The 117,657-nt window shown below is 36.5% G+C and overlaps 1 protein-coding gene across 1 annotated transcript; it reads right to left on the minus strand.

Annotated features, from left to right (window-relative positions):
* Positions 1-9,981: 9,981 nt before the first annotated feature.
* NGR-A25 (neuropeptide receptor A25) lies at positions 9,982-112,507 on the minus strand. Its single transcript, XM_028315109.1, has 5 exons — positions 112,207-112,507; positions 84,537-84,627; positions 44,378-44,577; positions 20,869-21,010; positions 9,982-10,111 (listed from the first exon to the last, which is right to left on the minus strand). The coding sequence occupies exons 1-5, from the start codon at positions 112,505-112,507 to the stop codon at positions 9,982-9,984; spliced, it is 864 nt and encodes a 287-aa protein (XP_028170910.1).
* Between the last annotated feature and the right edge of the window lie 5,150 nt (positions 112,508-117,657).

Here is a 117,657-nt window from a genome sequence, read left to right on the forward strand (position 1 = left end):
AAGTAACTCTGTCTGTCTGTCTGTCTTGCTTTCACGCCTAAACCACATAGCATAGAGATAGTTTGAGTCCCGAGAAAGGACATAGGATAGTTTTTTTCCCGGTTTTTGAAACAGGGACGCGCGCGATAAAGTTTTTCTGTGACAGACAAAATTCCACGCGGGCAAAGCCGCGGGCGGAAAGCTAGTACCTACCTACATAAATATTAATGAATTTTCTAATAATACGTCTATTTGTACGATTAACATAACTTCTGAGTTTGTGTAAGTACCTAATTCAATTCAAGATTATTTGCTTGTCGTGTTTATACAGTCTAAAAAAACCTAGGGTTTTATTTTTCAAAGGAAACTGTTTCTTATGCTCAAATACAGCCTTGAGTATAGTTGATTGAAAAATATGTTTTATTTTGAGTAGCAGAGAGCTTTTTTCGGATCTAGCAGGGCTTTTGCCAACTTTGTCTATAAGTACAGATGAATGTCAGAGGGAGTAACGAACCAGTTTTTTTCCATATTTTACGAAATTGACTATAATTAATGTAATATTTTATGAGAAGGATATCCGGAAATTGAGAGTGAATGGTGTCATCAACCCAATCTAATGAATTCAGGTTTATCCCCTCTCCTCCCCCCTTTCTTACCCCCTCGGTTACTGAGATCGCTGTTAAAAACGAAAAATAATTGCTGCCTAAAACTTTTTTACGCTATGATTGGTTTGTTGTTGGTTCGAGTGTTACTTGCCCATCTCGGGAAATTAATCAGAAGAAAAACTGAGTAGAGATTAATCTATATTAATATTATAAATGCGAAAGTAACTCTGTCTGTCGGTCTGTCTGTCTGTCTGTCTCTGTTTTCACGCCTAAACCACTGAACCGATTTTGATAAAATTTGGCATAGAGATTTTTTTTTGTCTTCGGCACTTTTGCGATTTTGGTTAAAGTACCTAATAATGTGCTCACAGTTTTTATTGAACTTCGAAAGTTCTGAGCTCCAAGGGCGTTTAGTTGCAGTCTGCTAATGGATACAGTCTGCTACCAAACGTGAAAAGAGAGAGAGATCCAACAATACGTAGCTTACAAGCTATGTTTTGTTGATCCCCTTGAGTTGATGGACTATTGAGTTGATGAGGGCTCATAGAGATAGTTTGAGTCCCTTGAAAGGACATAGGATAGTTTTTATCCCGGTTATTGAAACAGGGACGCGTGCGATAAAGTTTTTCTGTGACAGACAAATTTCCACGCGGGCGAAGCCGCGGCCGAAAAGCTAGTTTGTTATAATTTAGGCTGAGTTGCACCACCTAACTTTAGTTGTAACTATAACGATAACCAGTGCTTTTTGTATGGAGTTTGACAGACTTTTGACGTTTTTTTAAGTTAGATGGTGCGACCCTGCCTTAAAGATGGTGCAATCTAGGCTAAGAATATTCTACTTTTTTATGGTTGTGAGTTTGTAAAAATAATCCCTCTCCAAATCCCTTTCAAGACTTTTTGCAAAAAAAAAGGTTTTGCAACAACATGAAACAGACAGACTTATAACTTCCTAATGTACAGCAGACGACAGCTTTTCAAACTATATTTTTTGTAGCAAAATGACCCTTACTACGACGACATAAGATGCCACAGTGTAAAGCTTGACGTGCTCGTCTACTTTTCGATTCGATTTCCAGTTCGGGTATTCGATTCCCGCCAGTACCTACCTACAACTTAATCCGTAAATAACATAAAAAGCAATTAACGCCAAATTCCTATTTTATAGGAATAGGAATCGTAAGAATTTTCTCATTAAGTGAGAAGGTTTGAGAAGCGAAAATAAAACAAATGGTAGGCATTGTGAGGCGTAATCTTGCAGCCGCAGATGTAGTATGTAATACATAGTATGTATACAGGGTGATTGGAATACTTGGCCTATTCCTTGCAAGGGGTATAGGTCATGTAACAAATTAAGTCCAGTGAACCCGGGGTCGAAATATAATCCGGCTGTATCTCCAGGTCACCTAGATGTAACATTCCATAGCAGCTGTAATAGATATTTAGGTACATACATTTACCAATTTTGGTGATAAATAGGCATTTTGTATTAGTTTTTGTATAACGCCTGAACAAAAACAAAGGGTAATATTTTGGTGTTATACATAGATTTCGAATATAAAAAATATATAATTTAACTAATTAAGACATGACAAAAAAATTGAGGTATGTCTCGTTTCTGTCGGGTCTGGGTCACAGATGATGACCGTTCTTCTTTGTTTACAATGTCTCCAAAAAAGTGTATGATGTTTAAATACATACTCGTAATGCCTATGCGGTACACATTATTTACCATTATTGTTCATACTACATCACCGTTCGTAAGTAATAGAGCATTTTCAGTCATTTGTTCTGGCGAAATAAGTATGAAAATCGGTTTATCAAAAAAAGTTCTTACTTTAGTTCCGATAAGTTCAAATATTGATTCCGTTATTTTAAACAACTGGGTGATTAAAGAAATTTAAGACAGTAAATATTATTAAATTTCATCTGTTTTTTAATGAATCAGTTTTTCATGTGAGAACATTTTCTCTTTCTAGGAATTAAAAGTGAAAAACAACAGGTTTTCGAAGCATTTGGTGACCCTAGAGTGGCCCTAATGGAGACCCCGACTGACGCTGGTTCGTGTGAAACCGCTCACTTAAGACCTTAGGTCTGTCACATATAGAAATGCGTTGCGTTGCGATGCGATGCCATATAGCATCATTTCAAAAGTATTCATTAAGCTGGCTTGTAATACGGTTTCGTGCTGATTACCGCTTTGAAAATTAAATACTTCTAATTAACTGTTCACATAAGCATAAATGGGGCGTGCACGTAACCTTAAACAATTTAAAATCAGGTAACAAAACAAACACGTAAATTATGACAATTTATTTATTTATTTCCACACACATTATCACTATCTTTACAGGGTAAAGATAACGTTATCTTTACAGGGTAGGGTTTTGTAACGCCCCTGGGTCTGCGGGTGTCTATGGGCGACGGTAATCACTTACCATCAGGTGATCCGTCTGCTCGTTTGCCTCCTATCACATAAAAAAAAAAAAAAAAAAGGTACTTAAAACCTAATGCGATAGCTATAATGATGTTTTATACGTCTCATTCGCCACGGGAGGGACACATCTGCTCCTCTCAATCACTCATCATCATCATCATTTTAGCGGTAGTAGCCATTTTAGTAGCGGCCTGCGTCCAGCGCCTTTCTGCTACCTTTATGATGTCGTCGGTCGACCTTGTTGGACCACCTCAATCACTCGCAATTGACCAAATTAAGTTACAATAACAATCATGAACTAAGAAAGCAATTTTTAAATTTTGGTTAGCAGAAATTCTGTGCCACAACGCTTTTTATGAGTATCAGCCCTAAGTCCTTTTATGAGGTCATTATGATAAGGTGAGTGATATATTATGAGCTCTGCTTATCGCTACTGGCACTCCATCAGCCGGAACTCTATCTAGAGTGGTTTTTAACTTGATATACAACCCAGCGAATATTTGACAAAATTTTGAACATTTAGGCTAAGTTGCACCACCTAACTTTGACCGTAACTTTGACGATAACCGGCGCTTTTCGTATGGATTTTGACAGATTTTTGACGTTTGTCAAAGTTAAAATAAGATGGTGCAACCCAGCCTTAGGCTGAGTTGCGCCACCTTAATTTAACCGTAACAACAACAATAACCGGTGTTTTTGTATAGAGTTTGACAGATTTTTGACGTTTGTCAAAGTTAAAGTAAGATTGTGCAACTCATCCTTATAAAACTTGTAGAGATACTGCCAGGCCTGTTTATCTCCGCGAGTTTGCATCGAAAACAAAACACGCGCGACTACCCCTCCTGAGATACCAAATCGACAGGACAATCACGAGCGAGTATTGACGCACGCACGTATTCTTCACCCATTTGCATTGTAAAGACAATAAACCATAATTTTTACATATTATGTAAAAACGGTGGTGCAATTAATACTCTACAGTATTTTTTAACTGCCTGAATAATATTAGAAACACAAAATATTTTAAGCTTGTTCATGTATTTCCTCCGCCATTTTTCGCAGTTTGGCACCTCACGTCACACATCATTTTACCGAAGTCAGCCCTATGTCTTCGGCGCAGTACCGATCACTGACGTTTGTCAACAAAATGGTGCTCGACTCTTGAGACAAGCTAAATTACACCATATTGTTAACGACATTGAGCATACATTTTTTTAAATACCTTCGCGAAGAAAATCTTCTGTACGAAGTACTTATTATTATTCTGTGATACTGCTTGGAATGGAAATTGTGTCAAAACGTGGACGCGTTCAAATTCATTTATTCAAATTCTTTTACTTCTTTAACTTAGCCTAGTTCAGTGACAAGTTGTTGGAGTTTATTTTGCTTATGCTAGGAAGCACCGCTGTAACCTAAAATAACTACAAATTACCGTACATTTTTTTTTTAATTTATTAGCAATTTGTATTGTAGAATTATACAAGTGACAAAAGTTTGTTGACTAACTTTGTAACTTTTGCATTTAAATCGATCTTTTCATTTTAATCATCAATTAATCTGCCAAATTTTCTCCACATACTTTCTTGTGTGTCTGAGTTCAACTAACTTTATTGATTGTGCATTTCCGTGAACAGTAAACCCCGAGTTTACTTCGTAACGGTCTTAGCACTTTGATTACTTATTTGATTTATCAATGAAAGTGAAGGAAGTATGTCTGACTACACATTTATGTTGATTCATACCTGTATAATACAAAAGGAAAACTGAGTGACTCAACTCACAACTAAAACCGCTAGATCAGAGACCCCAAATCATAATCTTACCAAATTATGTCCCTGAATATTTTTATCCAAAATCTCACACAGGATCATTCGGAAACCCTTTATTTGCAATTCAAATTTTGTGACGTCATCGGATCCTTAATAAAATAGATTTTTTTGTTATTCCACTCGAAACCTAAACCAATTTATTTCAGCAAAGATTTTAGATCAAGAACAAATCAAAATAATATCTTTTATTTCAATTCATGACGCGAAAACTGAGTATTGAATCAATTCGGATCTTTTCTCGCAATCACAATCAAAGTTTGGTGACATAGAGTCAATAGAACTTGAATAGGTCAACAGTATACAAGTGAAAAGCTATAATAATAGAGTATCCACGAAATAATAATACCCATCTAAGTTGACAATAAGTAAGAAGGCAATAAACTGACAGAAATACGAATAAGATTTTAAGTTGATGAAAGTATAAACATGGCTCTTAAATTATCAAACCACCTTATTTATCTACTCAAGATTTTAGAAATTCCAAAGTTTCTTTTATTATGTACTTAAAGGACATTGTCAGAAACCGCCTAAAAAACCGCCCAAAAACATTAACCCATCATAATTATTTTCTATTTTTTTTAATACATTAAGCACCCTTTCATTCTAATGGACACTTAAGCATTGAAAAATTAAATAAATAAGTCTTTTAACGTTTATTCTATAATACTATTACAACTTCCGGACGTTTTGGTGCGTGGCATGGTCTAAAACCTATCAAGTTCCATAATTTTTGCCGATAAAATCTGTACGAGGCATTACCGTACTTTATTGCTGGGAGTCCATGTATAGTGATGTTCCTGCGGCCATCATAGACAATAAAATATCGATTTTGAAAATAAAATAAATCGATTAAACTGCTTTGAAGACTAGATTTGCGTTAAAAACTAAAAAGATATTGACGCTATTACAAGAAGCTATCTAAAGTGTCCAACTGGTCGAAGGTCGTAAATAAAATAAAAATAATTAGGACCATAAACTGATATTCATGGTATCATAACTGTAAAAGTGTCAGAATCCGATGTTGAATCCAATGCCAGTTGAAGTGTGAGAAACATATATGTCGGCGCCGGACACAGATGCTGCAAATTATTATTGATGATTAATAGTACCAATCTTAATATTATGTTATCTGTAAATCTGTAGAGCGGAAGGTTTGTGATTCCTAAACGTAACACCTGACTGATGCGCAGAAAAAGCTAACTGTCAATCAGTTGTGTCATGTCAAGTGTGAGCAGGCGGCTGCGAGGTTATCTTTGAAAGCGTATTGAGTTTGGTGGAACGTTAAATTGTAGGAAAAGTGGTTGTCAACCATCCAAGATATTATCTCCTTGCCCGTTAACCCACGCCTATGGAGATTCCACCCCTAGAGTTCCTTCTGATAGAGACCCAGTGCCTTTATACAATTTTTTTTTTTATGTGACAGGAGGCAAATGAGCAGACGGATCACCTGATATCAACCTAGTATAGTTGCCAGTCTCTCATAATCTATGCCAATGAGGGTTTTCGCGATNAGTAATATGTCAAAATTGTTGGTTCTTAGGCGAACAATGTATGGAGAACGAACATTGTCCTTTAAGTCTCTTTAAAGGTCTATACAGTAGAGCATTTTCTCAAGCATTTCTATGTAATGTAACGTTCTTAAGAATAGGACAATACAGGTAAAAGCTCAGTTTCCAAACCATTTTTATGTACTACAAAAATATACTACAACATATCATAGAGCGGCTCGCTGTTCTGTTACAAAAATGATAGTCTATACTCACCTTAATAGTCCAGGAACAAACTAGGAAAATGTCCCGCTAAATTTCAAATTACGAAACAATAAGTAAATTGTATATTGTTTTAAAATTTCATGGTCACTAACATTAGAATAACGTCTCACCCGCTAGCTCTTCAGTAACTCCGTAATATTTTTTATTTTTTTACACATCCCAGTATCAACCCTATCACTGCTTTGGGACAATAAATGGGCCAGAGCTGAGAAGAAACAGCGCAAGAAACTCAGTCACTATTCATGATTCACAAATCATGGCGCTTGCAACAGTGCCGAAATATCGGAGGCTCGTAAATGAAATGGTACATGGTAGCAATCCCGTTAATATTATTATTAAATTAAGTAAATTGCCTTTGAATATACGTACTTAAATAACCCTTTGTCAATCATATTCAGAGGCAAAATGTACATGCAAAATAAAGTCTACTTAAGTAATGTTATCTTTCATTCTTGTAATAGAAAAACGTAAACTCAAAATCGATTTATCTCTCTGAGCAATGTCAGAGATCGTCGATATGTATTACTTACAGGTACCTGGACACGTTGACAAATAGTCTGGATTACTGCGACCATTTTACAACCTAGGGCAATATATTTTCCTATTTTCTCTAATATTACAACTTACTGTTTTTCTTCATGCTTTATTATTATGGTGAGATTTAGAATTATTTTTAAGCACAAAATAGTTGAGTGGAGTTTTTTGACCCGCAGTTAGAGTTCAATAACCGATTGTCAAATTAACAATGATTAGTTAATTAACAAAATAGACATTAGTTATAAAATTTACAGTCACGCTAACCATCGTTTGAAAAACTCATTTTGCAGATATTTATAACCACTTTTCAATAATTATAACAGTTTATTATTATTATAACAGATTTAACTACGGATCAACTGGGCTGGGTTAAAACTGGGCCTAAGTTAAACTATTATTGACAACTTGACGTTGTTTGCATTTGAATTATTTAAGAACTTATGAAACACAATCTCTTAATAATTTCGCCATCAGACAGTCGATTTTATAGAAAAATTCAAGAATTTAGCCAGAAATTATTTAGTACTAAGAACATTCATTTGAAGTAAGTAGGTATTACTTTAACTACAGCGTGCCTACTCTAGCGATCAAAGTGTCCTTTCAAGCATTAAATGTGCTCAAATCTTTCAAACTCCGAGCACAATAGCAAATAAATATTATTATGTATAGCATCACAAAGTCTTCAAAGGAAAAACGAAAAATTCCACTTTTTAGGATCCTTTAATATCCAATAAAAAGAGCGACCTAAATGAAGTATGGTGTCCCTTTTTTATCACGGCCAATTTTTCATAAAACATACATAATTGCTACTACGAGTAGGTATATTTCATGCCACTCTATGATATGAACAGAAAAAGACACAAATTCTAAAACCAACACGCAATAAAACTTAGCTAGGGTGCAGTGCATATTTTCTATAATATAAAAATGAATCGCAAAAGAGGTAAGCGCATAACAACGTCTAGAACAATTTTACCAATTCTTTTTTAATGTTTGTTGAAGTCCAAGGATAGCTTTAACGGTGAAAAAAGTTCGAATAATTTCCGGGAAAACCCTAAAAAACTCGAAACGACACCCTTAAGGGGGTAAAACGGGATCCACGCGTACGAAGTCGCGTTTGATTGGCATACGGTGTTTTATCTATCGAAATCGTGGTTTGATTGAAGTAAGTCATTTACCTTTTAGGTTGGAAACGCGGGTTAGTGCTAAGCCACATTTCCATGTTTCAGCTTCAAGGAAAAATCTCAGAGACAAAGTAAATCCCCGCTTTGTTGGGTTCGATCTAGACCGAAACTAAGAAGCTTTACTTTGGCCTAAGCTATTACGTGACTCAGGTATAAATGCAGGTCTAACCACAATAGTTGGAAATACTCATCCAGATTTAGACGGACAGTCTAATCAGTCTAGACTCTAGACTGAAGTTTCAGGAACTGATATGTATTTTCCTACAGTAGGAAAGTGGATCAGTTTCTGAAACTTCAGGTTTTCTTCGCTTTCTTTAAGCCGTCGATCTATAGATTTAGTTGGCACAAAAACGATAGATTTTTGTTACTTTATAATGTCCTAGTTTTTTGTTATTTTTTACGGAGATACCAAGGATTAAGAGATCTTCGCCAATATTTAACCCGAATCGAATCCTCAAATTGTAATTCAATGATAATAATATCAAGTTATTGTGTAAACAAAATAGTAAATACAGTCGACAAATAATGTTATTTAAACATTAATTCCAAAGATAATTTTAAACTTTCGCGTTGCATAATTGAATTAATTTAAACGCGTTAAAACCTGTTTAAATTAATTTAACATGGATACGTTAATTAAATCATTAATATTACTGAATTTATGTTTATATACAGGAATGAATTGATATCAAAATTACAGTTAAATTCAGTGTCAATGACAAATGGGTCTCATTAATTTTCAAGATAACCATCGGCCACAATATCTGTCCCGATGATTTATGTTTAACCGTCACGGAAACCATGGGAAATACACGGTAATACAGTTTTTTTTAAGAAACGGGACTATTCCCACCTCTTGTTCCCACCGCTGCAACTCCTGTGTATGTATAACCAGGATCTACAGCTTAGCCTATAAAAACATAACCAGTGAAGGTGAAGTTTGTCCCGGAGGAAAGTTAAACTGTCATAAAGACTAGTGACTGAGTTTCTTGCGCTGCTTCTTCTCAGCACTGGCCCATTTATTGTCCTGAAGCAGTGGTAGGGTTAATACTGGGACGTGTAAAAGTGCTTTTTTAAAGCCTATTTGTTTTATGAGTTTTTTACTTGCAACGAAATTAATCAGAAGAACATTAGGAGGATTAGAAATTATAAAAATAGGAGGAGTTCGAAATCAAGGTTCGGCTTCAAAGCGGACCATTTTGTTACAAAGAAGATTTTGACGACTTTTAGGCCGATTGTAACATCCGTTTTTTCTTAAAATAGTAACACCGGTCTTAACGCGACGTTTATTAATGAATTACATTAAGACGTTGACCCGTGTTATTTTAATTGAAATGGAACGCGAAAGTTTAAAATCCGTTTTTCACCGGACGACGAACCGTCAAAGTCAATATCCTTGGTTTGCTATAAATTTTCTCGCCAGTCTTACGTCAAAAACCATACACCAACCAGGCGAAAAAATCGGGCCGTAGACCGGTAAAAAAAACGGATGTTTACAAATAGCCTTAGGCCGTATAATTTGTAAATGCCAAATTCTCCCTTTTGCCGTTGGTAAATTAGAGAGGCTCGTTCGTTCTTTGTAGTCTAAATGACGTGACGATGATGAAGATGATGATGACGGTAATGATAATAAAGAGAATACTATGGAAAAGGAATTGTGCACATACCCAGCATGCGTATTATTGTCTTCCGTGACTTGGCCTGCCTCGTCTCTCCATGGATGTGGCCGTTCAGCAGTCCCACTTTAGTCTTCTCCATCACTCGTGTCGACCTGAAAAGATAATAGAATAAATAAACTGGAACAAACTACTTCAAAATAATTATACAAGCGTTGAAAACTACACTCGGCGTCAAATAAATCGCACAGCCCGCGATAAGCACTTTCAAACGTATGTATCCTCACTTCCCTCCAACATTGGGACAATTTGATAGCCTAAAATAACTGAAATGTTTATACTCCAAAAATGTGTATTTAGACGGATCTAGTATCTCTTCTTAAAGCGACAGGTCACGCTTGAGTCAACTGTTTTTTTTATGGTTATAATAAAACTGTTAAATTGGGATTAATCGCTATCCATCTGTTAAAGGGACACGTGAGACCATTTTAGGTCTTATAACCCCAAAAATTCGTCTGATTGGTCCCAGAGGTGAGCCCCAACCTTGGCTTTTTCAAGTCTCATTTATGGTACCTGTTGTTTATAAAATAAATTAATGTGTTTTTCTTTAAGTTTTTGGGCTTTTAAAATACATCAATATTGGTGGAGTACCAACCATGATTGTGTCAGAATCAAATCTTTAAACTTATTGTCGCGGGAGGTGCGATTTCTTTGACACTGAGTGTACCTTCTTACAAAATAAGTTATATAAGCGTTGAAAACTAGTTTAAAATGGAATTTCCATACTAAACGTCATTATAAACAGTTCAACTGCGTAATGTCATCAGACTAACATGTGCCCCAAGAGGGATTGAATACGCTACAGCAGGCATTGTTATTCGATTTGGACTCGTATTACAATACTGGCTTTCAACCTGACTTCATCCGGATGTGTTAGGTCCGGTTTCCACCAAGTCGGAGCAGAGCGGAGATATAGAATATAGAGAATATAGAAATATAATAGAAATAGAAAAAAAATATTTTGGTTCGAAGATAAAATGAATACAGATAGTTCGATTAAGCAAAATGGAGTTAGAACCAAGAATGGCCACCGCTCACCATGTGTCATACTCTGAGGTAGTAGAACCCAGAACATGCGGAAGTCATTGTTAGAGAGGAGTTGTGTCGGGCGGACTTATTTTTCTTTAGAATTTGACGGAGCGGAGAGGAGATGTTGAAATAATGAAATCTGTTTGGTTATTCAAAAGACGGAGGACGGAGGCGGAGACGCCGCTCCGCTACGCCCCTTGGTGGACTGTCGTCTGTCGTAGTCTTTAAAGTAAGTAGGTATTCTCCAAAAAATAAAAACACGTTTCCTATTAACTAAAAGCATAAAAAGATTTTAAGCTTTCGTGTTCCATTTCAACTAAAATACAAAAAAAAAGAAACACGGGTCTCAACGCGACATTTTTTATGAGTTTTATAGCAGCTGAAACGTCAAGCCATGAGTACATATTACGAGTATGTATGTAACAAGTCATATAAAAATGACGCATTGAAACCCGTGTTTCTCTATTATAGTCGTCCCTTATTTCACTATCTCAAAGTTTAATTTGTGCGCCTAAAGGTAGCTTATTTGACCTTGCCCTAAGTCCCATGATTTCATCTACCTTTCTGACTAACCAAAATTCATCCAAATTTTTTTTTTTTTTTTTTTAAATAGTTGATTGTAAATTTTGTTTAAAATAATTTTTAAAATTTTAAATTGATTCAATAGTGAGAACGATACAGTCACGTTTCATACTACACTAAATACCATATTCAATGCATAATTTTCCCGTTAACGCTGATAGTTAGTATAAATAGACCCCCCTGTGCAATATATTTCCAAAGCACACCGAAAGATTGCGGAAGCGAGCGTAGGGCAAATGAAAACATAAATATATCAAAACTCGTCGTTTATCAAGCGAATAAGGAAAAGGGCTGTGAGTAGCTGATTATGAGTGATTGATCACCGAAAATACGTAACCTTAACTCTTAGAGGTAGAAGCGAATTATACAGAGTGTCCCATTAGTGGGTGATCAAACAAAATACATTTTTTAAGAATACTAGTATTGCATTTACTATAGTCCCGTCAGCCACTCGTACTAAACTAAATATGCGTTCACCACAATAGGCTAGTTTCCTAAAAAAAATTTTTTAGTCCGTTATGTTTAATATTAAAAAATATTGGACACATATATTTTTATTTGTCATTCTAACAAATAATTACATAGTTATGGTGCGTTGAAGTTCCGCACGACGTCACAACGTGCGGCACTTTTATGCAAGCATTGACGTCACGGGCCTCTTCTTATGAACTTTGGCGCGCTTTATCTCTTTAAATTTTCGTTAGTTTGAAAAAGTGAAAAATACGTGTAGAGTATTTTTTGATAAGTTAACTGACGGACTAATTAAAACTCTTGCTTTTTGACCCAGGAAACATCCCTATAGTCCAGCGGCAGTAGGGTTTGAACCAGTGTTCTTCGGATCTCGAGTCGGCAAGTCCGAAAACTTCAACGTACGACTATTGTCACTTGTATTCTACTGCTCAAATGCAACAACTTTCCCTAAGAGAAGGAAGTTCATCTTCCAAAAAAAGAAACCTTCTCATGCAAATAAAATATTTTGAATTGGCTGCTGCGATACAAGCTTTCTAGCTTAGTGCAGAGACCGCCAGAATAAATTGTACCTACATGTGACATCTTTTAGAAATAAATACTTTTTACTTTTACTTTTAGTAACCAGCTAATTAATATGGGGACATACATTTTGAGGCTTGGGAATTGAGATATTGGTCCTGTAGGAATGTTATTGCATTTGAGTAGTAGAATCAACCCTTTTTAATGGTTCATCCTGTATGTTCTTATTGGAGTTTTAAAAGCTGTCAGCTTCAAATAAAGTGGGAGCTATACGAGTATTTCCAATCTTCAAGGGTTAAACTTTCGTTTCGTCATAATTAATTAAACAGCATTAGAAAGTAGAGTAGACATGAAATTAATTATTTAGCGAGTTATAATATTTTACCTGAACCTGCGAATAGGAATTCAAATAATTATAAATTCCGCAAAAACAAATGTTATAGACGTTAATTAATTAACACAATTTTGACTTGCTTTTCATAATGAATGATTGGATTGACATAAGCACCTACCTATTTTGGAATATTCCATTATTAAATGATTTTAATGAAACGCTGCAAAGATTTAAAATACCAGGAAGACAATTATTAAATTAAATTGGCTTTATTATTGAATTGAGAATGTTAGGTACTAATAATTCTTTCACGTGTATTTTTTATTTTTAACAGAGAATACAGAAAGCTAAAAAACAAAATTAGTGAACATTCTTCGTTTAAATTATTGCATCAATGGTTCTGATAAAACGAGGCTTTTTAAATTATATTATCTTAATATTATAATTTCATGTTAGCTGAGTAAAAAAACAAGAGTTTGAAAAATACTCAACACGCATTTTTCACTTTTTCAAACTAATGAAAATTGAAAGAGATAAAGCGCACCAAAGTTCTAAAGAAGAGATATCCGTGAGGTCAAGGCGTGGTTAAAAGGGTAGCATTTTGTGACGTCACGCGGAAATTTAACGCACCATAACTTCTTAAATAAGTTCTTGTTTGTTGGACAAATAAAAATATACGTGTCCAATATTTTTCGATAATATAATTGACGGACTAAAAGTTTTTTTTTTAAAACACGCCTATTGTTCTCACGAGTTATCGCCACAAGCAAGTGACAGGACCTTACTTGCCAGTGACGCCAACTGGTGAGCGCAATATGAAAACTCTACAATCTACGAGTATAAATAAATAATAAATATCATTGGACATTTTACACTACGCTTCTAGTCCCAAACTGAGCAAAGCTTGTACTATGGGTAAGTACTAGACAACGGATATAAACATAATTACAATTAAATATATTTTTAATGTAAATACATACCTACTAAATATATGTAGGTACCTAGGTATTACTATGTAGTAACACCCAGACCCATCACAGAAATTAAAATTCATCATTTCAATTTCTACCCGGCCGGGAATCGAACCCGGGATTTCTCGGCATAGTAGTCCGTTCTGAACCTCTACACCAAACGGCCGACCGATAATGAAACAATCATGATTAAAAGATTAATTATAACCTTAATTGATTCCCAAAATCCATTAACACGGTCTAGGATTAGCTGAACTATTAGTACTAACTGGGTTAAACTTATTTCCAACACAGGTCTGAATTGTTACAGGCAGAATAATATTTTAACTCGATCAAACAACCCCAAAATTCTGAGACTGAGAATAATCCTTTTAGTTTAGTATGAACATGTCACGATGTTTAGGCAGGTAGGCACTGATTGAAACCAATTTATATCATTCGCTCGATTTCATTAAAATATGACTGGAAGTTGATTCGTATTATGTTCTAATTGAAAATGCAATCTGATACAGTTACTTACGTTCCACTCAAACAGTAATTTTATCCTCCATGACTTCCATAGAAATTGTAATTTAATTAATTTGGTAGCAGTACCTGCTAATCAATTAATGACAAAATTCTATGGAAGTAATTCTACCTAAGTATATCAGCTTATTTTATTACTCGTAGTGTGTCAAATCAGGCCTGGCTCACTCCGCGCGGTACATCCGATAATTACCTACAGCGAAGCGCCCCGCCGGCGGGTATTATATCAGTCGAGTGTCACGCGCGCGCCCGTCCAGGACGCTGGCGTGCGTTGTAGTACCTAAGTAATTCTATGATCGAAGTATTATTTAAAAATGGACATTTATTTATTTTATTTTATTTTTTATTTATTTAATAGGACAACCAACAAGACATACACTGGAAGACAATCAATATTTACAACGTATTTAACTTAATCTAAGTGCTGCCTTAATTAGACATAAAGAGAAAGAGATATTGTGCGGCGTTCGGGTGTTTAAATTCGAAAAGAAATCTACCGGATTTATCTTTTTCGCTTCCCAAAGATGCTGAAAGGTATGTTGGCCATGTAGGTAATCAATAATTCTTAGGATAGTATAGGAACCTAACCTACCATGACTACTGCTCAGAATGCGTTCGTTCGTTTCAGCCAAATGACGTCCACTGCTGGACAAAGGCCTCTCCCAAGGTTTTCCATAATGAATGCGTGTCATGAGGTACGTACCTCGTGACATATAAGTAGATTTTTTTTTTCACTAGACAGCAACCCCAACAGCGTAAGAAGAGTTCAGAGGCACGCGATAGAAAGAGACAAAACTTGTAGGTGAATAAAATTTTAGGTACGTAGCGCTGTGCGAGCTGAATTCCACTGTATCGCGTCGCAGCAAGACTCGCATTTATTTAAATCGTCTTGCGGAGTAATCCTTCTGTACCTGTACTATTACTTATTCTGTGGTCAAATGTAGGTGCAGTGCAAATAAGCAATGACATAACCTAGTTTTATTTGGGCGCGATTAGTGATAGTTGACATATCATTTTCAAATCGGTAGCCCAACTTCAACATAATTCGTGCCACGCTAATACGCGCTTGAATATGGACTACCTACTTATAAAAAAGCTTGTATTAGGCATCGACGCTGTTAAACTCGATTACAGTTCTTGTTAAATGTTAACATTTTATTTTAAAACTTAATTAATGAGTAGACTATAACAGCCGATATAATATTTCATAGGCATCTTGCTCCAGTAGTTTTATTTGACTGTCCCATCATACACGGCACCCCTATCCTACTAATCGAAAGTTTGTGTGGATGTCTGGATTTTTGTTACTCTTTCACGCAAAAACTACTGAACGGATTTTAATGAAACTTTACAGTATTATTGTTTATAACCCAGAATGGCTATAATTTATGACAATTTGTGACATACTAAATTTTTATTTATTTATTTATTTATTTGGTACACCAACGATAGGTACAACAATACACAATATGTTAAAAAATACGCAAAATATTAAGCTAATTGCACTATCACTTAGAGGTATACACAGCTTGCAAGAAATATAAGTTGCTGCTTAGTTAGCACAATTAATGATGTTATATATTCACGCGGATGACGCCGCAGGCAAAAGCTAGTTAGTTATAAACTTCCCAGTTCCATTACAATTTGAAAACAATGGCTCTCCAAGTCACTCCAAGTCTTCCAAAGTCGATGACCAAAACGTTTACCCGTACTTCCGTAAACAGTGTCGTTGTTCCCGCGGTCTAACATTGTCCAGGCAATGACCTCTCTGAAATTGAGCCTTACTAATTGATAATTTTAAGTAGCACCACGCGGTCTGATCAAAGGATGTACAGGACTCGAGCTGGGAACAGAGCGCCTTCGAGCCACTGTAATCTGCCACTTAACAATTAATTTGGGTGTCTTGACATTTCTAACCACATCTCGTTTTATACAGCCAGCCAACGTGGTCCGTGTGTCCAAAAATGGTCACCGCTGAATAACAGCGTCATGTTCTGGGTTTTATTTACTACTCCAGAGCATGACACATGCTGAGCGGTGGCCAATTTTGGTTCTAACTACTTGTACTTGCTTTTTGTTATCTGTGTGTTATATTTTAAGTTGGTACCAAATAAATGTTTTTCTTTCTTTCTTTTCTTTCTTTCTTTCAACGTTGTTTGCTCAGGATAGACTGCAAATATCTACTTTTCACTAGATGTGGTGCCACGCTTGTATTTAACGTTGAAGTATCTCTAAACCCTCATATTGAACTATGTTTGGTTCTAATTTCTAAGGCTGAGTTGCACCACCTAAAATTAACGGTAACTATGACGATAACTGTGAGTTTACGTTAGGTGTGCTCGCTAGCGACTGCGTAAAAAAATGACATTACTTGTATGACATATTGTTCAGCGCCCCTAGCGGCTACTTTCAAGTAACAAAATCTTCATAGAGATTTTTGACGTACTCGCTAGCGAGCACACTTAACGTAAACTCATGGTAGATACACTGGTGCTTTGTGTATGGAGTTTGACAATTTTTTGACGTTTGTTAAAGAAAAGTAAAATGAATTTTAGAGGCAAGTACGTTACTTATACATTAAATCAGATTTTTCTATTTCTGACTACTTATTCGTAAATTGCTACTAAAACTATTAAATTAACTGAGCCGATCTGTGACATTATCTTTAATTGAACGAATTGTTCACGACAAAGACTTAAACTGTCTGCAAAAATGAATTAAAATTCTATGTACTTTTAATTTGACCTTTCAACTAATTAAGCTGGCTGTTATTTTTGGACTACACTCGACCAAAGGATCTTAATTTGACTAGAAACTTTCATCTCTAGTTAATAGAATTTGGTACGATGACCCGGACGACGACACCACAAGTTGTTACGATCCTTGTTCTGCAATTTGCTATGTAGAATTGAGGATATTTTAAAGCAAAAGTACCTAATGGTCAATAGCAGAAGGCCCTAAGGAAACAATAAGGCTGCGTTGCATCTATGTATAATAACTTTAACCAGTGTTTTTGTAAAATAGACAGACTTTTGACATTTGTATAGTTAAAGTAAGATGGTGCAAGGATTTAGGCTGGGTTGCACCATCTTACTTTAACTTTGACAAACGTCAAAAATCTGTCAAATTCCATACAAAAAGCACCGGTTATCGTCATAATTACCGTTAAATTTAAGTGGTGCAACTCAGCCTAACATGTACTCGTAGTAGCTAGGTGGGAGAGACTTTTGTCTTTGGATTGTTACTGAAATTGTTTCTAAAATTAATCAAATTAAAAGATATATTTTTACTATTTTATGCCTATGCTTTGATTAGGTTTTATTTTTCAATGCAAGGTATTACGCGTTATAAAAAGCAATTACTTTTAATGGTATTGTGCCTACTTTGTACTCAGTTAATTATAAAATATGATTGCATCATACTTTATGCACTCATCACACCATGTATGTACCAAATATTGAGGACAGATTAATCATGTAGGTACCTAATAACTTTTCTTTGTCTTTTGCACTCGGCACCAATCCCTAATTTGTAATATTCTGTCATAATAACTAGTCTTCGTTTTATATTCAATTAATTATTACTCCACTCTTTGTACCACTGTTGCACGAACAACATCAAATATATTAATCAACTACCTATTGTCTGGTGTTTTATCTACGTATCTCCTACGAAGAAGCTCTATCTACAACAACCAAGTATCCAACTCTTCACAGTTTTTTTCTTAGGAACTTTTACTTTAACATCTTATGCGCCAAAGCATTGGTCAAAACTGGATAACTGAATATTTTTCATTTCCATTCTCACTAGCAGTGTTTGATTTAGATTTATTTTTAATGTGAAATTACCTATACTTATAAAAAGTATAAAACTAACGAGCTTTTTCACATACCAGTGAACAAAGAACCCACTTCTTGGAAGGAAAACGATTCCGAAGTAGCTGTATAAATATTTTTTCTTGAAAAATTTGCCTTACTAGGAAAATGACTCAAGTCATTCAACAAAGCGCCTTTTAGATACTTTAAAATAATATTTTTACTGGACTTAAGCCAGGGACTGGAATTCATTGCCTGCTGCTGTCTTTCCTGAAAACTATAATCCGGGCCTTTTTTCACTCTCGCCTTCATCCCACTAGACTGCATCTAGGGTTGCCAACTCTTGAAAGGACCAACCCGGGAGATTTGCTCCATAGTTGCTCCATCACGCTGAATACGCGCTCGAATGAAGCATTAATAGAGACAGGAATGGAAAGAACAAACGTGACCATATTTTAATTCAGGACAGGGATTTCTGTGGAAATGGAAGCTTTCCGGGAGGTCGGGAGGTTAACCATTATTTCCGGAGTCTCCCGGGCAATCCGGGAGGGTTGGGAACCCTAACTGCATCCCACTTAACATCAGATGCGATTGTGGTTAAATACCTACCTGCCTTGTTATGTATAAAAAAAAGTACAGAGAGCATCGGCTAATCACTGTAGCATCTCATACAGTTAAGATTACTTAACTGTATGAGATGCTACAGACCATCGATTTTTCGTTGGCCGATAGTTTAGTCGCGCAGTTGATCAGTATAGGCATGTATGGAAGTGGGCACAATACACCGATTAGATTTGGCCGATTCTTCATACAAATTAAAATCGGACGTGTAGATCGCCATCGCCGGCGCTATCTTGAAGGTTCAGCCAAACCAAAGCGATCAGCCGGCGTGCAGCGATGGCGACCAGACTTAAATGCATTGATCGCCATCGCTGCACGCCGGCTGATCGCGTGTGATCGCGTTGGTTTGGCCGAACCTTAAGCCAATGACAGGTCGCGCGGACTGTTATGGGTCGCGATCTGCACGCGTTGGTGTGGTTGAAGCTTTACTAGTGCTAGCATTGTTCTGTAGTTATTTTTAGCTGAGGGTTTTCATTTTGAAATTTTATTTCGGTAACAATAAAGGTCTAAAAGAATACATTATTGATTTCATACTCAACAAATTGTTTTGTCTGAAACCGAACTCCGGCAATTTTAGCCGGAGATTAAAAACAAAAAAAAAAATATTTACCTTAATTACAACGTTAAATGTGATTGACAAAAGGGCAAGTTCTAAAAAAAGAATTTGACATTTTCGCGTGAAAGAAACTATGTATGTGATTTAAGAAGCTTAATTACCTATCACAATTATAAGAGAAAATTCACTAATATTTATTTATAAAACCCACACAAAAATTGTACCTAATCAATCGAACACCTATTTCACTTTTATTACAAACTAGCGGCCCCCCGCAACTTCGTACGCGTGGACCCCGTTTTACCCCCTTATAGGGGTTGATTTTTGCAAATCTCACCGTAAAAACCATACTTGGACTTCAACGAACATTTAAAAAAAATGACTAAATTGGTCAATTCATTTTGCGATTTTAGAGACCTTAGATCTTTCGAGAAACCTTAATACATGCAGTCTACATACTAAACCACCGACATAAGTCGACTTTTGATTAGTAAAAAGTCGTAGAGAATCTGCTACTTGTCGACATAATTCCTTTGAAATGAAGTTGCCGGGCTTGGTATGTAGAGTCCTTTATGGCTCACAAACTATGTCTACATAATATACTGACACGCCTGCAAACGCTAAGTCGATCAGAATTTACTTCAGCGACAAACGACAAAGGATGTACGGCTTAGTGGAGCATTCCCAGTCCCATATGATAGACAGGAGCAATTAAGCATGTTATTGCAGGTACTACCTAAATGTTGACAACAAATCGCACGACTCGACGTTTGACAAACAGCGTCATTTGTTTGCAAGTTCTTTGTAAAATACCGAAGGCAAATTGGAATCGTTATTACGTAGGAGGTTGTGATCAAAGGATTAAATAATAATAGACCTATTGAATCGGAACTTTAAAGCGCAAAACGTGATAGAGCTGTCAACGCGCGGAAATGTCAACACTTTGTTCAATAAGTTGGTCAACAAATTGGTTTTTCAATTTTAATTATGAATAAAGTGAATCAAATCTAGTAAACTGAAATGAACTATTCTTGGCCATGAAACATCACTCTCACTAAGATTATATTCGTATCGGAACACTTGCGCGAAAGACATTAGAGCGAAGACACTAGCGCGAAAAGCCATTTGCGCGCATGGACACTTGCGCCAAAAGACACTTGAGCGAATGGACATTAGCGCGAAAAGACATGAGCGCGAAAGACACTAGCGCGAAGGATATTTGTGCGAAAAAAGTTTTCGCGTTGTTAATCGGGAAAAATATTTGTCATCCGTCGAGCTGTCGCTGTCGCTGAAGCTAAATATTTTTACTGTTGTACAATTATTTTTTTGAAAAGGTCGTGGGTTCAATTCCCTCGCCTTAGGCAGTTCGATTTTAAAAAGTTATTTATAATTTTAATTTTTTTTTATGAAGTTTATAATTATAACTTACCTGATATGCAGTCCCATCCTGACGTACAGGCACAGAATGAGTATACCGGGCACGAAGAAGAAGAAAATGCTGCTCAGCTCCAGCAGTGGAGAGGGAGCCATCAGCGCGCAGAACGCCGACTCCAGGGATATGTTGCCGGAATCTGAAACAGGGTTGTTTTTAGCTGATTTTCCACCACAATGGGGAAGTTTCTACTACGCAAGGGATCGCCATCACCGGCGCGATTATAGGCCTGAGGAATATGGGCTAGGCGCGTCTATCTACAAGCTGAAGAAAAACCAACTCACAGTTAGGCCCTTTTCACATGTCCCGGTTGCCGGCTAACCGGCGCCGGGTACCCGGTGGTGAAGTGTATGGGCATGCCGGATTAATTACGCCGATACATGTGAAAGCTACGTACCATGCCCATACACTTCACCACCGGGTACCNTTATAGGCCTGAGGAATATGGGCTAGGCGCGTCTATCTACAAGCTGAAGAAAAACCAACTCACAGTTAGGCCCTTTTCACATGTCCCGGTTGCCGGCTAACCGGCGCCGGGTACCCGGTGGTGAAGTGTATGGGCATGCCGGATTAATTACGCCGATACATGTGAAAGCTACGTACCATGCCCATACACTTCACCACCGGGTACCCGGCGCCGGTTAGCCGGCAACCGGGACATGTGAAGAGGGCCTTAGGATATGGCCCGTGCCATGTAGTGGGACGTATAGGCTTACATAATATAATAGAACACCGTTTCAAAGCTTAAACACATGCTCGCACAGCTCAAGGCCGCGATTGCAATAAAAAGTTTCAACTGCAACGCTACTGGACGACGAACGAACTTCAGCTGTTTTGACAAATCCGTATCGCGGTTTCGTTTTGACAGCTAGTTTAAACGATGCTGTAACGTAAACGATGCGCAACTGCACCTTTACGTAAAAGCTGACAGAAAGCTACTTTTTCTCAAACGTCAAACGCTTAGCGAACTTTTTCTGTGTTTAAGTCATACAGTGTGAGTCACGTTAAAGTGTACATATGAAAATAAATGAAACTAGGTCTATTTTTATCGACAAAAAAGAGGTCAAAAAATTTATGAGATTTTTTTTTAATTTTTTATAGAATTTTTTTTCTTCTAATTACTTATTGTGAAGAAAACGTAATAACTTTTAAACTAAGTGGTATATCCTGATAAAATAAAAACAGTAATAATTCTAAATAAAAGGCGATACTAAAAAAATATATAAAATACACAAAAAATGACAACAAATAATAAAAAATGATACTTTTCGAAAAAATCTGCTTTAAAATTCGTGTTTTTTTGGTTATTTGATAAATTTCTCCAAAAAAATGCCCCTATAACAGGTGATTTTTATTACTTTTTATTATTCTCTATCGTATTATCTTTGTAAAACCAAACATCGAATGTCTCTATCCCTATCACAACATTTGCTATGAACGTTTGAACAAAGGCCTGCCACAACATTTTTCTCCGCTACAGGTAGAGACAATTTTAATTTGAACTAAAATGTTTATTTTTCTTCAAAATCTTTTGTTTTTATTTGAAATCTAACTTGTCTTTATAGCAGGGAATTTAGTGCAATGATTTGTATGGAGACCCCTCCACTTCGGTATAGAAGGCTCATTTTTGCAACAGTGTTTCTTTGGGTGCTCCTGAGTGGATTTCCGTCGGTAGACATCGGAAGCCCCCCCTGTGGTAGCAGGGGGAGGGGGGACAAGTTTCCTTCCGCCGCGCTTCACTTTAAAGCCCATATCTTCAAAACTATGGGTATTAGGGCAAGTGTGGTATCATTTTCGGATAATTAAAGGATGGCGGATTCATTTCTAGAACAAACTTTTTGCCTTTTCATACAAAAAAATTGAAATATTGAGTAAAATTCACAAAAATCAAAAAGTATTTTTTTAAATAAACGTCGTTTACTTTTAAACCACTGGAGATAATGTAATAAAAAAAATATGACCTGAAAGCTACATTTATCAGGATTATAAAAATATAACATTGTATGGTACTTTTTTCGCAAAAAGTAGGTGAAAAAAATTTTTTCTTCAGGACACAGCGGGCGAATTTTATTGCGCATCGGAAAAAAATATTTATTTTATCCATGAATTCATACTATTTGGTTCATAAGCNCTCAATATTTCAATTTTTTTGTATGAAAAGGCAAAAAGTTTGTTCTAGAAATGAATTCGCCATCCTTTAATTATCCGAAAATGATACCACACTTGCCCTAATACCCATAGTTTTGAAGATATGGGCCTTAAAGTGAAGCGCGGCGGAAGGAAACTTGCCCCCCCTCCCCCTGCTACCACAGGGGGGGCTCCCGATGTCTACCGACGGAAATCCACTCAGGAGCACCCAAAGAACCACTGTTGCAAAAATGAACCTTCTATACCAAAGTGGAGGGGTTCTTGCACTAAATTCCCTACTATTATCAAAATTACAAATCGAGAGCCATTTTCAGTTTCGTTGATAACGAAGCTTTGAATGGCGCGCCCGGAGAGGCTTAGTTCAAACGATCATTGCAAACGTTGTGATAGGGATAGAGACATGCGATTTTTGGTTTTACGAAGGTAATACGATAGAGAATAATACAAAGTAATAAAAACTACCTATTATAGGGGCATTTTTTGGAGAAATTTATCAAATAACCAAAAAAACACGAATTTTAAAGCAGATATTTTTCAAAAAGTATCATTTTTTATTATTTGTTGGTCTTTTTTGTGTATTTTATGTATTTTTTTAGTATTGCCTGTTATTTAGCATTATTACTGTTTTTATTTTATCAGGATATACCGCTTAGTTTAAAAGTTATTACGTTTTCTTTACAATAAGTAATTGGAAGAAAAAAAACTCTATAAAAAATTAAAAAAAAATGTCAAAAAATTTTTGACCTCTTTTTTGTCGATAAAAATAGGTCTAGTTTCACCTATTTTCATATGTACACTTTAACGTGACTCACACTGTATATGTAGATTAAAAAATAAGACGTTTCATCAATATTTGTTTGCGCGTGAACTTTACCGCGATACCGAATTGCACATCAGCTGGAATGAAATGGAACGCGTCTGAAGTGCAGACTGGAGATGAAACGCGAATGAAATGGAGACATTACTAATTAGCACAATCGGGGTCCAGATCGCTCACTTAATTTTGGTGGCTAGAGACGTCATACTCACTGCATAGTGATGGATGAGATAGTGACCCCAATCAGAATAAATAACGCACCGAGCGCGGTTTGTGTATGAGCGCGCCAATACGTCCTATGCGGCGCGCACGCACACATTGACAAGCGTGGATTAGCGGGGAGTTGCGCCGAATTCTGTACTCTGCCCCAATCCACGGCACAATTTCCTCGCAGTTTTGTGGAAAATAGACTTTGAATGTTAATAAAGTCAATGTGGGAGGCAGACGCGTTTATCAACGACCTACGACCTTTTTTTAATGGAATCAACATCGAAATCGTGTACAGAATTCACATGCTACAATTTGTAGGGTAATGAGAAAAATTGAATCGCGAATAATGTTTCCTTTACGAATTGTAAGGTTTATTCGCCCAGATTCGAGTTCATAGGTGACTTGAAATCGACGTCCTAATAAATATTCTCAAAATATGCTGCCAAACATGTGTACCAGAATGTTATAGGAACAGAGTATTTTTTTTAATGCAGCACAAAGCAGTTATTTGAAAGGCAATCACATCTGAGGGCTGAACCGCCATTTGTGTCTTTAATGGCTCAATTGGAAACTGTCAGTCTTCAGAAGCACGATCTTATAAAAGGATATTAAGGAATCAAGTACTAAGGTCTTAGCCAATATACCTAATAATGTTTCAATTTCAATCAAACCTACACTTAGAAAATTCTAGACATCAAAGGACTTTTGTGGAATAATTTATTTATGTAATTAGAAAGAAAGAAAGAAAGATACATTTATTACAGTGGACATCACACAAATACAGGCAATTACATAGACATGACAGTGGCACATAATAATAAAAGAAGAAAAAATAAAAACAAGAGTAAACTGAGCAGTGCCACCCATTCACCAACCAGATGCCCACTGCAACGGGACCCCACTCAGCATATGCCGTGGCCCACGGTGACGAAGGCCACGGCGCTGGTTTTCAGTGTGCCCCATGCCGAGTGAGGGTCACGGACCATTGGTAAAATAAAATAAAAAATAAAAAAGCTGCACAAAATTGTCTAGATAAACATACATAAATAGTAATATTAGTGCACAGATAAATACAAAAGGCGGGAAATCGGTAAGGATGATATGACTACGTTTATTAAGAATACTAATGAAAAGAATACTAATAAAAAGATAAAACTGTTTGTATAGGTGTGTGTGTAGTAATTGTGTTAATGTGTAATATTCGTAAAGAGTGACATTGTTACGCGTTGTTGAGTGTCTCGACGCCCGCAAAACCGGTTTGTGCAATCGAATGATTGATTGCGCGCGATTCGACAATTTAGTTCATCCCATATTGTTCCTAGCGTTACACGCGCACCCACAAACAAAAAAAAAAAAAAATAAAAAGTAAATAAATTCCAGCAGTATTGGTCGTCTAAACATATAATTCAATTTCAATTAGTGTCAAATATATAGTTATGATGTCATTAGAAATAAAATAATAATCATGAAACAAGTATTTAATATGGTGTTACAATGGTGTTACAAATAGCATGTCCGGAGAGAAAAAATTTCAATTTTCAAGTAGTGACGTCAGGCTACAGCAGTCTCGATCGTCTTGCCCACTTCCGTGCTTGATCGTCTGAAACCTTTAGGTAAGCATACAAGTAACCTACTCCAGTATTTGTTCGTTAAAAATGTGTTCCCGGTATTTCTTTTTAAAAGTGTACAATGTTTGCAGACGACGTAATGGCGGTGGCAAGTCATTCCAGCACTTGGAGGCGGCAAACCTGAAGCTACCCCGGAAGGCAACGGTTCGGTGCGGCGGAAGAACGAGAGTGCTGCTGGAGCGACGGGTCTTGTGCGAGTGGAATTCCCTTGTCCAAACTAATTTATCTAGTAGATAAGTCGGAGTGTTGTTTTTCATTATACCAAAAAGCAGTGCCGCGAAGTGCAACGCCCTGCGTGAGTTCATTTTTAATATTTTAGCATTAGTTATATAAGGCGTAACGTGTGTTCTCGGCGGGATTGAAAAACAAAAACGGGCGCATGCATTTTGCACACGTTGGATAGTTTTCTTGGTACGCGCCAGCAGTCGGGGGCCATAGACCACGTCCATATAGTTGAACTTAGATAGAACCAGAGAGTCGCATAATTTAATGCGATTGTCGGTAGAAAGATATTTACGTATTTGATATAATACTTTCAGTCTATAAAAACAGTTTCCTACTATATTATTGACGTGTTTTTCAAAGCGCATTTCCTCGTCCATTAGAAGTCCTAAGTTTTTAGCTTCTGTTACCCTCTCTATTGGCTCCCCCTCGATCAACACACTAATTCCCCTGTTTATGGTTTTTCTTATCTGATCCCTAGAACCCAGCACCATATATTTGGACTTATTTCCATTTAGTACTAGGGAATTGCACTTAGCCCAATTTGTTATCCGTCCAAGATCCTCATTGAGGTACGTAATTGCTTCGTGAACATCTTTCGGCTTACTCGAAATGTACAGCTGTATATCATCAGCGTAGATGTGGTACTTACAATTATGTATATGATCAACCACGTCCGCACTATAAATAATGAACAGAAGTGGACCCAGAATTGAACCCTGTGGAACCCCTCGATTAACAGCCAAGTGATCAGATACTCTTGTCTCACCAGCATCATCTGACACCCCTACACATTGAGTTCTGTGCTCAAAGTAACTATAAAACCATCTCACAGCACATGGACTGAAACCATAATAATGCAACTTTGCTAATAGTAGTGGGACGCTAATGCAGTCGAAAGCTCTCGAGAAGTCCAACAAAGCCAACAAAGTGCCCTCCCCACTATCCTGAGCAGCCAACACATCATCGGCCACTTGAAGCAGGGCCGTTGCGGTACTGTGGGCCTTACGGAAACCGGATTGTTTCTGAGGGAGGATATCATTTTGTTCCAAAAACATCTTCATTTGATCTGCCACAACTCTCTCTAGAACCTTAGATAAGCATGGCAGAATACTAACAGGGCGCAAATCAGACAAAGAGGTCGGCAACAATTTCTTTGGTATTGGTTTAATCAGCGCTTTCTGCCAGTCTTTAGGGAAAACACCTGTGGTGATCGACCTATTTACAATTGACGTTATTGTTGCAAGGGATTGTGGCAAAGTCAACAATATCATGTCAAGAGAGATACCATCTAATCCTACGGCATTTGATTTTAAACTTTTCAATATTTTTAGAACCTCGATTTCATTAACCTGTTGTATATTAAATTGATTGGAAACTATGCAATTATATTCAAAAAAAGTCAATTGGGATATGTCCACGCTGTCATCACCAGGAACATTTAAAAAATGACCATTGACTACGTTAGGGTCACTGCAAATAGTGCCTGGGTTGTCAGGCATTGTTTTTAAACGCACATGTATAATTAGCGTGTGTTGTATTTGTTATTTTTAAGCATAATTACATAGTCTCCTTTCCAAAAATAGGACTATATTATTGCCATCTCTATTGTCAAAAAATAGATGATTCAGGGACCAGAGCCGGGACACGCTCGGCATTTTTATCAGTGTGCCAGACGTCAGCTGTTCCCAGCGTTGATTTGGAGAAACCGCATGTTTGTAGATTATACATTAAGTCTACTTAATGATGGATTTATTTTTCAGCTGTTTTAACTTTTTACTTAGGTACCTAATTTTTGCTTCAATTTCAGTCTATCACAGAAAGATGTAAATAGCATGATTAAGCCACTCAGTCAAATGCTGTTTCTAAAAACAAAAGGACTTCAACAAAAAGAAGGGGGTTATCAATTCGGTTGGTATTTTTTTTTAATTAAATTAATGTTTGTTTATAATCTGGAGACTTATTTCGTAAATCAAGTTACTGGCTGGTTACAATCCTTTCCGAAAAATAAATGACGAACAATGACCAAAATATTTCTTTTTCAAAGTCGTTTAGAACGATATATTCGAAACTAGCTTTGGTCGCCCGCTACGCGGGCTACAAAAGCTAGATCTGCGATGCTGGCCGCTCCGGGCTTCGCCCTACGCGGCGCTCGGCCTGCGGCCTCGCATTCGGAGCTCGGCCTTCGGCCTCGCAAAAATTACAGGGGGCGTTCTCGTTTGTCACAAGGCTCTTTTGCTTTTTTGACGCAGCACAAGTAAATCTATGGCGACTGTCGGGATTTGAACCATCGCTCGGCCTTCGGCCTCGCCTTACTGCTGTCACTGGGCTCTAGTCCTTTTTTGACGCATTAAAAATAAATCTTTGGCGACTCACAGGCTTCAAACTATCGCTCGGCCTTCGGCCTCGCCTATTTCTACGTTAACTAAGCCCCCCTGCATACAATTTGTATGGAGAACTCCGTTCCATTACGAAAATGGGACAGCTTGGCGGCCATCTTGGATTTCCAAAGTTTTGCATTTTTCCTTTAATCTGGACCATATTCCGCGCCGAACCCCATTTTTACTTTTTTTCCATCTTCACCCAGTCCCGTGAAACAATTCCTTGAAACCACCCATGCCCCAAAATTTTGAGTTCCCCTAACTCCCAGTGTTGCCAGGTGATCGAGATGAAAATGGTCAAATGTTATTAGTTTGACTTATGTGCAGGAGGCGTTATCCAAATTTCTGACCGGAAGTCGTTATTTCCATTTTTTACATTTTTTGACCAAATCTCCCAAAGTATGGCAACACTGGAAATTTTTGTTTTCCTCATCGATACTCCTTGACAAACTACGTAATCGCCCTATACAACCCGACTTTCCCGAATGTTGCCAACTACCCGAAAAACGCATTTGAAAAATCGAAAATCTGAAACTTTTTACAAAATGGCCGCCAGCTCAGCCGCCATCTTGATTTTCTGACATTTCGGATTTTTCCCATAGTCTGGATCGTATAACCGATCAAACCCCATTTTTAGACTTTTCCTCCCATATCTCCTTCTGTCCGTCCTTAACTTTAAAGACACCTATGTCGAAAAAAATACTTTACCGCGTAGCTCCCAGTGTTGCCAGGTGATCGAGATGAAAATGGTCAAATGTCATTTGCACGACCCCTTTGCAGGAGGCGTCATACAAATTTTTGACCGGAAGTCGTTATTTCTACTTTCGACATTTTTGGACCAAATCTCCCAAAGTGTGGCAACACTGGAGAAATTTCTTCACCCAAGCGAAACCTCTCGACAAGACACACAACCGCCTCATACAACTCGACTTTCCAAAATGTTGCCAACTACTCGAAAAATGAATTCCAAAATTTCAAAATTTTCAACTTTTTACAAAATGGCCGCCCACGCCGCCGCCATCTTGATTTTTTGACATTTCGGATTTTTCCCATAATCTGGGTCGTATGTCCGACCAAAACTCATTATCATTTTTTTTCTGCCACAATTCTTCCTGTCTGTCACTAACTTTAAAGACACCCATGTCGCAAAAAAAACTTTTCCCCATAACTTTCAGTGTTGCCAGACTTTTTTGATAAAAATGGTGTAATGTCATTTGGGTCCCTAAATGTCACCAGACTGCATACCAAGTTTTTGGAATTTCTGGAAATTTCCATTTTCTACTATACGGGGCCGTGGTGGAAAATTTTCTCCCAAAATGGTAGTTTTTTCCGATTCATGGCAAGACTCGAATAACAGACCAACAATCGCCCGGAACATTGTACCCCACTCCGGTGTCGCCATCTGCCGGAAAATTGCTACCAAAGTTTGGGAATTTTTTGATCGCAACAAAATGGCCGACGGCTCAGCCGCCATCTTGTTTTTTGATAATCTGTAAATGTGGCCTTGAAGCAGACTATACAAGTCACAAATACCCAAAAGAAATTTCCAAAAACAATTGCGCATCTCGGAGTGACACCTCCCTAAAAACACCCCGAAATCGCATTTTCAATCCAAGATGGCGGCGCGGCCATTTTGTTTTTCCGTTTTTTTCTCACATTTTTTAGCACACCTTGGCAACCCCAACAAACCACCAAAAAAGAAAAAATTCAGGACCGAAAACAAAAAAGTTGGTGTTTCAAAAAGTGCCGCCATTTTGTTTTTTGGTTCAAAAAATGTAAAAAACCTGGGTGTCAAAAAATCTAGTAAAAAACAAACACCAACAATTTTACCCCTTTCCCCTCTAAATACCCCAAAAATACCCCTGATCAGTGAGTGAGTCAGTGAGTAGGAATCGAGCTTTATATAATATAGATTCAAACATTATTCGAATTTATTTCATTTTAAAAACAATGTGTTTCAAGATTCATTGCGATGTTATCACGAACTACGATTTATTAGAATTAGGCTGAATGGTAATTTTCGGCTTTCCCACATAACGTAATGTTGAATAGAAGAAAATTCTAAGGGAAATTACGCTACGTTTAAGTAATTTACGATTTTGGTATTTGAAAACGTAATATAACTAACTTTATTTTGTGGCCATAAATGGTCACAAAATGGGGTTATCAAAATAATGTAACTTCTGCAATGCATTGGGCACAATAGTGTTTTTTTATTAGGGTTCCGTAGCCAAAATGGCAAAAACGGAACCCTTATAGTTTCGTCATGTCCGTCTGTCCGTCTGTCCGTCTGTCCGTCTGTCCGTCTGTCCGTCTGTCACAGCCGATTTACTCGGAAACTATAAGTACTACAGTGATGAAATTTGATGGGAATATGTGTTGTATGAACCGCTACAAAATTATGACACTAAATAGTAAAAAAAAGAATTGGGGGTGGGGCCCCCCATACATGTAACTGAGGGATGAAAATTTTTTTTTCGATGTACATACCCGTGTGGGGTATCAATGGAAAGGTCTTTTAAAATGATATAAAGTTTTCTAAAAAACATTTTTCTTAAAGTGAACGGTTTTTGAGATATCAGCTCTCAAAGTCGTAAAAAGTATGTCCCCCCCCCTCTATTTTTATAACTACGGGGTATAAAATTCTAAAAAAAATAGAGGTGATGCATGCTAATTAACTCTTTCAACGATTTTTGGTTTGATCAAAGTATCTCTTATAGTTTTTGAGATAGGTTGATTTAACTGTAATTTTGGTTAAGTTATTGTGCTTACACTGAAAACGATGGCTGAACCTTATAAGATAGATCAAAAAATATACTACAGTATTGTACACCTTTTAAAATCCGCGATGATATAAAATCTTTATAATGTAGGTACTTTTTACGAGAAATATTAGCTTATTCAAGCAATACGCCATTAATCCTTATCCAGTAATGTACCTTAAATACATTGTGCATTTGATAAAGTTTAATATTACAAATGTGATTGTTGAGTAATAATAGGTTAAACATATCCATCGAACCAATATTTTTAAAACGCGTTAATCCTATAGATTATTATTACATCGATTCAAGAAGATCGGTCGCTCGCTGCGCTGCAGCGCGTGAGTTGCGGGGCGTGGTCTCGCGCGGGAGCGGGGATAAGATAGCTAACCGCGTCGACCCGAACGGGCAGACACGTGAGGGCAGACGTCGTTGTCACTTGTGCGCGCTAAGAGAATTTCATCGTTCCCATTTACTTCTTTCGCAAGTCGAATTTGGCGTTGAGACTTTTTAATATTGAATTGTACCTATTATAAAAAATAAGTAAGTAGGTATACTGGTTTAATAGGTGCTATTAAACCGGTCACGTACTAATAAATCCCCCAATAATATAAATTCCTTTGTTTTTGGTGCAAATTTTAGTGTTTCGTAGCAGGTTTTTAAAATTTCTAAAGCTTATTGTATATCATCTAACAATGGATACTTTAGATAATACGTTTTCCTACATTCTGAATTATAATAACTATATCGAAGATGATGTGGTTCGCGCATTTCATGAAAAGTTACTTCGGTGCACATCATTTAGACCGCGTGAGCTAGAATTATTTCAACACCCTGAACTGATTGAACCTGTACCTAAAAATGAGACGCACCTTCAAGTAATTTATGACGGTGACGTGGGATTAGTGGGGCACTGGAGTTGTATTTATTACATTAATGGAATACTGCGTGTGTACGATAGTCTTGTTGGTGTTCTAGGAAAATCGCAAAAAATATATGTAAAAGCCTTGTTTCCGTATCTATCGGAGTCATGTATTAAAAAAAATAGTGTTCAGCGACAACCGAATACTATTGATTGTGGTTTGTTTGCCATTGCTTTTGCCACCTCTTTAGCTCGGAATATTTATAAATACATATATAAAATTAATATTCATACATAAAAGTACAAGGCAAAATATCGGGAGAGTTTAGGCTCCATTCACCAGGTGTATAAATTGACATAATAAGTTTTTATTTTCCTAGAATAAATCCGATAATGCTATAGGCCTAGTATTTTCATAACACCTACCTATCGCAGTGGCAATGAAGTATAATCATAATCGAAAATTCTCAATTCTTATTTTATTGTAATTTTAGCATCTTTAAAATTGGTAAATGGTTACTTTACCCATTTGCAAGGTGCTAAATAGGATAAAAAAAGGAACACAATAACTTAAAATAACTAAACTCAAAATTAGGTACTTATTAAATATTCACAAAAGGCTGGAAGCATTGCCACGTTCAACGAATCATCGTTGACCAAAATAACTGCCAGCCTTCTTCTATGTTGAGTACGTGAATGATGAGACGAATATTCTAGATTCATACATTCATGCCCATTATTGCCCATACTTGAAGATGCAATCTTACATTGTGATCTAAGAATTCGTGCGACTCCGTTTAATATTCGGGTTCTCTTCAAATATCTATACCTGATCGAGTATACGTTTATGTGTGGGCGACCTACAAATATGAAGATTGAATAGCGCTTGCGTCCCGTGGATGGGAATAACCGATGCCGCGATGGCTACTGGACCAGATAAGGCTTGGGATCAAGGAATGTAAAAGAAGATAACATGAAAAACCGCTACTGATTTCTAAACAATACATATAGCTGTCGATGACATCTTATCTAAAGGAATGTATGGCATATAATGCGAGATAAGGCATAGATGCACTATGTGATTTAAAATGAAACGAACTTGTGCAGAAGAAACTCGTTTAATAATTTAAAAAACCATTTACCAGAAAGAATACATTATCAACTCCATTTTTCATGATTACCTAATCCAAGAAAATACCAAGCTGCCGGCGGGTTTGGTGTGTGACTGTGAGTCCATAAAAAGCAAGTGGTCTGTACATAATTACATCAACTAATAGCGCCATAAAATTTTGTTACTAATTTTGTATGATGATACTGAATAAATATTTTTCTATTCTAGGTAATTCTATTCTAATTTTATTCTATTGTAATATATCTGGTTATACGAGTAAATAGAACAGATGTGTTTTATACGAGTACACAAGATTTTTCAACGCCTTTTTCGTCCCAAGAGTCGCTGAGGTAAGCCGCGAACACGAAAACATAAAAAGGTAAAGCTTTTCACATGCCACGTTGTTCCCGGATGATTTAGATAAGGATTTTTTAGATTTTTATTCTTTTTATCCTCTAAAAGCCTATCAAAATCCGAGTGGAGGCGTGAAACCGTAATTCACCCTTTTGGGGTCAGCAATTAATTGTGAGTTCTTTTGTTGCTGATGATGGCCTTTTAAATCTTTCGTAACGAGCTTCAGGGGCTGCAACGGATCTAAAGTGACTATATCTGCATAATTATATTTATGCTAATATTATAAATATGAAAGTAACTCTGCTAGTTTTTTTTTTTACTTTACTGGTTTAGATATTTATCCTCAGGGAAAAACATAGGGACGATACTTTTTAATCTGGTGTAGAAAGGGGCTCACGCGCGCTGTAAAGTATTGCTAGGACATGCCGAAATGTTGCTTTTCAGACAATCAAGATGATAAATCGCCGAGGAATTGAACCTAGAAACTGTAAAACGAGAGAGTTATATCAGATCGTTGAACTTTCAAATGGCCATTTGTTGACGCCCACAAATACACCCTACAATACAATAAACGCCAGTTTTTATCCCAACACATCATAATTTCAGCCACAGGACGTCCATTGCTGAACTAGATTTCCAGAAATACATTTACCAAAAAGACGAAAAACAAGCAAATAGAATAACTGTGTGGGTTCGAGAATAGTTTATGAAAAAATACGCTGCGAATCACATCTAGTTTATTCACGCCATTGGAGATTGAACATAGATACATCAATTCTTATTTTCAGTTGTCGAACAATACTGAAAATGCGTGGGAAGCTCGTTTATGTACATGAAATGTCTATTTACTTGCCAAAAAATAAATCTCTACTACGAAAAATCGTGGTGCGGAGGCCGGTCCCTTAAATCCGGGTTTAGTTTTTATTCAGAACTACATAGCTTTGCGCCCGCGGCTTCACCCGCGTGAAATTTTGTCTGTCACAGAAAAACTTTATCTCGCGCGTCACTGTTTCAAAACCCGGGATAAAAACCACCCTATGTCCTTTCCAGGGACTCAAACTATCTCTATGCCAAATTTCAGTCGGTTCAGTAGTTTAGGCGTGAAAGCGAAACAGACAGACAGACAAAGCTACTTTCGCATTAGTAGCGATTAGTATCATTGACTGACAGTAGTATGAAAACTTCTGCTGAACTCTAAACCAGAGTATTTTTTTATTTATTTAAGAGAGAGGTAAGAGTAAGAGGTCAGGCCGCCAGTCCATCGTGTGGTAGGCATCATTATGCAACCATTTTTATCCAATAATCTCCAATCAATAACGTTTCTGCTTCAACGCTTTTACTTCAACTTCAACTTAAATTCAAAAAAGACAAAAGGACTAAATTAATACCGTTTAATTTATATTAATTACCCATCTTCCTCCTTCATAAAGCTACTTGAATATATCCTTCAAATTTTAAGTACAGTTTTACTGTTAAGAGAGGATACAAAAGTAATTGAAAGCTTCCTTAGATCTTAAGAGATCTCAAAAGTATCAAGATGGCACAGTTATTCTGTAATAACTCGTCGAAAAGTCTCGACTCGAGTCACGTCTTCAGTAGTTCCAATTTAGCCACTTCTTTGACATTTTACACAGCTCACAGTCCCAGACTAAGGAAAAGCGACATTGGATAACGTGATTGGATTGACAAACGTGATTAAAAACTTTATAGTAAATATATTAGATCATTTTATCCACAAAGACGCGCCCCACCATTCTTCCTGTAATGTTTGAGTGTTCTCGGTACACACTAAATTATCCATAAGTGCACACGCACACTACAATAATGACGCTCGGATTGCTCGGATCAAACTCCCCGCACCCCACGCTTCCCTCGACCAAAATTGGTGGGGCGCGTCTTCGTGGATGAATCAATCTATAACATAGATAATAATCAGTATGTACTTTTTCCTATTGTCCAATCCGGATCATTACAAACAGCTATTTCGTGCACGCAAATGTTTGTATTATGCAATGAAGGAACCGATGACTTTTACCGTCAGAGTCAGAGATGTATGTAACAGAAGCTAACACTGTAAAATTCCTCAAAATAAAATAAATGTCGTAACCACTTCTTTAATTGGACTATTTCCAACGCTGCAACTGCTGCGTAGCCTACTTAAAGATAAAATCTACAGCTTGACCGTAAAATCCAAGTCGTCGTCGTTTCAGCCAAATGACGTCCACTGCTGGGCAAAGGCCTCCCCCAAGGTTTTCCACAATGAACGGTCCTGCGCTGCCCGCATCCAGGCTCTTCCCGCGACCTTTACCAGATCGTCGGTCCACCTAGTAGGAGGCCTGCCCACGCTACGTTTTCCAGCCCGTGGTCGCCACTCGAGAACTTTCCTGCCCCAACGGCCATCGTCTCTACGAGCTATGTGCCCCGCCCACTGCCACTTGATTTTAGCAATTCTGCGAGCTATGTCGGTTACTTTGGTTCTCCTAAGGATCTCCTCATTTCTGATTCGATCACGCAGGGAAACTCCGAGCATAGCCCGCTCCATCGCCCTTTGGGTGACCTTGAAAATCCAAGTAATAAGTAAGTAAGTCATGGGGGAAAGTTAAACTGTCATTAATCCCATTTCTTGTCTAATCGATCGTTTCCAGTCCCATGGCAGTTTAACTTTAAGTTGGGACTAACTTTACTGGTAGGGTTTTTATTGGCAGATGAGTTACAGCAGTGGGAAACAATGGTATAGTTTAGCTAATCTAAGTATTACTAATATTATAAAGCTGAAGAGTTTGTTTGTTTGATTACTTGAACGCGCTAATCTCAGGAACTACCGGTCCGATTTTAAGAATAAGAATAAGAATAGTTTATTCAGCATAGAAAAATAAAATAAAAATACAGTACATATAACATTAAACATTAAACTACAAGCTATTCTGAAGAGGCGTCCGCTCAGCTATATTCGCGACATAACAAGCGCCATGTCGAGAAGCTGGTTTTCAGCGGGAACCAACACGATGAAGATTGCGGATTGCGCGCCCTCTTTACCGGGACCATATTGAGGCTACCAGTCAAGAAGGCGCGCAACAGGGGGCGTTATGGACGGTGATCACAAAAAAGAGAGAGAGAAAAAAAACAAAAGAAAATAAAAAACTAAACAGAATCAAGAACCAAAAACTAAACCAACTAAAAACTAATGTAATATGAAATGCCCCACCCGAGACACTAACAGGGGGGCGCCACCGTCAATACCGAATCGCATGTTCCGCTATTCGCCAAGTTAAAACTATTTACTTGGACGACGGTGATTTGAAAAATATTTCAGTGTTAGATAGCCCATTTGTCGAGGAAGGCTATAGGATATATACCATTACGCTACGAGTAATAAGGTGTAGAGCAAAAATGAAAAATGTTGCGAAAATGGGTTTTCACGCGTACGTCGCGGGCACAGCTAGTGGGTTATGTGGGGCTCTTCCTACCAGAAGAGTATAGGGCCTACCCTCTAAAAACTTGTTTCCGCTATGAGCCATATGAGTGGGAAAAGGCTGGAACGCTGTGTCCAATTTAGCAGTAAATTGCAACCAATCAAAGGGCTCAATTATAATTATTGACAAGTCACCTAATTAACATGTCAATCAATCGCAAATTATTGCTGACAAGATAATTAACATGCTAGTCTAAAGGACGAAGCACACTTTATCAACCGGGAAAGGGATCAACACCGTCTCACCTTTCGCCGTGCTTAAGTGTTTAAGTTACGGTGCGTATAAGAGAGTAAGTGTGCTTTGTAGTACGGAGTTTCATACAAAGAGTATGTACTGACCGCCTCGAGTTGACAGGGTTGCGATCAAAGTCAAAGTCAAAGCCAAAATTTCTTTATTTGAATAGACTACATAGTGCTTACAAATCGTCAAATATTTTGCTCTTAAGGAGCCTCTACATGTCTCATAATCGTTTTACCCTACCAGCGCTTCGAGATCAACATTTGGCAAGTGCCGAGAAGAAGCACTGCAACAAACTCAGTCACCACTGTCTGCCAGTTAATATAAATATGTAAATAGAAAAAGCAGTAGTAAGTAGGTACATTTGATTCAGGAGAAGTTCACTGAATTAACCACGCATTCTTGTATGGTGTATCTTATAAGAATGGGTATACAAAATTGTGTGGTATATTAAACTTAGTAAAAACGTGCTAATATCTAGACTTACAGATTAAGATACTTAAGTAGGTACTAGTAGAAGTGACTCGCATTAATAAATTTGAATAACTTGGATTGACCAGTCCCCGTTCCCGGGTTGATAATAAATTAAGTGTGCTTCGTCCTTAATTGGGTAACATGATCGACGTATTCTTCCTGTTTAAAGCAACACCTAATTAACACTCTTGAAAGAAAGTAATTAATTCCCGATATTACTTCCAGGAAGACGTCACGGATCATTTTGTAAAAGCAAAAGTGATTCAATTAATTGGGTAATTAATGTTCCAAAGTTCAAATTACCTGATTGGGTGCTTCTTGTTTCCTAATTTCGTCAAAGATAAATTATATAAATTATGAAGTAAGAAATACATTTTAAAATAAATAAGTATTTTACACTTTGCTACTCCTATTAGTCCAAATAAGGTAGGTACATATCACCTTATAACGGTTATAAACATAGTTTAAAATGAAAACTAGCTTTTGTAATTCCGTACTACGTTTACTTAGAAAACACCCAGACCAAAGCGTTTAATTTTCATTAAATTATTTACGGCTAGTCATTTTATATATTTTGCTAAGACAAAGTTTAATTAATACAGCGGATCACTTAATCACGTACTATATTACCTACCTATGCTTAGTAATTTTGGCTTAGTCTAGACAGTCTAATTATTATTTCACAAAACCCTGGAAATTGACAAGTTAAAAACCAATTTTCTGTAATTTGCATATTTTTGTTGTTAATTAATATTTCACTACTGCAAAACATACTCTAATAGTGTAAGTACACTTGTCCGTATTCACAAACGATGCTTGCTTAAGTGAAGCATCAAATCGAACGCACAGCGTTGAATAGAGCTCTGCGATTGGTTCGTGTGTCACCCTGTGCGTTCACGCGCACTGTGAGACCTCATGGTAATGTTTGTGAACACGGGCTTTATTAATTTGGGCTGTTTTTCTTTCGTATATTCAGCCACAAGGTGAAGGTCAAATCAGTGGTGTCACTTGCAAAAGAATATGTCAACTTTATGTTTGTTACCCGCCAATCATACTAGTAAAGTGGGCCAAGTGAGTCCGTACTCCCGAGATTATGGTAAAAGCCTTGTAATATTAGGGCTGCCATTCCTCCGGGATTTCCCATACTTTTCCTGGTTCGGACCTCCCGGAGTCGGAAGGGTTTTAATAAAGTGTAGGGGTAAAATTCAAATGATGTCCACTGCTGGACAAAAACCTTCCGAAAGGATTTCCACCACGGCCGGTCCTGCACTGCCAGTATCCAAGTGTAGTTTCATCAGATTGTTGTCCCACCTAAGGTATTTTAAATCCCCAATAATTATTAGATTTAACTGATTCATTTGCTATTTTATTTCCTCAGTAATTTTGCTAAAAAAGCACACAGTAATATATTGCAACTTTTTTTTAGAGGTGTCTGGCAAAAATAAGTCATTTTCACCCATATGTTATCCAGATTTTTAATTTTCGCCCGGAATCAGCAATTCAATTGTGACAGCCCTATGTAAATATTATTTACTCATAATCAATTCGGTGAGTTACACAAAATTGGCACAAAGTTTCTGAACTGTTCCAAATTCGTGGGGTAAATCCAACACTTCTAAATGTTTGTTCCCCATGCAAAAAGTTGGGTAAACATCTGATCGTGACCTGTCGTGACTGATGTTTTTCTGACCGAAATTTTTCCGGGTGATGAAGAAAAAATACTTATTTTTACAAGCTTTTATTTTATAACATTGTTTCTCATTTTTGTTCCTTAAATAGCCTTGTTTGTTCTTAATATTATGTTCAAATTCAAATTCAAATTCTTTATTGCTCCAATGTTGGTATATAAAAGTTCTTACTTAAAGACATAAGACCCAAAACATGGACCCTGCTAGCGTATTGCAACATGAGATTAAATCTAACAAGTATTATATGTTCTACTTAATAAGGTTCAATTACAAAAATAGCTTCCGGATAAACATAATTCTTATCATAATTCTTCCGTAACTTTTGGGCTTTAATAATTTCCCGAAATGGATCGGGGAACGCAAATATTTTGCATGTCAAGTTTTAATTAATCAGTCTTTTAATCAAGTTGCTAACAAAATTAAAAATCCAATATTATTGGATGGATGTTTATTACTCTGCTCTTTGACGCCAAAGCTAATGAACAGATTTTGATGATACTTTACAGCTTGTGACCTAAATTCACGAGAGTGAATCTGTGGGAAAAATCTAATTCCATAATATTAAATTGTTGAAAGCTTTCACTATTATTTGCTACCATATCCCTGAAACTTGGCTAAATATCAGATCTAAGACACGAGTAAAGATACTCGATAATCACAGCAACACAGTAATTAAATAATAACAGAATTAGCATTGAAGAAGTAATTAATATATCACAACACGACGGCGACAAATCTCGCGAATAAGCGGAACTGATTAACAATCAACGTCAAAACACCGGCAAATCCCGAAATTATACAAATTCGCTATAAAGGCGCAACCACACGACGCGACCACTACTTATCTCAATATGGTAGATAGGTAGTGTAATAAGTAACTAATTCCCGTTTTCACCATCAATCCCTAATTTTTAAGTGACCCCTATGAAATCAAAATTTCTGTTATGTGTTACCATAGGGGTCACTTAAAAATTAGGGATTGATAGTGAAAACGGGCATAGCTCAGCCTGAGTTGCACCACCTCTAACTTTGACGATAACCGGTGTTTTTTGGATAGAGTTTGACAGATATTTGACGTTTGTTACCGTTAAAGTAAGATGGTGCAACCCAGCCTTAGTCATTAAACTCTACATCTATAGTTTTTGCAAAGCTAATAGTAAGGACGAAACGATTTAAGTGATTAAGTGACTACGAGTATACAGGGTGTTAGGTAAATGGGTATATGAGCCGACACTAGCCCATGTTAACATGGGCATATAAATGGTATGGTGAAGTCAGAAATTTGATATCATCATTTTATTTTTTAAATTTTCATAGAAAATAAATTTTATAAAATCCGATTTGTATGAAAATTTATATGCCCATGTTAACATGGGCTAGTGTCGGCTCATATACCCATTTACCAAACACCCTGTATAAAATAAAAAATAAAATGTAACTATTATCGTCTTAACTGTAAATGCCACAATACGTACAAATTTATTTTGGCGTTAAAGTTTAAATAAATAAACACGATTTTATCGTCTTTAACATTATTGTCGTGTCGTCTAACCAGTAGATATAGCTCCCCGGCAATTTAGGCTCGACTCGATGCCCATGTAATTGTCAGTCTGAGACAAAACCACGCTGTTTAAGTGCTCTCAATTTCTACTAATATAGGACACTAATACCCGTTCTCACCACCCATCCATAATTTTAAGTGACCCCCATGAAAACAAAATGCCTGTTATGTTACCATAAGGGTCATTTAAAAATTAGGGATTGATGGGGAAAACGGGCATAAGCCATCGGTCTAACTAATACTATACAGCAAAATCAAAAATCAAAATCAAAATCAAAAAATATTTATTCAGTTTAGACCACAAGTGGCACTTATGAGCATGGCTAGTAATGAATTAATTAAATTCCCATTACAAATCTCGGCCATAAAACATTATTTCAATTTTCCGTACCGTTGTTTATTTACTTGTCATCATGGCTCTCTCCTTGTAAGTGTACCGATTGCTCTTTGAATAGTCATGTTTAATTCATGCTAGGGTATTTCTTATGAAATCTCAAAATTTGAGATTGTATTTAAATTTCTTTTTTTTTAAATAAATTTCGATATTTTTTGCAGATATCAAAAAAGTTACTTTTAGAGATCTGTCCAGGGGTATTGGTCTTCCATATTTTTTTATATTACCTTTAAAAAATGAGGTTTTAAAAAATTAATAAATGAGGGAATGATTAACGGAGTGAGGGAATGATTTATTATTATATTATAGTAAAAAACAACATGTACAAATGGCATATTGGCATGCTTTAAGCATTGACAAGTATTTAGGGTATTCACTAGTCTTAAGTTTTTACTTGAACTTTCGCTTTTTTCGTTAAATATTTTAATCTTTCTTTTTCCCGCAGTTTTTTCAAAGATTCAGTATTATTTTTCATTTTTCTCGCCTTTTTCTATCGTATTCTTTCTTTTTAGGGTTCCGTAGCCAAAATGGCAAAAACGGAACCCTTATAGTTTCGTCATGTCCGTCTGTCCGTCTGTCCGTCTGTCCGTCTGTCCGTCTGTCCGTCTGTCCGTCTGTCCGTCTGTCACAGCCGATTTACTCGGAAACTATAAGTACTACAGTGATGAAATTTGATGGGAATATGTGTTGTNCTCAAATAAAAAAAAGACTTATGTAATTAAATGCATGTGGCTCGGCACTAATGGCTCGGGAATCAAATTTCGCAATTTGATGAGAAATACCCGCTAATGCCACGCTTTCTGACCTTCTTTTTCAATATAGAATTTCTTTCAAAATCAAAGTGACTCGTGAATATGTCCTACAAGACATTTCCAAAACAACGTAAATAAATTAATGGTGAAAGATCTGTCCAATATACAGAGCACATCAAGGTAGACACTGGCACCTTAAGTTGGTAAAAATAAGGGTGTTTTTGCAACCAAAATATATAATTTAATGTGCTGTCATCTATACATACAAGATACTTGATTGGCAAGATAATTGCCAAGGACTGGTAATAAATTAGAGGCTCTTTGTATTAATGAGAATTGCAATGTCGTGGTATTTGGAAATTATGGTGATTTTGAAGACGAATTTCAAACACGAGAAGTGGCAAGGCACAATTCTAAGAAAACATTGGCGAGACGGTAAAATTGACGCGAAAATCTGGCCACATAGCGATGGGTAACCAAAGAGGTGATGAGGAAATAACGAAGTCTGATTGGTTATTCAAAACACATTTCTGTCTCCTTTTCTCTTCACTCTGGTGGAACAAGCCTAAACAAGACGTAAGAAACGGGCTTCATCATCATCATCATTTCAGCCACAGGACGTCCACTGCTGAACATAGGCCTCCCCCAATGACTTTCACATCGCACGGTTGGTAGCGGCCTGCATCCAGCGCCTTCCTGCTACCTTTATCAGGTCGTCGGTCCACCTTGTGGGTGGATGTCCCGCGGACTTCTTCCTTTGTTTCTATTTAATTGGGACATCGTAGTCAAAAACCCGAATAAGTTAATAAAGCTAACCTATGTGATAGCAAGCAAGTTACTGAAAATAAACTGACAAAATGTCACCATAGATTACGTAATCAATAACAAAGGCACTCCAAGGCCCTCATTTCTTACAGTGACACGAGATAAATGCGCCTTTCGGGGCATTGATGACCTGTTTTACAAAGTGATTAATTGCGTAACACCTGTACCCGTTTCTACAGATGTTACAAGGACGCAAGATAAGATAGTGCCCTGTAATACGAAGTAGGCTTGTTCTTACTCGGATACTGAACTGGACAATAAGTTCATAGTTCGTTCTAGTTCACCTAAAGGAATTGCTTCCTAAAAGTACATAACGTAAGTGCGCCTATTAACGACCCCCCAAAATTTGTATTCTATTACCGCCCTATTTTCCTTTCTTTCATAAAAGACATAATAACAGGTTCCAGAAAACACGTTACCTAAAAAATATCTAGATATGTTTATTGCCTATCAAAACGATTAAAGTTTGTGTTCGTAAATAACCAGTAAACGGAGTTATTTGATATTAAATGGGACGCGCCCGCAACGGACGCACTTTTCATACTGACGCGCTCCCAGCTACTTAAGGTGCACCTTGTTATTAATTAGCGATTTTAACACATTTAAAATGAGTATACCAACATGTTTTTGCATAACAATATTAATTCGTACTTTAGTTTCCTTANGTACATGTACTACACAAGTCTAATACGAACCTTTCAATACACAGGGTTGCTTAAAACATGAGCAATGTCACAGGAACTGAGTAGGTATTTTGTTTTTAGATACAATAACCATGAAGCAAGTAACTTGCGTAATCTGGGATAAAAATACCCATGTACCAATTTCGATAAATTCTGGCGTAGGTGCAGATAAATTAAAGCTCGGAGAGTGACACAGACTACCCTTTGTTCAAAAACCTTCATAATGTTGATTGATTACTTATACTGCGATAGAGACAGCGATGTGACAGATTAAAATCCACGCAGAATTTAATATAGCATAATTGAAATCAGTTAGCAGCTGGCTAAAATTCCTAATATAAAAATACTGTTTAAAATTTTGTTTTGACTTACCTGAAATACATTTTAAATATTTTGTTTTGACTTACTTGGTTTACTTTTGATTAAAATCACACCCAAGGGTCCAAGGACGAAAGGGTACGCTATATGTAAATATTTCTAAAATTATGCAAAATGTAATCCGCTTTATGATTTATTTTTGCAATAAAAGGAAACATATTATTATGACCTTCTTCGTAACTTGCATCTACAAAAATACTTGTAATCTGCTACAATTTATCAATTTTGGTTAAGCAGACAATACAGACTTTCGCATTTTCAAAACAAACATTTACTTTAGAAATACTCACTCGGTGGGTAGTCCCGGTAGCTGATGTCAGAATACAGGGCGAAGGGCGAAGCACAGGTGACGGAGATAACCCAGAGGATGAGGATGATGCATGAGGCCCTCGTGAGCCCCACCATGGCGTACAGGTGCAGCGGGTGACAGATGGCTAAGTACCGCTCGCACTCCAGAGAAAAAAGACACTCTTTGGTAAGTTAAAAAGGGTCGTCCTCGTGCAGTGGAGAGTATATGACCTGATAATGATGTACTTATCTACTTACTTGGTGGGTAGTCCCGGTAGCTGATGTCAGAATACAGGGCGAAGGGCGAGGCGCAAGTCACGGAGATGACCCAGAGGATGAGGATGATGCGTGAGGCCCTCGTGAGCCCTGCCATGGCGTACAGGTGCAGAGGGTGACAGATGGCCAGGTATCTCTCCAGGGAGAACGCCGATATCGTCAGCACGGACACGTAGGTAGCCCTGGAAGAAGAAATGCCATTATTCTTCTTGCTTTTCATTTGAAATAATTTATTTGGATTATCATAAGATTGCACAGCTTTTCGTAAAATAATTCTTCCTTCAATCAAAATACCAGGTTAGAACCCAAAACATAACTGCGGAAACCACAGTAGAAAATCGAAAATGTTAAAAAATTTACTAAAAGTTTCCTAAAATAAATCTGTCACAAACAGTTATTGGATTCTACTTCGGAGTTTAGCCGAAGTTGTTCGAACCTAACATAAATCAATCGTCACGAATCTGCTACATGCTGACTATAAAATACACTTTTCTTACTAAAAATTTATCGAGTATTTCCTCCAGCTTCTTTATGTTCGACAGATGCCAACTACGAGTGAAGTTAACTACCAGTTATTGTATTCGTAACTCGTTAATCAAATCTAACGATGCCAGCTGTCGTTACAAAAACCCTGTCTATAAACTTAAATGATAAATCGCCGACAAACCGTTTCATTTCCTTCAGCAGTTCTTCATAATTCATTATTTATTTCAGTTTGATCACCAAAGACATCAAAGAACGAAATAATATTGCGTTAACGTTTTTATGAAGATGACCTAGGTACTTATTTGTATTTACTCTGCTATAAATCACAAGTGAATAAATATTCGAGAAAGAAAGCTTTATTACTTTTATTAGAGACCTTATCTTTACTTGCCACAATATGTGATAGAGATCAAACGCAAACTTTTCAGAAGAGATACAAGACAAAGAGATAAATACCTACGAGAGATAATAAAACAGTTATACTTAGTATATTTTCTCTATTATTATGAGTAATCATGGAAACTTATTGAATGTATGTAAAATAATAATAGCATACGTGTATGTCTGCGAAAGTAATCAATTTAACACCAGAAAAAAAAATCATTTCACACCTAATCACTACATATTAATGTGGAATTAGAAACAGTATTATAGGGCTACTTGCTAAATATTTTTAAGACTGTGCTCTTAAAAGGCCAATTTCCTGAGGGTAAATGTTTTTTTTTTTTTACCAATTTTTATTACTTCCAAGCAAAAATTGAAAAATTTAAACGCCTATTAGGCTTTCCGCCATGTAGAGGAGACCGAGGAGAGTTGTCATTGTGGATGTTTTTAAACCTCAGCGCGCATTTTTTAGCCCGAGACTTGAGCAAAAAAACGCGCACAGTTACGAGCTCGCTAACAGCAGCTAATCTATACTAATATTATAAATGCGAAAGTAACTCTGTCTGTCTGTCTGTCTGTCTCACTTTCACGCTCAAACCACAGAACCGATTTTGATGAAATTTGGTATAGAGATAGTTTGAGTCCCGGGAAAGGACATATAATAGTTTTTATCGCGGTTTTTGAAACAGGGACGCGCGCGATAAAGTTTTTCTGTGACAGACAAAATTCCACGCGGGCGAAGCCGCGGGCGGAAAGCTAGTACCTAGTAAATAAGGTCCAAAAAATCTACAATATCACAAATCTCTGTTACAACTTACAACTCGCTTCAGTCTCCCCTTCAAACATGTTGTATCTTTGTAGACAAAGCCAGTACAAAGCGAATTCAGATAGTCCTCCAAATTCCAGTAAACGGGGTTTACTAATTCGGATTTTTTCCCTTTCGGGTAGTGCGACCAAAGCCTTTGGGTTGTAGGGATTCACTCGTTTTGATATAATCATTTTGAATAAGTATTTACAGTATAATGCCTAAAACGAACAAAAGAAAGATAGAGAAATTTTTTTAGTCGGAAGCTTTTTTAGCTTTTTATTGATCCAATTCTTGGATTTCGCGGTTCCAAAACGACAGACTATTGAAAAAAAATCTTTATAATAAAGTAAAGAAATATTCAGACTGAGAATAAATATACAATGAAGATCTTGGAATCGGAACATAAACTTTTCCAATTTCTAAATTTCTATTGCTTTGACGCTAAAGTTATTCAAAGTATAATTTCTGAGACAAGACAGCAGGTGGCTGTAATTAATTAGTATAGGGATTACTTAATTAATTTCGCATTAGACCTATTACTAATCGGAGCAGAAACGTGATAGTAGCTTAGAATACATTTAAAAGTTTCGACGAGCACCTACATTATTAGGACTTTATATTTTAATAGCAAAGTTCGCATTTACTCGTATATTGAAACTACTTTAAGGCATTGTGTAGGGTGTAAGATCGTTTCATCCACGAAGACGCGCCCCACAATTCTTCCGCTAATGTTTGAGTGTTATCGGTACACGCTTAATATCCATGAGTGCACACGCACACTACAATAATGACGCTCAGATTGCTCGGATCAAACTCCCCGCAAAAATTGGTGGGGCGCGTCTTCGTGGACAAAACGATCTACACATTTTTTTTTACCATAAGTTAGTAAACTCGTGCCCACACTATTTATTTAGATTAACGTCTGCCAACTTCGCGTAATCTGTAGTTGGAACAATTTTAACTGAACCATTTTGAAACAAAGCGTTCTCCCTAGTTACTAGTTTCACTAGGTATTTAGTGAAAACTATTTTTGGGAAAGCGCGATTACACTAAACGGGTTTTAACTGTAATACATGTTTTTACTAGAAATACCTGACCTCACATTTAAGAAAACCGTTTCAAAAATGACTTTTTTAAATACATTAGCAGAATATTTTATACCTACAGTAACTATAACAGGTTCAGACTTCATAAATCAAAGTTCAAGTTGAATAAAAGTATGTATAATAATAGCTGATTTCCGCTTATTATAATGACACTGGCATAAGTACCCAACCACACTACTCAGCGAAAATCTTAAGCTAAGTAATTTTATCTATTTTAATATCAAATTATGGATTTCCGCAAAGTAACGCCTGATTAATTAAATTCCAAAGTAGCTTTACCTCTCGTATAAATGTCTAAAAGTACGAAGTCTCAGTCACAACTATTTTGATAGAAATTCAAATATTTGACAAGATCTTAGTGATTTTCATTTCGTAAAAGCTTTCAGTTGAAATTATTCATCGTCTTATTATTAATTAAATATACTTCAAAGACTTTTTTTCGCAAATTCATGCATACTTAATGAAGTTATGATTTACTAAGTGAACTATAATTTAATGGGTAAATAGAATAGCAATCAACTAAGCCAAGTAGAAGATTGGGAATTTAGTTACAAACACTTTAGTTATGGTGAAGTTTATTATAACTTTCACAAAAAAACATGAAGCACTTTCACAAGTATTGGAAGATTGATTGCTTTGCGATCAAGGCTATTGTAATATTAACGATGTTAACGTGAAAATCAAGAAGATTACCTGGGTTATTTCAATGTTTCAAAGAATCAAAAATTCAGCTTATTACACCTTGAATTTCGCTTCAGGGAAGTAGATGAGGAGGGGGTTTCAGCCCAACCCCCTAAAAGCCAACCTACGCAGCACATACATTTACTCTTTCAAATTTTTTGAATTAATATTATTGCTTCTAGTCCAAAGGTAACAGCCAATTCTGCTATTTTAAGTAACATTTGTGGCAAATTCAATATCGAATTTTTACTACGTCACTTCGTAAAGCTAATTTACCTAGGGGAAAAGATTTGACTAAGATTTATTAAGGGTGGGTTGCACCATCTTACTTTGACTTTGACAAACGTCAAAAATCCTCAAACTCCATACAAAATGCACCGGTTATCGTCATAGTTACTGTTAAAGTTAGGTGGTGCAACCCAACCTAAGCGTTACATAATTGAACGAATATGAACTTTAAAGGCCTTATTACCACTTAGGAAAACATAATCGCGATCCATTTTCATGAAACACCATAAGTTGATACATGTTCATAACAATCTGTACCAATTTTGAACCGGTGTACTGAATATTGTATCTTATTTATTCAGAAGCAGGGTTTGAATGGCTATAGCAAAATTTCCTGCCGAATCATCAACTAATGATTTGCATGGGTAGATTCCGGACCTCGGCGTAAAAGTAAATATGCTACACAAAGTATGTATTATACAATGTAACTTGCAACGTACACAAGTGATATAACGTTCATTTTTCATCCCAATCAGTCTACACAGTTGGACAGAAATTTATTTGTGACACCGTGACGGTGACCGACATAGCTCGCAGAATTGCTAAAATCAAGTGGCAGTGGGCGGGGCACATAGCTCGGAGAGACGATGGCCGTTGGGGCAGGAAAGTTCTCGAGTGGCGACCACGGGCTGGAAGACGTAGCGTGGGCAGGCCTCCTACTAGGTGGACCGACGATCTGGTAAAGGTCGCGGGAAGAGCCTGGATGCGGGCAGCGCAGGACCGTTCATTGTGGAAAACCTTGGGGGAGGCCTTTGTCCAGCAGTGGACGTCATTTGGCTGAAACGACTGTGACGGTGACTGAGCACCTGGCATCCGTTACGTCACATCGACACTCTGCTATGGGGCGAACGCGGGGGTGCGCGGGTGAGTGCGAGGGAGTCACATTCCAACGAGGTGCGCAGTAAGTTTGATTGGGTTGTCAACTTTTTTTTAAATAATAAATAAATCTTTGGACAATTTCACACAGCGCCAGCTAGCCCCAAAGTAAGCAACTTAATGCTTGTGTTATGGGTGCTAGCTTAACGGATATACTACTTATATACTTTTTTTTTTAAATACATAAATATTATACATAGTCACACCCAGTCCCGTCACAGAAATTAAAATTCATCATTTCAATTTCTGCCCGGCCGGGAATCGAACCCGGGACCTCTCGGCATAGTAGTCCGTTCTGAACCACTACACCAAACGGCCGACAACTGTGAACTTGTACCTACTCATAGACGTCAGCACATCAAGTAACATTTATGTATAAGTATTTTATAGCCGTAAGTAATAGGGACTATTATGCTACAAAAATTATGTAGGCTGTATTATTTTGTGCGTTATATTTTTTTCTGTTTGACAGTCACTTTTCAGGGTATATTTACATTATAATGGGGAGTGTCCCATGAGGTTATACTCTGTGGGCGTGCTAAGTTTCTTAACTTCGTGGAAAGGTTATACAATTATACAATTTAGGTATAGCACCACGTACGCCCCACGGAAACCCCGCGTCGCGTAAGCCCCGGATTAGTGTGACAACACCTTGTACTCTTGGGATTTATCCCGTTTTGTTGGAGAATTATAAAAAAAAATAAAACCGACTCCAAAAAACCTACACTAAAACGTAGAAAAATAATTACTAATTACCTACTTATTTATTAGGACGAATTATTAATATTTATGTAGGTATACCATGATTGATACTTCTGGAGTCGGTGCCAAGATTATGAAACATGTAAAGTTTGCCTGCACCGACTCCAAAAGTATCAATCATGGTATACCTACATAAATATTAATAATTCGTCCTAATAAATAAGTAGGTAATTAGTAATTATTTTTCTACGTTTTAGTGTAGGTTTTTTGGAGTCGGTTTTATTTTTTTTTATAAAATTTTACTTATTTCTTGCTTTTTAGTTAACTAATTATTACCTTGATGTTACCACTGAAGGTAGGCAGTACACTGAGACCAAAAAAAATTGGTTCATAATCGGCGGAGATATTGCGTATAAAAAAGTTCATCCCCAATTTTCCACCCTTGGGGGTGAAATATTTTCTTCAAATTCGCATGAAACCACCCTTTATATAATACCTATTCATCAAAAAAATAATCGTTCAAATTGGTTTATAATCGGCGGAGATATTGCGTATAAAAAAGTTCATCCCCAATTTTCCACCCTTGGGGGTTGTTTTTTTTATTATTAAATTTAAATGGGACCACCCTTGAGGTATTACCTATACGCCGAAAAAAGATTTGTTCAAATCGGTTCATAATTGGCGGAGCTATCGCGTAACAAACATAAATAAAACCGACTCCAAAAAACCTACACTAAAACGTAGAAAAATAATTACTAATTACCTACTTATTTATTAGGACGAATTATTAATATTTATGTAGGTATACCATGATTGATACTTTTGGAGTCGGTGCATGCAAACTTTACATGTTTCATAATCTTGGCACCGACTCCAGAAGTATCAATCATGGTATACCTACATAAATATTAATAATTCGTCCTAATAAATAAGTAGGTAATTAGTAATTATTTTTCTACGTTTTAGTGTAGGTTTTTTGGAGTCGGTTTTATTTTTTTATAAAATTTTTCATTTTCAATTATTCTGTTCAGTTTATTTACCTCTCGCGGGCTACCAAAATCGTCTTCGAGGTCGACCGGTAGACCACGGTCGACCTCTTGGCCATCACTGCTATAGGTAAATAATTAAACCTACTGTATTCTGTTGGAAAAAAAATCCCGGTGTTTATTATTAATTATTAAGCACAAAATAATCAACTAATTCGACTAATTCATAGACCTCATTTGTAGGTATAACACATAGGGTGGAAGGCGCTGGCAGCTGTGACACAGTTCATACTAATACAGCTTGTAGGTAACTCTTGTAAAAATAGCTATGAGTAGGTATGTACGTACCTACTTGTCGATTATTTACTCAATAAGATGCTCATTTATAAATTACACTTTACTTACTATAAGAGGAATTCTTGTACTTGAAAAGTTCAAATAAATATTAATATTATTAAAAAAAAAAATATCATCGACTGTCTGGCCTGATATAGCTTACACTAGATATTATGATATTATGATACTTAGCCAATAATCAAAAACAGATTTATCAGTGTAATAAAAACAATTTAAAAAGGATTTTCTTCTTAGTTGTTTATTAACATAATATTCGTCATATTTTCCCGTAAACCGTAATCCTGGCAGTATATCAGTGCCGGGAATAAGTCCTGTAAGAATAACGGGAAAAGATCTTGAGTATATCTAAACGAGCAAAGCAATTTATTAGATAAATGTCTTACTTGTACCTACTATTTTGATTCTATTGCACTTAAATTATTATTTCTACGATTTTATAGCTCCAAAAAAGAATCTGCGATAAGACGTCCAAATAACGGTTGAATAAACACTATTTAGTGACTGTAGTCGTAGAAGTGATAACCTTTGGGGCAGAAAAGTTCTCGAGTGGCGACCATGGATCGGAAAACGTAGCGTGGGCGGACAGAACTTCCACTATGTGGACCGACGATCTATAAAGGTCGCGAGAAGCACCTGCGGGCATTTTCAAACAAATTCAAACATTTTCAAAATTATAGTGTACATGCCCTTTACATAGCATTTATACGGGTTCTAAATATAGATTCCAAAGAGAAACACTTGTTAATTAAGGCAGGTACTTCAAATGTGAATAAAATTATGTTGATTTTAAAACAGTATTTAATATGTATCTACAAGGTACTAGTTAAAGTATCTACACGTCATCATCTGTATGTACAGTCACGGAATGAAAAGGTTCGTCAGTTTTCAAATTGATTCCTTCAACGAATCGCGAGCACATATTACCTTTTGAAACTATGTTACAGAATAATCTCGAGTTAGAGAAAATAATCTTTAACTGTTCGTCAGTAAAGTTCAAAATTATTCAGATCAAAGTTGTTTGACGATATATTTTGTCAAGAAGATTATTATGATTGATAAACTAAAACCTTCTTGTTGGTTCAACCTGCCATTATTATTTCTATTAAATAAAAAAAACCGGCCAAGTGCGAGTCGGGCTCGCGCACAAAGGGTTCCGTAGCAGCAAATATAATAAACTTATTATGTCAATTTATACACCTGGTGAATGGAGCCTAAACTCTCCCGATATTTTGCCTTGTACTTTTATGTATGAATATTAATTTTATATATGTATTTATAAATATTCCGAGCTAAAGAGGTGGCAAAAGCAATGGCAAACAAACCACAATCAATAGTATTCGGTTGTCGCTGAACACTTGGAAACTGAATACATGACTCCGATAGATACTTAAACCAGTATACCTACTTACTTATTTTTTATAATAGGTACAATTCAATATTAAAAAGTCTCAACGCCAAATTCGACTTGCGAAAGAAGTAAATGGGAACGATGAAATTCTCTTAGCGCGCACAAGTGACAACGACGTCTGCCCTCACGTGTCTGCCCGTTCGGGTCGACGCGGTTAGCTATCTTATCCCCGCTCCCGCGCGAGACCACGCCCCGCAACTCACGCGCTGCAGCGCAGCGAGCGACCGATCTTCTTGAATCGATGTAATAATAATCTATAGGATTAACGCGTTTTAAAAATATTGGTTCGATGGATATGTTTAACCTATTATTACTCAACAATCACATTTGTAATATTAAACTTTATCAAATGCACAATGTATTTAAGGTACATTACTGGATAAGGATTAATGGCGTATTGCTTGAATAAGCTAATATTTCTCGTAAAAAGTACCTACATTATAAAGATTTTATATCATCGCGGATTTTAAAAGGTGTACAATACTGTAGTATATTTTTTGATCTATCTTATAAGGTTCAGCCATCGTTTTCAGTGTAAGCACAATAACTTAACCAAAATTACAGTTAAATCAACCTATCTCAAAAACTATAAGAGATACTTTGATCAAACCAAAAATCGTTGAAAGAGTTAATTAGCATGCATCACCTCTATTTTTTTTAGAATTTTATACCCCGTAGTTATAAAAATAGAGGGGGGGGGACATACTTTTTACGACTTTGAGAGCTGATATCTCAAAAACCGTTCACTTTAAGAAAAATGTTTTTTAGAAAACTTTATATCATTTTAAAAGACCTTTCCATTGATACCCCACACGGGTATGTACATCGAAAAAAAAATTTTCATCCCTCAGTTACATGTATGGGGGGCCCCACCCCCAATTCTTTTTTTTACTATTTAGTGTCATAATTTTGTAGCGGTTCATACAACACATATTCCCATCAAATTTCATCACTGTAGTACTTATAGTTTCCGAGTAAATCGGCTGTGACAGACGGACAGACGGACAGACGGACAGACGGACAGACGGACAGACGGACAGACGGACAGACGGACATACGGACATGACGAAACTATAAGGGATCCGTTTTTGCCATTTTGGCTACGGAACCCTAAAAACTATTGTCAATTGGTCAATGTCATCATTGCAAATATTGCAATGCACTGATGGGATAGAAAAATAAACAAGCAAAACCTTATTCGTTAGCAAACGTCATATTTATTTAAATGTTAGCAGCACTGTTTCTTGCACTGTTATGTTGGCAGGTTTGACTCTTACAGTACCTAGTGCAAGCGAAAACCGACACTAAGGTGACGAACCTTTTCATTCCGCGACTGTACTTCTCAACGTTTGATGAATAACATGCTCGTTATAAATACTGGCCGCCGGCGAGAGTCGAACCTACTACTTAGGTAGTCCAGTTGGCGTTATCATTTCGTTATAAACACCCACGGTACCGTCCAATTTAAAAGTCCAATTTCCCACTTATTTCTTGGTTAGCAAATAATTTGTTTTGAAGGTATTTTCTTGATAGCTTCAATTCTGAAAATTGCTTTGAACAAAATGAATCTGAATTGAACTTTATTTGCCAGTTTCTAGGTATGAGATTTGTTTTTTGATGACATGATACTTATCGTCTCTGTACTACATCAACCTTAACAAGTGACTTATCAATAGATATTCAACTTTTTGACTTTAAATTAAGGTTAAAAATCCTTTGAGGAAATGCGTTATTTAAGTCGCACGTATTCCGAGAAAACATGACAATCATATTTATATTTGGCTCGAACATAATATGGCCGAAAATAAAATGAAGATAATAATCATAAAGGACCCATTTTTCATTGCAGAAGTATGTACAGTCAGCTTCGTAGAGATGTCACTTCATCACGAGCAAATAAGGTTCAAGGTTGAACTGTAGGTACGTTAGTATTTTGGGTATTTTTGAAAACATCTTTTCTCGCAATATTTAAGTAAATTGCACAGAAAATAAAACAAGTCGGTCTTTCTAAGACAATCTGAACTTCACTAGACAAAACCGCGAGTAAAAGCAGGCCTGGCTCACTCCGCGCGGTACATCCGATAATTACCTACAGCGAAGCGCCCCGCCGGCGGGTATTATATCAGTCGAGTGTCACGCGCGCGCCCGTCAGGACGCTGGCGTGCGTTGTAGTAACTAATTCTATGATCGAAGTATTATTTAAAAATGGACATAAAGATAAAGAAATATTATTGTACGGCGTTCGGGTGTTTAAATTCGAAAAGAAATCTACCGGATTTATCTTTTTTTTCGCTTCCCAAAGATGCTGAAAGGTATGTTGGCCATGTAGGTAATCAATAATTCTTAGGATAGTAAAGGAACCTAACCTACCATGACTACTGCCAGGCCTGGCTCACTCCGCGCGGTACATCCGATAATTACCTACAGCGGAGCGCCCCGCCGGCGGGTATTATATCAGTCGAGTGTCACGCGCACGCCCGTCGGGACTTGATGTTTTGCCTTTAATAAATAATTTCTTTTGAATACAATTTATGATGTTTTAAGAATTTTATCGTTAAAATATTAACTATTACCTTTCCGTGTAGGTAAATGAAACGGAAGAGTAACATCGATACACCAAATTACGACAAGCTAGTTCTTTTACGATAATGCATAGGTACCCCAACAATATTCAGTATAAAATAAATTGTTGCCAAAGTACAGCGAGTAACATTAGATTATGTTTGTGCAAAGCCAAATACAAATATGATTTTCGGGTGATGCCTCTCGTTCTATGATGTAGCCGTTTCGTGTTTGCGTAGTAAGTAGGTAGGTATGATGTCATTCTTTCTTCTGTGATAGTAGGTATGTTTAATTTATTTGTCTTATGTTAAAATAGGTATGAATGAAGACATTGTATTAAAATAAGTACTTTTTTATCCTAAGTAGGTATATTTAAAATGTTATTTTTACAAAGGTAAAATAACACTAATACTTACCTACATACGTACCTCATTACAAATACCTAAGTAGATTAATTCTATTTTTTCACTAGACAGCATAGCAACCCTAGCAGCGTAAGAAGAGTTCAGAGGCACGCGATAGAAAGAGACAAAACTTGTAGGTGAATAAAATTGTAGGTACGTAGTGCTGTGCGAGCTGAATTCCACTGTATCGCGTCGTAGCAAGACTCGCATTTATTTAAATCGTCTTGCGGAGTAATCCTTCTGTACCTGTACTATTACTTATTCTGTGGTAAAAGCTAATTTTCTCATAATCAAGAAAACTACACAGATGTTTTTAGGCTGAATTGCACCAACTTTAACCGTAACTTTAACAATAACCGGTGTTTGTTGCTGGAGTTTGACAGATTATTGACATTTGTTAAAGTTAAAATAAGATGGTACAACTCAGTCTTAGGCCCAGAACAGCCGGTGAAACGCAACTGCAACGAAACTGCAACGAAACTGCAACTTTCTGATGATTCTGATGAATGAAACTGAAACTGAAAGTTTCAAACTGGTCGCGTCATGTGTGGTCTCTCAACGGACGCTATGGCAGAAACTTAGATGCAATTCAAAAGTAACTAGCAGTTGCAGTTTCGTTGCAGTTGCGTTTCACCGTCTGTTCTGGGCCTTAGACTGCACGTGATTATGGTCACAAAAACTCTTAGCAGGCCAACGCACACTTCAAAAAAACCTAATATATTTAACGACAATCTGATACTGTATTGCGGGAGGACTACAGGGAATTACGTAGGCCAAGACACAATGTCCTTCAATCTACCAAATTGACGTATCGAGCAAATCTGGGACGAAATAACGAAGAATGATACATATTGTTCCAGTATACGGCCTCGTTCAACATTGTAGCACGTTCCTTGAAGGTTAAACTTTATCGAATACATTAGCTATAATGTATAATAACACCTTCACGCTTCGTTAACCTACTGCGTGATAACGTAGAGCTTAAAAACTTTGACAGGATAAAGTTCCAAGAAAATAAGTAAGGAAATCTGTATTTTCTACGAATAAAAATGTGATGTTCCGAGTTTGAACATACCGAATACCGAATACTGCTAAAAATGCCTGTGTTGTGGAAATGTCTAAAGCTTTCGTTTTTGTTTTAAAATGTGAATGCAAATGATGCGAGTGTTAATACAGCTCCTTAGATTCCAGTAGAAATACCTTCTTTAGCGAGTCCACTGAGGGTTGACAATCAATTCAATAAAAGTCTTTGGGATCTAAAGCTGATCGGTGATGCATAGAAACTTAAACGCGAGTCAACCCAGCCACAACAATGCAGACATTAAAAATAAGAACANTTAATTTATCATGCTTTGTATACAAATTTTGGCTTATGATCCAATTTGTAATTTATTAACACTTTCTCTACGATGAAGCCTGGACTGTAAACTGTTTGTATACCTATTACAACTCTGACTGCTCCACGGACCACACGTCCTGTAGACCTTTTATTCAAGACCAGCTTATTTATTTATTTATATTAGGAAGATCAGGGTTTACATAATTATGATGGTAATTTATGATGGTAGTTCCATTACGATCAGGTCATTTTAGTCTCCACTGTAGGACCACAATCCTTTCCAATTTACCAGTAGCAAATGGAGGATTTGACCCCCTTCTCACATGGGAACGGGATGAAAAAAACTATTCTTTATTTTTCTCTGGGTCTCAAACTATAGTAACTAAGTAACAGACATCGATCCAACCATACATCGTAGAATAGAGTGGGCAGTATGCCAGTGTCCTTCTTGCAACGAGTTCAAGGAGTTATTTATGTAATGAGACTCACTATAGACCATCATTGTTATTCAAACTTCCCGCGTACAAACCCTGGCACGTGAGTAAAATGATACACTATGGTTTTTAAAAAAAAATTAGATTTGACAGATTGTTTTTGTTTAATGGCGTCTGTACGGAAAACTAAAGGATTATTTTAATTGTGAAACAAATAGCTTTAAATGTTGTTTCTCTTTTCAGGTAGGTAATTAACTATTTAATTCTATGTAAAATTATGTGATTGTTACTAAAGCAGTTTATTAAAAAATAAATATTCTCTTTTCAGAGCAACACTTTTGGCTTTTTGCATTATATTTATTTATTGAATTGTTGCAGGGCGAGTGGCAGACCAGCGAGAAAAAGAAAAAGAAACCACCCGCTGCCGGCAATGGGGAGCTCGAGACACGAGCGCGCGCGCCCAACAACAGACCTCGTGAGTCACTATTCATTACACCACTTGAATATTTGTAATTACTTTATGAACATTTTGTCTTTGTCAGTCAAGCTTCGTTTCAGCCAAATTAGGTTTCTCGCAATTTGAAAAACCTGAGTTACTAATTGTAATGGTAAGAAGGCTCAAGGTCACCCAAAGGGCGATGGAGCGGGCTATGCTCGGAGTTTCCCTGCGTGATCGAATCAGAAATGAGGAGATCCGCAGGAGAACCAAAGTAACCGACATAGCTCGCAGAATTGCTAAAATTTGGATAATATGGATATTGTCTGTCCGTCTGACACATGCAAATATGGCTATGTATGGACCAGGAGTCAATAAATGTAATATGTTATTTCTATGATACTAATGATTTAGTTTCAACGGGACACAATTTCAACGGGACACATTTTCAATCAGACACATTCCCACGTGGACACAGTTGCAAACTGACACAATACAGTCAGTCGAATAAATGAAAGTGAAATGAAAAATATGAACATTAAAATAACTATATTTTATTACAATTAAAAACAAAATTAAATAGAAATAAGCATCTTCGCGTACTTTCCTTAAATCAATAAAATAACCTAAACATAACATAGACCTGGCTTTTATGAGGGGTTAGGAGGTCAGCTAAAATTCAGATTTCGTGACGTTTCCGCACATAGATATGGAAAGACTAGCGGCCGCCCGCGACTTCGTACGCGTGGATCCCGTTTGATCCCCTACATCTATCTTACGCGGTTTAGATTTTTTCATACAAATGTTTTTTCCCGCTAACTCTAATTTTGCAATATCCTGTTATCTAAGCTTTAAGTTTACTAAGGTACCTGCATGCCAAATTTNTGAACAAGTACTCTGTAGTGAAATACTTACAGAACTATTTCAATCTTATAATATAGTAAATCACACCACAAGTCCTCAACACCACAAATCCAATTCGGATGTTGAAAGATTACATAGTACTATACAGGAGTTGTTTAGATTACAACGAGATACGGAATTAGATCGAAACCAAAAGATATTTTATATAGCACATGCTTACAATAACACAATGCATTCTGCGATAGGTATGACGCCATTTGAGGTACATTTTGGTCGAAAACCTAAACTTAGAAGTTTTGATGACCTCCGTGTCACTATTCAAAATTATACGGCACAACAAAAGGAATTTATTGACAATTTAAACAAAAATATCGCGGCAAGGTTAAAAGATCAAAAGGATAAGAGAAATGAGAGGTTGAATAAAAGAATAAGACCGCCAAATCAATTTAAAGTTGGAGATACAGTTTATTTAAAGAATAGTATGGCAGATAGACATAAAACAAAGTCTCGTTTCTTGGGTCCTTTTAAAATAGTTAGTTCTGAGCCAAATAATAAATATAAACTTTCCAATGGTAGAACATATCACATAGAGGAATTGGTTGTTACAGAATCGTCATCACCTTCGGATATAAGTTCAGATAGTTAAGTTATACCTATTAATTGAAATTTAACAAATTCCACTCATCGAAGGAAGGTGGACGGTCATAATTGTCAATTGCATATTAATTTTATTAAGTAAAAATATTGATTGTTAAAGCAGCTATACAATCTACTAGATCATATTATGTTAATTGAAAGATTTTAAAGTTATTTACGATTATAATATTATTTTAAATCATGTAAAGAAATGTTAATTAATTTGTATTTGTAGTTATAAACAAGTAAAATCATTGTATTGGTCCCAAATGATCTCTTAATTTATAGTGATATAAAGGACATTGAACCTTATAAAAGTTAATTAACAAACAATTAACAATGTAATCATTTTTGTGTTAAATCAAAGGTTAAAATAAGGTAAAATTGTTCCCATTACCTAAAAATTCCCTACCTACACCCATCCTTTAGTGCGGAAGGTACTTGCTAATAATGAAGCTGAAATCTACAAAACGGATGACTGGAAATACCTGTGAAACGGAAGTGTTAAAATACAAGTGCCTATAATTGTCAAACGGTTAAAGTGAAGTGTTCTGATGAACTGACTGAAGAAATAAGTGATCATATTAATGTTGCAGTGTCTTTTGTAAATTGTTTAAGATCCAAGATTTGTTTAAATCTTCGGACTTCAAAATTAGGGGGGGAGAGTCAACCCAGCCACAACAATGCAGACATTAAAAATAAGAACAAAGACGTTGTTATGAAAACCATAACACCGTGGACTTCACTGGGAGATTCCACAAACAGGGCGCTGCCGCAAACCTCCTATAAATAGGAGCTACAACCACGATCCGTGGTCATTCTTCGTTCAGTATTCATCCAACTAGTAGCCTTAGCCATAGTACAGTACTTAGTTTATAACAATTGTAACATTATTATTGTAAAGTAAGAAAGTAAAGTTTTTTTTAATAATAATACAGTTTTCGTTATTTTGACTCGCGTATGACTGTAAGGAGTAGCTTCCGGATATGATTCACTTACTTACTTGAATGCCCCTTGTGCTCCAACACAAGGAAAAGAGGTATTCCTGGAAGCAAGCAAACCCATTTTCAAGCGTACCTAAACTATTCCTCAAAGCGAGCCTTTTATGTAGGATTGATTTCGTTAGCTTACAAATGGGTGCACTTCTCGTAGTGGTTTTGAAGGTACTCCTCGAAATATCTCAAGAAAAGACTTGGCTAAAGCCACAGGGAATGTGATACATGTCACACAGCTTTGTTTCGGTCGGATTATTAAACGGTTTGTATGAATCTTAACAACCGGTTGCTAATTTTATAAATGCAACGTGACTGTGAAAAATATATGGAAAGGGCTACCTTTAACGCGGTCATTGGTTGGCATCAAGTTGTTGTTGGATCTCATTTGACTTAATTATCTTCTGAAATCGAGTAAGCGTCCACTGAAATCTGCCGCCCCTAGGCCGCAGCCTATACGGCCTATTGACAAATCCAGGACTGTTTGGCATAGCAGTCACTTTGTTTTTGTTAAAATACCAACTAGTTGCTAAGATTCCCTACGCATGCGGGTCAATATACTATTGCTGTTGACACTAAAGAAGACCGGAAACTTCGTTTGTAATATCAGTTTTCTCATAAGGTCATGACCGACTCACACGGACTTCAAAGTGTTCAAAGTAACAGATCTAAGCAACCATCAGCCTTCGGAAAGGTCTCAGGTTTACCTCATATTATTATTAGAGCGTCTACGCCAACACTTGATACTCTAAACACACAGTATATCATATTAATAGTGTTTCCACGAACAAGATTCACGGTTTATAAAATGTTGTTTCAATTTCAATTTTGGTTAGCATATACCTTATTGTACTATACTCCTTCCTCCCTGTCTGGTAAAATGTTACTTTATAGTCAAGGTGGAGAGCTTAAAGTATATTATACCTATTGTAAGTTCCCTTAGATGATCTGATGATAAATAGCAAAAGACGAATTGTGGGAATGACATCTAAAGACGTGTCTTCACACAAACCACGTAACGTGTCTTGTCCAATATTACGGTTAAATAAACAACTCCCGAGGTACGGTTACATTAACAATACAGCTACTATACATAACTCAAAGGTGACTGACTGACTGACTAACTGATTGACTGACTGACTGACTAACTGACTGACTGACTGACTGACGACATAGTGATCTATCAACGCGCAGCCCAAACCACTGGACGGATCGGGCTGAAATTCGGTCGGGCGTATAAATAGTACCACTAATTATACTAACAAAAGGCAACTACGTAAATGGGATTTAAGAAAAGTATACCGCGAGTGAGTCAATGAAAATGATAAATCTCTACATCTACTCGTACCTAAAGTCAATACAGCCGCTAAAATAGAGTGGTCATTAGACTGAGATGAATGACGATTTATCAATGCTTCTCATCTTTCTCGAAGTCCATTTTCTATTCTTTAGCAACGATTTTCCGCATTTATGATAAATTGTGCCTATTTGTCATAATATCGAAATAGAATCGGGCACTCTCTCTCTTTCATTTGGCTGAAACGAACGAACGAACTCTCTCGGACGCTTCTTTTATTTTGACATTAGGCACCCGCTAGAGTTAAGCCTTGATCACACGTACCGACTACCGAGTAAACGGGCGAGACAGTAAAATGTTTACTCGGTCGAGACAGTTGGGTGAGCGAGCCACATACTCGAGCGCACCGCCGAGCACTCGGCGTAATGTTCATACACACCGAGTACTCGGCCGAGAGCACTCTCTCGCCCGTTTGCTTGGTACGTGTGATCAAGGCTTTAGCGATTCAATACGTAGTAATATTTTTAAAATTTTTGATATAAAAATCGTATTCATACTCGTATGAAAAAAAGTCAAGCGCTATCGAACTCGCACAATGTATAATTTTTTTCCAAAAGATTTGGCTTTTATCCATCCACATTAATTTTCACTAGATGCGTATTAGACTTATTATGGGTAAATATTACCTTCATCTTGAATCATTGCTGAAAACTACATAAAAATCTGTTGTGTAGTTTATAAAATGATCTAATCGCACAGGTGGTTTTTTTTACAATGTAAACAAGATATCTATTATATAAAAGAAAGTCGTGTTAGTTACTCTACTTATAACTCAAGAACGGCTGAACTGATTTAGCTGAAAATTGTCAGGGAGGTAGTTTAGAGCCAGGAGAAGGACATAGGATACTTTTTATCCCGTTATTTATTGCCATTAAGGCGGAACAAAGTTCGCCGGGTCAGCTAGTTTATTATAAAAGGTACGAAACCCTAACGACAGGACAACGACTTTCCAATCTGAAATATATAACTTCGAATTCGTTCTATGTAGAAATAACAATGCATTCCTAAGGGACTGTATACATATTCCAAAAAATAAATGGACTCGCAGACAGAAGCACTCACAAAATCTAAGACCAATAAAATTGAAATTTATTGATATTGAAGCCCTTACAGTAAATGCTAGAAACTTATTGCAGAACGTTAAGATCAGTATAGATAGGTAAGTACAGTCTGCTTCAAATAGGTCGTGACGACCAAAGTAACCAAAAAGTTCGCAACACGTCTTTGTTACAATTGGAATAAGGTTGTACTTAGGTAGGTATAGTCAACTTTATGCCCACTTTGGGTGTCATGAACTATTTGACGCTGACTGTACCTTACCAAGGATTTCAATCTTTTATTAAGAGATTTATTTATATTGTTCTTGCAAGTCGTAGGACCTTAATCGTTCGGATCGTAGTTTGAGAGTAGTTCAATGACTCAGTCAGTGTGACTCGTCTCAACTAAATAATCCCAACTAATATTATAAATGCGAAAGTAACTCTGCCTGTCTGTCTGTCTGTTACGCTTTCCCGCTTAAACCTCGCAACCGATTTTGATGAAATTTGGCATAGAGATAGTTTGAGTCCCGGGAAAGAACATAGGATAGTTTTTATCCCGGTTTTTGAAACAGGGACGCGCGCGATATAGTTTTTCTGTGACAGACAAAATTCCACGCGGGCGAAGCCGCGGGCGGAAAGCTAGTNGAGTTGAATCACTTTCTCGTTCTATACCCAAATATTTGTATCTGCATCGATATAGTGTATTCTTTACACTATCCAAATCTGGAAAATTACTTCCACCTTGTTTCTTCCAGTCTATCATTTTACTTTCGAAGATTTTTGGAATTGGATCCATTGAAAGGCACACCTCTATTTTACACTCACCAGTAAAAACTTCTATTTCATTTCTCTTAAAATCTGTTGAGCAGCTGTGTTTTGCCTCTCTTATAATTCGGTTCGATTCACTGTCTAGGGTAATGGAAGTACTACATTCCGACTTATTACCGCACCTCCAATTAGTATTTCCATTATCACTTTTTTTTCTCAAGTTGTAGGCATAACCGCCCAATAAAAGTCTTTTTCCATCGTTTCCAAAATAAAAGGATTCATGATCCATAGTAGGATCTATTATTACTGATATGATTACACAATGAAAAAAATCAAATTTTCACAAAACTTAGCATCGAGAACTACATTGACACTGACAAGTATTTGAACTCTTGATTGATAACTATCAATAATGAATTATTTGTGGTCAGTTAGCAATGAGAACACAGAGCATGGAGTATTTAATAGCTTAACTTAAGATATTATAAAGGAGGTTTATTTATTTATGGATAAAAGCTACACAGCTAGAAAAGTAGACAGCTAGAAATCCATAGCAATAACTAAGCTTTAAGTTTACTAAGGTACCTGCATGCCAAATTTTAAGCGTCTAACTTAAGCGGTTTAGATTTTTCATACAAAAGGATTTTCCCGCTAATTCCCGTTCCCGTGGGATACTCCTGAGTATACTATAACCTGCCCAGGAGTATGAAAAATAATTGTACCAAGTTTCGTTAAAATCCGTCGAGTAGTTTTTGTTTCTATAAGGAATATACAGACAGACAGACAGACAAAAATTTTACTGATTGCATTTTTGGCATCAGTATCGATCTCTAATCACCCCCTGATAGTTATTTTGTAAATATATTTCATGTACAGAATTGACCTCTCTACAGATTTATTATAAGTATAGATAGTCTAACGCCCAGACCGGTCACAGAAATTAAAATGCCAACAAATAATAAAAAATGATACTTTTTGAAAAAAATCTGCTTTTAAATTCGTGTTTTTTTGGTTATTTGATAAATTTCTCCAAAAAATGCCCCTATAACAGGTGGTTTTTATTACTTTGTATTATTCTCTGTCGTATTACCTTTGTAAAACCAAAAATCGCATGTCTCTATCCCTATCACAACGTTTGCTACAGGTAGAGACAATTTTAATTTTATCTAAAATGCTTATTTTACTTCGTAATCTTTTGTTTTTATTTGAAATCTAACTTGTCTTTATCGAAATCATAAATCTAGAGCCATTTTCAGTTTCGTTGTTAACGAAGCGTTGAATGGCGCGCCCGGAGAGGCTTAGTTCAAACGATCATTGCAAACGTTGTGATAGGGATAGAGACATGCGATTTTTGGTTTTACAAAGGTAATACGACAGAGAATACAAAGTAATAAAAACCACCTGTTATAGGGGCATTTTTTGGAGAAATTTATCAAATAACCAAAAAAACACGAATTTAAAAGCAGTTTTTTTTTCAAAAAGTATCATTTTTTATTATTTGTTGGCATTTTTTGTGTATTTTATGTATTTTTTTAGTGTCGCCTGTTATTTAGCATTATTACTGTTTTTATTTTATCAGGATATACCGCTTAGTTTAAAAGTAATTAAGTTTTCTTTACAATAAGTACCTAATTGGCAGAAAAAAAATTCTATAAAAAAAAATCTCAAACATTTTTTTAGCTCTTTTTTGTCGGTAAAAATAGGTCTAGTTTCATCTATTTTCATATGTACACTTTAACGAGACTCACACTGTATACCCATGACAATTAACACTGTTATTACTTATTACTGTTTTTATTTTATCAGGATATACCGCTTAGTTTAAAAGTAATTAAGTTTTCTTTACAATAAGTACCTAATTGGCAGAAAAAAAATTCTATAAAAAAAAATCTCAAACATTTTTTTAGCTCTTTTTTGTCGGTAAAAATAGGTCTAGTTTCATCTATTTTCATATGTACACTTTAACGAGACTCACACTGTATACCCATGACAATTAACACATTTTATTATTTTTTTTTTCATTAAAACATTTAACTGATGATACAATAATTGATGTGTCCACGTGGGAATGTGTCTCATTGAAAATGTGTCCCGTTGAAATTGTGTCTCGTTGAAACCAAATCATACTAATAAAATTAAGTGTTACAATAATATAAGAGTGAAAAGGAAGAATTTAATATCTAAGATTCTAAGCCATTTAAAGGACTGAAGTCTGAATCGGATAGATGTGCCCGTTTCCACCATCAATCTCTTATTTTTAAGTGACCTCTATGTAAACACACAACAAAGAAAGAAAGATACATTTATTACAATGGACATCACACAAATACCGGTAATTACATAGACATGACAGTGGCACATAATAATGGAAGAAGAAAAAAATAAAAACGAGTAAACTGAGCAGTGCCACCCATTCACCAACAAGATGCTCACTGCAACGGGACCCCACTCAGCATATGCCGTGGACCACGGTGACGAAGGCCAAGACGCTGGTTTTCAGTGTGCCCCATGTCGAGTAAGACAATTGACATTTTGTTTTCATAGGGGTTACTAAAAATTAGGGATTGATGGTGAAAACGGGCGAGTAAGACAATTGACATTTTGTTTTCATAGGGGTTACTAAAAATTAGGGATTGATGGTGAAAACGGGCGAGTAAGACAATTGACATTTTGTTTTCATAGGGGTTACTAAAAATTAGGGATTGATGGTGAAAACGGGCGAGTAAGACAATTGACATTTTGTTTTCATAGGGGTTACTAAAAATTAGGGATTGATGGTGAAAACGGGCATTAGATTGTTATTATACTTGCAATTATTCTGGCTGTTCCTTATTTGACTGATGTGTTCTTTTCTAATATTTATGGGAAGATCAAAAAAGGTTTGAATCTCATGACTCTCTCACTGAGTTTGTTCCGGAGTTTCTTCTCAGCACTTGCTATATGTTTGTCTCGAAGCGCTGGTAGGGCCCAAAAGATAAGGAGACATGTAAAGTGCCCCATAAGGGCTACCTTTTATTTTTTATTATTTACTAGTTTTTGCTCGCGGCTTCATCCGCGTGAAATTTAGTTTGTCACAGATCGTCATAAATTATAGCCTATATGTTATTCTGGGTTATAAACAATAATACTGTAAAGTTTCATCAAAATCCGTTCAGTAGTTTTTGCGTGAAAGAGTAACAAACATCCAGACATCCTGACATCCAAACTTTCGCATTTATAATATTAGTAAGATTGAATGCTTCTTGTTAAACTTGTAAGTTGTACTTGATGTAATTCGGTTTCATAATTTTTATTACCTATATTCCACCTCAAGTTCAACGCGCGTCTGTAGNTGTTTACAGCATTTTTTTAATGTTCAGTTCATTACTCCTTAACGTTTAGGGGCAGTGTTTTTTGCTTATTTATAAGATTGGGTAATACCGATATTAATTCAAAATAACCCTTACTGGTAAACCAATTTATTTATTTGTAATAGGTATTAATTGTAATTGGGAATATTCGGGCTTAATAAATGAAAAGAAGCATCCAATACTATTACACGCTTCTAATCACCTAACTAAGTGAATTAATAAGTACTCCCTAAATTAAGCAACACTATTGTTCATCATCATCATCATCTCAGCCAAAGGACGTCCACCGGAGAACATAGGCCTCCCCCAATGCTTTCCATGTTGCTCGGTTGGTAGAGCGACCTGCGTCTAGACTCTAAAACCTTCCTGCTACCTTTATGGTTAAATTAAGCACTTATAACTCTGAAATCAAAAAATAATTATCTTTATCAAAAACCGTTAATGAGGAAATCGAATTACAGATAGTTTTTCAGATAAACTTTTTCCGAACCTATCTCCCACCTTGTTACATGATAAAAAGAATTTGAAATTGAATTACTCCATTATTACTCTCAAAGCTGCTTGGAAAAGGTAATAAAGCCCGAAAATTATCAAGTAAAAAGGGTTCGTGGTATTACGATCTTTTAAAAAACTTCTTAAATCTTATCAAAGCCTTACGATTTCTCATTCCTAGAAATACTAATAAGTAGATTATTCATTATATTACGATTACCTACAGCCTACGTATTTTCCTTTCTTTGAGATTCATTTTTATTATGTGGTGACATTAGTGAACGATAATTCACAGATGGTACCTTTAACAAAGCCCGAGCCCCGAATTTGCCCAATCCTATGAAAACAAAATTCCTAGGGGTCTATAAGGGTCACTTAAAAATTAGGAATTGATGGTAAAAACGGGCGTAAGTCTACTTGAGTTAGATACGCAACGCAACGAAAGAATTTGAATTGATATAATAATTGGGAACATTCAAATGCATAGCATAGTTTGATATCTCAGTAAGAAGTAATAAGAATTTATTAAGGCTAAAAATAGGACAGAATTATTGAAAACTGTGTGTACTTATGTTGTTTCAATATTGTAATTCGATTTTAAAATACACTTCTCCAAATCTAAAAATTCTGAAATAGCATTATTTTAGCTAATTTATAAAAGGATTACTTAAAAGGTGTCTTCTACATATTCGTCGTGCACAGTAAGTAAATTACGAACGAAATGGTTGTTCATTACAAGTACAATCATATCTCTGCCAGACAGGTCTTCGCAAGTAACATCTGCGCCCTGTGATCTATATAATACACGTACCAAAAATGGACTTTATCTCGTAAACATTAGAAATAAAAATGCTTTTCCATTTTACATAATGGAGTGTGATCGAGAGCGTATTTTATAAGATAGGCCTTGACAGCAATATGGTATGAACGTGCAGTAGGATTCAGATAAATAAATATCCCTCAGATAAATAAATAGATAAATAAGTCTCAAACTAAACGAAACTTGTAAAGGTATCAGGCAATGGATATAAACATACTTTTTAATACTTTTTTGTACTTATACCTAGATAGAAAACACCCAGACCAATACAAACAAATATCGTGTTCGTTAAACCACTGCACCAATCGATAAAAGATGTAGCAACTTTAAAAGTTTTACTTTGTTAAGTTGTTATTTCGATCCCATTCGACCACTGATCTATTGTGGTGAATCCCTTCCGAATACAATCAAGGTTTTACTGAAAGGGTTAATGGGGACATACATTTTACAACCAAAAATAATCCTGGTTCTAATTGCGACACTATTCTATTAATAGGTAAAAGTGTCGCAGTCGAAAATATCACTTTTTGAATAAAAAAGTCAACTTATAACTAGGTATTTAAAGTTGCCATGAGTTTCTTTTCAATTATATGAAAACGCTGTTAAAAAGTGACGTGTTCTAATTTGTGAAAAGTGGGACTGCAAAGCTACCGCAGCTTTCCAAAACTTTTTACTTAACGAGCTTTTCACGTTCTACTCGTTGCTTTTTATACCACAAGGACGGAACGTAATTTTATTTGGCGCGAAGAAGAGCTTTTCCGCTAAATCTTACTTCGAATAAACTTATATAAAATCCTTAGAACTATTAATCTGATTGTGAAAAATAAATTCCATATTTGCCTTTTGAAAAGCTACGCGATTCCCAAACCAAATCCGTAAGTATATACTCGTACTTAGGCTACTTTTTATACGACAGTTCCACCAGCCCCCTTCCTTCACCGGGAACCAGACGCAGGTTAACGTACCATCCCTATATTGTCGACATTCCACTATTCCACGACACTCGCACTAAGCGATTCCATAACTCTTTTATAATGCGAACAGCTAGGGACTGGAATTCGTCGCCTGCTGCTGTCTTTCCAGAACACCATAATCCGGGTCATTTCAAGGCGAGAGTGAATAAGCACTTACAGGGCAGATATGTACCAAGCATCCTAGACAGCATCTCACTTAAAATCAGACACGATACACGACACGTCAGAACGATTGGGGTCATTTACCTGCCTTGTTCTGCATAAAAAGGGCCAAATTTCTAGGGCTACGTTATCTAATCATAATCGCCTTTATCTTTGACGAACCACATCAAAAAAATTGTTCGATCACTGAATCACGGCTTCTTTATTTATTGCGTAGGAAGTGGTGTTAGGGTAAACTTGATTATTTTGAGAAGTATATAAACTAGTTAAGTGCCCTGAAAAAGGGCCTACATACTTACAAAGAATTTTAATTTTAATTTAATCTCCGCTCAGCTTTCTCTCTTTAATTGGATTCCGTTCCACAACGGAACTTTTCTTTTCAGCCGACTTTAACCTATTGAATTCAAGTCAGTTAATTTATTTGCACACTAAGGCTGAATTGCACCAACTTACTTTACATAACTATGATCTAGCTTTCCGCCCGCGGCTTCGCCCGCGTGGTATTTCGTTTGTTAAATTTTCCTGAATTTTCTTTGCTATAAACCTCACGGAGCCCGAGACCTTTCCAACGAATGCAAAACCGTGGAAATCGGTTCGTGCGTTCTGGAGTTATAGCGTCAGGAAGGAAAAACGACTTATTTTTATATAATAGATGACCGGTGTTTTTGTATGGAGTTTGACAGATTTTTGACGTTTGTTAATGTTAAAGTAGATCTGCAACTCAACCTAAGTGTAGGTATTTAGGTGGGTAGGTAGGCAGTGCGGGACTGGTCGTTGTGGAAATCCTTGGGGGAGGCCTTTGTCCAGCAGTGGACGTCATGTGCCTGAAACGACTAAGTGTAGGTATACTTTCATAGAATCAGAACAGAGACAAACTCCAGACACTGAACTTTCTCAATTGTCACTAGAATAAGCCAACAAACGAAAAATCCACGGCTCTCTGTAAATGTTTTCTTATTCCAAGTATACCAGAGATAGAAAAATATTTCCACGTATACAATATCCTCATAATGACAGCTACTGACCCTTCAATGAGTTCATTCATTCGGAAACTTGACATGTTCCAATATCTCCAGAATAAACACTAAGTCTTTATTAACGTTTGCTCTATAAGACTAGTAAGTAGATGATAGAATTGATAGAGCGAGCTTATGTAGACGTAATAGGTACTATTTTACTAGAAAAATTAACCATTTGATGTGCTGACAAAACTATTGTTTAGTAACTTGAATACGAGTATAATAAATAAACTTTTGCCACAGAATTCAGCCTTTTGTATATCATTTCAAAGAATTCAGACAAAGTACTGTTATTGTCACCGAAACCAACTATTTTGTATTGAAGAGGAGTTGATATTGATTAATATTGAAGCCGATGCTATGAAAAATGATGAAAGCTGATTGAAATCTCCTATGAAAAATTATGAAATAGTTCTGAAATACACTGGCTTTAAAAAAAGATTTTTTTTTTATTAAAATACTCGTGCTTTTTTATTGTAGTAACTAGTATTTTAGCTCTTTTTGTATGTGACGGGTGTGATGTGAGTAAATAAACATAAGTGTAATATTTTTAGACTTCCAGTTAAGTCAACCAACAAAAAATGTTTGTTTTATTAACCTAACAGAAACTGAAAGTTTTTAGTGTTAGCTGTAAAAAATATGTAACGAAGCTTATCATAGAAATTCATCCCCTTTAAAAACGAACAAAAAGCCATAAAAACCTTAAATCTACTATGCAAAATAAAAATAAAAGCTCAATTTTATACGCACGAGTACATAAAACATTGATGAAAAAAATAAATTTCAACGAACAGGGATTATGGATCTGTATTAAAAGCCATTCATGTGTGGAAATACTTTTAAAACCGTATCAACCTACCCACATTTAAATGAAAACAAAAGAGATGAAAAGTAAAGAGGACTGTTTCAACAAACATTTTATAGTTTTATGTGCTTATTGTATTTCAGTACCTACAATGCTTTGTATCATGCTCTTGGAATTTCATGGGCAAAAAAGACAAACATTTCATTCTCAGAACAACTAACGTGCTTACGCGTGGTGCCTTTGACTTTTTTGCAGCAAATATTACTGGAAAAGTGGTTCATTAGAATAATTTTACAGTGAAAGTGTACTTACCGGCGTCAGTACCAAAGCACACGATGCGTTGCGGCGCGGCACCGCAAAGATTTCGCCGTATCGCGCGACGCGCGGCGCGCACCGCTTGTGTGCCCGCCACAGATATTTCTATGTAAGACGACGCAGCGACACCACTCCGGCGTCGCACCGCCGCCGCAACGCAAAGTCTGCCTTGCTTGACTCTCATTATAAGAAACTCGTTGTCAACTGTCATAATTATTATAATTATGTAAATTGACGGCCAAAGTCTGCGGTTACCTAGTAGTAGGTTAGTTAGTATAAGTTATAACGGCCATATACGATCGTGGGTCCGAATCTCGCTGGAGGCAAATGTTAGTCTATTAAACATGGAGTGTAAGATATATTCATGTGTATCTAAGCATTTTGTCTAGTGTAGTCTCGTAATAAATCTTAACCTAGGTAAGGGATAGTAAACTAACTTTCCGGCGGAAGTACGAGTAACTTCCTAGTTTGGGCGCTACGGGTGCCCGGGCGGTCAAACAATACGTTGTACCTAAATACATACAGGGTGTTAGGTAAATGGGTATATGAGCCGACACTAGCCCATGTTAACATAATAAAATTATGCATATTAATGGTATGGTGAATTTGATTTCATCGTTTGAATTTTTTAAATGTTCATACAAAATCAAATTTATAAAATCAGATTAGTATTAACATTAAAATAATTATAATGATGATTATCAATTTTCTGACTTCATGGAACAAGCCCGTGGAACAAGGTAGCTTTGTTAGTGCCTTGCATAGCTCCATATTGGAAAACGCCTACGCAGTTTCATCACAGTTGAATTTGAAACTTACATGCAAAGAGGTTGCTCTAGTTCCATCAGAATGGAATGCGCACTGCGACTACCAACGTCCTTTCATAAACAGCGCTGTGTTTTCCGAGTTCTACATTTTCCTTTTGATAAACAAACCAAGACCACAGAGACGGTCTTGAAACAATACGTCAATTCAAAATACAGATTGACAGCTGCCTGTTGTTCGCGTACTGTGTGCTTACCATGAGTTTACGTTAGGTGTGCTCGCTAGCGACTGCGTAAAAAAATGACATTAAACGTATGACATATTGTGCAGCGCCCCTAGCGGCTACTTTCAAGAAATAAAATCTTCATAGATTTTTTTGACGTACTCGCTAGCGAGCACACCTAACGTGAACTCGTGGTAAGCACACTGGACTTTTGATTTTCGTTACAATATTTGACATTAAGTACTTTTGCTTTGTTTGGAAGTAAATAACGAAGTTTTTTTGTAATTGAATTTTAAATTGAAGTGTAAAATTAAGGCTTGGTATTTCTGCTAAAGTAGGTATTTCGCGCTGTCAAAATCTGCGCGCGCAATTGTTCGCCGAAAACAGCGCGCCAAAGAGCTCCCGCCACAATTTCCAGCTACACAGTATAGAAATACGCAGTTGGTTAGGTTAGGTTGACTTCCTTCCGTTCAAGCGTCACACTCACAGCACTTTCTAATACAAATTATATCCAAGTGATACAAATTAAAACAACTTTCAGAATTTTTGGGAATATATTTTAGAATCGAATAAATTAATATAAAATATAACTGCCAAAGTAAACACGGTTCAAAGAGGCGTGGCGTCACCCGACCTTCCGGAAGTTCCGCGTCGGCCAAAATAATTTCAAGATTACGTCACCCGACCTATGGGAAGGTCATCGGGAGCTTGAGCGATTGGAAAAACATTTTATGATCAGTTACTCGTAGTAGCGATTATTTAGAGCTTGGATAATAAATTATAGTTGTTGCAATTCACAAACTGACACGCGTCCGTCCTCCGTAAGCGCCACCGCGCGACTGATTGAGATTGTCCAAGCCGTCATGGACGATTTTTTCCACATTTTTTAACATAGTAACTAAATAAGACGCAATATAAAAATTTCATCCGTTAAAAGCCCTCAAGTTATTTCTGAACTTTAATTTAGTAAAAGATTTAGAATCTCAAATCGCTTATTTTAAAAATAAAACCATAAATAGAAAACGAATAGAGGTAACTTTGGGAATTTATTCTATCGAGTCAACTTCATCAAATCGTGTTTCCATCCGTTAATAGCCCTAGAAAATATCCTCAACTATGCCCAATAAAAATCTTAGCCTTTAATTTTACTGTTTAGTACCTCAAAAATGAAAAATGAAAACCTCATTTTCGCCATTTTCTCTGCTACCCGGCCTTAAGAAGAATTTTCCAGACAAATAGGTATTTATTTTGCTTTTACAATTATTACTAAAACTGAATTTTCTACTTGCTTATACTAGTATAATAGTACTGCGCCTAGGCGCAGACCACCGATTTTTAGTTGGCCGATAGTTGGGTCCGATTTTAATTTGTATGAAGAATCGGCCAAATCAAATCGGTGTAATGTGCGCACTGCCATACATGCCCACACTGATCAACTGCCCGACTAAACTATCGGCCGACGAAAAATCGATGGTCTGCGCCTAGGCTTATAAACAGAGTACCTACAACAATCCTGAGATCACTGAAACCCATTCTTTTTTTTGTAAATTTGAAACATCTTTTCAATATTGTCAAATTCCGACGTACAAAGGCTAGATATCAATTCTGGGATCGCACGCTACAGCGCGCACAACGGGCGATGCCCTAATCTTCCTCTTTGTCGAAAAATTCTAGTATTTGGTTTCCCTTCAAACCGATCCAGACTCAGTCGCTTTCATTGTGAGAATTTCATACTTTCATCCAATCATTCACACCCCTGTAAGCATTCTGAAAGCTTCCAGTTTAAGTAAAAAGATGCCCTCTCATGCCAAAATAAAGTCGACAACGGAACTTAAAAAAACATTTTCCCTTTAACGAGGAAACCTTTTAATCAATCAAAAGTACATAAAACAAATAGCAGAAATTCGAAATTAAAAGCCATAAAAGTGTGTTGAGATTAATTCTGTCAGAACTCAGTAAAAACGTGTTTACCCTTTGCACAGTAGATAAATATAATACTGTGCCCTTTGGGTATAAGTATACCTAGTTCTTATAGGGAGTCATTGACTTTTCCCGTGTTTTATACTAGTTACGTAAGAAAATAACAAAGAAAAGAGTAATTTATAACAATACCTAATATTATTTTGTTGTTTTACAACACCAAAGAAAACTAAATAACTTATTTCATAATGTTTCAGCGAGGTTTCTATTTATTGAATCAAAAACAAAATAAAAAAGTTTAATGTGATTGGGTTCGTTCGTCTATACGTATTTCCAAGTCATAAACTTCTTCTTCGATTTCTTTTCAACATAATTCTATTCATGCTTCTTATTTTATATTAAAGGTGTTACTGGCTACCGACTGAAACCCGAGAAATATTCCACAAAATTATTTGGATTTTATTTCAATAGGCAGTTTAGAAACTCCGATCAATGTAACTTCTGAATCGAGAAAACCAGTCGTTACCCTTTAGTACAATAAGCAGCGATCAGTTATAGGTATTCGATGTGAAAATCTTGCTGATTTACGCCTACTGGAGATTTTCATAATAGAAGAAACCGACTCAACGGATTTTACACGTCAATAGAATCTTGAAAATGCGACGTGAAACATTTTTTACGGCTTGTGGTGTCTCAAATGATTCGGAAAAGTGCGTATTACAGAATCTCTAAACTCGATTTCATTTCAAAAGAGTAGAGTGATATTTCTTATTGGTTAAATTATACCTAATAGGTATTCAGTCAGTCACAGGACAGAAACGGCATTTTTTATCGTTGTTTTGTATCATTCATTAGACTAATACCTCAGAATATACTATTAAGAGCTTCTTCCAGTTTTGCAGGAGTAGCTAATGTAGGATCCCGCAAAATTGGACTGGATATTCGAATGATAACGGATCGGTTTTTTGCAAGCAGATGCGTTCACATGAACGTTAATATCTATAGCACGTATACCTACTACTAAACGGGCTCCTTCAAAAACAGTTCCTGCAAAAACGGGATATTTTAAGTCTCCGTGGGAACAAATAGTACGTACGTTACTGTCTGTACACTGAAAAAGGTCTTCCGCAGGTCCATTACATTAACAAGAATATTTGCCAGAGCTGAGCAAATAACGACAACGTTAAAGTAAACTAACCAGGTCACGTCTGCCTGAAACCCTGCTTTATGGACTAAAACCGCCGCTAAGTAGGCTTGACAAAATATTTACTAGCTAGCCTTACTCCGGTGGTAATTTGTAACTGAGGAAATATCTTTTTTTTTAATTCTAAAACAACGTAGGTAAGACAAAAATAAAGACAAAAAAGAAAATGTTACGTAACTACGAATATGGTACTCGTAACAATCTTGCTTTTCGCGGCATTAAAATTATTTAACAAATGGGCTATTTTAAAAACATATTGTAGTATCCTTAAAAGCAATTCATAATGTTTAACGGTAATTAATAGCATCGCAATTTATACAATAACATTTTAAGAATGAACGTTACTCGTATTGTGCCATTTCATAGCTCTGACAGGGCATTTTCTAATCGCATGACAGCACAATGGCACATACAATAGAGTAACAGGTTTTCTGCGAAATACGTTATATTCTTCGACAAAATAATAAAATTGAATTACATTATGAAACACCTGAACTGTTTGCTTAGGTACTTGTAACTTACCTACATTTTATAATACTTTGCGGAATAGTAAATATAGAATGAGTAGAATAAAATATCTTTCTAACCAAAGTACAGAAACACACCTTCTAGATTTTTATTATGAAAAGACTCAATCAATAATCCACGCGACAATGCCTTTATTATATTAAAAACTTGTTAAAAGCTAAAAGTTTGCTGCCCCAATAATCCTGTCTGGATCACTAATTGGAAATATAAGAAAAGTAGGCGCAAAACTTACCATCTTATAAATTGACGTAACCTATCTACCTAGTTTTTTCACTAGAAGATTGTTTTTGCCCTAATTCTACAAAAGAAACAAATATCTTCTTGCCTTTTACAATCTAACAACATTTACAAGGAGTAGATATGGAAAAACATTGTAACAAAACACTCATCCTTTCTTTTCTTTTTTAGATTGTATCCTGAACCCATTCTAAAGGGATATAACATATCAAAAATTCAAAGTACAATCGGGAATAAAAGTTCTCTCTCTATTTACTATAACTTTGACAGTTTATATCGCCTGCAAACTTAAAATGGCTGTTACTTGTTTGTGGGCCTAAATTTTAAATATTATATCACTGAACTAAGTATAACCAGGCCTGTTCATCTCCGCGAGTTTACATCGAAAACAAAACACGCACGATGGCCCACCTACAGGATACTATTCAACAAGGCCTCACATACGAGCGAACATTGACTCACGCACGCGTATTCTTGTGTATGATGGACTATGATGAAAGAAAATAAAGAAAATGGTGTACTAAATACTGTGCAGTGTTTAACTGCCTAAATAATAATAAAAACACAGAATGTACTTTTTTAAGTTGCCTTAAGACACTGAGAGGTAAATAAGTAGTTCATATTATTCATGATAATTCATACTAAATCATGTATTTTCTCCGCCATTTTCCGCAGTTTGGCACCTCACGTCACATCATTTTACAGAAGTCAGCCCTATAGCTTCGGTACAGTGCCGATCACTGACGTTTGTCAACAAAATGGTGCTTGACTCTTGAGACAGGCTAAATTACACCATATTGTTAATGACATTGAGCATACATTTTTTTAAATACCTTCGCGAAGTAAAACTTCTGTACGTAGTAGTACTTATTATTATTCTGTGGTATAACTAACTAACTAACAGCTAGACTAATTTTCTGGTTCATGGACAGTTTAGTTTCATAAATAACGATCAAGCAAGTCAACAAAATAAATTAAGTATTAAATTGCTCACTAAATTTTGTCGTGTTCCAAGTAATTCCTTCAAGGCGAAATAACATAGGCATTCAACATGACACATTGGAGCCTATCGCTAACTCGAGGCGAAGGCTGTCACAATCGCCCGTCATTAGCCCCTCATGCGGGCGACGATCCGAGGCGACAGCTATCCAGAATACAATAAAATTTATCCACAGTTATCTATACTAATATTATAAACCGGTAAAGTTTGTGTGTTTGTATGTACATTTGTTAAATTGTAAGGGGTAATCTCGGGATCTACTGAACCGATTTTAAAAATTCTTTCACCAATAGAAACCCACATTATTGCTGAGTGTCTGGTGGTATATAAAAAACCAAAAAATTCCACGCGGGCGAAGCCGCGGGCGGAAAGCTAGCTTGATATAAGGGTGATAACAGACGTTCGACTCTTAGCATCGGCGATAGGCAATTTTAATAATAATTTCCGATGACATCATAAAGGTAACAGGAAGGCGCTGGATGCAGGCCGCTACCAACCGGGCAACATGGAAAGCATTGGGGGAGGCTTATGTTCAGCAGTAGACGTCCTATGGCTGAGATGATGATGTCAAAGTCAAAGTCAAAGTCAAAATTTCTTTATTTGTTTGGACTAATAAATAGTTCTTACAAATCGTCATTTTGCTCTTAAGGAGCCTCTACATGTCTCATAATCTTTTTACCCTACCAGCGCTTCGAGACCAACATTTGGCAAGTGCTGAGAAGAAGCGCCGCAACAAACTCAGTCACCACTGTCTGCCGGTTAATAAATAGAAATAGTAGTAGTAGGTACATTCGATTCAGGAGCAGTTCACTGAATTTACCATGCATTCTTGTATGCCTCGGAGGGAGATGACTTTAAGTTGGCAGTTGTTGCTGAAGCTATATTACCAAAAAATTTGTCAAAAGCTTCCGCTACATCTTTATCTGCAGATATCAAATTATCGTGAACTTTGAGAGAAAAGTCATTATCTTTTGGTTTTAGTTTACCAGTCTCTCGGTTGATAACATTCCAAGTTTCTTTTATTTTATTACTGGCGTTCCCTATCTTGTCCCGAATATAAAAAGACTTAGCCATGAAGCAAACTTTCTTAAAAATTTTTGAATACTTTTTTACATGCTCAAGAAAAGATATACTATTATTATACTTTTTCATGCCATAAAGTTCATATAACGTATTTCGACTTTTGTATATTCCCTTGGTAGCCCAGTCACTAAACTTTGATTTGGTATTTGGTTTTAATGGCTTTACCGTAAAAACTTTGTCATGTTCGGTTTTAATACATTCGAAAAGGTTATTGTAAAGAGCATCTGGTGGAGATGATGATGATAAGCAATTTTGCAACTCTATCGATGCGACTTCATGCGTTCGGACGCGGTATCGGAATCGCGCTTATTAAGCCTTGATCACACGTACCGAGCAAACGGGCGAGACAGTGCTCTTGGCCGAGTACTGTACTACGGTGTGAATGAACATTACGCCGAGTACTCGGTGTGTATGAACATTACGCCGAGTGCTCGGCGGTGCGCTCGAGTATATGACTCGCTCACCCAACTGTCTCGACCGAGTAAACATTTTACTGTCTCGCCCGTTTACTCAGTACGTGTGATCAAGGTTTTAGCAACTGCTGTCACTGCATACTGTGTCAAGCTTCCGAAATTGACTCAATAACCGCGTTTGGAGTTTTTAAGTGACGGTAACAAGTCCTGTAGATAATTTACTTGTTTATTAAGGGTTCAAAAGTGGCCACAAATGGTTACCATACATTGTGGGCATTGCGTACTTTTCATATACTTTTTAAGTCCCTTTTTTTAAATTAACAGGATAAGCTCAGGAGTTAATGAAACAAGTGCGTAACCCCGCTGCCGTCGCTGAAAGCACTTTAGTCTACTTTGCCACATGCAATTTCAGTCACTTACGAAGTAATTTAATTCTTTCAGGCCTTTACATTGTGGATTTCATATTTTACATTAGTAAAAGCAATAGTAAAAGGGGCATTTTAACTGCCAATGCATCTACCTGAAAACTGAATAATAAAAAGTTGTAGTTATCTGACAGATAAGATAAGATTTTTTCAGTCAAAGAAATGTCGAGTTGCTATAATCAACTTAATTTGGTATCAAAAAACATAAATACAATCAGAAAGCAACATTGCAATATTTAATTATTCGACATCATCAATATTCAAACCTCAAACCAAGTATTAATCGCTAAAAATTCAAGTTTTTAGCTTACTGTTTCTTGCCTCATTTCAGTCTAGATTCCCGCCGAACGTAATTGCCCGCCTTGGTTGATACGAAAAAGGGACTCTCAGCAATTAATATCTGAAATTTTAGCCTCACTAAGCATTCTGGGGAAGACGGTCAATTAGTCAATTTAGTGCTGCTAAAGTATAGAGAATCCGGCAACAAACCAATTAAAGCAGTGTTGACTTTTCATATAAAAAGTACTTAGTGTTGAACCAAGTCGCCACTTAATATCGTAAAAACAAAAAAGAGACAATTAAGATCGTTTCAAATAACTTCTGTAATCCTAATCGTACCTACTTATATCACTAATATTATAAATGCAAAAGTTTATGTGGATGTTTGTTACTCTTTCACTCAAAAACTCCTGAACGGATTTTAATGAAACTTTACAGTATTATTGTTTATAACCCAGAATAACATATAGGCTATAATTTATGACAATCTGTGACAAACTAAATTTTACGCGGGTGAAGTCGCGGGCAAAAGCTAGTAATATTATAAAGGTGAAAATTTTGTTTATTTGTTGGTTAATCTACAAATGTACTAAGTACAAGCTCATGTACCATTTTGGTTGTTCTTCGTTTTATATTAATGCATTATTTGCGAAGGGGTTTTATAAACTCTCAATTGATTTGTAAAGAACAAAATAGCCCTTGTCATAATTTGATTTTAAAGAATATCTTATGAGATAGGTAGGAAACTCATTTATTTATGTAAGTAGGCTTTTAAAAAGCACTTTTACATTCCCAGTATTAACCCTACCACTGCTTCGGGAGAATAAATGGGCCAGTGCGTAATGGCCATATCGTAGTTTCAAATAACTCCGCAACAAAATAATGATCCAGTGACAGACCCAACTCCCCGCTGACGAGGCCAAAGGCGGAAGCTAATACGGCTAGTACGTAATAAAACTAATAATGTCCTGGGTACATTACATAGTTCCATAATATTTCATTATTATCCAATACTAGCTTTTGCCCGCGGCTTCAACCGCGTAAAATTTAATTTATCACAGATCGTCATAAATTATAGCCTATATGTTATTCTGGGTTGAAAAGAATAATACTGTAAAGTTTCCTCAAAATCCGTTCAGTAGTTTTTACGTGAAAGAGTAACAAACAACCAAACATCCATACAAACTAATAGGATACTTAGTAGAATATCCAATAAACACTGACTTACTGACCCATAGTCATTTTAACTTTAGATCCGCTACGAATATTCGTAGTACGTAACTCGTAGTCGGCACACGCGTAGCCTACGGCTACAATAACTACGGCGTAGCAATATCGTAGCAATTTGTATTAAAATCGTTCAGCACATTCCAACTGGCAGCATATGAGTTAAACTGCTTTTATGAAGGATCCTTACATAGGAAACTATTGAACAGAGTATATTCAAACTAACACTTATCAAAGGCTTTGCGCATTAATTTCAAGGGTTAACTTTAACTCTTTAATACTATGTAGTTCTATGTATTAAGCGTGTTATGTTCATATTTTGCTTACAATATACATAAAGGCTTACAGACGACGGCACGTCAAGGTAACCACTATGGGTTTTTATGCTGTTGTAATAGGGGCGAGTTTGCAACAAAAATGGGTAGCCTGATGTGCTGTCGTGTGTACATATAAATATGGCGTACATATAAAATGAACACTGTATTTTGAAAATGAATTTCTATTCAATCTCCTCACATAAACTGATACTGAATACATAGACAAGGTGAATGTGAATACATATTATTATATTGATATTTCGATGATAATCCGATGAGATATTGATACAGCGCCACTCAATCGGGTGCCATCGGATATTCGTGAAGGAAATTTTCCACGTGATCGGCTCGTAATGGCTGAAGGAGCTCCAATAAATATATTCCCGCTTCTGCCAAAGAAATGGACAGAAAAGGTGAACGGATTTCAGTTCGATTCACTGCACTTTAGGCTGTACAGTTGGCAAACAATGTGTAGTGTGTACTTTCCGTTTCTATTATATTTAACTAGCTTTCCGCCCGCGGCTTCGCCCGCGTGGAATTTTGTCTGTCACAGAAAAACTTTATCGCGCGCGTCCCTGTTTCAAAAACCGGGATAAAAACTATCCTATGTTCTTTCCCGGGACTCAAACTATCTCTATGCCAAATTTCATCAAAATCGGTTGCGAGGTTTAAGCGGGAAAGCGTAACAGACAGACAGACAGACAGAGAGACAGAGTTACTTTCGCATTTATAATATTAGTTGGGATTTAATTTTTAACCAACTGGCCCAGCAAACTTCGTCGTCGATTTTGTGGCTTGAAATGTCAACTGCGGGAGATGTCGCAGTAAACACCTAATTCACTAACGCCCGTATTTACAAACATTACTATGAGGGCTCACAGTGCGCGTGGACGCACAGGGTGACACACGAACCAATCACAGAGCTCTATTCAACGTTGTGCGTTCGATTTGCTGCTTCACTTAAGCAAGTATTGTTTGTGTATACGGGCGTAAAACATTTTACTTTCTCCAATTTTTAATATAACTTTCCAATATTAAATTATTCTGTGTTTTTTGGGCGGAGATTAATCCAACAAATCAGTGATTAAATCGGTCCTGCCATAATAATAAGATTTAATAATAAGATTTATTTATTTCTCACACAAAAATACAGGATACAATATACAATTATTAAAGAAAACTCATTAATGATTGTGTGAGACCGGAGCCTGAGCTAGGTAAATGAATACCTGTGTTACAGGTCACCGGGCCCCCACCACCACGGATTTGAGCAAGTATAGCTAGCAAAGGCGTAGTAGGCCATACTTGAACTGTGTGTATTCTGTTTAAATTTCTTGGCATCATCAATAAACTGAATAGTTTTTGTTGTGCCCATAAATACGGCCGGTTACTGGCCACTGCTAAAGTATCTTTTTTTCTTGTCGACCGTTTTCTATATTCAATTGTTTTTTGTTCTTTCTTGTTTTTCTTTCTCAATAATTTCACGTTCGTATTTTATTTCGCACATTTAATATGACAAGATTGAACATCAAAATTAAAATGTTGGCCAACTGTACAAGGAAATACGTTACTGACATACATTATACACAACACAAAGAAACCCAGCTATGTATGTAAATATGGACAATGGTTTCTTCATATATCTATGTATCTCATACCGTCTCATCTATACCAATATTATAAATGCGAAAGTAACTCTGTCTGTCTGTCCGTCTGTCTGTCTGTCTTGCTTTCACGCCTAAACTATTGAAACGATTTTGATAAAATTTGGCATAGAGTTAGTTTGAGTCCCGGGAACATATGATAGTTTTTATCCCGGTTTTTGAAACAGGGACGCGCGCGAGTTTTTCTGTGACCGACAAAATTCCATGCGGGCGAAGCCGCGGGCGGAAAGCTAGTACTGTATAGCTATGATTTTAATGTACAATGTGCAGATTACAGTACATCAAGGTAAACACTGTGACATCTTATTCTGTTGTGATAGAGGCGATATTGTAACAAAAATGTATAGTCTAATGGGCTGTCGTCTATACTTTCTAAATATGGATGAAAATACTTCTTCACCGAACACTTCCTTAATAAAGGCACAAGCTATTCAAATCTAAAAAAAATTACGCCGAAGGCAAAATTTTTCCTCAAATACACAGTTCCCGCGAGAGCCAGTCAATTGATGCTTTGACGAGGAAATCAACGGCAGCGAGCTAAACCGAGCAAAGGTTTGATTTGCATACAATTCAAACATTCGCTTTTGAGCTGCAGTTAAAATTCTAAAGGCTAAAAAGAATTACACCCGTATTTACAAACGATGCTTTTGCATAAGTGAAGCAGCAAATCGAACGCACAGCGTTGAATAGAGCTCTGTGATTGGTTCGTGTGTCACCCTGTGCGTCCACGCGCACTGTGAGACCTCATAGTATTTTTGTGAATATGGGAGTTATTCTGTAGAAGAGTGATTTTACTCAAATACTCCGAGATTAAAAACACGCCTTTTCGTTCGTTTCAGCCGAGTGACGTCCATTGGACAAAAGGCTCCCCTCAAGAAGTTAAAAAACGTCTGGTCCTGCGCGCCCGCATCCAGCTACTTCTTGCGAACTTTACCAGATCGTCGGTCCACCTAGTGGGAGGCCTGCTCGTGATCGCCACTAGAGAACTGTTTTGCCCCAGCGGACATCAACTCTACGATGCCCTTCATGCCCTTTTATCAAATCATAACTCTGTCGTGGTCATCTAATAGTATAGATATTAGAATAGTATTAGTATTGAAAAAGGAAGATCTACTGATTCAAACTCTATTAATAGTACGTATACTTACTTAGATTTAGGTGTAAGACCGAATAGATTGAGCGTGAATGTATTCAGTTTCAAAGTATCTATTTCTGATCATTGATACTGGACGCCCACATTATGTTATTCAGAAATTACTAAAATAGGTAGTGGGTAGAGTTCCATGCTTAAAGTTGGAGTAAACTTCATTAGGTTACGGCCATAACAAACTAAAACTAACGAGTCTACTTACATCAATCTTGTAGACACGAACTCATAAGTTATAAATGTCTTTTCTAGGTAAAATAATTTTGCTAACCTATAAATCAATGCATATTCTAGGTAATAGCACAGAATAATAATAAGTACTAATAGTTCTGTTAACCTGTGAATTGTTATGGAAAACATTGGGGGCGTTTAGCAGAAAATAGCGCTAGTTAGCGCTAGTAAGAAAAATGGCGTCCTTTTAACGGTAAGTGCGGTCACTGACAAAAAAATGTATGGGAAAACGTCACTTTTGAAATTATGCAAACGGGTCCTAGCCAAAAACATGTTAAAGTTTCGGCGGTTGCCATGGCGATCGCCAGTTTGCTAACAATTTCTAACAAGCGCTATTTTCGCATTGAGTTTAGTAGGTAAACGCTAAACTCATTTGATCTGATAGTGATCACTATTATATAACAAAAAAAATGTTATCTTTATTGATACTTATCCGGAATTTACTGACCTACGAGTAGGATACTAAATCGTTTCCAGAGCATTTGAAAGTGTTATGAGAAAAAACGTTATTATAAGTATTATGACTTTTTAATGACTTCGACCCTCTTAGAACTAATTTTCTTCCATGGACCTTCAGTGTAGATTTTCTATTTTATGCCTACATAAAAAAATAGTAAAGAAACTTACGCTTCAGATATGAGCGCCCTCAGCTTGCAGAAGACCAGGCCCAGGCTGTATGGGTACTGGTGCCAGTACACCGACAGGTCATTTGGAAGTCCTGCAACAAAAAACATTATTAATACTTCGCTATATTTCTTTACTTCATCTCCTTTTCTAACCTGTGGATTTTTTTAAATCAAATCCAAAAAGGTTTAAAACAAATTCACAATGTTTAATTCACTGTAGGTACTTTCAATCTAGCTGAATTTCAGCCTGCTCAGTTTGCTCACCTGGCATAATTGCAACGAACCAATCTACACGAATATCATTAAGTTTGTAAGTATATTTGTATAATCTCTACTAGTCACTACTGTAACGTTATTAAAAGTTATTTCATGATAAAACTACATTGTCCGCGGGAAAAGTTGAAGGCTGGATTGCACAATCTTACTTTAAAACTATAACAAACGTCAAAAATCTGTCAAACTCCATACAAAAAAACTGGTTATCGTTAAAGTTACGGTTAAAGACGGTGGTGCAACACAGCCTTACTGTCATTAGTTCAACTGGCAACGAAATTAATCAGAAGAAATTAAAAGAAATGCAAAATCAATATACCTAAGTTAATTAGGTCCTGTCGTGACGGCTAAATATAGAATATAAATGAAATTAATCTAAAAGTTGTTTTAAGACATACATTAATCAACACAGGTAGGTATGAATACTCATCAATACGAGGAAGCAATTTATTGAAGTTCAAGTTCGACGTTATTACGATTCGCAATAAGGAAAATGTTCTGCAAGTAGGTGGTACTTACGTCTACTTTGTGTCTCAGTACACTGCACAAAATGTTTGGAACGAAGCTTCGAAAGCTCTACTTGTACTCGTAATTACTGACACTTTAAGTGAAATGCTGCTCTTCAAAAGTGAATTAAAATGGTGTCAGTACTTTATGTGGAACTAGCATATTTTTTTATTTGAAATAAATATGATGAAATATTTGTTTTTACGTTTTCAAGAGGCATGGTACGATACATTAGTTAGTAAATGGATCAAACTTTCGCGTAGTAAATAGAGGTACTTATTTACTATAATACGCGAAAGTTTGTTCAGTTTTGTAACAACGAACTTTTTGATTAATAACAACTTCATTTTGAGTTCTTGTAATCAAGCTTGAGTTCCACATAAATGATTTATTAATAAAAAGTAATTTCATCTTTGATCTCCATTTGCCAGGTCTTACTCTAGAAAATTATTAAAGTAGCACGTACATAAGCACTTCTATTATAATCACTTTCCAAAGTTAAATTACATTGGAATTATAATTATATGAATTCATAAGTTATGCGAGGTATGTCAAAGAGTATGCGAGGTAAGTCGTTGGTGTGCCAGTCATGTCAACCTCGAAAAAATTTCAATATTGAATTTATAAAGGACTGGTCTGATGGTAAAGTCAGAGCCAGTTGCTAATAAGTAGAGAAGTAGAGATAATTTATAGTTGTCTTGAGAAACTTTGGTAACACATAACATGGCGCTGTAAAAACTTTTAATCAAATATTGTCAACACTATTGCGGACAAACTGTTTTAGTTTATCACTATTGGTCTAGAGGTTAACTCAGTAAATGCCCAAACGGCTCGGGAGGGGTGACATTGACGTAATATTATGACGTGACAGAGCACACAAATCTGAAGCTTATTATGAAGTCTCACTTACGTGTGACGTCTCAAAAACAGGGTTCCCGTGACGCTCGCATACCTCAGGCACTGAGTAAGCGTTTTAACCTACACAACGCGAGATAATCAAACTTAATCCTCCTTGATTAAAACGCATATACACCTCGTTCTATTGCGAAGATTAAGTTCATATTATACTCATAATCCTAGGGCTTTAAGACAAAGCTAGTCATTGTGCCGTAGAAAGGCGTGCTTTTGCAGAACTTGCAGATTACTGTCCTTTCTTACTCGAATGTGTCGAGGACGATGATAACAATGGCTTCTTGCGGCTTAAGCCAAATTGCAACGAGAGACTATAATGTATAAGCAGTAGCATACGCGGTGACATCTTTTGTGAGGAAAAATGGGTAGGTTGTTGTAGGAATGATTCTTACTGTTAGAACATGCCAGTTTTACTGTATTCGACTGAGATTTAGGCTAAGTTGCATGCATCTTACTATAACTTTAACAAACGTCAAAAATATGTCAGACATCATACAAAAAGCACCGGCTATCGTCATAGTTACCGTTAATGTTAGGTGGTGCAACTCAGTCTTAGATAAAACTTAATGCCTATAACTACAGCATTTCAGAATAACATGTATTTTTAACGAGATAGTGAGTTAATCGCTAATTAAGTCGATCTTACTGGCTAAATGTCACGCTGGCAAAGCCGAGGGCGAAAGCTAGTATTGTTTAGTCAGGTGGCCTGTCGACTACACATTACTTAGCACAGTGTTCTTTCACATCTGTCGTGTCTGTGCTTGCCGTAAGACCCCATGTGAGTTCATTTTCAAAGCTACATCTGCGTTAGCGTGAATCTAAATTACTTTTAAAACGTAGCTATCTCTGCCACACTTGCACACATAACTTTTGTAGAGCTTAATGGTACACTTACATTGCTAATGGACGTGAGAAATTCAGCAATTTATTTAATACTAGCTTTCCGCCCGCGGCTTCGCCCGCGTGGAATTTTGTCTTTCACAGAAAAACAATATCGCGCGCGTATTTTCTCACCGTTTAGGCCTCAGCCTCGAACTTAGCGGGCAGCGGGGCGGCGGCGGCGGCGGCGCGGGAGCGGCAGGATCTTATGCGTAAAATCAAATAGACCGGTTCTCGAAAACAGCGGCGCGGCAGCGGGGTGGCAGCGGGCAACGAGCGGGCAGAGCGCACTCCTTCTTTTGCCCACAATAAATCGAGCGTTAGGAATAAATTTGAATCGAAATAAAATTGTTTTGCGAATTCGTTTGCGAATAAAAACAAATATCTCGACAACACAACCCCGAACACAACACTTCGTCGCTAAAGCGCCGCGCGAGCAGCCCGCTTGTTTCNTCGCTAAAGCGCCGCGCGAGCTGCCCGCTTGTTTCGAGAACGGGTCTGCGTTGCCCGCCCCGCTCCAGCGCCGCCGCCGCTCCCGCCCCGCTGCCCGCTAAGTTCGAGGCTGAGGCCTTAGCCCTGGACTACGACAAACATTTTAAAACCAAAATCAGCTCAATCAGCCCAGCCGTTCTCGAGTTTTAATCAGACTAACGAACATCAATTCATTTTTATTTATATAGATAGATTTCTAGATTCTACTCACAGTATGTCTAAAATGTGGAGTGGGCCTGTTTTAATTAACATGTAGCTTAAGTTACATTCACATAGGTACCAGATGTAATTTTAAACTATGTCTTGAATGTCTAATTGAAATCAATTAGAATTAGAATAGTTTTATAATTAAAGCTGATACAATTAGCTAAATTCATTGGATAAATCTATGAATGGCAAGCTCAGGTTAACTCTCCAATCTGCATCCAAAATTCAATACACTTTGACAGCCTCAAGCATACCACGAAGTACCTACATTAATCATTGCTTTTGTGAACCCAAAGAAAGCATAAGAAACATAAAACTCATACAGACCTATAATATATCACCTCTACTAACACCATTTTCTTTAAACATGCTCTCTTCCAGGTCTTTCGTAATTGAATTGCCTTCTTTGTGTGGCACATTACACAGCAAGCTATTGTGATCACAAAACACCGACCAAAACGCCATCTAAATTATTCAAGGAATTTCATAGAAAACGATGACAAATGTCGAGAAAATAAATTGTTTCGGAACAAAGCTGCTGGTCTCAAAGTCAAATAGATAGTAATTATAAGGGTTCTGTGTCTGCTGAATTATTTTCATCGTAGTGAAAGGGTTATACGGGATAGTTATGTTGACAAAAACTTCACTTTGGAGTCCGAAACATGCAGTTTGAAAAACAGTGTGATTATTTCCCGGAAAATTTTAACGACTACTTTATTCACAGGACTCGTTGTGGAAATCCATGAATCATTGGGGGAGAAATATGTCCAGAAATAGTCGTCATTTGGTTGAAACGAACGAACCATCATCATCAGGGTATTCAGTCACCACTGCAGGAGCGTAACCTTTTCTAATTTTGAACAGATTTTCGCAGTAATTTATTGCTTACACGTGACAAGCTCAGAATTGTATTTCACAATTACAATCAAATTATATGCACAGTAATTATTCCTCAACCAAATAAATACGTTAGCTCTCTATTTCAAATGTACCCTTATTATTATTTTAGCCAATCATTTCCACCAGACTATTAAAACAGTAAATTAATTACTCTTGGGGTACTTGTTACTAGGTAGCTCTAATTAAATTTTCTCTCGTTGGTACACTAAGTCACTTTTCTACACGTACAAACCACGATAATTTGTAATGTGTACTATGTTCGTTCGTTCGTTTTAGCCAAATGACGTCCACTGCTGGACAAATGCCTCCCCCAAGGTTTTCCATAGTGAACGGTCCTGCGCTGCCCGCATCCAGGCTCTTCCCGCGACCTTTCCCAGATCGTCGGTCCACCTAGTAGGTGGCCTGCCAACGCTACGTCTTCCAGCCATGCAATGGGCAGCGTTCGGGAAGCTTCGCCATATACTCACGTCCGAAATACCGCAGTGTCTGAAGTCAAAAGTAATGAATAATTTGACCAATGTGTGTTGCCAGTGATGGTATACGGATCTGAGACGTGGTGTACTATGTAGTTTACAAAAATTACCACAATTCGTCCCTCCTCCAGGCATTTCTACAGCACATTTATTAATTACTCAGAACTTACTTAGATTATCACCATCATTTCAGCCACAGGACGACCACTGCTGAACTAAGGCCTCCTCCAATGACTTCTGGATGGCTCGTTGGAAGTGGTGGTAGAATTTAGGTGAGTCCATCAATTTAAGAGTAGGTAATGTACTTTTGAAGGATAAAATCTGTATTTGAGTTGGAAAAGCAATATAATATTACTATGTATTTTGAAGGAATAAATCTTTATTTGTCTTGCAGAAAATTGGCTCTCCCATTTCGAATAATAAAAAGTGTTATCGATAGCATCGTCCTCAAAACATCCTGCACAGAATTCCGAAAGAGCGCGATCTAACTGGTGATAAAGAAAATTGTATCCGTCACATAGTCCTCAACCTCAAAGTTTCGAAGATTAACGGCAGACCCATTGGCCAGCCTTTCCGGGACGATGGCTCACAAGTTGGATCCAACTTCGCTTGTCACACAAATCGAGCCAACTTTCAGTGATAAGCCGCGCTACTCTGGACTTTATTGTGTTGACACAAGAAACTTGATTGGAATAAGTAATTAATGTGGAGGATCTCAACGCGCAACGCTTGCAGATTTTGAGGCAAAATTAATGGACCAATTTATGCTCAACGTTGAATGGATTAGCTTGAATACATGTAAAATTTCATACATTCAGGGCTTTGTAATTTTAATATCATCAGAATATAAAAATTTGAGATACCTTTGACTAAATACTTCGGCTAAATAACTAATATTGACATAAATATTTAAAAAATCCACACTTCTTTTTGACCGGTCAAATCATTGTGACCCATTCTTTTGCAGCCAGTGTACCTTATGCCGTTGTAACAGAAACGATTTTGCAACAATAAAAGTACAGTCCTATGTGCGGTCGACTGTATGGAAACTCGTATACTGCGGGACGGTATGACGAAACCGCGGGGTCACCTCACATCGTGATTAAATACCTCAAACTCGGGCGAGATTCCGTTGGTGTGCGCTACAGTGCCGCAGTGTCCATCATTATACGTACGTTTAGAGCTTTAGACGATAGATTCGCTGCTTAAAACTAGGGATGTTATGGATATGTAGTTTCGGTTATGGATACGGTTACGGATATAGGAATAATATTATACCGGTTTCGGTTACGGTTACGGATTTTTTTTTATTTCGGATGTATCCGAAAGTTTCGGTTACGGTTACGGATATCTGTGAATGCAATTTGCAATAGTTGTCCAACACGGTTCATTCATGGCCGCACACTTAACATCGAATAAAAAGTATTAAAAAAATAAAAATTGATACTATAGTCTTTTTCACGTAAGATGATCCGTATGACATTTCAAGGTTATCCATATTACGCATACTACTTAAGCAGAATATTTTTGAAAAAATATCTGTATTTTATTAGCAATATAATAAAAAAAAATTAACTACTCGTCTTGAAATTTATAGTAAAATCTGAGTCTATTAATTATATTTTAATTAAATACGATATAAAAATATTTTTTATTTAATGTACGCAATGTGTGAAACGGAATATATTTAGTGCTGGGGTATTTCTTGTATAATAAAATCGATTATTTCCGCGGTTCATTAATCGATTGCAGTGAATACTTCGTTATTAAAAACATCACATAAATCAACTATATTTAATGATTAAACGAACTTAAAAAGTGAAGTTCTATCATAATTATGCGAGGGCTTTGTCCGAAGAGATTAGAAATAAGAACTATGTAGTATCACGTACGGTGATGCCAGTTTACGCACTGTTAGTTGAGGATATTCTTTTTTTTTTTTTTTTTTTTTTTTGTGGGTATCTCAGTTTACATCCCATTTGACATTGNTTTTCGATTATTGACTTTAATAAACGCATTTAAAATAAATTAATAGTTTTTAATTTAAAGAAACAGAACCAGTACTTTTTAGGAATCGTTTTTTTTAACACGAACCATGAAATTTGAATATTATCAATAAAAAATTGTTATAATAATATTTGTTATTAAAAAAACACGTTTTTTGTTAAATAACACCTATACAAAGTATTTCTCTAAAAGTAGGGTTTACTAACTCTTCGAAAAAAATCGATTGATAAATCGCTATGGTTTATAGTTATGTGACATCTCTAAATCTTTCAAACTCGAAACGTCATACGGATCATCTTAGGTGAAAAAGACTATAGATGGCATTGTAAAGGTAAATCAGGCTGTTATGCCTTTACATATAATTCTATACAAAAAACAATTTAAACTGCCTACATCCGAAACTATCTGAAACATTTGAATCGGTTACGGTTACGGTTTCGGATATTTTTTTATTCCGGATATCCGAAAGTTTCGGTTATGGTTACGGATATCCATAACATCCCTGCTTAAAACAATACCTTTATTTATTAAAATGTAAAAAGTGGCATAACGGAACTATTGTTACTTCTCGTTCCCATACAACGCATTTGCGCCATTTTTATGCAGCACAAAGATTTGACTGCGATCGCACCTGATGTTAAGTGAGATGCACTCTAAGATGGTCATTGGTCATACCTAGTCTTGTGCTAATTGTGCTATTAACTCTCGCATTGGAGAGGCACAGATTATAATTCTCGGGAAATACAGGAATACGTACAGACAAGATTTTTACCAAACACATCTACCGGAGCACTCTTGAACACCTATTTAGAATTTAAATATCTCTTTCCGAACTGACTCTACAAGCAATCGAACTTGTGACTACTTTTAAAGCAATCCACTCCATAACATAAGGGCTCCCCTTGAGCTATACACCCGTAACAAACGATGCTTGCTTAAGTGAAGCAGCAACGCTATGCGGAGTCGAACGCACAGCGTTGAATACAACTCAGTGATTGGTTCGTGTGTGTCTCCGCCACTTAAGTATTGTCTATGAATAGGTTTTTGGGACCCTGTGTGTCCACGTTCACTGTGAGACCTCATGTTAATGTTAGTGAATAGGTACGGGTGTCACGCCCGTATTCACAAATGATGCTTACTTAAGAAAAACAGCAAATGGAACACACATCGTTGAATAAGTAGAGCTCTGTGATTGATTCATTTGTGACACTGTGCGTCCACGCGCACTGTGACCTGTGAGACCTCATAGTAATGTTTGTGAATACGGGTGATAGTCTACTCCCGAGTGCAAACACCGCACAGGTGCGTACTCAGTCTTGTCAGAAAATATTATTGCATAAAGTTGTTCTCAACTTCACTGAAAGTTCCACCAGTTCATCTTATACACCAACAGCATGTCAGACTGTTCAAAAATGACATCTATTACCACTACATAGATGCTAGTATTTTGCGCACAAACTTTTGATGTCAGCAGCCATATCAAAACGACTCTCTTTTTCATTTGAGGAAAACTAACATAATGTACGAATACTAAAGACAAAAATATTTGTCTGAGCATAATGTACGAGTATGTTTGTTAGAGTTACTCTATTGGATAGTCTCCAAAAAAATCTTTGACCGATATAAAGACTAAAACCCAATGTCATGGTTATTTTTTTATCTCAGGACCAACGAATGTTCCCAAGGGACATTTTTACAACTTTTTGTTAAAACCTAACTAAAGGGTCCCAGTAGCTTTCGTGTCCTCCCATAAATTATATCTTTAGGGATATAGACAAATGGGAACTTTGGGGACGTCCATTCATCAGATTTAAAGGGAAAGGCAATAAATTGCCTAGATATAAATATTATTTTTTAAACACGCTCACTTCATCTAAAAAAGTTATATTTTGCAAATTGCAAAGATGCCAACAGGAAGGTCAATTTAAAAAAAACAATGACGAATTCAATTAATGGATTTTAATTTAGAAGACTATTTTATTATGTTTGATTAAATTACCGGCTCTCGGGTCCAGCATTTTTTAAATTGTGAATTCCGTCTGATTATAACCCACTGTTAGTTTACAATCTCACGCGTTATAATTATAAACTGACGGAGTTCACAATTTCACGTTGACATATCTACTGTATACGTATAGTACACATATAAGTATAAGTAGCCACAATTTAGGTTGATGTGCTGTCGTCCTTAAATCTTATTACTATTACGTGACGTGCGTGCTGGGTGCGACTTTTGTAAGGGACTCTTTCCGCAAATAATATATAGTAGCTCTAACTTATACGAAATCCCAAATAATTACTCCTATGTAGGTTAGCTAATCAAAAGTTCTGTCGAACTCACGAAACTCAGGACAAATTAGTTAAGTCCCTAGGGCATTGGCACTGCTTATTAGAATAATTATGTACAGTCAATCTATATTTCGGAGGCCTATGTTGAGCTTTGCATTTGTGTGAGTGCACATGGATAGTGCAGGTTTATATTAACCGCTTTTTATCGGTCTGAGGCGCAAGTCCGCCGCGTATCTGTCACACTACTGACACTTCACCTCTGGTACTGGTAGCAGCGTGTTTAATTCTTAGTTTTTTGTTTTTGTGATATTTTTTTTCCATACAAACACATTTGAGATTTTTTTCTCACTCTACTTTTGGTGATCACTCACACAAATGCAAAGCTCAGCTTAGGTACGCCTCGTGAACTGTACCTACCTATATTATTAAGTTTACAAAACTCAACGTTTAAAAAGAACTTTATTCCCGTAAAAAGTTTTTTTTCTTTTACAAAGAGATATTCGCTGTTTAATATTTGTGGGACTGAAGCTTATTTTTAACTATTTTCACACTTGCCATCTTTTTAAATCGTTTGCATGTTAATTTTAAATAGCTACGCTTGATATACTGTCGGCGGTACCAAAAGGAAGTTTTTTGCTCCATAAAATATTACAAAACTTATTTTGCCCTAAAATAATGGGCTGCTCTTGAAAATAAGAAAGCCATAAAAAATAAGACCCACTTAATGTGAGACTTCAGCATGGAAAGTTTTGTCATTATTATTTCGATATCGAGCGACGATATTTTTCCATGTTTTTAATCTCCGGAGTGTTATTTATCGTCAAATACGGCCCTGGGGAAATATCCCAAAAACGATTTCCATACATCGAATCTTCTCTTCTTCAATCATAGTTTTCTATAGTCCGCGCCAATAGAAACTGGCAAACATAGGTACTCGAAAAACATTCACACCTAACGGGTTCTGTATATCAAGTAATTTGAGTGAGCTTACTGTGAGCTATTCGTATTGAAAAATGAAGAAAGAAAGAAAGAGAAAGATACATTTATTACAATGGACATCACACAAATACAGGCAATTACATAGACATGACAGTGGCATATAATAATGGAAGAAGAAAAAAAAAACAAGAATAAACTGAGCAGTGCCACCCATTCACCAACAAGATGCACACTGCGACGGGACCCCACTCAGCATATGCCGTGGCCCACAGTGACGAAGGCCACGGCGCTGGTATAGTTATATTAGATTCTAAGACGCTTTACATTTTTATCATAATACTAGCTGACCGGTGAATTGTATACCGCCATTCAGTTCGATTTTTTTAAATTTTTAATCACAAAAAAAAACAAATTTCGTGCTTCGCGTGTACAATACTTACAATTCTACATATTCGACGATTTTTTTTTTAATTTCTAGATAGTCATTAGGATTTTAAAAATACCAGTGCCCATTGGCGCGGAATATAAGCTTGTTACTTATTCAGACGAAAGAACCGGTATCATAAATTGAATTGGTTCCTTCCAGTGCCGCCGCTATTTATCTATGATTGCCTAGGTCACCTATCCTTTTACTTACCTACCCTTTGTTCGTACGTGACTATTCTTCAAACGCACAGAATACCGAATAATAGTTCATGTAGAAACTATTGCCGTGCGTGCTCCAAAATAAAGCCCTATTTGCCTGTCCTCATATAAACAAAACGCAACGAACCAAAAACTCTTCAAATAGAATTGGTTATTATTTGTTCGAGCGTTCATCTGCTACGTCATGACGCAGATCTATAAAAACTCATTTATTTTTGCAAATAGGCTTCTAAAAAGCACTTTTACACGTCCCAATATTAACCCTACCAAAGTGGCGGCGTAGCATGGCTTGGCACCCGGGGCGGTCCGCACCCCGAATGGTCTGGTCTGGTGCCCCCCAGCATTTTTGGGTTACCGATTCGAAGATGAAAGATGTTAGTACAATTGCGCCTGTGAGTACCTACTAATCTGCGCAACTGTTGTCACCCCCTGATGCTTGGCACCCGGGGCGGACCGACTGTGTTAGCTTGATGTGCTGTCGTCCGTAGGTACATTAAGGATGCTTAAGGCTGTGTTGCACCATCTTACTCTAACTTTGACAAAAATCTGTCAAACAAGCGGACGACATAAGGAAGCAGCAGGTGACGTGTCGCAGTGAGGCAGCGACACTACTGGTTTCTATGTATTTCTATGAAATAGCACTCATAGTAAGCGACTCGTCACCTGGAAGTATTTCATGAAAATACATAGAAAGTGGTGGAACGTCTGCTGCTGCTGCGTGAAGTCGGCTACGAACTTGCACCTTTATAGTTACCGTTAAAGTTAGGTGGTGCAACTCAGCCTAAGTAATGACCCACTCGTACTTTGCTCGTAGACGCGGATACATTCAGCTACATTTGCTCCCAACTCCCAACAAAGAATGAAATTCTTGAGTGTAATAAAATACAACTTTTAATTAACTGTCGACGTATCTCTCCCTCTCTTTCTAACGATTTACCGCCTCTTAACTTTCAGCGGTGCTCTGCCTTTACAAGTACTTTAATTATGTTTATTTAGAGTAATAAAATACACATTTAACAAATTCATTAGCCCCAATTATAAACCCACAGTAAAATTATAAGGCTTGAAATTAATTTTAAAGGTACCTATCACCTTGACATAACAAATTCTGTTGTTTAAGAATGGCCCAATTAGAGAAGGAAACAATACAATGTTTCGTAATTATATTCCTTTGACATTACGAGGTTTGTAGGTACATACAAACATCACAAACGGAAGAAAAGGAAAAGCCACAATGAATGAAGAAATGTATTTTCTGTAACGAACCTCGCAATTCGATTTCAATTTAAAAGTCAAGCGTGTGGTTACTTGAATTTCAATATTTGGACAAGTTACAATCTTGAATTCACACTAAAGTAAAATAATAGTTTCGTAACACGGGCTTAGGATCCGTAGATCCATTTTATTAAATCTTTTGAACTCATTTTGTTTCTTTAAATAAGTTTGTATTTAAATAAGTTTTTGGTATTCAGTTGATTTCAACTTCTATTTAGAAGCGATTTTGCAAAGAAAGCAGTTTGATGTACTGTCGACGAAACAAAGTATTCCACAAACAGACTTGAACTAGATGAAGTATTTAGTTCAGCCTTTGACGTGAGTTCCAAAGATACTCGTAAAAATACCACTAAACCACGGTAATACTATCATACAGTATTGTAACTTCATATAAACGGACAAAACGCGAGCTTTCCTTCGAAATTCGAATCTCGGTATGCGCTCGACATGCAAAAGTCGGGGGTGTCGCGAATGTGTCACAGTAATAAACGGACGATGTGTTGTTTTTAAACAGTAAGCGCTCTATTTTTATAAAAAATAATTACAAGTACCTATTTATACAGGGTGTTAGGTAAACAGGTTTACAAGCCGACAGTAGACCATGTTAACATACCTATGCATATAAATGGTAGATATGGTGAAGTCAGTGATATCATCGTTTTTTTTTTTAATTTTCATACAAAATAACATTTATAAAATCAGATTTGTATGAAAATTAAAATTATTAAAATGATAATATCAATTTTCTGACTTCACCATACCATTTCTATACCATGGGCTAGTGTCGGCTTATAAACCCATTTACCTAACACCCTGTATATTATACAGCACGCATTTTGTACGCCTAAGTCGAGACGCATACATTTTACGGTCGAAAATTTATAAGATTTGTTACTAAATCTTAACACAAATATATTTTTTCAATTAAATCCACTAATCACAAAACAACATCAATTTTTATCCTATTTCATTCACAAAGTATTTTGTTTGTCAAAATAAAATAAAAATTACTATCACAAAATACATTCACAATACAAAGTAGGCATAATAATGAAAATAGGGTCTGCAAGTAGGCAGCCCTAACGCATGTTGTCATACGATGACGTTCCGCGCGGCTGTTGACATTTATTTCAAAAATATGGCCGAGTTGGAATACTGTATAGATAGTATTACCGTGACTAAACCTAGTCGACAATTTAGTAAGTATATAGTAGGTACTTAGTTACTTACTCGTACCTATATAATCTCAAAACCCGTGCCGACTGTATTTTGCAATGGTAAATAATATAATCGTAGAAAGAGTCTAAAAAGGAAATCTAAATTATACGCTTTTTTCAATTAAGGCTGAAAAACTGAGTTATTCAAATTATGATTGCTGCATTTGTAAGATATTATTTTTTTGTCCTTCGTAACCTCTACTTAATGAAAGAGGAAAATCGTCGTTTATTAAAATGCCAATCACTTTTTCTTTCCGCCGAATTCACAAGGGTACCTACCCTAGTAAATTTACTTACTTAGGTAGTTAGTTACTTAAACCTTAACTAATAACCAGGGATGTTATGGATATCCGTAACCGTAACCGAAACTTTCGGAAATCCGATATAAAAAAATATCCGAAACCGTAACCGTAACCGATTCAAAAGTTACGGATAGTTTCGGATGTAGGCAGTGTAAATTATTTTTTGTATAGCATTATAACGGAAACTTTCGGATATCCGAAATAAATAAATATCCGTAACCGTAACCGAAACCGGTATAATATTATTCCTATATCCGTAACCGTATCCATAACCGAAACTACATATCCATAACATCCCTACTAATAACTAACAAGCTTACTTTTAGCTTTACTTACTATTATACTATCGCAAAAACCACGTTATTCTCATCTCCGCGTTTTGGCCTCTGTTCTGTCATTTAGTCTCAAATATTTAAAAAAATGTAATTACAAATGAAGGAGTTGGCCTATGCCTATACTCCCCTCGCTGGCCAGACGGGTTAGGGTTTTACATTTTATGCAAACAGTTAACTGTTGTAAAATACTGATTGATGAAAGTGTTAAAAGCCTAACATTGCATTGTCTCGCAGGTATACTATTGTATATCTTCAGTCTATATAAATCCGATCAGGCTTCAGCTGGTTAATCCCTCGCTGCACTCAAGTTTCTGCCTTACCTTAAGCCCTACGTTTGAAAGTTAATTCTAGAACGGCTTAGTTGAAATGTTCACGAGTAAAATGTTGAAATGCTAATTAAAAGTTAGTGTCAAAAAACCGCGTGGTTTAGTCTACCTAGTGATTATAAAGTTGGACTCTTGATCCGAAATTAAATATGATAATGCTTCAACGGTGCAGGCCACGTACCGGAAAGGACGTCCACCCACGAGGTGGACCGACGACCTCATAAAGGTAGCGGGAAGGCGCTGGATGCATGCCGCCATCAACCGGCCATTGTGGAAATCATGGGGGTGGCCTATGTTCAGCAGTGGACGTCCTATGGCTGAAATGATGATGAATGCTTCAGCGAGAAAAGTGCTCATTTCAAACAGTGTCGAGGCGTGCTAAATTATCTACAGCTGCCTCGGTTAATGTTAAGCCCCTTTGCCAGAAAGGCACAAGCTGTTACCCTTATTTGGATTTTATTGTCTTGTGTAGTTGTGTCTTATGCCAAATAAAGTTAGTACTTCTTTATTATTATAATTTTCATTCAATAACTTAGTAAAAAAAATCGTCGGCCAACACATTTTGTTATAAAAACATCGAGATTTTTTTCATGGCGCGCATCCTTAACCCGGCAAAACAATTAATGAAACGAAAGCTTTTAAAAATAATAATAAGTAAATAGCGAGATAGCCTTCATAGCAGAAAATTATCACTTGATTTTACTTGGTCTGACCTGGCTGATATCTGTATATATTTTTATAGTAGAGTTTTGTGGGTTGATAGATGGTGACAGATCGCTCGCTTATAATTGACATCGGCTACACGGCAGAATTGCCTGCCTTTTCGAAGATTATAAGATTTCTTTATTTTTAGTAAGCATCTTCAATAAGAAAACTAAGTAAAGTGTCCTGTTAAAATAATATTATTATGATAATGCTAGGTGTATGTCGTAATAATTACATGTAAATTCATAAATATTCATAAATCAATATGCTTTATGAATAACCAAATCAACCTTAATTCTTGCCTTAGCTATCGCCTTAACAACAATGTCAAATGTTGTGTTTCAGCAATTGGGAGTAAGACAACCAGTTCATCTTTGGTTGAGGATTCCGCCTGATCATCACTTTCCAACCAAGAGCTTTCTCGTTATGGGAAGAATGGGTCTATTCTATTTTGATCACCCAGGTGATCAAAGTGAACCCCAAGCAACATTTTGGTGCTTTTGATCACCTAGGTGATCAACAAATCAAGGTAAACAAAGTGGAATAGACCGAAAAATTACATTCAAAAGCTTCAACAAATGCGGTTGTGTGTGTATTGTGGTGTAAATACCCATAAGAAAGCAAAATACAGTTGATTAAATGGTTCCTACCGAGTGTTTACTCCGACCTGAGTAAATACAGCAGTGCTTGCCGATCACTTAGGCTGTCTTGTAACCGCAAATAAACTGAAGGCACCTTGCCTCACTAGTTCAGTTTATTTTACAATAGGAAACACACATATTTTGGTGCATTCAAATACAAAATTACAGTTATTTAGGTACTAGCTTTTGCCCGCGGCTTCACCCGTTTGAAATTTAGTTTGTCACAGATCGTCATAAATTATATGTTATTCTGGGTAATAAACAATAATACTGTAAAGTTTCATGCAAATCCGTTCAGAAGTTTTTGCGTGAAAGAGTAACAAACATGTTAACATCCAGACGTCCACACAAAAAGTAGGTAGGATAGGATAGTAGGACTAGTAGGATAGTAGGATGAACCTACCATCCTAGAATGCATCTCACTTAACATCAGGTGCGATTGCAGTCAAATAAAAAAAAAATTAAAAAAATACCTGCTTTGTTTTGCCTGAACCTGTAGGAGCGACAGTTAAAATGTTTTTTTACACAAGAATGTAGGTAAATAAGTGTGCCTACACAAATGTTAGCATTTAAAGAAAGGAGGATGTGCAAGAAGATACCTACTACTTACTGTAAAATCTCTAAACTCAAGTCATCTTTCAGACATTCAAATCTCAACTTCTCGTACCGGAGAACAAAACAACAATTAATCACGTTAAAGACCGCAATCCACTTTCACCGACAATATTCTTAGTCAGACGACAATATCGATGAAGAGATTTCTGCAAGAGTCCATTAAAATTTGTATACCCTCACTACGCTTCTGATTAATGGTCCTGGCACTTTTCCTTTGAAAGTCACCTCAGTCTCGCAATTAATCCTTAGATTACCTTACTTGTCCAATTTATTGGTACTTAGAATAAACTCAAGTACAGCTACTAAATTGGATAACATTAATAGCTTTTGCTACCACAACCAAAAACAGAATATAATATCATCAAGTGCTCTACACTTGATGATAATTATTATATTCCTTGTATTCTAGATCTGTGAGACTTAGTTCAAATTATTCCAAAACTTTATTTATTTCATGCCAACAGCATTATACATAATACTCTCATTACAGTAACTTCTAAGAAAAATATCAAGGAGTTCTCAATCAAAACTAGAGTTAACTAAATATGTAGAATGGCCGTGGCAGAAAGCAAACCGAAAGGCAATCCAAATCGAGAAAGCGAGTGAAACCGCGAGAAAAACCTATCTGTAACCCCAGCTACTCTACATATATCATCAGTCATCAGTCAGGTCATCAGGTGTTAACCTAGTTGACAACTTTTTCCTCATAGTTTACAAAGTCAAAGTAGGTATGTGTATGTTTGATGATTTAGGGCGCACTTTCTTGGACCCAACCCATCCCGTTTATACTGTCAACCGAAAAATAAAGGGACCAAGTTGTTTAGATAAACTTTGGGGACCTGATATGATGGATGGAGCTGGCTAGTTTAGTCCGAACTTTAGTCTTAGAAACACTATATAACGGATAATAAACGTGGTCAAGTTCAAGGTTAGGTATATACTTACATAAGTATACCAGCTCAGTCGGTTGAGGAGAACTGGTCTTAATAAAGTCTAGACAGGTATGTAGGTACGCGCAAGAAAAGTGAAGCAACTAGAGTGGACCATTCTGACTGGTATTTTTTAAATTAAATGTCTTATTAGATAGATTATTAATTAAAAAACATTTAAAATTGTTAAAACTCTTCTACTTTCGGAAAAATTGACAACGTATGTGGATGACATAAGTTTTTTGCCACACTTTAGACGATGCGCTTGTTTTTTTTCATGGTAATCATCTTCTCACTGTTTATATGGAACTAATTGATCAATCAGTGCACAAACATATGAAGCGACACATATATTCAATGTGATTAATTAAATTATAATAGTTGAATCATTTATCAGCTTATTACACACCTGCCAAATCTCTGACTTTATTATATTATGTATTTAATATAGTCTATTTCATATCCATCCTACTTTAATATTATAAATACAAAAGTTTGTATGGATGTCAGGATGTCTGGATGTCAACATGTTTGTTACTCTTTCACGCAAAAACTACTGAACGGATTTCGACGAAACTTTACAGTATTATTGTTTACTAGCTTTCCGCCCGCGGCTTCGCCCGCGTTGAATTTTGTCTGTCACAGAAAAACTTTATCGCGCGCGTCCCTGTTTCAAAAACCGGGATAAAAACTATCCTGTGTTCTTTCCCGGGACTCAAACTATCTCTATGCCAAATTTCATCAAAATCGGTTGCGAGGTTTAAGCGGGAAATCGTAACAGACAGACAGACAGACAGAGTTACTTTCGCATTTATAATATTAGTTGGGATAACCAAGAATAACATATAGGCTATAATTTATGACGATATGTTGCAAACCAAATTTCAATAAATACTACGTGAGAAATATTTACAAAAAAGCGTCATCTATCAACATTGCTTTTGACGTTCGTAAATATTCATGCGGACGACGAAGCCGTGCAACGCCATCCATCAAGCACTGTTCAAACTACTGCTTTTGACGTTCGTAAATTAAATAATACTGAAATTTTATTAAATAAAGAAATGTTATGTATTTAAAGCACAGTGTACCATTGGTTAAAACGGGGTAAAACGGGGTCCACGAGTACGAAGTCGCGGGCGGCCGCTAGTTTAGAATAATGTAGTCCTATCACCACAGTGTTTAGGTTGACCTGCCATCTTCCTATTCAGTTACAACAATAATAATAATCCTCCACTTAAAATAAAGTTACAAAATCACTGTACTCGTTAGTCGGTTAGTTAGTTTACTAATCCACTCAACATGGAACTAATTATTTGGTGTAATAAGATGAAACAATTTTGGAACAACTATCAGTTGGCCGCAACTAACCCTTAGGTACCTGTTTAACTTAAAACCAAGGTTGTGTTAAACTGTAATTGCTGTGGCCAACAACACATTATCCTGGCTTTAGTGTGTTCCCCAGAGACTGACTTTTACCACCATTAGAGTTGAATAACACTCCACTATGATTCCGCTCAGTTAACCCTGTGGCACAGGGTTTGTTAGCCGACTTTTTCTACATGACTGTGTTGGTGGAAGAAAATAGGTTAACCTACACATCGAACTAATTTAAGGCTGAGTTGCACCACCTAACTTAACAGTAACTGTAACGATGACCGGTGTTTTTGTATGGAGTTTGGCAGATTTTTGATGTTTGTCAAAGTTAAAGTACAACAAGTTAACACAGCTCTAGAGTTGGATAACACTCCGCAACTCAGTTAAACTGTGTGGCAACATGGTTTGTTAGCCGACTTTTCCAAAATGTATTGGCGTAAAAAATAGTTACATCCTTACACATCGAAATAAATTTAAAAGTACCTAGCAATTTTAAAACTGAATTGCAATCACATTTTCTGTCTCTACAACTTACTTCACTGACTGCACGTATTTATTAGAAACATGAAGAAGAAAGTAAAAAACAAAATCTTCCGCCGCGTCTGTTCGTGTTATATTCAAAAATAAGTGAACGGACTATTATGCGGTTTTCACGAATAGATAAAGTGATTCAATGATGGTTTTTTTATGGGAAAGGAGGCAAACGAGCGACGGATCACCTGATGGTAAGTAGGTACCGTTGCCCATAGACACCCGTAGTCCGAGATTAAGGCAACTTTCTGTAGTACGCCAATGCAAGCGAAGCCACAAGCAAAAGCTAGTATTAGTATAGTACTTTATTTTGAGTTAGTGTACAATTAGCTCCATCAAGAGTTAGGTAATGGGTTGACGACGAAATTCTGCGAGTTATTCTTGTCCACAACAAACACAAAGTTGTCATCATAACTGGAAGGACACTATTTTTCCATTGCCATCCTTTCCAGTCCACTTAGCTGGTTATTTTTGGAGTCCTTCAACTTGTGTCCCCTGAGAGTTGAGAGGTACTACGTAAATCGGGTCCAATTCTAGGGCGGTATCTATTTTAATTGTGATATATAAGTTATATTACACTGATATTACATAATACATAATTGTAGGCTACCACAAACCGATAACTACAAGAAACATAATTAATCGGAACCGCTCAATTAGCCGGTCTTATCACTAGAACAAGTGGAGAGAGGACAGTTATTGGAAATCTATATTTTTCTATATTAATATTATAAATGCGAAAGTAACTCTGTCTGTCTGTCTCTCTTTCACGCCTAAACCACGGAACCGATTTTGATGAAATTTGGCATAGAGATAGTTTGAGGACTTTAAGGCCCGGGAAAGGACATAGGATAGGTTTTATCCCGGTTTTTGAAACAGGGACGCGCGCGATTATGTTTTTCTATGACAGACAAAATTCCATGGGGCCAAGCCGCGGGCGGAAAGCTAGTAATCAATATGTCCTTACAAATTACACAAATAAACTCATAACTCTTGTGGCGGAGTTTTGGGCTGACACTGTGTAGGTTTGTTGTCGACACGAAAAGAAGTCGTGTTAACTAAGAAGTATATACCTATGTCACCGTAAGATTATAAACATCGTTTGATTACAATCTATCTCGTGAGATTGTAAACTGTCGAAAAATTGTAAACCGTAACATATGATTGCAATTTAACGCATTATTTTTCGCTTTATTGTAATCTATCGATGGGAAGCGGTCAAATTGTGATCTCAGGCGCTGATTGGTTGAACGTTATGTGCCCCCCGCCGCCCCGGCACTCGCCATATTTGTTTGTTATTTGGTTTGTTGTTAAATGTAAACTATGTGTTTTTGTGATTATAAATTAATTTCGTGTTAAAAATAACATATCTATGTATAGAATTAGTTATGTAAAATTATTGTGGACGTAAAAAAATCTGTGATAAACCAACGAATTAGGTTCCGAACATAACGTACCTAAATTACATAAATTTTTCGTGTTTTAATATTTGTATGCGTGTGAACTTAAGTGATCTCATTGAATACTATTTGCCATGTCGGATCTCAATAGCCTAGTCAACAAAATGCCTCTGAAAAAACATGTATTGTTGATCCGAACGAATTTACCATAGAGTTACAAAAATATTACAGTAGGCATAATGAAAATAGTAAAAAATTAGAATGGACAAAATTAAATCAAAGAATACAAAGTATAATAAAATTGTTAGATGAGTACAGCATAATTAAATCTCAAGGTTAGAGGACAAAATGATTGATTTTTTATAAGTTTTTTTTTATAATTTCCCAATTTCAGTTCGAGTTTGAGGACAAAATAACCGTTTTTGTGTTTAATTTTATTTTTTGTTACACGACAAAATATTTTTTATAAAAGTGTTTTTTTGATATTTCCAATTTTATTTTATGTTTAAAGACAAAATAATTGTTACCTACTAAATAATAAATAAATACTTGAAGAATTTTTGAAGTGTATTTATTTTATTTAACTATCACCTCTATTTCATTTCTAACTCTGTGGGGACAAAGAACGGCTGGTCGTGATTGGTCGCTCTTACAATAAGACCGACCAATTAGGAAGAGCTTTCGGACAGTTGACAATTTGACGCGGGACAGATTGTAATTTTACAGTTTCACTTCGATAGATTACAATATAGCGAAAAATAATGCGTTAAATTGCAATCATATGTTACGGTTCACAATTTTTCGACAGTTTACAATCTCACGAGATAGATTGTAATCGAACGATGTTTGCAATCTTACGGTGACATATACATTGATACCGATACCGCGTTAGTTAACAAACAATAAATTACTAGACCGTAGGCGCCTTAACACGATCTACAGAGTACACCGCCATCTGTCGGATTATACGAGAGGCCGACAGCAATAACAAATCATCTGGTAGCTACGCAGCAGCGTTGCCAGACGTCCCGATTTTGGCGGGACGTCCCGATTTTTTAATCAAATTAAATGTCCCGCGCGGGACAGGCTCGGTCCCGCTTTTCGGAGAGAGACACTCACTAATTCACCAGACTATTGTTTGAAACGCCCATATAAAGAATAAAACTTTTTTTTTCTTTTTTTATTCTAAAGACGAATTTAACGATAGAGTAAATCTGATTTAAAACATTATTTTTTTGTTAAAATACATTTTCTATGGCTACTTTTGCTATCTATTGTCACGTAAACGTAATTTTAAGTCAAATAAAAAGATAAATATTTGAAAACCTTTGATTATATACGTTTTTTTACTGTGTCCCGCTTCTGATGGAAGAATCCCGCTATTTTTACTCAAAAAGTACCAAAGTCCCGACTTGGCGAAAAATAAACTGGCAACGCTGCTACGCAGCTACTACGGCTCTTTCGTAGCTCCGCTTGCTACGAAATTACGTCGTGGCAGCGTAGCATCGGTAATCCCAGGATTCCTAGGGTTTCATTTACGTGGTTTACTTAATTGATTTACAGGGTGTTAGGTAAATGGGTATATGTGCCGACACTAGCCCATGTTAACATGGTCATATAAATGGTATGGTGAAGTCAGAAATTTGAAATCATTTTTTTTTAATTTTCACACAAAATAAATTTTATAGAATCCGATTTGTATGAAAAATAAAATAATTAAAATGAAGTATCAATTTTCTGACTTCACCATACCATTTATATGACCATGTTAACATGGGCCAGTGTCGGCACATATACCCATTTACCTAACACCCTGTATAATAGCATACAAATTGCCACGTTTTAACCTGATTATAAAGCTACTGACGAAAGACTAACGACAAAATACCTATTAAAATGAAGTTTAATAAAGCTTTTTGGCATTTCGATCTCCAACCCGCCTGCCTAGAGTGGGGATTATGGCAAAACCCTCCACTAGAGTGGAGGAAGCTCATAGTCCAGCAGTGGACCTTTACAATCCACTGGCACACACACACACACATGCTGTTGATGACGAAAGCTTTTTGCATAAATTCCAAAACAATTCATTATAATGTTGTTGTGAAAAATTTGTAAATATTACTGCCTAAATGGAGCATGTTTGGTTAAATTATGTAAAGAAGAATATCACAAATGGGCTGCCATAAAAATATGTAAAGTAGGGTGCGGTACGTGTACTACATTCAACAACGTTTATTTAGTTAATATAGAAAGAATGATATGAAAAAAAGGTTTTTAGCTAATAAAGAACCAAGCTTTATTTGAGGTTTGCCTAATACTAAGTTTTCGTTCAAAGCACTTGAGCTGCATTGAGCTTCGTAAAGCTGCTAAGCCGTTAATCGCTGTTTCACATTACTGGTCGTAAGAACGTAATATAAAGTCGACAACACATCAACACACGGCCTTATGTAGTCACAATAGATGCCATTTTTCAACAAAAAGTGTATTTTGATGGCTGTAGACTGTACATTTAAGTCGATGTATCAGGTATATTAAATCAGGGAATATTAAAAGCGGGGTTTTCCTGTGGGAATTGATTGGATCATGACATTACTGACGGCTGACAGCTCCCAACAAATTGGTTGTTATTACGATCCACCTAAGGTGGATATACACTAAAACATTTTCGTGTAATGTGATGTTCTATTCTACAGGGTATTAGGTAAATGGGTATATGAGCCGACACTAGCCCATGTAAATTTTATAAAATCCGATTTGTATGAAAATTAAAATAATTAAAATGAAGATGAAGATATCAATTTTCTGACTTCACCATACCATTTATATGACCATGTTAACATGGGCTAGTGTCGGCTCATATACCCATTTACCTAACACCCTGTATAGAATGGTTAAAACGTCAATTTCTAAAGCACGTTTGCCACGTAAAAGAATAGAGCGGCTCGTTGTTCTGTTACAAGTAAATGTTCTAGTCAATACTCACCTTTATGCTATTGTATCCGCGTTGTTATTAGGCAAATATTGACGTGTCAAGGTTAAGATGTACGAAAAGAGAGACTCTACCGGGAATGGGGTGAAATGAAACCGCTGTTTACCGGAAAATGGATCACTTATTTACAAGGATTTTTGCCCATTCATGGAATCTTTCCACAAGAGAAATTCTCTTTTTTTTAATAACCTAAAACAAGAAACAATAAAGAGTTTTAAACAACCAATAGTTATATTGTTTTAGGATAAAGCTGAAGTGATCAGTTGTGATAAAATTGGATTTTTATTTTAAAAAGTTGAAACTTTTAATTTGTTGCGTTAAATAATCTTAACCACTTACAGATATAAATCAATTCAAAGTCTTTCAAAGTAAAAGTAATTGACTAGACTTAACAGAGACAGTAAAAATTTGATTATTCTGTTGAAAACTAATACTAATTTTCTTTAAGTAATTACTGTAGGTATACTTTTTTAAACGTAGGTTAATAAATCATGCCAATCGCCAAGAAGCTTAACGATCAGTGAATTAGTCCAATGAAACCGAACAGTACCGAGCAAAACCAGTTTTAGTGCTTAATCGAATATTCCGTTAGGACGCTAGATCGATCAATCAAACTTAGAGCTTTCCTTTTGTCTGTAGCACTCTAAACTCAAAGCTAACTTGACATGTTTGTCGTTAATTTCAAGCAGTCCGACAGTAAATTATTCTCCATCTTGTTCAAAGGTTTTAGTATGTTTCATGACATTATGTAATCTTCAATTTCAATTTAAATAAAATCCTATCTTTTTGCGTTAAGTCGCATCACAAACTAAATTTTAAATAGCTAACTTGAACAAATCGAATTGCCTATGGTGGGAATCAAACCCACGCTCGGATAGTAGAGCAGTCGCCTGGCAAAGAAAAGGTTGTGGGTTCGATTCACATCTTATGTAAGTAATTCGAGTTTTTCAAGTTATTAAAAAATACCTATTTACTATGAAAAAAAAAAGAGATGATTAAAATGTTTTGTTTGTGAATAAAATGGCCTAAAATAAAGTATTCTGCCTCTCAATAATACGAGCACCAACATTGAAGGGCGAATCAATTTGTTGTCAGCGCGAAATCTCTCGAATAACACAATTTTAAAATCTCATTATTGGACTTTCCGGAAAACGCTCTTACAATCATTTTACCGAACAATAGCTATTTAAAATGCTGTCCTTATCAAACTTGTTTAATATTAAAATGCTGAAAAAGAATTACATGGTTCATTTTATAGGCATTATGTATTCGAATATTTCTTTTACTTTGAATTTATAACTTCGTTAATATTACAAGTCCAAGTAATATTGGTAATATCTTCTTAGAATGTGATCGCAGATTAACGTATAATATTGGCACAGACAGCAGTAATTGGGTTCGAATGTTACGTATCTCTATTACCTACCGAAACAGGTAAACAACTCAATTACCCAATATTTACTTAATATACTCAATAACTTACTATGGAAGATCATAAATGATATAAGAGGTATAATCTCTCCTCTACAGTTCTCTCTATCTTTCATAACCTCCCAATACGTTATGTTATATGAAGTAGCCACTTTCTCTTTATGTAAGCTGGCATTAATTATGGTATTTATGTTATCTTTAATGGGACAGTGCCATGGTAAAAGTGCTCTTCATAAGCCTACTTACTGAAAATAAATGTTTTTAACGTTGAAATTACCTTTCCCTTGGAAAGTTTAGGTTCCAAAAATATAAGTACCCATTTAAGTACATACAACTGATGACACATTCGGTGGCACTTTTATAAAAAAGATTCATTTTTTCTCAAAGCTAGAGATTAGTCAAATTCGTATTGTTACATGAATTTTGCATTCTATAAGGAGGCCTATTTGTAATGGTTGACTTTAATGATGTTAATTATGTTTTAGGTTAAAAAGTAGACTTGTGTTTTGCCTTGGCAACCCAAATTCTCGCAGAAGCCGCGGGCATTAACTAGTATTCCTAGTATTCCATAATAGGCATATGCCTATGATATTAGGTAGGTTAGATAATATGTAATGCTATCTCAAATTACCAAACATTACATGCTACCTACTCCAAATTCCAACTAAGCCTAACATAAACGCGAATCACAATATTATCATAGCGTATTAATAATCTTCCCTACAATTACAACATCGTGTCTATATATTTATTTAACTAACGAGAAAAGATTAACATAATATAAACACATACTATGTAGGTAGATTCATAGAAATTATCAGCCCATTTTACTTTACGCCCACTTTAATGTATCAAAATCATTCTAGAAGTTTTTGTGTGAAGGATTAGCAAGCATCCAAACTTTCGTGTAAGTTAAAATTAGTTCAGATGTGGGATGTATACTTAAGGTAGGTTTAAAAAGTTTCGGTAAACTTCAAGGTATGATACAAAATTAATTTTTGATCCTATTTCTCTTCACTCCTCTCAGTAATAAGTACTACGGTAGTAATACCACCTTACTTACTGCACTACTCACTCCTTATAATTATTACCTACCAAAAAACCCCTAGCAAACTTGGCAGCGCACTGTAACAGACGAGGCGAAGAAAATCGGCAAGACCTGGAGCGAGATCAAGCGCGAAGCTCAAGACCGAACGCGATGGAGGACTGTTGTGGACGCCCTCTGCCCCATCTAGGGGACATAGGACCTTAAGTCAAGTAAGTCAAAAACCCCTTATTCCAATTCCCCTAATGGTTAAAATACATACTTATAAATACTTATTTATTTATTCGCGTTCCATTTCAAACCAAAATAGAAGGACACGCACAGGTTTTACCGCAACATTTATGACTGAGTTACATTATGTACCGGCTTGACGATTCGGTGTACCTAAGTAGGTACTTCCCTATTGAACTTTTTATAGAGGCAATTCAGTTCAAGTATGTACGTACAAAGCCCAGTCTTTAGTGACTATTACGGTCTGAGTAACAGGAATAAAGCCTTAGAAGAAAATTAGAACATTAAAGGACCGCAACCAGTGGCGTAGCGTGCTAAGACGGGCCCGTATCAAAATTGTTTGGGGCCCCAAAACGTTTTTTTTTCATCTATCTAAACATGTTTTAGGTATTAAGGGCTACTAATCATATCGGGGCCCTTAGGCAATGCAATCCTCGGGACCCCCTGTTTGAAGATATAAAAAAGTCATTGCTAAATTGTAGGGCCCTGCGATCGTGAGGCCCTGATGATTGACCTTGAAAAAGCTTAACCTAAGATTGTTATAATTTTTTTTCGTCGCCTCTCGATCTAAATATTTTGAAAATGTCAAAAATAAAGTCAAAATTCCTTTATTAGCATAGACTATTAAAATAGTGCTTACAAATCGTCAAATATAAAAAAAATAAAAGACTAATTAAAAAAAATAAAGTTTTGCTCTTAGCATAATCTTTTTGCCCTACCAGCGCTTCGAGACCAACATTTGGCAAGTCCTAAGAAGAAGCGCCGCAACAAACGACGACAACAAATGCCTTGAAAACCTAACCTAATGCCCGTTTTCACCAACAAACCCTAATTTATAAGCGACCCCAATGGTAACACATAATATTATTATGAATTTTGTTTTCATAAGGGTCATTTAAAAATTAGGGATTGATGGTGAAAACGGGCATTAGACTCCTAAGAGTTGCCTGGTCTCTGGGAGCCCCTATAGTCTAGGGCCCCGTATATTACAGCTGTTACGAACTAGATATGCTCCTGACTACAACCCTTATTGCTACCCCCACTTCCTAGGCTCTTAAGTGATTATAAATCTCTGTAATTAGGACTCTAACGGTACCTTGGGTAGGTAGGGAAGGTACGGAAACTCGGACTAATGGACACTGGAGAGAAACACGTGTGTAGTTTCAGATTGGGCTAATGGGATGCCTAGGCATTATAATAATAGCTTTTGTCCGCGCTTTCGTCCGCGTGAAATTCAGTTTCGCAGAAAGACCGACTTGACACTATTTTGACAAATAAATGAATATCGTTTTAAATGTAATGGAAAGATGGAATTAACAGGATTTAATAATATTAGTAAGAAAATAGAGATAGACTAAGGCTAATTTCTAGAGTCATTATAGCATTACAATCGCAGCTCTCCATTATGAACGACACTTTAAAAAAAATAGTTTAATTGATAAATAAACTTTAGTATCCGTCGTCCTTTACACGACAACATTTACTTATCTGTCGAAAAGAAAATTGGGAAATTCCAGCACGAATTTTAATATGCCAACATTAAAACATACTCGTAGCACCAAACTGTGTAGGTATCTAATAAAGTGATAACATCTCGGCTTATTCCTCAATAAACTTTGAAAATCTGATATCGAAGCAAATTATGACATCTGCCTTTGAAACGCCTCCGGCTCTGCGACGCCAAACTTTTTCCATTACTAGTTTCGATGGCAATTTTGACACGAAAATTTGGTTTCTTAAAACTAATATGAATCCCCTTAAAGTTAAACGAAGTCTCAAAAGTTAACTTATAAACTTACCAAATAACAGCAGCAGCAAGTCACTAACCGCCAAACTGAACAGGTAATAGTTAGTAGCCGTATGCAATCCCGGGTGCTTCACGATCACAACGCAAACGCACACGTTACCAATAACACCAGTCAAAAATATCACCACAAGTACGATACTGATCGGCACTATTTCTTTCAAAGGTAACCGGCGGGAACCCATCATCCACCATAGCATTTCTTCCTCACTGCAGTCAAAGTTCGAAAGGTTGTTGCATCGGTTGTAAAAATGTTCGTAAGTCTCGTTGACTCGTAGGAAAAGACGGGTAGCCATTTCTTCCGACATCATGATCAAGTGAAATATAACTATTATTAATTAAACTCCATTTAAGTATTACGATTAAATGAATCACCACGTGAATATTTTACGTGAGTCCTCCAGCAACAGAGAACATGTCTACGCGAGCCGCGTCCCAACGCAGACTGAAATTGGAAGGACGACAGGACTCGGTCCAAACTACGGTTTTCGAATTCGCTGCTCGCATACAACTATTGACGAATTTGCATGTCTCACTTCAACAATAATTAATTAATTAAGCTATGGAAAATTTTCTCTCAGAACTTTTTCGGCTATGAGCTACTAACAAACACTGGAATTAACATGCATCGTGAAACTTCGGATTTTTACTAAACTAAGTATTTAATAAGTTGCTTGCTTTATTATAATAATTAACACTTATAAAGTGTTGCAAAAAATAATCACTTAGAGAAAAGCTTTTCTTCATAGATAGTCAATAAATGCGACGTACTTATTTTTGAAATTTCTCGATACAGGCCAAAAGTTTAAGTTGTTTCAAAAGTTTAGAGATGCTCCGTGAGTTTTTAATTCATAGTAAGGTCGCCGTGCATTGAATAAAGACCTGCCAACTGTGTTTTTTCCGAATAAACTCAATTAGAGACCGCAATTTCCTTATTCCGATAAGAAAAATCGAGCTTCTGTGGACTCTGAACTTTCACGTACACTCTCTGAAATTAGAATCGAATCTGATTTATTTCCCGATCCTTTTCAGTTAATGTTATAATTTCAGTAATTGTAATGTCTTTTGAGTTGGATCTTCGAACGTACGTAAATTCGAAAATTATAAATAACTTGAAAAAATCGAACTGCCTAAAGGCGGGAATTGAACCCACGCCACGATTGCCTTAGGCAGTTCGGTTTTTTATGTTATTAATTTTCAAATGAGTTTGAGATGCGACTCTTAACGCTAAAAATTAAATATGTAGCTAACTATGTAAATTCGGTTCGCAGGTAGGTAGGTGGTTTAAATTACTTTCAAAACTCGATTCAAAGTCAGCATTGATCGCGCCTGTGATTGATTGAATTTCAATATTTGAATTGGAGGTCTTTTCATTCACAATAGCCCAACGGTGTCGGCATCGAAATTATTCGAAATAGAAGATGCGAGATTCGAGGAATGCTACTCGTATTGTAAACTCGTAGTTCAATCTCTGTCGGCCGGTCCTAACACAAGTCCGAATATTAGATTAGGTACCTATTTGGAGGCTATTTATTAATGCTTTATAAAAAAATAAAACAAGATAATTTTCTATGTTCTACGAGTAGGCACAGAAAGAGAGAAAATGTTCTTTGGACTTGAACTTAGCTGGCTAGCCAGGAGATAAAAGTTGTGATTGTGAGACATTGACTTTTTCAGCCAATCTCAACGCTGCGCGCTGCCGCGTTGATTCAGTTTAGTCAAGGGTATCGAAATTACGCGTTTAAGGCTGAGTTGCACCACCTAACTTTGACCGTAACTATAACGATAACCGGCATATTTTGTTTGGAGTTTGACAGATATTTGACGTTTGTTAAAGTCAAAGTAAGATGGTGCAACCCAGCCTTAGTAAGTCGAACAAAATGTCAACGTCTAATTAAATTACTCTCATTAGTCGTATAAGTACGTAAGTACTTAATCTGTGCCTATAATTAGTCAAATATTTTGTTAATGCAAGGAACAAAATTAAAACGTAAATAATAAATGATTTTCCTTTAGTTACGAGAGTTTATTTTCTTCAATATCACCAGACCCCACTCTACGCTACAAACTGATAGCTCGTTCGAATAACGAATACGGACAAAACGAACTATCACTCACTGCAAAACCATTAAAATGCTTCCGGCACTATGAAAGAAGAGCTCGCGAGGAAATTGATAACCTGGCACAAAGGATCTTCTTCAACGCTATGAATCGACACACTGTCAATCAATCCCAGCAATTGATAATGAACTCTGAAACTGGATGAACTCATCGTTGAACTCATCTCATCCGACAAGCACTTATTGATAATTACTCTTACCTATTACTTACGTGTCAGATAAGGGACAGATTGGCAAAAGCGTTCACACTTCAAGTTCGCTTCAAAACTTACTTCTAAGTTTGAAACGGCCGAATACTGAATAGGCACTATCTACAAGTAGGTACTACCTAACCCCCTATCATCTAATTAATTAATTTCAAAGTCAAAATGTATTTAATATTGCATTTCATGAATGTGCACAAGATGAAGCAAAATATTCAGTAGGTACATCATGTTAGGTACTTACTTATTATTCTTTTTCTCAAAACTTTTATGGTTTTTATGACTATGATCATGTAGCCCAGTCTTTAGGTAGACACTCTTTGTGAGCCCAATGATACATTATGTACTTACCAAGTAGTAGATTACAACGCCAGCTCAGCTGCGCCGCGGTATCGGGTTCAAATCCCGGAGTTTTAATTGGTGCGCGCGGTGTGGTACAAAAGTCTATTCTAAAAAGTAAAAAAAATACTTGCAAACCAAAGCCACGATAGCCGAACCGTGAAGGTGGTGAAGTGGACTGACCAACTCGTGATCCGAAGAACGCGGGTTCGAATCCCGCGCGCCGCTCGAATGTTGTGGTGACTCGTCCGCGTCGTGACACAAACTTATTTAGCTTATTAAATTTGTGCAATACAAATTACTAATAATCTTTTAATAAAGTAAAAAAATATCATTCCATGCACGAGAATCATCATCTACATTTAAGTAAATCCAAACCATAAAGGAATATTTATTAACTTTATGATCCAAACGGCAAATTATTAAATAACGAGATAACGTTATCACTATTGTTTGTACTATTTGTTTCAAATAATTAACAACGAAATCACAAATAAAAAAACTATGAATGTATCTGTGGAATGTATTGAATGCAATTGGTCGAGGACTTTTTGGCGGGCTTTTGAACGCACTAGGCGCGATTTTTGAAGCCAATATTGTATTTTTCTCTTTCTGTGTTATAAATAGTTATCTATCTATTGGAAGTCGTTAAGTCAACTTAAAACTCGACTATGCCGGACGGGGACGGTAAGGACCCGCCCAGGGGCAAGGAAAAAAGGAAGGCACCAAATAGAGATCACACCTATACGAGTGCAGATGAAGATTTCTACAAACCGTACGTAAAACCAGGGTATAGAAGGCTATTCGCGGAGAACACGGTGAGTGGCGAGTTTTCTGTATTTGTGGAAAGCACGAAAGAGAATGAGAAGATCGGGAACAACAATCCCATTCTGACTACCAACCTTTTCAAAAATGAAATCAAGGGCATTACCAATCTCAAAAGAATTAACGCCAATAAAATATGTGTCACATTTTCCCAGTCTAGTAATGCCAATAACTTCCTGAAAAACGATCCCTTCCTAACCAAACACCAACTCAAGGCATACATCCCAGCCACAGCAGTAGAAACAGTCGGCGTGCTTCGCTTTGTACCCACTAGTATCAGCAATGAGGAACTTTTTAAGAAACTCTCGTCATCTTACGAGATCATAGGTGTGCGTAGGTTCACCAAAAAAGACAACGGCGACATAAAGCCCTTTCAATCTGTGTCTATCACATTTTTATCAACCGTGTTACCCGAACATGTGTATCTAGACCTTTTCAGGTTCAGAGTATTCCCATACAACGCTCCATTGTTGCAATGCTTTAAGTGTTTCAAATTCAACCATGGTGCTAAAATTTGTAAATCTGTGCAAAAATGCTCAATATGTTCTGAAGAACATCATTTTTCTGAATGTACTTCAACGTTAAACCGCAAACCCTCAGACAAAAAACACAACTAGCATAAGGAGACAACCCGGTATGGTTGCCCGCACCATGGTAGTATGTGTAATAATGGATAGAACTTACTGCATCTGCTTTCTTCTTCGTTTGGTTGAAGGCGATGAACTTGCGTTTTTTCTAATTGTCTGAATTAGAGGTAGGAGTAGAACTTAGAGATTGCAATCCGGATTATTCGAAATTCGAAAATATCTGAAAAATCCGGATTTTGAGGCTTTAAAAAAATCCGGATTTTGACTTTGAAATCCGGTTTTTTCGAATATTTTACCCCAAAAATTTTATCATAAAATCATAAACCAAAATAAATATTGAATGCAACATGGATGCAAAACAAGCAAAGTTTTGATTGAACGCACCCGCACTTCGTCGCACAATAACGCGTTATGCCGCATGCGTAAGTGAATTCGCTAGTCGGCCAGTGAGTTTTATACGAGACGCTGATTCTGAAACACTATATCGCTGAGTTTTAAAGAGCAGCTATATCGGCAAATATCCCTTGCAAGTGTAAGTCATCATCATCATCATCATTTCAGCCATAGGACGTCCACTGCTGAACATAGGCCCCCCCAATGCTTTTCATGTTGCCTGGTTGGTAGCGACCTGCGTCCAGCGCCTTCCTGCTACCTTTATGATGTTATCGGTCCACCTTGTGGGTGGACGTCCCACGCTGCGTTTTCCGGTACGCGGCCTCCACTCCAAATTCAAATTATTTATTGCATGTCACTCCAGAACCTTGCTGCCCCATCGGCCGTCAGTTCTGCGTACTATGTGCCCTGCCCATTGCCACTTATATAGACTTACTGGTAAGACACTGCTCTTCCTTTGGGTACCATCGCACCGTGGCATCAGGGGGAATGAAATTGTTGATCTGGCTGCAAGGAATGGCTTTGATGTTGATCATTCTACGTTGTTGAAGTTACCTCACACTGACTATCAAGCCGCAATCAGTCAAGACCTGAAAAAGATATGGCATGAGTACTGGACAATTACTAGTATGGAAAAGGGAAAATGGTATGCTAAGATCCAAGGAAGCCCGCCCGCCAAACCTTGGTACCATCGGAGGAATGAGAATATAGATAACAGGAAGTTTATAACCATCATAAATAGGCTGAGATTTGGCCATTGCCACGCTCCCACTCACCTGAAGAGGCTCAACTTGATTCCGAGCCCTGAATGTACATATTGTAATGAAGAGCTTGCTGATTTGGAACACATAATCTTGAAATGTAGAAGTTTTGGAGTTCAGAGACTGGTCATGATCGATGACCTTCAATCTATTTGTGAACGTGTACCAGAGTCGTTGGACGAGCTCCTGAAAGATCCGAAACTTTTCAAACCCTTATA

The sequence above is a fragment of the Ostrinia furnacalis genome, unplaced genomic scaffold, assembly GCF_004193835.3.
Source record: "Ostrinia furnacalis isolate ACB-3 unplaced genomic scaffold, ASM419383v2 OfSCF4979, whole genome shotgun sequence".
Taxonomy (NCBI): domain Eukaryota; kingdom Metazoa; phylum Arthropoda; class Insecta; order Lepidoptera; family Crambidae; genus Ostrinia; species Ostrinia furnacalis.

Excerpts from the sequence above, each read along its gene's own strand:
- NGR-A25 (XM_028315109.1), bottom strand. The coding sequence starts at position 112,507 with ATGGCTACCCGTCTTTTCCTACGAGTCAACGAGACTTACGAACATTTT. Across the intron at positions 84,628-112,206 it reads CTTGCTGCTGCTGTTATTTG|GACTTCCAAATGACCTGTCG; the intron begins GTAAGTTTATAA and ends TTTTTGTTGCAG. Across the intron at positions 44,578-84,536 it reads AGGGCGCTCATATCTGAAGC|GGCTACCTACGTGTCCGTGC; the intron begins GTAAGTTTCTTT and ends TTCTTCTTCCAG.